General features: G+C 41.5%; 2 protein-coding genes and 1 long non-coding RNA gene across 4 annotated transcripts; all 3 read left to right on the forward strand.

Annotated features, from left to right (window-relative positions):
• The first annotated feature begins 4,811 nt into the window (after positions 1-4,811).
• On the forward strand, positions 4,812-11,948 carry ACTC1 (actin alpha cardiac muscle 1). 2 transcript variants are annotated; one of them, XM_084631461.1, is made up of 7 exons: positions 4,812-4,871; positions 5,756-5,904; positions 7,343-7,667; positions 8,791-8,952; positions 9,053-9,244; positions 11,054-11,235; positions 11,629-11,948. In XM_084631461.1, exons 2-7 carry the CDS (start codon positions 5,776-5,778, stop codon positions 11,770-11,772), a joined length of 1,134 nt encoding a protein of 377 aa, XP_084487587.1. In that variant the 5' UTR covers positions 4,812-4,871; positions 5,756-5,775; the 3' UTR covers positions 11,773-11,948. The 2 variants fall into 2 exon arrangements, with proteins under 2 accessions (XP_084487587.1, XP_084487588.1); XM_084631462.1 differs by lacking the exon at positions 4,812-4,871 and adding an exon at positions 4,902-5,026.
• Positions 11,949-42,525: 30,577 nt separating this feature from the next.
• LOC311522775 lies at positions 42,526-94,778 on the forward strand. The gene is made up of 3 exons (XR_014712180.1): positions 42,526-42,620; positions 92,972-93,046; positions 94,597-94,778. It is a non-coding gene; the product is annotated as an uncharacterized lncRNA (long non-coding RNA).
• On the forward strand, positions 52,237-55,502 carry GJD2 (gap junction protein delta 2). Its single transcript, XM_084629992.1, has 2 exons — positions 52,237-52,895; positions 53,661-55,502. The coding sequence occupies exons 1-2, from the start codon at positions 52,825-52,827 to the stop codon at positions 54,502-54,504; spliced, it is 915 nt and encodes a 304-aa protein (XP_084486118.1). The 5' UTR covers positions 52,237-52,824; the 3' UTR covers positions 54,505-55,502.
• Positions 94,779-144,179: the final 49,401 nt, after the last annotated feature.

Genomic DNA, 144,179 nt, shown 5'->3' on the forward strand with positions numbered 1-144,179 from the left:
TGGATGCATCTCTAGTATTCTATGCCCATTTCATTATTTCATCATTTCAGGGCATTCTTAAGACACTTAAGGTTACTTACAGACATGCAGCACTATATGAGTGAGAGAGACACATAACTATGTGAAGGGTCTAAACACAAAGGAGATGATACATGGGGCTATAAGTAGGACAACTGTGATGAAACTAAGAAAGGGGAAAGTTAGGATGAATATCAGGTGAAACTGCTTGACAGTTAACTGCTTATTAAACTGGGGGATAATGTTTCACGGTAAAGGGAGGAAGCTCTGTCACTTGATACTTCAAAATTAGATTGGACAAAACATGATAAAATGTGTCATAGGGAACAAGTCTGCATTGGCAGGAATGATCTAATTCTCTTTTTCAGTTCTAGCTTCTATGACTAGAGTGTGTCTGCATATATCCCACATATGTGATGATGATTGTCATATGATAAATTTGTCATGTACCTTTTAATATTCTTGCCTGCACTCTGCCCACAATTCAAACTCTGCTGGGATAACTTCTTCAAAAACCATACATAGCTTCAAACAGCTGCTATGGAACAAAATAAAATCTGTCAGAGATTTTTCCTGCAAATGTACAAGTTCTCATAAAAATTACATTAGCCCGAGTCTCCAGAAAGGCAATATTCAGCTCTGATCCAGTGACACATTTGATATTTCATGATCCCTTGGGGTTAGATATAGATGCTTTATAGCACTGGAGTGTGATGAAGCTTTTGTTCCATACCCTAGTAGATTGAGATATTGGATTTTAAAATCATGACACTATTACGTAGGTAACAGGTATTCAATATATTTTTTAGGTTTCTAAAATAAATTAGTTATAATTTTTCTCCCACACAGAGCTCTGCACAGTGGATTTCATTATAACGAAGACAACTGATTTTACAGGGGGAAGGATGCAACAGTTGTACTAATGACATTTTAAAAACTTCTATAACAGATCTTCTGTGAAATATGTGGCATGTATGTAGTACACATGATGGTTTAATGTGATGAGAAGGATTCATTTGCACGTATGTAGATATATCTATAACATCTGTAGATAATCTAAAGAATAGGTTGATAGTTTATAAAATGTACTCAGAAAGGGAGGCCTGAGCCAACAAACTCTTTTACTGGATGCAGTGTTTACTGTAAATTACTATACCTGGTAGAAAATGCCTCCAGAATTAGGGCCTTATTTTCCTACTGGTCTCATTCCTTTACCTAAAATACTAAAGTGAATAGGAGATGCTAGATATCTGGGCTATCACAAGATCATATTATTGTTTTTTTTAGCATGCAAGAGCTAATAGTCCACTGTTTGTATTCTGATTGCAAATCTAAGTCAAAGCAGTTTCGTGTTGGTTTGAATATCTCATCAAATTTTGCTTGCAAAGGAAAAGCAGACTTGCTCCAAGTAGCACCTGAGGTGCTATGATTGAGAAATGAAGTGGTTGCCTTAGTGCAGGTATGGCACTATGCTAATGAAAAGATGTGTGCTTCTCCATTAACATTTGTTAAACGCTTCACAGAAATCATAGAATATCACGGTTAGAAGGGACCTCAGGAGGTCATCTAGTCCAACTCCCTGCTCAAAGCAGGACCAATCCCCAATTTTTGCCCCAGATCCCTAAATGGCTCCCTCAAGAATTGAACTAACAACCCTCAGTTTAGCAGGCCAATGCTCAAACCACTGAGCTATCCCTCCCCTGTTCAATCTTAATATTCCTGAAGGACAAACTCTTTTTGGATATGTGAAGATCATCGCTATTGCAGCTCCTCCTACTATCTCATAATCCTGTCTGCTTGCTTTTCCTTTGCCACTAATATACTGCTTGGGCTATGGCTGATTCTTAAGAAATTCATACTGCGTAAAGAGACTCTAGCCATTTCAATATCTGGAAATTTTCCTCCCTGGATGATAATGGGTTTTGTTGTTTGTTGATTTATTTATTTGCTGCTGTAACGTCACTTTTTGGCAGACAGCAGAATGATTTTGACCAAAGAAACGAGTCTATCTGGGTACTTTTGAAATGGCTATGAGGAAACAGGTGCCATTTTGGATCTAATACATGGTGCAGTGCCCTGTGCCTTTGACCTTGCCATGTACAGTAAGGAGAAAGAGATTATTTAGCTTTCAAGGGCATCTGGGTTCTAGTTTCAAGCCCTGTTGTGTTTTAATTAGAAAATTACAACTTGAGCAAGTAGGAGTGAAAGCAAATATACATTTATAAAGGAAATACAAAGGAAAGGTCAGGCATAGGACCAACTGTCCCTGGTAAATGTTGCACACAAGTGCCAGCTTCATTTGTCTCAGTTTTGAGACACACACTTTCTTTTTCCAGCCAAATGAACATAGGATGTGACAGGGAGGGTCTGAGATTGGAGGAATTCAAAGTGGCTATCAGTAACTGGCTTCCCTGTAAATACTGTAACACCTCTGAATGGAAGGACAGCTGAGATAACACTGTAGGCTAATCTTTGGCCTTTTTCACCAGCAGTAATCTCCCACATTATTCAATTTCTGCAGAAAAGATGGACTTTAGGAAGAAGGAAAAAGAGGGCAAGAATAACTTGACAATACACGTGGGAACCTGCCACTGAATCAGAAATGTAATAAAAATGGAAAATGAAGTATTAAAAATTGTTATTAATTTGAAACCATACCCTTCCCCACACACTCTATATCCTATGTATAAAAAGATATATAGAAATCTCTCTATATATAATTATGTAAAGTATTTCTATAAATCTCTTTCCTCTGTCTAATCTGTTTATAACTATATACTTACTTTGTGTACCTTGCCATACCAATATTTGATTTGATTAATTTTTTTATACCAAATACCAATAAACTTAATGAATGTGAACTCTGTCTGTCTGTCTGTCTCTGATTCCCAAGGCAGAAGATGTGAAGCACAGCCCTCCGCTGCAATGACCTCTTTCTGTCATTGTAATTTACAGGCTTGAACCATCCTTTCATATAGATCTGGGCTAGTTTTTATGTATTTTTAAAAAATTGTAACTGTGTCTCACCAGAAACAGCGTGGGTCTTCTCAAGGGAATTAAAGTAAAGCAGCAGCCAACTGTGCCTAAGATGCTTGTTGCAATATCTATAAAGTTGTGTTCATAAATGGGCACAATCCCAAAATGAGCAGAGGAGCGGGCTGGGACAGGTAAATCATCCAGAGCTAAACTTCTGATTAACTATTTATGCTATTACATAATACTTGTTGACTCTATCCTCTCTGTAGAAGAAATTTAAGGTGCAAGAGCCTCTGCCACCTCCTTTGAATGCAATATAGAAATGAATAGTGTGGCTCCTCAGTGATTTCTACTCACCACAGCCTTTGTTTGAGCCATTTCTCAGTGCAATGAGAGCACAGAAAAACTGTAGCTCTGATTACACTCAAAGACCTTTCCTCTCACATCTTTGAAGATGTATTTGAGTGTTTGACAGAAGTCTTTTGCAGCATCTAATATGTTTCATGCACAAGATTTATAGCTGAGTGACTGATCTGACTAACTGAGCTGCTGCTGCTTCCTCCCCGTCCCCCCCCAACCCCCTCCATTCCCTTGGGCTCAATTTTTCCTTCCCCAGAGTGTACAGCAGAGACAGACATTATCATGTCTGGGTAGCTTACAAGCTGAGCTCCTGAAGGACACAGTACTCTGCAGTATAATAAAGTTCCTTTAGGAAACACGTTGACAATTTGTGCCTTCACATACCAGGCCAAACCCACTCAAGGGATGCCTCTCCAGTCTTTCTATTTTTAACTGGGGAAAAAAAAATCCTTTAAGATATATGGATCTCCTAGGTTCCACTGCTGGAAAAAAATTATCAATGTGGATGTTTCAACAGAGCAGGAAAACAACTGCCACATTACATTAATACCATGGCTGTTTTTGTTCAAGCTGTTCCCATCTCTCCCCGAGCCCCTCTCCCATACATATCACTATGCATTACTGATTCAGTGTGCACTACAAGTACAAAAATGGGGAGTTTATATATGTTATTGTAAGCCAACAGATCCTGCTTTGCACTGCCTGTTGCCTGCCAGAAGCAAAAGAGGGCCCAATTTTTTCTGCGTGTATTCACCAAAGTTTAGAGAGAATTGGAGTATGCATTGCTTCTTGCTGAAGCAATACAGGAAGAATATGCTGCCTTCTGTCTTAGTACAGGAGCAAAATCTGAGATTGTACCTACCAATGAGAGCTTCACTCATCAGCCTGCTCACCTGCTGTCCTTAAATATGGGCTGCTTGAATATCCTTTTCAATAAAATAAAATAAAAAAAAAAAAGCAAAGAAGCCACCGCCACCAAACAAATGTATTTTGAGATTAATGATCCAACTATTATCCTCTTGAAATCTCACTCCTGGTTTGTCCCAGTTGCTTACTTCCCACACTGCAGTGACACATGCCAGACACTATGGCAGCTAGAGCTTAATTCATTGATCTTTTTACAGCTTCCAGATTATTTAAAACAGCAAGATGGGCACCCTCCTTTCATTCATCTTTTTAAAAATATTGACTTCCAGAACAAGTATGCATGATTTTTCACATGGGTTCCCTATTTGGCCATCCCATGTGCTGTTAGAATGCTACCCCCTTGCTTTCCTTACATGGCCTGTGAGCCCCTGACTGCTCTCGCCTGCTCTGACTTTTGCCTTCCCTTGCTCCATTAATGGCTTCACTGCTACTCAATGGTGTGAAGCCGACCAAATAAGGAAAAGGTGGCTGGCTTGTCCCCCAGGAGCGTCTGGCTGCCACGGCCGCTCGGGAAGTATAAATTGGTGTATCTCCCTCTGAGTCAGTGCCCAGCTTTTTCTCAGGAACTCCACGCAGTAGGTGCTGATCTGGTGAGTAGTACCGCTGACCAGCCATCAGTCACCTTCCCAGCAAAGCAGCTGCTCTGCTGAAGGCATCTTTGGGGGAAATGAGAAGATCAGACTGACAAAGAGGAGACAATTTCTGGATTTCTAGATACAACTGTGGAGGAGGCTGCTTTGCGCCTGTAGCACAAAGGCTAATTTTATTTCTTTTTGGGGGTGAGGGCTGGAGGGGGCGGGGGGACTGAAGCCTAGAAACTTTTCATTCATTCATCGTTTCATTCATTGCTTTTAAAATAATATTGGTTGCCGCCGGTTGGCTGTCTGGGGAATTATAGACGCTACAAAGAAGTTGTGTCTGAAATCCCCCTCCCGCCCCCCAGGGCAGCTCTCAAAAGTTGCTAGTCCTTCCAAAAAAGATCTTGGAAGACGTGTCTTTAAAATAATTCTAATCGTGCTCTGCTAGAAGTAAAAGTGCATCTGGAGATTTTATATATATATATATATATAATCAGCTAATATTTTCCCTCAGCTCTTCAAGGGGGGGCAGGAGGGGGGGAAGGGTGTTGGCACGATGTGGCAGCGTCTGCGGTTACTGCAGGCAATCGCTGAGCTGCATCAGTAGCCATAAGGAACAGGCAACAGTTGCACGGCAGGGTCTGCCACGAGCTTACCCCGTGCGTGTGTGTGCGTGTGTGTGAGATCTAGAGGGTGACTGATTGTCTAATATCTATCGCGGGGCAGTTGGGAGGGAGGGAGCAGGTCCCTTGTTGTTCCGGCAGGACCTGGACGGGCAGAAGACAGCGGAGTGTGCTGGGGGGAGCTCTGGGCTGGGCAGGATGGAGGGGTCTGCAGGCTGCTGCCTCCCCCGGCGGCTGCAGGGGCTCTGGTCACGCGGCGGGGCTCTCTTGCAGATCCCCGCCTCCCGCCCAAGATGTGTGACGACGAGGAGACCACCGCGCTCGTGTGCGACAACGGCTCCGGGCTGGTGAAGGCCGGCTTCGCCGGAGACGACGCCCCCAGGGCCGTCTTCCCTTCCATCGTCGGCCGCCCCAGGCACCAGGTAACGGGCCCAGCAGCGTGCTGCGCTCAGTGCAAATCCCCCCGGCCCTCCGACTCGCCCCCCGCCGCTGAGCCCCACTCGCCTCTTATCCCCGCCGCTCTCTGCCGAGCCCCAGCGCCCTTCCCTCCGATGTTCTTCACCCCAGGGGGATTCCCCTTCTCTGAGCCTCCCCACCGGTCTCACTGGATTCCTTGCCAACTCCCCACTCATGTCTCTACAATCCCCCCCCCCCATGGACTTTCTCCTCTCCCCACATTCTTCACTTCCCCCACTATCCCCCTCCTCTCCTTCACTTCATTCTTCACCCGACTTAGCTCATCTTCCTAGTTCCTCGCTCCTCCCATGGAACAGATCTCCAGCTGGTGTAAATCCATCTAGCTCCATTAATTGAATTTACATCAGCCGAGGACTTTTCATAGACCTTCACCTCCCCACCCAGCTCATCTAACCCTTCCCACCACTCCCTTTTCTTTTCTTTTCTTTTCTTTTCTTTTCTTTTCTTTGATTCATGTCCTCTGTTCCTCTGGAACTCTTTACTCCTTACCCCAGACACGTTCCCCTTCCTCTTATATCCCCATAATGCTTCTTTCTTTCTCCCATTCTCTTACCTCTCCATATTGTGAGCATCAAACCAGCATATAGAAAACTTTTAATAAACTGTTCCCCAGCCCCAAGAGATACAACTTCCATGCCAAAAAATATGTAAAAGCTCAGTGATGGTGTTTGATATTATGGACTCAATGATGAAAAGATTAATACAGTTCATCTTTTTGTTTACTACACAAGATAAGCCCCTCCTTCTCTCTTTTATTTAAAATATACTATTTGGCATGATTTCCAGAATGCAACAGTTGTAACTGCTTACTAGTCTGTGAATGATTATGGCTATTGTAGTGGATGTATTTCACTGTCATGGAGATAGCTATAAAAACTTTCTCCCATCCATCTATCCATAGCTTCATTTTTCATGATATTGTGTGGTTTGCTTTCCACCATAGCCTTAGGTATGTGGGAATGAACTAGTTGACAGGTTTCAGAGTAACAGCCCTGTTAGTCTGTTTTCGCAAAAAGAAAAGGAGGACTTGTGGCACCTTAGAGACTAACCAATTTATTTGAGCATAAGCTTTGGTTAGTCTCTAAGGTGCCACAAGTACTCCTTTTCTTTTTGTGAACTAGTTGAGTTTTCTTGTTTTGTGTTTGTCACTTTAATTGATTAAATGAAGTAGGATTTTTTAACGAGAGTCAGCCATGTGTTGACTTAATTAATATTCAAAGTAATTAATGTTGCTTTCCATATTTAACCACATTTTGGCATAGTTCATGTATGTCTCCCTGCTTTATCCCAAATAATATACTTAGCTCTTTGGCATAAATAATTCTGTGCTTAATAATGGTGTTTCCCTCCTAGAAAATGTTTCTTTATACTTTCCTCCATTAGGGTGTTATGGTTGGCATGGGTCAGAAAGATTCCTATGTAGGTGATGAGGCTCAGAGCAAGAGAGGTATCCTGACGCTGAAATATCCTATTGAACATGGCATCATCACCAACTGGGATGATATGGAAAAGATCTGGCACCACACTTTCTACAATGAACTGCGCGTGGCCCCTGAGGAACACCCTACCTTGCTCACGGAGGCCCCTCTGAACCCTAAAGCTAACCGTGAAAAGATGACCCAGATAATGTTTGAAACCTTCAATGTGCCAGCCATGTATGTGGCAATCCAGGCTGTCTTGTCCCTATACGCCTCTGGTCGTACCACAGGTAAAAAGATAAGTGATTGCTATAGAAATTTTTCCTTTCAACTCCTCAACTCCAAAAGAAAACAGAAAATTGTGAGCAGTCTCTAAGGCATTCAGATTCACAGTAAAATAGATGTCTTTCAAATATGGTACTAGTAAAAAATTAAAATAGTCCACTGAATGTGCAGAAGGATTTTCCAGTGGTTAGGGTACTAGCATCGGACTTGGAAAGCTTGGTTCAATTCCTTGTTCTGCCACAGACTTCTCATGAAATCTTGGGCAAGTCACTTAGCCTCTCTGTGCCTTATTTGAGCCTCTACCCCATAGGGGTGTTCTGAGGCTGAATATATTAAAGATTGTGAAGTGATTTGAGACCTGCTGATGAAAAGGGCCATAAGAAATTGGTATTATTAATTTATCCGTATTGCTTTAAAAATGAGCCTCAGTTGCCTAATGTCTATGTCTATACTAGAGACCTTACAGTGGCACATCTGTACCAATGCAGCTATACCGCTTTAAGAGCTTTCATGTAGCCGCTCTGTGCCGATGGGGAGAGCTCTCCTGTTAACGTAATTAAACCACTCCCAATGAGCGGCGGTAGTTCTCCTGCCGACATAGCACCGTGCACACTATCACTTATGCCGGTGAAACGTATGTTGCTCGGGATGCGTTTTTTCACACCCCTGAGCGACATAAGTTTTGCCGATATAAGTGGTAGTGAAGACATGTCCTGATTCTCCTCTCACTTACAGTGATGTAAACCCGCAGTGACTACTATGAACTCACTGAAGTTACACTGGTATAATTGGTTTGAGCAGACTCATGCCAAATACTTGGACTTCAGTTTAAGACAATGATCACTGAGATCATGCTAGTAGAGGTACTGAAAGGATCTTGCTCGGAGTAAATGGAGAGTGACTGTTTCAAGTGAATGATCACTCTGAATCTTCAGTAATAGCCATGCTAGCAAAGGCAGAATGAGCCAGATCCGTTTTAACTGTTGAATACAATATAGCGCTATGCTGATTAACATCACATTACATATATCTTCTTTTCTTACTGACTTGTGTATTGAAAGGTCATGTGATTTCTGAAAAGTTAGATGCTTCCAAGTGTATCTGATCTCAGTCATTTCTCTCTTCCAGGCATTGTTCTTGACTCTGGTGATGGTGTCACCCACAACGTACCTATCTATGAAGGTTATGCTCTGCCTCATGCCATCATGCGTCTGGATCTGGCAGGCAGGGATCTGACTGACTACCTCATGAAGATCCTCACTGAGCGTGGCTACTCCTTTGTGACAACAGGTAAGTACATCTCATCCTCATCTCTCTCAAGCCACCAGGGAACTTCTGCCTCTGGCAATCCCCCTCTTCAGACCTTGACTTACTTTCTATGTTTCTGCAGCTGAACGTGAGATTGTCCGTGACATTAAGGAGAAGTTGTGCTATGTTGCTCTGGACTTTGAGAATGAAATGGCCACTGCTGCCTCCTCTTCTTCTCTGGAGAAGAGCTATGAATTGCCTGATGGTCAGGTGATCACAATTGGTAATGAACGTTTCCGCTGCCCAGAGACTCTCTTCCAGCCATCCTTCATTGGTAAGTGCCCTCAAGGACTCCGCTTTTGACCGTGAGACCAAGTGAACTGCAAGGCTTGGAGAGCCCCCATTCCTTACCTACTTATTCAGCTAAATTTGGCATAAAAACAAGAAAAAAAATTGATTAGATTCTCCAGTGCTGCTAAGCTATGCTTGGCACAAGACTATTGAGAAGGTGGCTGCTGGCTGAGCACTTGGTTAGTTTTTTGGTGCAGATTAGAACAGCCTTTGAATTGCAATTGCACTAGCTGTCAGTGCCTCCCTGTGGCCATTTCAGCAGCTGTGACAACCCAGGACATGGGAACACTTCAGTAACACTTCCTTTTTCCCAGATAAGTGCCTGCACTGGGATGCATGAGGGGGTGGTGTAGGAGCCTCTATTGTGGCTCTGTACTACCAGAAGACCCTATTACAAAGGGGGAGCCTTCCACTGACTCAGTCTGCTTTGTTTAGGCTACTTTTATGCTGGAAGCATGACAGCCAAGCCTTTTACTTTTCAGCTATGCCAAACTGATCTTTACCAAACCTCCTCCCCTCCCCACAAAAACCCGCTACTGTAATTACATTAGGGGAGATTCTTAGCTATGGTAAATCAGGATAGCTCAGTTGAAGTCAATGGAGTTCTGCTGATTTGCACTAACTGAGGATCTGGCCCACACGTAAATTGCTCCTATTGTGCTGATGTGGCATAATTATAGGACTCTGTCCTTGCAGAAATGTTATTGCTCAGATACAAATGTCTTAGTATTAGTAGAATGTCACTGTGTCATGGGAGATTTTCCATCAGGGTGAATTTTTCAGAGACAGTATTTGAAAGGTTTATGTCTTATACTTACTCAAAGACAACAGCTGCTTCCACTGAGAAGTGATGTTTCAAAAAGAGAGGTCTGCATCTATGTATATGTCTTCTAATTAAACACTGTCATGGCTAAGATTTTAAATTCTGCTGTAGAGCCAAAGAAATCTGATGGATACAACAAGTGTTTATAGCATAAACCCTGTGGGTTAAACGCAGTTGTTCAGCAGCTGGCATCTCGTTGCAGATCTAGTTTCATTGCTTTCAGGAAGCACCTGTTAAATTAATACGTCGGAATGTAACCTATGTACATTTGCTTCTGATGTCTTTCCTCTTTACACGCATTGCTATACCCCTTGTCCGTGCCTGGATCATCTCTTGTCTTGATAACTGAACCTTTCTGGCCTGGCCTCTCCATTTTCTCTCTTCTCCAGTCTATCCAAAATACTACTGCTAATCTCTTCTTCTGCTCTGCTCTGCTCCTGTTTTTTACCAGATGAAATTAAAGCTCTTTGTCTCACTTTCAAGGCCCTACATAATCACCACTCATTTTATATCTCTTCTGTCATTTCCTCCTATCCCCCCTCTCTACATATATTTCTGTTGATCCTCTCTTACTGCTCTATGCTGTGCACTTTTTTTATTCTGCTCCACACACACTGAGAAGATTCCCCCCACTGTCTCCAGCAAGTGACCTCTCCTTTTAAAAACTTACTTGTTTTAGGATTCTCCTTTGTGTTAGTCTCCTATAGTAATTATTATTAACCAGTACTTTTAGAATAAATAATCTCTCCACACCCTCCCTTTACCTAAATCATTGTCATGTGTTTTGTTTTGTCTCTATTATATTGTAACTCTTTCAAGACAGGGATGGTATCTTTTGCTATGTTTTATGACGTACTTTTATGGCACTGTAATAATGCTTATTAATAATAGCTATAAATGCTCACAGATCTTTTACACAAAAATTGTCCCTCCTGTATAGTTTGCTGACCTATCATCTTGCCTTTCAAGGTATGGAATCTGCTGGTATTCATGAAACTACCTACAATAGCATCATGAAGTGTGATATTGACATCCGTAAGGATCTGTATGCCAACAATGTCCTTTCAGGTGGTACAACCATGTACCCTGGTATTGCTGACCGCATGCAGAAAGAAATCACTGCATTGGCTCCTAGCACTATGAAGATCAAGGTGAGGGGTTTGGTGTCATAAGAAACAGAAATTGGGGTAAAGAAGTATCGCATTGGACTAAATAATTAGTTTGGGTAGTGGGAACAATTCAATAGTGAGACCAAGAGCTGAGGATTAATTGGGAATAACTTGATTGAAGTCAGTGGAATTATACTGATAAGAAGCAAGTGTTAGAAGAGGAGAGTCAGGCTGTAAATTGCTATTGAGAATATTGCATATATTGTGAACTGGCTGCTGGAGTTGTTACCAGTGATAAGATAGGAAAGTTCTTTCATAATTTTATGTAGTCTGTAGCAATTTGGTATATCAAATCACTACAAAACCCAGGTAGTGTTGGAAACTCAAACTCAAACTGTTGAACTGATGAGGATTTTGTTGCTTATCCTTCCCTAGATCATTGCCCCACCTGAGCGCAAGTACTCTGTCTGGATTGGTGGCTCCATCCTGGCATCTCTGTCCACCTTCCAGCAGATGTGGATCAGCAAACAGGAGTACGATGAGGCTGGCCCATCCATTGTCCATCGCAAGTGCTTCTAAGTGCCTTTTCCTCAATTTACCTCCCACTCAGGATGATGACATTATGCTTCTTGGAGTCTTCCAGCAATCCTTCCTGAACTCTCTTCAGTCATTGTACAGTTTGTTTACACACCCGTGCAATTTATTTGTGCTTCTTCTAATATTTATTGCTTTATAAATAAACAAGATCTGGGACTTGCAACCTACAAATGATTTTGTCTTTTTTTTTTTTCCTTTTTGCTCTAAAAATTAAGCTGTATACAAACTGGGGTTTGGAAACTAACACAACACATCAATGTCTTTGATGGGTGGGTGTCCTTTTTAAATGATGTGATTATGGGCACCCTATCAGCCACGATATATTATTAATTCAGACTTTTTTCTTTTGGAACCTGAAACAAAAGAAGCATTTTATAATAAAGCTTATAAAGAAGTAGTTTGGGGGTAAAACCAGTAAGTGGGACAAGTGGAAGCAAATCACTCACATTCATTCTTTGGGTTTAAATGTGATTTTTCAATTGCTAATTGGATTAGTTATAATCCAAGTATTTTAATACCAAAGTCCTGCATACCAAACACAGTTGGAAAAGGATAATTATGTTCATATGATCAGTGTTATTTAAAACTAATTAACGTAAATCCTCAACGCCTGAAGAGCCTCTCCCTCATCTCCCTCATCCCAAGTGTCTTCTGAAGGTTATACACATTTGTGATTAAACATTAATCCAAACTGACAACTTGACTCCTCCCTCACCTCATCAAACCCATCAAAAATTCTGAAACAAGGACAGGAAAGCTTTATTGTACAAGAACCAAACAAAAATTTGAAGTCAAAAGTAGTATAATATACAACTATTATACAGTGCTTAATTTGTAATGAAAGAGGTGCCAGGGCACAAGCAACTAAGTGCCCAGACTCAAGCAATGTTTTTTACTTTCGTAACTGACGTGGCAAGCCCAGAGGTGCCGGGGCTATGAACTGCCAAACCTAGAGGTGCCAGGGCTCAACCCTGGCAAGTCCTGGCACAAATGAAGCACTGCTGTTATACTAATGATTATTTTTTACATCACCCAGAGTGCCCTAGACACTTTTAAGTCTTATTCTCCATCTGATCCAGATATTGAGATGGCTTTTGTAGGCTTTTTTTCTATTCCTCACTGTTTCTTTTCATAACTATGCTGCTGGTTCGTTATCTTTTAAAAATTAATAAATGAAATGTGTAGTACGAAATTATTTGGGAAACTTTGGCGTCAATATTATCATTAATCAATAGCCTGTTATAGAATACATACAGAATGGGATTCACCTAGGCTTGATTTAAGCAAGCACTTAAGTACATGCCTAACTTTAGGTGAGTGCTTAAAGTTAGGCACGTGCTTAAGCTTTGTCCCGTATCAGGTCCCTGTAGAATGACTGGGCTTTAAAGGTGTTAAAGCTCATGTTTAAAATAGGTTTCATACTAACTTTATATTATTCAACTGCTATACAATATAAGAATAATAAATAATAAATTAAAAATAGATGACATGCACGGAGCAAGAGAGGCTTTTCCCCTGTTTTTCCCATTTACTATTCTGAAGTTTAATTAAAACTTTGGATACTTGGATGTAATCTGTGGATACGTGGGAAAAAAGCACTTTTTGTTATACAGAGCTGTATTTGCCCCTGTGAATATATGAAGATGTTTTTAGTAAACTTTATTTGTACTGTTTATAATTTATTGTACCTTGGAACGGTGTAAAAAGGTGGGGCTGTAAGAGTCTGCCATTGTTATACACGTAGAATGTTTTGTTAAGAATGAAGAGTAACAAGCACTTTCTCAGCTCTGATCACGAGAGTTTTTGGGGAGAAGGTTAATACTGGCTTCTAGAAATACCGGAGCATGACACTGTGCACAGAATTATCAATAATTTTTTTTAAATAAGTCTTTCCAGTACAGTAGAGATTTGTTAATCAGCACATCCCATAATTTACACCCAAAACCAACAGACAGCCTCCTCCTTCTCAACCAGGGTTTAACAGCATTGCACCATTCTGAGGCTCACATGTTGAAGAGTTTGGTACACAGCTAGAGTTTGGTAGTTCATAAAATATAGTACATAACATTTACAAGTGTACTATGAAGTATCAGTATGAATAATTGAAACCAAATGACAATTTGCCAATTAAATCACAAATTGTAATGCAGAATCCTTGCTTTTTGATTGTTTGCTTTCTTACTTGCTAATTTGCAAAATTCTGTCAGCCCCACACTGCTTCCAACTAAGGGAAGCTCAAAATGTTAGGCAAATATGCAGAGAGAATCAAAGTTAAGAGACAATAGAACTGTGACTGGCACTGACATTTGGGTCAGGTGTGGCAGGCATAAAGCTGACAGCATGTTCAAGACTGTGAGTAGCAATTCATAACAATGGGCCTTTGAGCATGCCAGAGACTGAAGGATGTCACTAGTTGCTTGATGGCATTAACAGGATTCCTCTGTAAAGACATTATTGGATGAATCATTTATGGCTAACGGTGCATTGTTATGGGCAGCAAAGAACATGCCAAAATATGGTGGATGGAAAACATCTAGGCAACAAGGGAAGGAGATTGTGCTCTTGTCTCCTCTCTCTGCCACTAGGGCAAGTGTTTCCAAATTAGGGTGACCAGACGTCCTGTTTTTAATGGAACAGTCCCCTATTTACGCCCTCCTGCAGGTGTCCTGACTTTTTTTTAGAAATGGGCAAATTGTCCTGTATTTTCTGCCTGCTCCCCATCAGCATTGGCAGGTCCTGCTGCTGTCCAGATCCCTGCTCACCAGCCACCCGCCCACCAGTGGTGAGTGAAAGCAGGGGTTCGGTGGCCGATGATGGGTGTGGGTGTGCAAGGCTCATGGTGAGGCGAAGCTGCAGGGCCAGGCCGCTCCTGCTGCTGGTCCGTCTGCACAGCTCCCACTGCATGCTGGCTCTTGGCCAGCAGAGCCCTGCCCTATTTCTGGCTGGTGCTGGCTGAGCACTGCAAACTGCAGTAGCCAGTGAGTATGGGCGGGGCCTCAGGTGGCGGCCAGTTACGTGTTGCCTCTGCTGCCTACCCATCAGTCCTTTACATGCTCCTCCTGTCGCTGTCCTCTTCCTGCTTTACCCCTTTGTCCACCCCGACTCCCTGCTCCTCCATATCCTCCCTGGCCCTGGTGGGGCGCCTTTTTCTCCTAGTGCTGTGCAGAGAACCAGCCCTTGGTCGGAGCGCTCAGCTCACCAGCAGCCTGGCCGGAAGGCTCCTTCCTTCCCACACTGCCTCTGGCTGGGCTGGTGCCCCAGGAAAGCCCAAGACCCCCTGGGTCTGGCCAGGAGGAGCCATGCCCTGCATGTGCCAAAGCCCCGCGCAGCGCTACAGGGAAGCCTCTCTACCCCTCAGCTAAGCTCTGGAGTGGGAGGTAGAAGCGACTTCCAGCCTGTTCCTGCCTTGAACCTGCAGGCTCCACAGCAAACCCCGGGGCAGGAGTTTAGCACCCTCTTCGCCTGCTTCTCCCTACACCGCCCTGGGTCCTGCCCCTAGGGAGCATGGAGCTGCTCCATCTCCTAGGCACCTTCCCCTGTTAAGCCACCTGTCTGGCTGGGCTCCACAGCTGCTGAAGCCCCTGCGGTCAGGTTCCCTGGGCTCTGATGCACAATGCATCCTTAGGGCTTAACCCCTTCCTGCTTGCGCAGTAGTCAGGGGACAGGAGGCAGCTGGGTTAAGTTGGTGGACAGCAGGGGCCTGGAGGTGCTAGCTGCCTTTTGATACTGTGCAGGCAGAAACAGACAAGCTGCTTCCAGCCAAGGGGGTGGGAGAGGGAATGTGACCTCACATGCCCCACCCCCGCCCACACATGTGCCACGTGTTCCCAAGGCACAGGTACCGGGATAAGCTAATCTGTCCCAGGGGCCCAGTCAGGAATGAAGGGCAGAGAGCACTAGATGTGGGGGAGGGTGGGTCTGTCAGTCACTCCCCTTGTGTGAGAGTGGGGTATGGGTGTGTGTGTCACCTCTCCCCATGTGTTTGGGGGGGAGGGATGTGTGTGTCACCTCTCCCTCTGTGAAGCCTAAAGCCTTAAAGATAAGAAGGTAAATAAAAAGAATCCCACTCTCTATATCTTTTTAATGGGGGTTCAGTCAACTTGATGTTAATTTGAATGTTTGTACTGTATAGTTCTGATCAATTGCCATTGAACTTGCTTGAATACAAGTAATTTTACCAGGTGTCCCGTATTCAGCATCGGGAAATATGGTCACCCTACTCCAAATTTCCAAAAGGCTGAGTCTGCCATATTGGAGATCTCATTTCTATTATCTGATCTTGTTCAGCCTCTTTGTGTAAGACAGGGGGACTTACACTACCCTCCCTCTTAAATAACATGTATGATGCTTTGGTCAGTTAGAAAGGACTATAAAGTATACAGAATTATTAATACACATTAGTAAGAGCTATGGTTAGAACTCATAACTGCTTTCGTGCTCTTAGGCCAGCATATTTTCCCCTAGGCTAAAGAGTACTTTACTACTGGGGCTGTTGTAGTTATCCCTTAGCAGCTCTAGCATGCTGCACTCTCCATGTAGGGAGCTCTACTGGGCCTGAGAGCATGCTCAGTGCAGTTGGCACCCAGGGAGCTCTGTAGAGTTGGAGCATGCTCAGATGGCATATTCAGAGATTTTCACAGCCGGCATCTAACAAGCTTTACTGAGCATGTACAAATGGTGATTTTTCAAAAGCATATAATTCAGTTAAAAAAGGATGGCATTCCACAGGAATGGAAAAAAGGGCAGCTCTCTGGCAGGACCATTTTAAGTTTGTGCTCCAAAACCTGGAGGTGCCAGAGCTCTTCAAAGAAATGGTAAGACAAGTTTTTTAACTAACTCTATTCTTGAAAATGGCAGAACTGTTTCTGCTGAAGCTTAAACCAAAACAAACAAACAAACTACAAAAAAAAACCAAAAACAAACACTAACAACCAAATTCAGCCTGAGGCAGATAGCAAGCATGGAAAACATGCACTTTAGTGGTTTCAGTTTAGCAAAATTATAAGCAACTGAAAACTCGGGCTTATAATGGATCGTATCAGGGGACCTCAAGTGATTCACTGTCAGATATGCCTATAATAATATATCAATACATAAAATAGGGAATGTGGTGCTGACAGACCGGGTGCTAGCTCATGCCAAGGTCCCTAGGCCTCATTGAACATTGACAAATGCATAGGTGGAAACCAGTCTGGCCCACCTGTGTGTTAGCATTGTTGAAATCAATGTTAAGTTTATAAGAATGGGTTTAGATATGATGAAATGCTTGTAGGCTACTAGTAATATAACTTATACTATCTGTAGCCTATGGCATAAAATTATATTGAGTATTTGCATTGTAAGCCTCTGTAATTGTGTAACTCACCAAACAGGAAAGAATTAATTAATGTCACAAGCTGGTCCTGCACACAAGAAGGTCCATTGAAACCAAATGAGCCACTGTGAAACATCAAAGGACAAATAATTTGTTCATCGCCCTCTCCCTCCCACAACCTCACATCCATGAACCTCACATCCGTGAATTCATCCCATCAGCTTGAACTTTGGGGGAGGGGAATAAAAATGCCTAACAAGAAGGAACGGGGTCTCACTATGCTGAATTCGGAGAGGATAGTATTTCTAAGCATAAGTTGTTTAGGTTGGGTTAGCCCTAAAGGACATATAGAACTTGCATATATAGCCGCTACTATTACCTTTTGGAACCTAAGACTGTAACTCATTTGTGTGTGCATGGTTACCTGCTTTAACCTGGTAAATAACTCATCTCTTTTCCCTAGTTAATAAACCTTTAGTTAGCTTTTTACAGAATTGGCTACAAGCACTGTATTTGGTTTGAAGTGAAATTGACCCAGAGTAAGTGACTGGCTCTTTGGGACTGGGAGTAAACTGAATAGCGTTGTGATTTTTGGTGTAAGGGACCATCCGTCACAAAGGCAAGCTTGCCTAGTTGGCAAGATAGACTGGCGTACCCCAAGGGGCTGTCTGTGGCTACATGTTAAGGCTGTTGTAGTGCTTGAGGAGTTCACACTTGCTACTTGGCTGGTAAAATCTAAGTACAGAACACACAACCAGTTTGGGGTTTATGTCCTGCTTCTCCACAGTGTGGCCTGAGGTTGGCACTCCCGGTGGTGAGCTGCTCTAGTCAGCTTAGAAAGGAATGTATTCTGTGATGGGCTAGACAAACTGGACCAGGGCTGGCAGGGGTTAACAGCGACAGGGTGAAGCTGGCCCTGCCCTGCAACACCTGCCAGCAATACAAAGCTTGAAGTGAGGAGGAAATCAAAGGGAAGGACATAGGTTTTAAAATGGTCAGAGCAGTAACGCCCATTAATTGCAACAGGAATTTTGTCTTCGTAAGACCTACAGTTTTAGGCCTTTAGTGTATCACCAATTATTTTTGGTGTTCTCCTATAAAGGAAAATGTTAATAATAAATGTTATTCTCCGCAATACAGAATAGTTGTTACTGAACATATCTGAACAAAGAGAGATTATGCTAACAGATAATTAACGGATGGTTTAATTGTGTGATTAAACTATATATAATGCTCTGTTATAGCAACATTGCCTGAAATGTATTTAGCAGACATCACAGCAAACTGATGTAACTATTTGTAATCTTATTTTTCTTCACAAAGAAACCATTGGAAAAATCTATCATCGGGCTGAAATACACCAAACACAATGTGAGGAGTGGCTGAGGGGAGGGCAATTATACTTTAAACACACCTTTCTTTGATTATTTTCTGACAAGTAATATTAATATAGAGGAAAAACTGAGACAGGAAGAATATGCAATGGCATGGCATAAAGGTTTCATTAGCATGATGCTGGGAGGAGTGCATTTGAGATGTAAATAATATATTAAGGTAGTGAAGCTAACCAATACCATCTAGGCAATGAAACAATAAAGAAGGAATGTGGAACTTTGTTCTGAATTTCCAAGCTTTTATCAGTTTGCATCACAAAAAATATAATGTTGTCAATGTTAATCAGTAATACATCATTTATTATGAATATAGTGGCTTTCTTCCTAAGGGATTCCCAAGTGCTTTACAATCTACAGTCTCCCTTGTGCTTTAAAGGCACTTCTAGAATAGCAGAATTGGGAAAGCATGTCAAGGACCTATTTAATTTAATACTGGGGAGGAGGGGTACAATTGGAGATGGGGTCCCAGGTCATATAATTCTGTGGTAGCCATTGTGGTAGAGACTCTCTTTATTTGCACTCTGTGGCTGTGGCATCTGTCTGGGCTGTGAAGTTCCAGAAGAACATACAGTAGTGGACTCAGGAGATGGCCCCATATTATTTACTAGATGGACTCAAAGGTAGGGCTGGTCAAAAAATTTCAATCAAAATACATTATTTAAAAATTGGGTTTCTGTCTAAATAACAATTTTCATGGTAAGTGTCTGCTTTCCTTGGAAATTTTTTTTTTCTGTCACAAAACTGGAAGCCAAAACTTTTAGGCTGAAGCCAGAAAATTGTTCAATTTTTTGGCAGTTTCTAGACAGTATTATTTCACTTGCCAAAACCCGAAAAAAATGGTTTTTGGTTTTTCGATGAAAAGTCCACACATGGGGCAGGGAGGGGAAGTTCTCATTTTCTCACCAGCTCTATTCAAAACTATAGTTCTGAATTGAGGTTTATAAATGCCTACAACTGTGTTTACCCAGTGAAAAGTAGCTACTATGTTTTGTAAATGTATATTTGGAAAATACCATAACTATTTCTTCCCTGTACACATGATTGTGGATGCACAGCCATAGCCAGAAGATTTAAACTAAGCTCCCTACCCACCCCAGAAAATGCTGCTTCTGAACAGGCAAAGAGCTGTTGAATGACACAAAGTGAACCCTTCCTTTAAGAACAGAGCATGATGCTTTGCAGGTCTCTGAGCCCCTGGTGGGCTAGAGTGAGAAACTTTCTCTGGGATTAGAAACTGTGGTTCCTGCACTGATATGTAGGACAGCAAGTTGATGCCTGAGTGGGTTTTTCCAGTGTTTCATACAGTAGTGTTCTACTTTTAAAAAAAAAGATAGTGAACGCAACTGTGACCTCACTCTGTGCCAAGTTCAGTTTAGTTCAATCAAAGATATTTTTTCAGTTAAGCACATGCTGGTTTGAGGGCTCATCAAATGTAAAAATTGCCTAATCCTATTTCTAATTAATAAATCTCTTGAAATCAGTGAGTCGCTGAATAACAAGCAGAACCAGATGGTAAATCAAGTACAATAACACACCTCTACAACCTTAAGGGTTACAATTAATGTCACTAATTTTTAATGTACAATCCATTTGGAGGGGGAAGAGGGATATTAGCCAACTCCTGCGAGGCTGCTCTGCCACTTGGGGTCCTTACAGTGGGAGAGGCCGGGTGGAGATTGTAAACTGGGGGAATGTGCCTTTCGCTCCACAGAGATGTTCTGATAGTATTGATAATCTTTTCCACTGACCCTCCTCTCAAGAGCAGCCACAGCTAGGGGGAGTTACTGGTGGTGTGTCTCCATTAGAGGTGTTTTCTAGAGAGTAGAATGGGGCACCAGGGCACAGAGCCAATGTGGAGTAACATTGCCTCCACACAGATATATCTCTGGCCTCCCATGGATTCCCCAGCTTCCAGAGAGATCCCTGAGAAGCCATAAGTCTAGCGCACTAAAGGGGAAAATCTGTTGAATGATGAGGGAGGAGCTCTGTGAGAAGTTTCCTTTTTGTGGTGGTATTTTCCACAACAACCTCTTTGTGGGTTTTAGTTTTGCCTCACAACATGCCTGTGAGGTAAGTAAATATTCCCATTTTACAAATGGGGAAACTCAGAGGCCACTTTTGGGGGGAGGGAATGTTAACCTCTCATTTTGCATGCTGAACTTGAGACACTTAACAGCTGATTTTCAAAGTGTTTAGTGCCCACAACTCCCATTGACTTATTGGAGTTGTGGGCATTCAGAACCTTTGAAAGCTAGGCCCTACATGCCTCTATAGGCACCCCAAATCAGAGGCCGCTTTTCAAAGCTATCATTAGTGACTTGCTCAAGGTCACAAGAGAAGCCTGCATCGGAGCCAAGAACAGAATTCTGGCCTTCCAATTGCCTTTCCTGTGCCTTAACCAAAAGATGGTCCTTACTCCCACTGGCACAGCAGTTTGGCGGTCTAAGTGCTATATTTCAAGAACGAAGATAAAGAGAAAAAAACAAAGCAAGCAAGGGAGATCAGGAAGAAATAGAGTATAATGGATGGATGGGCCTTTCTAACTGGAACATTGATGGATGGTTTTAATATAGAGATTTCTAAAAGAAGTGGTGACACTGTGCATGCTGGTATGCCTAAAATTAGACTGCCCAGCTTTGTCTGGATTAAGGCATACATGTGTTGCACCCCTGTCCACCTGCCTGCTTACTTCATGCATGTGAGCTGGGAGGATATTGAAATGCTAAAGAAATTTTCTCTCTCAGATGTTGCTTGTGTCTCCTGTATGGATATATCTGCAATGACAAATGTAAAGCCTTCAGTTTGCTGTTGGTGGGTTAGCCAGCTGAGAATAGAGATTTAAGCAATATTATCTTTTTCTTCTAGATCTGAAGGAAGTTACAAGCTAGAATTTTAGATATACAGTACCTGCTACACATGTTGCTTCCTCATAAACTGTATTTACACAGGCAAAATGGATAATTGTACAGACCAGTGGGTATTTATGCAACTGCTTTTTGTGTGTATGTGCATGAAAGCCTAGATGAGCAAAAGTCAGCTTTCAGGAGCCAGGGGATGTAAAAGCAGAGTGTGAGGGCATGTCTACACTGCAAAAAAAGATTTGGAGCAGAAAGTCTCAGAGCCTGGATCAACTTGGGCTTGCAGGACTCGTGCTAGGGACGAGTGCTAAAAATAGCAGTGTAGACATTTGGGCTTGGGCTGGAGCCTGGGCTCTGAAACCTGGGGAGGGGGTGGGTCTCAGAGCCCAAACCTGTACTTCTATTTTTAGCCCCAGAGTGCAAGCCCTGGAAGCCTGAGTCAGTTGACTCTGAGACTCATTGCCATGGATCTTTTTCTTTTGCAGTGCAGACGTATCCTGAGTTTTGAAAACTCAACCCAGGGTAGACATTTCACAAATTCCTAATTCCCGTTTTCAAAAATGACTTTTTGATATAGGGGAGAATGCAACCACGTGTCCATATTTGAACATTCAAGGATCACCAAACATCATTGTCCATTTTAAAGGTTGTGATTAAAATGCACTGGATTTACTTTTAAATTCAAATTTCTTGTGTAGTTTAAAAAATACAGATGTCATATGTAGTGAATTAGTTCATAAAAATGTCCTCAAAGTCTGGTTGTTTGGTGGTTGTGGGAATGCTTTGAAATTATTTTAAGCAGGCTCTTTCTCCATTGGTTCAATGGAGAAGGAAAAGAAACTTACACAGATTACACCGTTTGATTGATGCAGAATACATTTACATCAGTACTTGATGAATGACATCAGAGGTTCTCCAACCAGAGACATGAAGAAAACTAAGGGCTAAATTCCTGCAAGCCTTATTTATGGAGGCAGCATAGTTCAATGTAGATAGTGAGCTGCAGTGGAAACCTGGTGTGATGGGTTCCCTCGGGGGTGCCATTTGGAATTGAGGTACCACCGAGCCCACCTGTTCCAGCAGCCTGGGCTCCCTTACACTATCCTGCTGAGCTAGGCCCTCAAGCCTCCTCCAGTACACACACAGGTAGGGACATGCCCAGCTGCAGAAAGACACAGACACTGAAATCAGCATTGCATGGGTAGGCTTCAGCTAGGGAATTGCCCAGCACTCAAGTACACACTCCCTCTGGAGTTTAAACCCAAAATTGTATCATCTTGTGCTGAATAGAGAACTGTACAGCATAAGGTCATGAAATTCGCTCCCTCCCTCCATGCGGAGGAAGATATGCACAGATTTTTGCTCCCCAGTTATGAATTCCACAAACAATTTTAGAGTAAACAAAAACAAGTTTATTAACTACAAAAGATAGATTTTAAGTGATTATAAGGGATAGCAAACAGATCATAGAATCATAGAATCATAGAATATCAGGGTTGGAAGGGACCCCAGAAGGTCATCTAGTCCAACCCCCTGCTCAAAGCAGGACCAATTCCCAGTTAAATCATCAATCGAAGTAGATTATTGAGCAAATAAAACAAACACTCATACTAAGCTTAAGGTACTAAAGAAACTGATACAAGTAGCAAATTCTCACGTAGCAAATGTTGTTTTAGGTAGATTGCAGAGATTCTTGGAAGCAAGCTGCTTTTGCTTGCAGCTTAAAACTCCAGGTATTTCTTTCACAGGCCAGACACCTTTTCAGCCTGGATTTAGTCCTTCTCCTCGCCCTTTCTTTGTTTCTTAGATGTTCACAGAATCATCCTGGGCGGGGATTCAATGAAGAACAGCCCTGATTATGTCACTCTCCTGCCTTAAATAGGTTTTGCATTTGGCGGGAACCTTCTGTTTCCAAACTTATTTCCCACACCAGTCACTGGAAAAACACTGGTATTCCAAGATGGATTCCAGTACTGGGTGACTTGATCACATGACCCTGCAGCCATAACTCAAAGTTTATTTGCAGCGTCCACAGGAAGGCTTTCCAGGAAAGTGGGAGATTAGCATCTTCAGAGACCTATTGTCCTCCCTAATGGTCCATTAACTTGTTCCCAGCTAGCCAGCCAGACTGATCGCATTCTGTCTGGTGGACGTTCCCCAGGTGCAAACACTTTTGTAGTACAGACATATAGTCAATATTACTAACTTTAGATACAAAAATAATACATGCATACAAATAGGTTATGATTTGCTGAATATGATTATCCTTTCCAATGATACCTCACATGACCTATATTGCATAAAATACATTATGATTATGACACAATCATATTATAATATTACTATCAATATGGGAAGCAGTGTCACACCTGGATTCTCTTCCCAGCTGTGCCATTGTCTCTCTCTGTGACCTTGAGCAAGTTACTCTGGCCAATATTTTCCAACAGATCCTCCATTTTTGGGTATTTTCAGTGCTGGATAGTTAACTTCAGACACTCTTGAAATAGGGCTTTTATGGAACTTAAATGGTGTAAATCAGTGGTTTTCAAACTTTTTTTCTGGCAACCCAGTTGAAGAAAATTGTTGAGGCCTGTGACCCAGAGCATGGGAGGGGCTCAGGGCTGGGGCAGAGGGTTGGGATGCGAGGGTGAGGGCTGCCAGGTGGGGCTGGGAATGAGGGGTTCAGTGTGTGGGAGGGTGTGGTGGGCTGGGGCAGGGAGTTGGGGTGTGGGATGGGGTCAGGACTCTGGGTTGGGGCCAGGGATGAGGAGTTCAGGTTGCAGGAGGGGGCTCTGGGTTTGGAGGGGGCTCAGGGCTGGAGCAAGGGATTGGAGTGCGGAGTTGGGGCGTGGGCTAACCTTGGGCAGCTCCTGGTCAGCGGCACAGCGGGGGTGCTAAAGCAGGCTTCCTGCTGTCCTGGCACTGCGGACTGCTCTGTGCCCCAGAAGTGATCAGCAGCAGGCTCTACTCTTACGTGGAGGTGCACAAGTGGCTCTGCGTGGCTCTCGCCTACGGGCGCCTCCCTCCCACCTTCCATTGGCCGGTTCCCAGCCAATGGGAGTGCAGAGAGTGCTCGGGGTGGGGGCAGCACACGGAGCCCTGTTCCCCCCCCCGTCTGGGAGCTAGACCTGCTGCTGGCCGCTTCTGGGGCACAGTGCAGTGTCAGAACAAGTAGTGATGAGCCTGCTTTAGCTGGGCAGCACCACCGATGGGACTTTTAATGACTCAGTCAGTGGTGCTGGCCAGAGCCGCTGCGACCCAGTGCCTTACATTCCGCGACCTGGGTCGAGACCCGCAGTACTGGGTCGAGACCCACAGTTGGCAAACCATTGGTGTAAATTACTTGTTCTGGCTCCCTGCACAGGAGAATTTCTCCCTGCATGAGGCAGAGTCCTGCATCAATAGTTGTATACAGTAAATGAAGACTCTGTCAATGCTGTATGGGATTAGGTTCTTGCTTTGCAGTGGGGAATGATTTATTTCAGTATGCTTCTTGCCTGTTTCAGGAACGTATGTAGGTCTTTTTTCTGTGGATTGTATACTACTGTATAAGATGGCCACAGCTGGCACAAACACCAGGCAAAATTTGTTACAGTGACAAAGTGACTTAGGAATTTATGACTTAAGTCCTAGCCCTACTGAAATTAATAGCACTGTTCCCATTGACTTCAATTGGGGCATGATCTCATCCTGACTTCCATTTTCAACAGTGACGTAGGCACTTAAGAGCCTAAGTGACCTATTGATTTTAAATGGACTTAGGCTCTTGAAAATTTATCCCTGCATGGTTAAGAGGAAAGAATTGTAACTTTTGGATTCACTGATAAGATGGATAGGTTGAGATAGAGTTTCTCTTCAGGACATCATAATAGGGGCAGAGTTAAGGTGTTTGGGTGCCTTAACTGTGCATAATCATACAGTCAAGTGTTGGATTTCTTTAAGTTTAACCTTTAACTCTGATTTTCCTGGATTCCTAATGCTTGGCAATGTTTGCTTTTTAGTTATTCTTAGATTATTGATATGTAATCTTAGTTCCATTTTAACAGATCTTTTGGAATATATTTTACTCGTATTGCTGGTATCTATGTATCACAGCAGTAGTGCAGTTAAAAAAAAAGTAAATATGAGTGAAAATAGTTCCTGAAATTGTGATATATCGTCTGATTTCTTTGACAGTCAGTAAGTTACTTTTAAATTGGTGGGAAACATCCCCAAAATATATTAAATGATTTCTTCAAAACTGACTAACAAGAAAGGGAATGTCATGAGGAGCATCATCTAGCACACACTACATTTACTAAATCATACACTCCTTATAGGACATGCTCTTCCTGATATGTTTCTGATACACCACTGGGTTATTACCAATTTACACTAGCTTAACCCCACTGATTTCAGTGAAGTTAAAATGAAGTAATGCAGTGGTGGTTCAGACCTTGCATGTTTAGGCATAAACAATTTGTGCAAGATGAAAAAGCTGAGGGAATCTGCTATTACTTCACTAGCCCAGAGGCTCCTAACTGTGGGATATGTCTTCCCTGCGGAGTTAGTCAGGGCTAGGGCTAGCTGAAGTGTTGCCTTTCACCCACCTCTCTCCACACAGATAAATCTCTAACCCAGGCCTGAGGGTGCTTTAAGACTGAGCTAGCAGGTTTGGCTGTCGGCACAGACTTGACCTTGGATTTCACTTCAGCCTGGGCTGGCAACCTGCCTACTTTGCAGTGAGAACACAGGCTAATCAAGCCTGGGTACTGTTAGTCCTCTGTACTATCCCACAATTTCAGCTAGGATGTACTTTCTTTCACACTGCATTTTAATCCTACGATTTCCTGCTCCGTTTCTGCTGCACTTCCATAGCATTTGAAAAGAGGTGCTATGCAAGAAATCCTCCTCCAGTGCTCGCTTTTGGCCAGGAGCTGTGGAGTTATGTCAAGAAGATCCATAATTTGGCAAAATATACCCAGAATGACATTTGTATGGTTGGTGGGCAGGAAAGAAACAGAGAGGTGGAGCAGTCAGACAGATGCACTACGAATCATTCTGTGGTTTGCAGACTGAATTCCTTAATCACATTCTCATTAAAAGTTCTTGCTGCCAATTGCTGTTTCCTTTCACCTTCAGAACTGATGTGTTAATCATGAGTAACTTCCCTTGGAGGCTATTTACATAAAGTATTATTCATGTGTCCTTGCCACGAACAGCAGTTACACGCTAGGCAAAAGAGCAAGAAAGCACACCCTGCAAATGAATTCATAGAGAAGTCAAGTTTAATGCACCTATGAGATGTCCAACTATACGTCCATCCAGCACATGGCCCTGTACAGCACCAGTGTGGGTGCAGTTACACAGATCTGGCATGGCTAGCGCTTTGCATGGGGAGGGTCCCTCTGTACTAGTCAAGCCCCGGTGAACTCTGTACTGATGACATAGAGGTGTGAAACACTTGATGAAGATCTACAGAGAAGTGGCTGGTCATATGATGTTGGTTCTCTTCCTTGTTTCCAGCTACTTAGCTGTAGTAAAATAAGAGCTAAAAATATAATGGTATAATATATAATATGATTTTTTCATATACTTGATTTCTGTGATTATCACATGGAGGTATTTTGATTGCAAATGGGTGTCCTACGAGACAATGTTTCTATTCAGGTATGGTCCATACTATGAAAAAGTTCAAGAGTCCCTGCACTTGGATATTTACAAAATCTGTTATGCCTCTTTTCATACATAGTCTACTAGATATTTGACTGCCATCTGGCTGGAATATATAGTATACTGCAGTATACTGCAGTTAATGTTAGGTTATAGCTTCTCAATTATCATCTTTTTCCAGGGTATTTAGGTATCCTACTATAAAATCTGTATTTTACAACATTTTTTCCCCTATATAGCACCCAGGGCACAACTGTGGCAATAAAAGGATTTTTTCCTACTTGGATGGTAATAAGGTTATTTTAAGTCTTTGTGAATTGCTTGATTGAATGTTATTTCTCTCTGACAACCATGTGTTTTATTGGCCATTAGCACACAGATGATTCAGAATCAATTCAGTTTGGTGTCCAACCTTTTGCAGCCCTGTCTACATGTGATATATGGGTACATTTTTCAGTTTGACTTGCAAAGTGACTTATGTGCTGTTGATACCTTGTGATTGTGTCGGGCAACGAGGCCTAGAGCTTAAAAGTTGTCTTAGAGTGACAGCTTTGTTCCTGGCCATAGTACCTATAGCACTGGGTTTTCCATTCTATCTGCAATTCTAAAGAAATGCAATCACATTTCCAGATATTTGCGCCAAAAGTTCTCTTACCTTTGTCCCAGCGATGGGTCTCTGACATGCTAAAGAATTTTAGAGGCCATGATTATATAGATGTGATTTGATGTAAATAACAAATCTGGAGAGAGATTGTAGCTGAAATGAGAAGAGTAAATCGTTCATGCCAGATACATCACAGAGATGTCCAATCTTATTCAAAATCTATCAAGATTCAGTAGCCTACTTCAGAGGACGGCACATGTCTGCTTTTTATGTATTTTGCTTAAGGGCTTGAATTCTGCTCTGCAGTTTGGGATTATGAGGAAAGAAAAGAAGAACTGAAATATTGTAGGTGATAGTGTGAAATACAATCCTTTTATTGTAACCGTTGTCTAAGTGCCACAGAATCATGCTCACACAATGAAGCCTGATTTAATAATTTATTTCTATATGTGTAAAAAGTGCCTAAAGTAATGTACAAAGCAAGTTCTTAATATATTGTGTCACACTCATTATTTTCAAAGAATGCAGAGATAGGTTTACATTCTTTTCTCTTCCGATCTAACATAACCTCACTCACTGACAATAATTGTGTGGACAAATTTGTCCCTTTCTTTTCCATGCAACTGAGTCCATACATTCTGCTCATTGTACCAATATCTTAGAGAAATAGGGACTTATTTTCAAAGCTTATTTTTGTATAGAGACAAGATGTAAAATGATCAGGAAAAGTACCCTGGAGGTTCTCCACTTTGTCAAAAGATATACTAAAGGTTCCTCCACTGGGCCTGTCCACGTATACTAATGTAAAACAATGAAACAAGAATAATTTAACTTTGAGTGCCAAATAAGACTATTCTTGTAAGTTTCCTATACAAACAGCTACACACAGAGGGTCAATGTACAAACTCCAAATAGGGCTGTGTGGCTACAGAGAGGCAGTAGGTGCTATTAAAAGCTTGACATTTATCTTTCACAGTAGTTAAATTTACCATGGTATTTGTGGTATTCCCCAGCCTAAGTATAGGGAATGCCACAAATTCCGTGGAATAGATAATTACTGCAGTGCAAAAAATGTGAAGGTGCTAATGGGGCTCACTGTACCCATGGTTGCACTGGGAATTAGAAATAGATTGTGTTTGTCAACAAACTTGCAGTTATAAAGCACCTTTTATCTAAATGGATCGGAAAGAGAATTACAAAGTTTGCTGGCTGATTGTACAAACTACCTCTATTGGAATCACTTTGGCCATTGCTAAGGTTCTATCACCCTTAGAATAAAGTCCAGCAAGTATTTGTTAGTGCCGCGAAAGGTTACACAGAAACTTAGTCCAAAAGTGCAGAATGCTGTGTGCAAATGAAACTGCAACAGGAATTAGAAAGGAAGGTCGGGTTTTGTGGTTAAGGCACTTGAACGGGACTTAGGAGGTTGGGGTTCTGCTCCCAGTTTGACCATAGACTGTCTGTATGATCTGGGGCCTCAGACTGCCATCTGTAAAATGGGGTACTAATGCTTCCTTCTGCCAACTCTTTGTCTTGTCTAGTTAGAGTATAAACTTTTCTGCACAGTGACTGTGTCTTTCTACTTGTCTGTAGAGCGCCTAGCACAACAGAGGCCCCATCTGAGATCAGGGCCCCACGTGTGGTTGAAATAATATGGAATTCAGATAGGCAAAATGGGATTTAGCCAGGAAACCAGGATTAGCAACCCTGCTCTTGCAAAATATGCCATATGATTTGCCATGAGCACAGACAGTTGGAACCTTGCATTTATTTCTTAGCAGAAAGATGGCACCTCCAGCAGCGCACTCTCTCCTAGCACTATGTTGGGCAATTGTTCAGTTCTGACTCACCAAGTATAATAGCACTTGCTGAATTAAACCATCTCTTCTTGCAGAACTTGGGTTTTCCCTAGATGCCTTCCATTCGAGTACTGAGCCTGAAGCTTCTGAGAATTGATGAGAATTAAGCCTGATTTGGGGTAATGGCAGAAGATATTTTATTTGGATTTGTAGTTGTATCAGAACATTCAGATCGAGGCTAGATACATCTTGTGCCCTATTAAAAGGGTAATGGACACAAGTCATTTCATTTCAAACTTGTTAATCCTTGTAACATTTTAATTAGTGGCTTTGAGAACATATGAATCCTTGAATGCTCAAGCTTTTCTTAACTGGATTCTCTGCTGTGGGAAGCATAATGAATTTATTTAAAAGACCTAGAGGCCTGGTAAACGTCTTACAGGAGAGACCTGGCATAATCAATCATATTGTCATTTCTAAGACACAAGAGCCAATCTTGTTGTCCCGGAAATGAATAGTATTAGTCGCATACACAAAGGAGAGCATTAATAAAAAGTATATATTATAGAATAGTTTTTTCTTATTCTGATAGTGTTAGAAGAAAGTGACTATTTTATCATTTTCACATGGTGCTGTGTTCTAATGGGAGTTGGGTACCAAATGCTCATTTGCGGCTTTGAAAATTTTCCTTTGGCACTCTTCTGCCTCAGTTTCCCCATATGTAAAGCAGGGCTCATATTACTTACCTATCTATCTCACAGATGGTTTCTGAACATGAACTAATTAATGGCTGCAAAGCACTACATTAGTGCTCAGAATTATTTTATGTCTAATATTCTTAGGGCCCAATTCTGGCTATCCTGAGTAGAGCCCTGCACGGATACAAAATTTGCATCGGCATCTGGGCCTCAATCCGCAAAAATGATCCACCGATATCTGCAGATTTTCAGGGCTCTACTCCTGAGGCTGAATGGCACTAGGACAGAGGAAGAGGTACGCTGCTGCAGCACCAATGCCTGGAAGCAGAAAGAGTGTACGGAGTGGACTTTGCTACATCTTTAAAAAGTTGAAACGAGCTTGTCAGTGCAGATGAACAGAGCACAGAGCAGGGCCATGGCCCAGACAGAAAACACAATAGCTGGGGCTGCTCAATGTTGCCTTTTCTCAGAAGAACTGGGAGATGCGTTCTGCCTGTTCCCTGCGCAAATGTGCTGGAGAGTGGACTCCCATAAGCCTTCTTCCCCTTTTGCACAGCCATGCAGGGGCAGACTTAATTTAGCTCTTACTTTCCAGGGCAGTCATCTTTCAGACTCCTTTGATTTAATACTTCATCTGGGGAATAGCAGACAAATCTCCATCTTTCGTGTTCTTCCAGAGTAGGGTTCTCTAATGTAACAGTGATAACACCTAAAGCATAGTGATGAAAGCACATGGGAAAGAGGGACATTATCTAGCTGCATCCATGTTCCTAAAAACTTCTACTTGTCAGGTTTTCCCAAAACATATGTAGCTTTATTTAAAACATGACTTGTTTTAAATTATTTTGAAGAAGGAATATTACTCACCACAACTTATTTTGCTTCAGTAAATATTTTCCTTGGAAGCCTTCACTTCATATACGACATATTGCTCTTAAATGTAAACCAGACGTTGCTTTTTACTGTTAATACCACTTGTTCAGAAGTTCTAGGGAGGAGATCCTCAGCTGATGTAAATCTGCACCATGCTTTTGACCTGGAGCCAATGGAACTATGGTAATTTAAGCCTTTAAACATTTGTATTGTTTTTTCCTGGATTTTGTAACTCTTCCTTGTATATTTCTATCAAATGTGTTGGCTGAAAAAGAGGCAAGAGAATGTACTCATGGGTTGTATTCCACTGAAAGGCACTTATATTAACTGTTGTGGGGATTTTATACATGTGAGCTAAGGGGAAGACTGTGATCTCAGTAACACTAGCTTCAGTTGAACTAATTTGGATTTACAGGTGAAAAAGAGATCAGAATCTGACCATAAGCCTCTATATAAAAGCAGAGAAAAACTGTTTAATGGACTAAAGATTTGGTCTCCAGTTCTAATCTGTGTCCCAGTGTCATGAAAAGCCTGTAACCCCGGTAGATTTCCTAGGTAGAAAATCTGCTGTTTGCCTGACCAATGTTGGGGTGCTGTAGGTAGCCACTCCTTTCGTCTCCTCAGAGTGGGGGTGTAACAAGGGGCAGATTACATGTGTGACTAGACTGCTCTGTGATCTGGTTATTTTTGGACTGTGGAGGAACCCATGAGCAGCACCACAGCTGTCTTTCCATTTGCCAGGGGCTATGCTGGCCTTTGGATCATCCCAGAATCTGGAGGCACAAAAGTGGGGTGAAACCACCTTTGTCCTGCTCTCTCCTGAACTGCCCCTCCTGAAAGGGGCAACTAAAAATCTGGGCCTTGTAGCCTGATTTAGGGTGTACTCATAATATTAATTTAATTTATTAATTTAATTCTTATTTGATCTAATTAATAATATTAATATTAACTGGGAGGAGAGGTAGATAGGCTGGAGGGTAGGGATAGGATACAGAGGGCCCTAGACAAATTAGAGAATTGGGCCAAAAGAAATCTGATGAGTTTCAACAAGGACAAGTGCAGAGTCCTGCACTTAGGATGGAAGAATCCCATGCACCACTACAGACTAGGGACCGAATGGCTTAGCAACAGTTCTGCAGAAAAGGACCTAGGGATTACAGTGGATGAGAAGCTGGATATGAGTCAACAGTGTGCCCTTGTTGCCAAGAAGGCCAATGGCATTTTGGGATGTATATGTAGGGGCATTGCCAGCAGATCGAGGGACGTGATTGTTCCCCTCTATTCGACATTGAGGCCTCATCTGGAGTACTGTGTCCAGTTTTGGGCCCCACACTACAAGGAGGATGTGGAAAAATTGGAAAACATCCAGCGGAGGGCAACAAAAATGATTAGGGGACTGGAACACATGGCTTATGAGGAGAGGCTGAGGGAACTGGGATTGTTTAGTCTGCGGAAGAGAAGAATGAGGGGGGATTTGATAGCTGCTTTCAACTACCTGAAAGGGGGTTCCAAAGAGGATGGCTCTAGACTGTTCTCAGTGGTAGCAGATGACAGAACAAGGAGTAATGGTCTCAAGTTGCAGTGGGGGAGGTTTAGGTTGGATATTAGGAAAAACTTTTTCACTAGGAGGGTGGTGAAACACTGGAATGCGTTACCTAGGGAGGTGGTGGAATCTCCTTCCTTAGATATTTTTAAGGTCAGGCTTGCCAAAGCCCTGGCTGGGATGATTTAGTTGGGGATTGGTCCTGCTTTGAGCAGGGGGTTGGACTAGATGACCTCCTGAGGTCCCTTCCAACCCTAATATTCTATGATTCTATTATCCTAATAATAATTATTAATATTAATTAGTATGGGTTTTAGGCTTACCAATCAGTTTGATCAGAAGATAAAAGTTCTTGTCCCAAATCAGGCTCCACAGAATTTATAAAGGACCCTCGGGGGTATGACAGGAAGCTCACACTAAGACAGATATAGCCTTAAAGACTTTTTCTTAAAATCGGTAATAATAAGTAACTGATAAAGTACTCAGAGCTACAAAGTTACAATTGCATTACTGCTATTCAAAAGATACATATGATAATATAGTATTATATGCAACAAAGCTTTGGTTAATATACTCACACCCTTCCTTGATAACCTGATGGTAAGAGACACAGCCTTGCAGTTCAGGTTTCTCAATTCTTGAGTGAGAGATGCCGTGCTTAGAAGAAACTAATACTAAGAGTATCAAAACTAACTTAGGGTTTACTTGACTAATTTAAACTTAAAGTCAAAACCTAATAAACAAACTAAGAATAAAAACTTAGGGAAACCAAGCTTAGCCTAATTCCCTTGAAATTTAAGAAGAACAAGTATAGCCTACTAATAGTAGTAGTCATAGTAGATAGATAGAGTAGAAAAGGAATACTCTTTTATGGGGCACAAGTGCTGGAAATCCTTCCTCCTATGCCCAAATTTCATTCCTCACCCACAAAATGTTAGGGTATGCTTACCCCATAGGCTAGTATGCTTGTGCGTATGACATGTACATATGCACATAAGTTTACTTGTGGTGTACCTGTTAGGTCTGTGGGTACAAATTGAAAACCCCCCTACGCCATTCTTCCATTGTCTATTGGTCTAGATAAAAGGTCCTAGACATATGCGTGGATACTTATCTAGGTAACAAGATATAGGTCAACTTTACTTTTCTGGGTAAACGGTCTTAATATAGATATGATAACTTTGCCTTAGCTTAACATACAGATTTTGGCCTGTAGGTCTCTTGTAGTACAGCCAAACTTACTTTAATATAAATCTATAAACCTATTACCATAAACCAAATACTTAAACTGTAAGAAAAGATATATATGTATGTGTGTGTGTTTGTGTGTGTGTGTGTGTATATATACAAGCAAGCAGGTTAATCCTACAGGTTACAGCCTTATTTGTGATTGTTAACATGAATGTCAGTGTGCATGACATTTGGCCTGTTTGTTTCCCTCCGAAAAATGGTGGCTGTATTATGCATTATCTTAAGTAGAATTGTGGACTCTTGAACTTGCCATTTTATTTCTATGTCCTTTATCTAAAATTACCTTTCAAAATGTGTGTAATATTGATATTAAATGAGAAAACTACATTTATGTTTTAAAAGCCTATTGATGTAATGCTAGGGGTGCATGAGAGAGCAGACAGAAGTTAGGAAATGTACCACTTTAACTTTGTATTTTCTATCTGTGGAATATGATACAGATTTTATGTATACCATCACATACATTTTTGAAATACAACTTTTCACAACCACTGTAGCTGGGCACCTGAATAGAAATCTCGGGAGCCAGTTGCAAAGACCATCTTTGCAGCATAGTAATCCAGCCCCAGGCAACCAACATAAGGTTGCTCTTCCTTTCTCCAAATCCTGAGAGCTTTACAGTCCCCAGAATGACTTAACTTTTCCTGCCTCTCCAGAATAGTGCATCCAAAGTGTGTCTCAACTTGCCACTTTTCCCACAGAGACCAAAAAAATGGGAGCTTTCCATCTACCTCCCACCCCAAAATCTCATGTCTCCCTCCCCTCAGGCATGGAACTACCTCACCGCATTTCCCCCTCCTTCCAAGGTTGCCCCGAATGTAGAAGAAAGCTATTCTGCTACTCATAAATCTTTCCCTCTGTGACACTGACAGACCAGCCAACCTGAGTATCACCCATAACAATTTAGCAAGAGACATTGAAATGTAATCAAGGCAATCTACTTTTATGTGAATTTCAAAGAGATGTACTAGACCAGTAGTTCTCAATGAGGGGTATAGGTATCCCTGGAGGTACTCAACTCGGTGTTTCTCACCCTGACGGTGCAACCCCCTGGGGTGTGTGTGTCTCAGGATGAGTTTAGAGGGGTCACAAGAGCAGGGCTGGCATTAGGGGGTGGCAAGCAGGGCAATTGCCCAAGTCCCCATACCACAGGGGGGTCTTGCGAAGCTAAGTTACATGCTTCAACCCCGCCGCCTGGGGCTCGGGCTTCAGCCAAGGCTCACAAGTGAAAAACAGGCTCAAGTATCACACTGAAATGTAAGTACAATGTTTATATTCCAATTGATTTATTTTATAATTATATAGTAAAATGAGAAAGTAAGCAATTTTTCAGTAATAGCATGCTTTGACACTTCTGTATTTTTATGTCTGATTTTCTAAGTAAGTAATTTAAGTGAGGTGAAACTTGGGGTACGCAAGACAAATCAGACTCCTGAAAGGGGTACAGTAGTCTGGAAAGGTTGAGAACCATTGTACTAGACCAAGGAGTACTGGTGGCACCTTAGAGACTAACCAATTTATTTGAGCATAAGCTTTCGTGAGCTACAGCTCATTTCATCGGATGCATACTGTGGAAACTGCAGAAGACATTATATACACAGAGACCATGAAACAATACCTCCTCCCATCCCACTCTCCTGCTGGTAATAGCTTATCTAAAGTGATCACTCTCCTTACAATGTGTATGCTAATCAAGTTGGGCCATTTCCAGCACAAATCCAGGTTTTCTCACCCTCTGCCCCCCCACACAAACTCACTCTCTTGCTGGTAATAGCCCATCCAAAGTGACCACTCTCTTTACAATGTGTATGATAATCAAGGTGGGCCATTTCCAGCACAAGTCCAGGTTTTCTCACCCCCCCTTTTTTTTCCCAAAAACCACACACACAAACTCACTCTCCTGCAGGAAAAAAAAAAAGGGGGGGGGTGAGAAAACCTGGATTTGTGCTGGAAATGGCCCACCTTGATTATCATACACATTGTAAAGAGAGTGGTCACTTTGGATGGGCTATTACCAGCAGGAGAGTGAGTTTGTGGGGGAGGAGGGGGGGGCAGAGGGTGAGAAAACCTGGATTTGTGCTGGAAATGGCCCACCTTGATTATCATACACATTGTAAGGAGAGTGATCACTTTAGATAAGCTATTACCAGCAGGAGAGTGGGATGGGAGGAGGTATTGTTTCATGGTCTCTGCGTATATAATGTCTTCTGCAGTTTCCACAGTATGCATCCGATGAAGTGAGCTGTAGCTCACGAAAGCTCATGCTCAAATAAATTGGTTAGTCTCTAAGGTGCCACAAGTACTCCTTTGCTTTTTGCGAATACAGACTAACACGGCTGTTACTCTGAAACCTGTACTAGACCAGCAATCATTAACCCATTAATTTGAGGTAATGGAAATCAAGGGTAGATGCTAAGTGCATCTGTCTGTGTTTACCTATATCTTGTTAGAAGTTTAACAATGTAACCAGATTAGCTTTTAGATGACAGGTTTCAGAGTAACAGCCGTGTTAGTCTGTATTCGCAAAAAGAAAAGGAGTACTTGAGGCACCTTAGAGACTAACCAATTTATTTGAGCATAAGCTTTCGTGAGCTACAGCTCACTTCATCGGATGCATGCCGTGGAAAGTTTAGAAGATCTTATATACACACAAAACATGAAAAAATACTTTTAGTAAGTAAGTTAGTAAAAAATACATATAGTAAGATATATATATATATATATATATATATATATATATATGTATACATACAGATAAGTTGGAAGTTACCATACAAACTGTGAGAGTCTAATTAGTTAAGATGAGCTATTATTACCTGCTGATAATAGCTCATCTCAACTAATTAGCCTCTCTCACAGTTTGTATGGTAACTTCCAACTTATATATATCTTACTATATGTTCCATTCTATGCATCCGATGAAGTGAGCTGTAGCCCACAAAAGCTTATGCTCTAATAAATTTGTTAGTCTCTAAGATGCCACAAGTACTCCTGTTCTTTTTATATTATACATGTGGATGATTCAGTTAACCCTTAAGATCAAAGATGTATGATACTGCAGGGCACTAATAATAACTGCATTGTCTTCAGCTTAACTATCTATGCTATGATAAAGTACTGGCTAATTGCCTTATGTGAATGAATGAATGCAACTTGTTTACCTGTGTATGCATAGGAAATAGATTAGCTTCAAAGCAATGGTCCACAGACAGTTTTCACAGCCTATTGTTTCTCACAGAAAGGTCTTGCTATGAGAAGAGGCTTGCTAGCTTGCTAAAGAGCTATAAAGTAAAGCCCCAGGCTTTAACAGGGAAGATGCATGCCATAAAACTGAGGTCTCCAGGTTTACCCTGGATCACCGTGAAATTCTCATGGAAGAACTTGAACAGTCCCTACACCTGGACTGCCGATTGGACTATAACCTTTTAAATTGATTCCAGAAAGACTTTTACAAATCAGCAGTCTCACCATCTCTGCTATGAAACTGACTGAAGGACTTTACATATATTTGTATGTATATTGATCTTCTAACCATTTGCAACTCTTTCTTTTTCCTTTAATTATTAAACCTTTAGTTTTAGTTACTAAAGGATTGGCACCAGCCTGATTATTGGATAAGATCTGAGATTCTCATTGACCTGGGGATAAGTGTTCGGTCCTTTAGGAATGGTGAACCTCACATATGGTTTCAGAGTAACAGCCGTGTTAGTCTGTATTCGCAAAAAGAAAAGGAGTACTTGTGGCACCTTAGAGACTAACCAATTTATTTGAGCATAAGTTTTCGTGAGCTACAGCTCACTTCATCGGATGCATACTGTGGAAACTGCATTATCACATATGGTGAATCAGGTTTTCAATAATCCCCCACCATATTAGAAGTGGCTGTCTAGATGGGAGTCAAGGGCTGGAATACTTAAAGGGGATTGTGTTTGGCTTTTTGTTAACCAGTATGGTGTTACCAAAGCTGTTTTGTTACTTGCTTGGTGAATCCAATTATAGAATAAACCACTAGTTTGGGGGATTGCCTGCCCTATTTCTTGCTGTCTGCCCTGAGTATGGCATTCTCTGTGTGATCCATCCAGGCACCTGGTCACGCCCTCTCATGCAGGAGGGTTGTCTCAGATATTTTCTACCTAGTCCCCCTACCACAGTGGCTGGGGAAAGGGTAAGCATGACAAGGGGAAGAACCTGTTTACCAGAGAGACAAATCCACCACCAGCCCCTTTCAAGAGGCTGTCTTCCTAATCCAGGAGGGATGGCCTCAAATCTTCTGTAAGATTGCCTGCTGCATTGTCTTGCATAGTGGAACATGCTGTGCTAAATACATTTTCCAGTAAAAGTGAACTCCATCTGCATAGCCTGGATGACTCAGCTACCTGTCTAGTTGGTGGTGTTTGAATTAATTGATCTATCGTAGAACTCATGTTTTCTCTCATGCCTTGTTTGTCTATGTGACAGTCACATTTGATTTCACACTTTCACTTTGCCATATGTCTTGCCTTCATGCCTGTAGGTCATTTTGCACTGACAGTTCAGGTAGCATGGCACTGGACTCTGATAACTGGTTGGTATAATTAAACTAAATATCCTTCACAAATGTTTATTAAAGCCCTGTAGAAACCTACTTCCCAACAATTCTCTCTCCCTGGATTAGTTTCCCATAATCCTCAACTCATCTCTGACACAAGTGCTGGCTCAATATGCTTTACTTGATTTAAATGTAATAACAAAACAAATCTAATGGACTGAATCATTCATTTTTATCTTATTGGTATACCTTTACATGGGGGAAGATCCTAAAGCCCTTATATGCATATGTCACGGAGTCCCCGGGCGATGCTCTGGAACTGCTCCCTACAAAGCCAGTTAGGACTCTGGTGAAGTCTCCTCTCTGTGAGCAGCCTGTCTTCAGGGCAAAAAGCTCACACAGCTTCCAGCTTCCTGGGTCTGACCTCAGAGCATTCAGCATCCTCTGCCTCTCCGTGCGCTTCCCACAGTGAGTCCGCCCAGCCGGGGTCCTGGGGAAGCCAGAGGGTCCTGCACCCCAACTTCGCAGTCATACGTGACTCTTAGCCAGACAGTAAAACAGAGGTTTATTAGAAGACAGGAACATGATCTAAAACAGAGCTTGTAGGTACAGAGAACAGGACCCCTCAGCCAGGTCCATTCTGGGGGCAGTGAGCCAGACAACCATGTCTGCGCGTCACTCCATGTCCCCAGCCAGCCTCAAACTGACTCACCCTCCAGCCCCTCCTCCTCTGGGCTTTGTCCCTTTCCTAGGCCTGGAGGTCACCAGATTCCTTTGTTCTTCAACGCTTTAGCTATCACCTTGCAGGGGGGGAGGGCCCAGGTCATCAGTTGCCAGAAGACAGAGTGTCAGCCATTTATGTACACTGGCCCTTTCCTCTGCAACAATTACACCCCCTTATCCCACCACCTAGAGACTTAAGAAATGCATAGGGGAAACTGAGGCACCCCTACAGTATTCAGAGGAAACATTAAGAACAGTCCCATTTCATCACAGCATATAACTGAAGTCAATGGCAGTTTTCTGTATGTAGAGGCTACAGTACTGACAAATTTATACTCTGAATTAAGGGATGATAGGGCCTAAACTTTCAAAAGCCACTAGTGATTTCAGCTTCTTCAAATTTTAGGTGTCCAACTTTAGACATCTTGAAAGTGTCTGGCTTTCAGAAAGTACTGGGCCATTCAAGACATCTCAAGTTGGGCACCCAAAAATGGAGGCACCTGCAATCAATAATCATATCTGAAAATGTAATGTAGGGATCTTTATTATGTTACCTATGCAATTCTATATTACTGTATTCTACACTACTGTATTCTATAGTACATGGCCAGAAAGGGTTAAGCATCCTGCAGAATAAATGACCCAAATTCAACCTTTAGAGACATGTTAGAAAAGTATGTAAATGGTAATTAGAGCCATTCCATGTTAGATAGGCTAGAACTTTGAAATGCAAACCTGTAGTGTTAGAAAATTAGAAGTGATACTAATTGTATGTGTTTACTTATATCTTCTTAGATGTTAGCCATGTAAACAGACCATACCTGTCTATTACTATAATGATTGATTCGGAAATCAAAAGGGAATATTAACATTAAATGAATCTTAGGTGAAATAGTGTCATTGTCTATGCGTCTCTTTAAAGTTTGTGATAAACCGCTTAATGGATAAATTACCTTATATTAATCCATGTAGTTCCGGTAATGTTTTGGAAACAGAAAGTTACGTCAAAAGCCTACTGTTCACCCAAGACTGTATGGTCAAGAGGCTGCTAGCAAACTGTATAAAAGACTCTTGGGACCTGATCCTTTCATCTCAGATCTGCTTGATGCTTCATGCAGGGGAAGCTTGAGTCGTAAAACTGAGATCTCCAGTCCCATCTGGATCTCCCTGAATATGAACATTGGACTATAACCTATGGATTAATTCTGAAATAACTCTTTGCAACTACAAAGCTCACCATCTCTACTATTTCAGAGTAGCAGCCATGTTAGTCTGTATCAGCAAAAAGAATGAGGAGTACTTGTGGCACCTTAGAGACTAACAAATTTATTTGAGCATAAGCTTTCATGGATCTGATCTCATAACTGTATTCATGTCTGTATGTATACTGATCTTTTAACCTCTCTCTCTTTTCTTTTAAAATAAATTTGAGTTTAGTTAATAAGAATTGGCTGTAAGCGTGTATTTGGGCAAAATCTGAAATATTCCTTAACCTGGGAGGTAATGTGTCCGATCCTTTGGGATTGGTAAAACTTTCTTATATGATGAATAAGATTTTCAGTTATCCTTATCATATTTGACTTGGGTGTCTGGGTGGAGGCCTGAGGCTGGGTTGCTTTAAAGGAACTGTGTTGTTGGCTTCTGGGTAACCAGTAAGGTATTATTGAAGCTGGTTTGTGCTGGCTTGGTAAATCTAAGTATTGGAATATCCACCAGCTTTGGGGGTTGTCTGCCCCATTCTTTGCAGTTTACCCTAATTGAGTAACTTCAGTGTGGCTCCGCGGGGCCCTGTTTACAACTACTAAGACTGCAAGTTTAAAAGCCTTGGTGCCCTGTAGTTAGACAAGAACCCTGCCATGAGGGACCTGGGTTTGATTCTCAGGCCTGATCTCTAAGGCCTTGTCTACATTGTTACAGGAGTACTCCATTTCTGTATATATGTAAATAGATAAGGTGCCAGTAGATGGCACTGAAGAACATGTGACATAGTTCCTGGGTTTTGTAGGACCAATAAAACTTGTTTTTGTGTACTGCAAATGGCTTCCTCGTGTGCTTAACATGAGCACTTAACACACACTAGACATTTCCCCCTAAAATTTTCCACAGGTATTACTACAGTCCAACTCCACTGGTGCTAGCAATGGTGGAAAATTTTAAGGAAAAATATCTAATGTAGGCACACACTAAAACTGGCAGGGAATGGAAGAACACCATGAACACAACATACTTGGTGCCTATCAGGTAGAGAGGAAGTGCAGCTCTTTACTCTGCAGTGACCCCCTATGAAAGGACAAGTGGTTGCACTGTTGTACTGGAAAGGGAATTCCAACATGCTTTCCTTTACTACATGAGTCAACCCTGATGAAGGGGCTGTGGAGGTAGGAAGTGGGAAAGTTCCACTAAAGGAAAACAATTCTCTGCATGTCTTTTTATCTCGTTAAAGAGACTCCAAAAACAGAAAATGAATCTATACTCTAAGGTAGCTTCTAGAGTAAAGCATTAGTGAATGATGAATATGAAATCATAAAGTCTGATCACAATCCATAAATGACTCTTTCATGCTCATACTATCTGTGTTCTAAGTACTGCCTTTCTCAGTGCTGACATATTGCACTGCTCTTATTGTATCTTGGAAGCTCATTGGCTTCACTGTTCTTCAGGATTTTAAGGGCCAGATCCTTGGGACCAGTTAAACTTCACTGATGTGGAAAAATTAACCATGCGTTGTGTTTGGATCAGAACAAGCCTGAGGCTCCTTTATTGATTACAAGCGCAGCAGGGTAACAGCTCTAAATAGCTGCCCCCCGATGCAAAGCACACACAGCTTTTTAAAACTTAAAACCACAGACAAATAACACATACTTCCGTATTAATTACCTTATTTGGAATACATTGCAAAATTAACACTGTTCAAAAACAAAAACAAGTGTCTCCCCCACTCGGCCCTTCCTGTTATTCACTGTCTGTTCTTTTGCAGTCAGCGATCTTTCTAACACAACTGTTATAGTTATATATTTCATAAGCTTGACTATTGCAAATTTGTTCTGTCTGGGGACTTTTCCATCCTGCCCCTTCCTGCCCCTTATGCACAGAAAACCATTGTTCCATTTTGGGGACTTTCCACTATGACTTCTCCTATCCCTTGACACACATAAGCAAGCAGGATCTCAGTTTATGGCCTGCAGGCAAGCTTGACCAAAGTCAGGGCCTTGACCTGAGTTTTATGTCCTGTTAATTTTCCCTCACAGCACTATGCATAAGAACTGGAAGCAGGAGAGAGCAGGTAGTTCTAAGCCATATTTCCATGCCTCTGATCCTTGGTCTGATAAGAGACTAAGCAGGCATCAACAAAAGTGGTCCACCAGCGACTGTTACACAACTCTGGAATCCCTGTCACCAGTGCACTGCAGTTCTGCCCTTGACAATGTCCCTGATCTACTCAGAACTATCTTTGAACTGAATCGGGTAGAGCCAGTGCTGCCTTCTTCACAGTCTGACTTCCACTGGTTAGATTGGAGGAGAAGCTTTGTGTGAAATTTCCTAGGGTGGACATGGCTTGAATGTAAGCAAGTTATGGAACAGCCATTTATCAGGTACAGTGTGTTTTTTTTGTGACTCATCCACAGTTTAGTTATACTCCTCACAGGAAGGTAGTCACCAGTTTGTTACAGAGAAGTGTGAAAGGACTCTCAGCCAGCTACAAAGAGGATTTTCTAAATCTAAATTTTAAAATAAACAGCTAAAAGATGAGGACAAATTTGCATAGGACATATGTAAATCAATGCAGCCCTTGAGCAATTGTGACCTATGCGTGAAATTACGTGGGCTTCTCTGCTATCTAGAAAAATTAAGTGTAACTTCTGATACCATGGCAACATCATGTTTAATGTTGCTTTTCTTAAAGAGAAACACTCAGAAATATATCCTGAACATTTCTGTGTGCTTTGCAATGTTTCATTAGGAAATAAGTGCTCCAATGAACTGACATGTAGCACTCTTAAATCTTACTCTTTTTCCTCTTTCTCCCCATCTCAAATATTCTTTCAAGAAATATCTGTGACTTCTATTAGATTTTGGCAGAAGTGGATCAGCTTCAGGGTATTTCATAAAGTAAAGATTATCACAAAATCCAGACATGGACACGTCAGTCCCTGTTGGATAGAATGAGTGGAATATCATAACTGATTTCCACTAGTTAATTATTAAGAGTATTTCTTAAGTGTCAACAATACACTCATAAATATCTTAACTTTGCTTTAGGGCCTGAATACATCCGAATAAAACTGACATTTTGGCTTTTAGAGCAGTGTAGTTACTAGTGGAATAAAACGTTGTGCCTCCCCACTGCCATCCTGGGAACTCCCTATTAAAAATTCAAGATGATCTAAGGGATGAGCATTGGGATGTGAAAGCTTTCAGCTCCTGGGGCCTGACTCTCAACCCATTGAGTTCAATGGGCTTTAGATCTGGCCTAGGTCACCTGTTTGAATGTAAGAAGTTGATATGGAATGAAAGTTGTTAACATCAATGGCCAGAATGAATTAAATGAGCTGTCTCTGTTCAGTTTCATTCATATCACAAAAATCCTAGTGTGTGTCCAACACCACAAAAATCACCATCACACTCAGCACAAACAGCCTGCCTTGTTAATGGTCTGAACAGAAAGGATGAGAAGAAAGCAATGGAACACGCTATGCTACCTTCTAAGGCCCTAGATGTGGTCCCGCCAGGTGTCAGGGATAAGGCATGTGTATGGAAGATTGTATTGCTTCTACCTATGCTGTGCCTTTTCTGTGGATCTAAAGGAGACTTCATTCTTCACAGATGTCACTCTGGCATCTTTCATAAGCCTTAAATTCACTTTAAGAATGAGGGAAAAAATTCCTTAAACTGGGAAGTATATCAGGAAAATGGGCCAAATTCATCTTTCATGTAGGTGCCTTATCAATAGCCTACTGAAGTCAATGAAAAGACTCCTATTGATTTCAGTGAACTTTGGAACAGGCCCTACATTTGGTATAACTTCCTTAATATTTACACCTGTGTAACAGGGTGCAGAATTTATCCCTGTACCTTTAAAATATCCCATTTACAATGTGAGCCACTGTCTGACCTTGGGTCCACGCGTATTTTAAACTGACTGGCAGTTTTTAAACTGAATAGTTTATGAATTTTTTACCTTTTAATGACAGGTAGGTCCTGATCTCCCCATACTGTGGGAAGACCCAAGGGAGGGGCTAAAAAGGAAGAAATCTGTGCTGTTTTCCTTACTAAGTTTCCTTAAATTGTTTCACTGAGAGTGCCAGGGAAGGCTTTTCCCCTCCAACCTCCAGGGGAACAGCTCTGGCTGTGGCTATCTTCACTGCTCTGTATCTCTATCACCCTCCCCAGTCTTTGGTGGCATAGTTCCAATGGTGTCTCCCTACCAGGGATTCTCTAGCCACGGGCTGGGTTCAGAACCCACCTAATGGGCAGTCCTCACTGGACAGGCTGGGGTTCATGGAAAATTCACACATAGCCCTAGGCTAGGGGATAATGCATCTGCACAATACCCCTGCCCTGTCCACATCCCAGCTACTCCTCCCCTGGCTTGCTCTCTTCCTGCCTCTTCCCCCTGCAAGGATCCACAGATCCACTGAGAGCCTTCCATAGAGGCCCTTCACCCCTTTCCTCTTGTGTGTGTGTGTGTGTGTGTGAGTTCAAGGGTTCTGTATGGAGCGTTCCCATTGCATGCAGGCCTGGGGAGGGATGACTGGGGCCTTGGTAACTAAATGGAGAAAAATAAAAATTATAGCATTTCTTTTGCCCTTTTATCCTAACTAGAGTCCCACCCCATAAATTCCTATGGAATTTAATAGCAGTTAAACCATTAGGGTTCTATATATCCTATAGAATGTAACAATATCCTTTATATATACTTTTTTCCAGCCTTCCAATAGAATTCTATAGTAGGGATGGAATTCTATATTAAATACTACAGCATGTTTCAAAAAACCATAGCTATTACATTTTGTAGGATGATTCCATAATGTAAACAAACACTCACTAGAATTACGTTTGTGAAATAAATTACTTTTCTCCCCTACACTTTCAAGCTGCAGAATTCCTGAACAACAGAAAGATTTTAAAAGTAAAAACAGGATTCCTTACTGAGCTCCTGCTTTTCACTCCCGTTCACAAAAGTAGTTTATTTTCAAATCAATCACTGCACTACCCTAGTTATTTCAATGGACAGCTTCAATGGACTGCTTTAATGAAATGTGAATTCTCTACTGAGACTGGTGAGATGAGGGGGGAGAAAAAAGGGGGGCACCAGGAATACTAAAGACATATGGTAGTGTAACAATCAAAACAAAGGAAATTAATTCTGCCATATATCACAGTACTGAATCAAAAGCATCTGGAAGCATATAGGGATTTAGCATTTGAATGGAGATGAAAGAAGACAAGGCAAAGCAAAGCACTAGGTCCAAAAGAAATGTTTCATGTAAATAAATTATATTGAAATATTGCAGAATGGCTTCTCACAAACAATTGTACTTTTTTCCTACTGGTGCAAGAAGCCCAGGAAAGAACTCAAAAGCTACACAGAGCTTAAGAACACAGGGCTGTGTGTTCTCATCATTTGGCCTTATCTGCTCCTATCCTGGGTGTTCTGTAGCATTCATTAATTTTATCTGCCTAGTATTTTGCCATTGGAGATTTTAAAAAGTACAGCTGTAGATTAGATTCTCAGAGAGATTTGAAATCCTGAAGTCAATGAGAATTATGCCAATGACTTCTGTGGAGCCCGGCTTTCACCCCCTGGATTTTTTTAAAAAAAGTCCAGTCCATTTTGATTACTAATTATAACTCCTTTGATTCACAAGAAAAAAGAAAATAGGAATATATGATTTGCCATATTGGGTCAGACCAATGACACAATCAAGTCTCAAGTCTGGTATCCTGGCTCTGGGCCGGGACAAGCCTCAAGCATCAGAGGAAGGAGACTTCCTCACCCATAATGCATCTAGTCAGTGCTGCATTTCTTTCTGTGTGTGTTTCTTTAAGACAACAGTCTCTATGGAGTGAGTCAATTTTTCCTCAATGAAAACTTGCTTTCAATTTATGTTGAATTTGTCATTACCATAGCAGGTGCACATTACTTTGCATCTTTAGAACATAAGGTGTAGTTCTTATTTAACATATTTAATTGTATATAGTCCTTTATATTATTCCATGTCCAAGGCATTTCTGAAAGGTTTTCTTACTTTAATGAATAAGGAATCTTAGTGTGGGCCTTAATTAGAACTCAAGTTAGATTTGCTCATAAGACAAATAAAATTTCCTCCTGTGGGTCCAGATAATAAAAACAGACACAAATCCATTGCAGTCAATGGTTCTGTACCAATTTCCTACAGCTAAAGATCTAACCCATGGACTTCTGACCAATTTCAAAATTTAAGGTGAGAAAGTTTAGCTTGCTTCAAGAGCTGGGGAAATGATTTGTCACTCTTTTATTTGATGAATTGTGCCGATCTCTAACTGCAAATTGTCTACAAACAGATCACAGTTCACTCTCATTAGATGAAGTACTCAAATATTACAGTAACGGGAGCTAAGTACTATAGATGTATTTGTAATTGAAAATTATTTGCCACATAATTTCTGATAATAATTCTGGATTGTTCATTGTGCCTGTACTCTGGATAGAGGTCATCAGTCCTTACAGTTCTCCTTTTGGGAAGTCTGTCACTTTAAAATTATAGGGGTGGGAGAAGAGGTGCACCCAGTGTGATTTTGAAGATAAGCCTCTTGGCTTTTGAAGGGACTTAGACTGAATGAAGACACAAAAGAGCTTTTTTCTTAATATTCAATGTAATGCTGATTGCTGTTAGGAATAAGCGCATACAATGAGGGGAGAATCTACACCCAAATGTTCATTTCATGAAAGAAAAAATGTAGGTGGAAGCAGATGACCCAGATGATTTTATGAATAAAAGATATAATCTGATGCAATCATTTCATTAATACGCACATGACACCAAATGAAAAAACAGCAGAGCAGATGGCGAGGAGAGGTCTTAGATGGGCGTTTTCAGTTTAGCAGCTAACTACTTAGTATTTGGTATAATCCACAAAGGCTATCAGAAAAGAAGTGCTTGTAATAACAATCTTTCAAAGAAAGTTCTACTGTTTCATAAAAGTAATACTGAAAAAAATCTCATCAGCTACCTCAGCTATGAAGTCCAATTACAAAGCATAATGAGGGCAACAAACAGTTATGTTTGATAAGGTTTTCTCTTTTCCACACTCTAGTTAATAACTTGCAAATGTTTAAAAAGGGTTTCTCGCTGCATATAGTTAATGCATATCTCTGGGGTCTCTGAAGCTTAACAGTAGCAATGAAAATCATGATCTCATGTAAAAGTGAAATATAAGAAGTCACCATGGCTTCTTTGAATCTTAGTGAAGCATTCATTTATTTGCTCTAACATCACATTGCTGCTGCAAATAAATTAAATAAAAATAGTCTGTGGGACAGTATTTTTTTTAAATAAATATTATTTCAAGATTTATTGGCCTAGGCTCACTGGTGTGTCCAGTTGACGTTGGACAGAGTAGCGGGGCAGGATGACTTGTACAAGTAGCGGGTTACAGCACCTGAATTCTGGGGCTTTCCCCAGCATAGATTATAGCAGTTTGGGAGATGCTCTAATGTATGGCCCCCAAGAAGTCAGCTGCCTGCTGGAAATGCCCAGAAGTCACTGCCTCCATCCATGCCATCTTTCCTAGCCCACCCTGGCACGTCACTACATTGGGAGCTGCAGGGGGTGTGGTGTAGGAGCCACATATGCTAGCTATCTCCCACTGTGGTCATCCTTTTTCAGGAGGAATCCCCAGCTGGAGAACTCTGGCTGCTTTCTGGACCCTTTGCAGTACCAGTACAGTGCAAAGCGGCTGGATTTCTCTGAGAGGGAATCTGGCCTATAGCTTCTTAGAAACAGATTAACCTCAGTTTGTCATCTAAACTGAGGAAACATACAATCTCACTCTCCAAACCTAATCCAAAATCCATCCAATCTATATTCTTATTATTTATTTTAACATTCGTATTGTAGAAGCATGATCTCCAAACATATGCAGGCTTTAACATACTGTTATTTTTGTAGGGGTTGCTTGAGCTACCACCAGAAACAGAGTAGAGTTTGTTCTGAATTTTTCTTTCTTCTATAGAAACATATAATTGTTCCTAAGGAAGTATGTTGCTTTTATACTTTTTGTATACAATTAACAAAATATTACACAGGGCACATCTGATCCTGTTGGAAACCAATATTGTTGCTTCATTAAGAAACTGTTTTTGTAAGCCAGGGGATAAAGCTTTGTTAATCCTAGCTGCTTGTGAATGAAATGTAGGATGATTTACTAACAGGAATGCCACAGCCAGCATAACATATATCCCTAGCATTCTGGGCAGCCTGCAGATCCTGGCTGCACAGCAGGCTGACGGATTCAGTGGATTGGTATAAAACCTAAGACAAAGACTGTAGAAACTGTGGAATTTTCCCCTGCTTGTAACTTTTCCTCCCCAACATGGCTGTCTAGCTGTCATGATTAATTTGATTAATTACTTGGTGAAACAGATAAGTTATCAAGTAAGTCTATATTTGGATATTTCTGATATGTATGTGGTCAATTGTGGGAATGTAAAAATGTGCTTTTATCATACACCTTTCACTGTTGCCCCTACACTCTGCAAACTGCACCATATATTATTTTTATTAATATTTTGGTAGTGCCTAAAAGCCACAACTGGGGTCTGGGCTTCAGAGCGCTAGGTGGTCTATGAATACGAGACACACTCTGATATACCAAGCTACGTGAACTTCAAACAGCTTGCACTTTGTTAGGTTTTCATGGCATTATTTTTAAAAAACAATTCTGTCTTTCCAACAAGTATGGAATTACTTTCCCTAAATTAGCCTGGCCTTACATGCCAGGTGGACAATATTCATTCTCAGGGCTAAGGTCCAATGGTCTTGCAAGTGAAAATGGAGCTTGTATAGCATTGGAAAAGGGACATTCCCTGCTTTATAATAGGACACAGCACCTGCCACAGTAGGCCCCAAGTTATTGGACCTTACCATTATTGATTTTAAATTCTATTTCAGATAACTTTTAGAGGTTTATAGCATTTATTAATTAGACATTTTTCTCCTTCCAAGGTGCATACAGTTGGACATATTGGATTAAGTAAAGCTGGTTAAGACAGCAAACAGTATGTTGACCATTCATTTGAATTCCAAATGGATGATCAATTTGATCATGTAGTGCTCTTTTTTCATTTACTATTAGAGCCCATTCATGCAAATGGGGTTTTGTCCACATGAATGTTTGGAGAAGAGCTGTTCTTTATCTAAATACCCATATTTGCCTTTGCACAAGGATTTCTCTTTCTTTCTTTGACAATCTGGACCATGGACTGACTTTCCCACTGCATCCGATGAAGTGAGCTGTAGCTCATGAAAGCTTATGCTCAAATAAATTTGTTAGTCTCTAAGATGCCACAAGTACTCCTGTTCTTTTCCCTCTGCTGTTTGGTCTTGCTATACAGGATTACCAATCACTGGCACTCTAGATGATTATGTATGTATATATTATCTTCACACATTGGCACTTCCTCTGTGGATGTGGACTGGCTCCTATGCTTTCTTTCATATATCTTCAGTTTCATCTCCAGACAGACACCACTGGGCCCTTATGAGGCAGTTAGCTGTTGGTGTAGTTAATTAACTAGTTGTTAGGCTTGTTTTAAAAGGCAAAGCCAGAGTTGATTTTTCTAGAGCTCTGTTGATGTAGTTAATAGCTCCTTTTCATAAATATGTTTAGAAGTTACACAGTCCTTCAAGTGAAGGAAGTGCAAGGTGTGGGCATCAGTCTGTAGAGCCCATACAGCTGAAGGGAAGAAAAGCCCATGATTGCTCATTGTGCCTACCAATTCCAAACAGCAGAGAGAAACCCAGTTGGTCCAGATTATTGAATACTTCATCACAGAAATCCAATTTTCAGCTAGAGGAAATCAGTCTATTTCTGTGCAAAAAAGGGTATTCACTATTCCTCATTTTTTTATTGTTCTTCTAGTTAAAAAAAGCTGTGCTTGTCCACTCAAGGAACAGAAACAATATTGTGACCTAGGTGATCATTTACACACCTAAATAACAGACAACAAACTATGAATAGCTGAAGGTTTACAAACTACTTTTGGATTTCATCCCAATTACTCATCAAATATTTAAAGTCATTTACAGAAATAAGAAATGATTCCTTAAAAAAAAAAAAGGACCCAATTATTTCCAGTGAATAGTGTGACGTGCTCCATGACTAAAGCAGTCTGGCTTTTATTGGTGTACATATATGATCAATAGTACCATAAAACTGTCTGAAATACTTCTTAACTAGCTTTTCTGTGAAATTTGTGGGTTAAAAATCATTCAAAACAGGGTGGTGTCAAGAGTTTACTTAGCAGGTAGGGAAAAATAAATAACACTACTGGATTCATCACTTGAGTGTAAGCCAGTCAACACAAACTCTTGCCACTGCAATCTTTGTACAATAACCTTTAGTATCTCTGGTTCTGAGTGCATACACAACATTGAAAATGTAAATAGTTAACAAGATAAAATATTCTATGGTAATTTATATGGATTAATTCCAGTATAAGCATTTGTCTGGGAAACACTACATAACTTTTACATGATTTGCATATATTTTGGTGTCACCACTGATAAATATGTGTATGCAGACTCATGTACACAGAATCTTAATCTTGGAAAATGCTGGATATGTAAATTTCAGTTCTTGCTGTCTATGAATATTTATATAAAGGGTGTAAAACCAGTGCAAACTAAAACCTACATATTAATTCCAGTGTCTTCCAAGACTGAGAGATAAGAAGATATAAAACTATAGCTATATAATGCTGCCATTGTGTAAAATACAGAAAATATTTCCAAACTTTGAGCCAATACTAAATCATTCCTATGCCTAAAGTACATTTCTACCTGGAAGCTAGGTGCTAGCATCCCGAATTACCCCCACTGAATTCAGAGTAGCAGTGGTGTTAGTCTGTATTCGCAAAAAGAAAAGGAGTACTTGTGGCACCTTAGAGACTAACAAATTTATTTAGCCTAAGCTTTCCTGAGCTACAGCTCACTTCATCGGATGCATTCAGTGGAAAATACAGTGAGGAGATTTATATACACAGAGACTAATGAAACAATGGGTGTTATCATACACACTGTAAGGAGAGTGATCACTTAAGATGAGCTAATACCAGCAAGGGGGGTGGGGGTGGGATGGACCTTTTGTAGTGATAATCAAGGTGGGCCATGAATAGAGACTGGGAATGGATGGGTCATTACACAAAGTAAAACTATTTCCCCATGTTTATCCCCCCCCCCCCCCCACGTTCTTGTCAACTGCTGGAAATGGCTCACCTTGATTATCACTACAAAAGGTTTTGTCTCCACTCCCCCTTGCTGGTATTAGTTCACGTTAAGTGATCACTCTCCTCTCAGTGTGTATGGTAACACCCATTGTTTCATGTTCTCTGTGTATATAAATCTCCCCACTGTATTTTCCACTGAATGCATCCCATGAAGTGAGCTGTAGCCCACGAAAGCTGATGCTCAAATAAATTGGTTAGTCTCTAAGGTGCCACAAGTCCTCCTTTTCTTTTTCCCCACTGAATTGTCTCACAGTCAGATCAGAAAACAAATTTTAAAATGAATACCCAGGACAGAAATTATTTTCTGTTCTAAACTGAGTGCTGTGTTTGAACAGTGAATATGCCTTTCTTTGGGGATGACCTAATACAATTTCCTTGTGGCTACATCACTCATTAGCTCCGCTGTTAACTCTGGCTGGTGGAATGGCAATGAATATTCGCTGCCCCTACTTGGGCTATTTCCTCTGCATACAGTACGTGCAGACTCACATCTGTTAAATCACTAGCGTGGGAGCGGAGGCGAGCACAGGGAGGGCAATGGATACAACAAAGCTGCAGGTTAAATTTATTAAAACAGGCTCGGCAGACAGGAGAGGAAATGTGCTGGGAATGGGAAGGAGCAAGGGGAAATCACAGGGGAGGGGAGAACTCCCTGCGAGGGAAGCTTTCCACGGGGGGTGGCGGGGGAAGGGGGAAGATCTTGGCGGCATCTAATTGCGTGCTACGCTTCCAAGGGCGCATTCACTCCAGCCCATTACCTGTGTGTTTAGTGGAGCCGTTTTAATCCCTGTGTGATTGGGAAGACCCCTGGTCTGCCTGCCCCCGGCATTTCGGGCTGCTTAGGGCTAGCTGCACGCGGCGGGCTGCCCCCGGGAGCCCAGATGATCAAGAATCGCAAAATGAATCGCTCGCCAGCGCCATGGAGTTCTTTTCAGTGCCATTGATTTCTTTCGTTTGCCCACCACAAGAACCCGGAGAAAATCCTAGCGCCGCTGCTGGCTGCTCTCCCCCGACCGGGCTGTGACGCAAGCAGAGAGTACTTAAAGGCCGATTAGAGGCGGCAAGACATTCCAGCCACCCTCCCTCCCTGCCCATGCACAGCCCAGGCACTGGGGGTCCAGGCCGAGCCCAGCCGCGGGACGTGCCCGGCGAGGCGGAAGGGCTGCGGGGCTGTGCTCGGCCAGCCCGGGCCATCCAGCCCCCCCGCCGGCCAAGCCGCCTGCCCAGACGTTGCTTTGCTCCGCTGGGGTGGGCTAAAAGGCGAAAGCGGCAGCGCGGCCAAAGTCTTTGTCTCCGGATGAGCAGCGATGGGGGAATGGACCATCCTGGAGAGACTCCTGGAAGCTGCCGTGCAGCAGCACTCGACTATGATAGGGAGGTAAGAGCAACGGGTCCACGGGCAGGCCAGGGCACCTAGCTTAAGCCTCCCCTGGAAGGGCTGGCGGAGAGCAGTTGCCACGTGCCCGTGCCGGTGCAGGGGCGAAATGTCCTAACCAGGGTGTGCCAGGGGTTACGGAGAAAGAAAATGCTCCAAACTAGAGCAAACTTCAGCCATCAAGTGTCTCCCGCTCCTCTCGCTCCCTGTGGAGCAAATCCAGAAGTTGTCCCCGCAGAGGACTCTCCTGGGAAATAAAGTGCCGTCGTGAGATCGATCCCCTCCGCACGCATATATATCTATATCTATACCTCCCCCCCCCAATTCTTTAAAGCCGTTTGAAAGCCTCTCTTCTTTGTGTTGGTTTCAGGTGATATTTACCACGGTCTAAATTGTGAGCGTGAAGCTTTTTTAAAAGGAGGTAAAACTGGGCTCCAGCTAGTCACCCTTTGATCTGAGGATCTTTTATCAATTGAGGATTACAAGGAGTGTGTGTCTGCGTGTATCTATTAATTGCTCTTTCATATCATTTCGCCTGACTCACACACTGTCCTTTATAGTTTAGACTAAACAAAAATCAGGGCAAACGTTTCTTTGCCGCTTGCATTGTGATCTCTGTTTATATGCACGATCAGCACCGGACAGCTCCCCGCAGCCCTGGGGGTTAGTTAGCTCCAGCCCTGCTGCTGCCTTGCTGTGTTTTCGGGCGTTTCGCTCTCCCCCGAGGTGTGCAGGGTCAGCGTGCACTGACGAACTTTTCTGTTGTAGGATCCTGCTGACCGTGGTGGTGATCTTCAGGATACTCATTGTGGCCATTGTAGGAGAAACGGTTTACGATGATGAACAAACTATGTTTGTGTGCAACACGCTGCAGCCAGGCTGCAACCAGGCTTGTTACGACCAGGCATTCCCTATCTCTCATATCAGGTACTGGGTGTTCCAGATCATCATGGTATGCACTCCCAGCCTCTGCTTTATAACGTACTCTGTTCACCAGTCTGCTAAGCAGAGGGAGAGGAGGTACTCCACCGTCTTCCTCGCCTTGGACAGAGATCAAGACTCAATGAAACGTGAGGACAGTAAGAAGATCAAGAATACCATTGTCAATGGAGTGCTGCAGAACACCGAGAACTCCACCAAGGAAGCAGAGCCAGACTGCTTGGAGGTGAAGGAAATCCCCAACCCAGCCATCAGAACTACAAAGTCGAAGATGAGGCGGCAAGAAGGCATCTCCAGATTTTACATCATCCAGGTGGTTTTTCGAAATGCCCTGGAGATTGGGTTCTTAGTGGGACAATATTTCCTGTATGGATTCAATGTCCCTTCCATGTATGAATGTGATAGATACCCCTGCATTAAGGAAGTGGAGTGCTATGTGTCTAGACCCACTGAAAAGACTGTCTTCTTGGTATTCATGTTTGCGGTGAGTGGGATTTGTGTGGTGCTCAATTTGGCAGAACTGAACCACTTGGGCTGGAGAAAGATTAAAATGGCAGTGAGAGGAGTACAAGCAAAAAGGAAATCCATATACGAAATCAGAAACAAGGACTTGCCAAGAATGAGCGTGCCTAACTTTGGCAGGACTCAGTCAAGTGACTCAGCTTATGTGTGAGGCTGTTACAGAACTGAAACACTGTGCCAGGTGGAACTGACCCAGACAACATTAGGGAAAGGTACATTGCTTAGGCAAGCAGTTTATCAAACCACCAAGAAAGCCACTAAGGTATTGGAACTGCACTTACTGAACTAGATACAAAATGCAGTGCTAAGTAAAAGACTGAAGGAAAAATGGTAAAACCCTGCTTGATCTGGCCTTACAGTACAGTTACTGTTTTCTAATTATCAAATATTATCTTTTGACTGGAGCAGCTTTTTGGTCATTATTAGGATGAGATTACAGACGGGACTGTCTGACTAATTGTTGTAATTGCATGTGGAATGATCATAGCTAAAAAATTGCAAGGATGCTGTTTTCTGGGGTGTGTACAGGGGAATTCTGTAATATACAACTGCAAGCACATTTTAAAAGGAGGTTAATTGCAATGTTAGGCACTTGACCATAAGCTCAACCAGGAGGTTTGTGCACTTTCATCATCATGATGTTGTTTTGTCTGTTGGAATCCCAGAGCTTATTGCTGGTGTATATTATTAGCTATTTTCTAACATAGTTTTATACAACAATTACACAAAACAATCATGCTGAATATAATTTTGCCATTTTTGTTTGCCTGTCTGTTCACACCAGAGACCTTAATCATCTTATGCTAGTTGGGATCTACCAAATTTGTCAGTATGTTTTTTAAAAAATTACCCTGATGTGCATAAATCAGATAGAATTAATTAATATTCAAGTTACCTATGATCATCTGACAAATATACCAAAGGAACAGAGTTTGTTGCTTTTAACTGTGAATATGTCACCTTCTCTCTGCTCTTATTCATATAAGTGCCATACTTGAAACATCTAACTCTGTACTTAGTCAAAGGGTTGTCCAGGGGTACCAACTGGAATAATGTGGTTTTATACTCTCCTTTATTTATTTTATGTTATTTGTTTAGTCATGGCAATGGTGTAAAAAGCAGCTGGTAATTCTATTGATAAATAAAGTACTTGCCTTTTTTTGTAAACCAGAGAACATTGCTCTTTTTTTTTTTTATCATATACATTTCTAGAAACACATGAGGTAAAAAATATAAACTTCACTGGAATTATTTTTCAGGTGTTCAAAGCATACCATTCATGGTTTTAACACTAACTGATAAAAACATGGGAAATTTAAACTGTCAGGTATGGCTGAATTGCTCATTAAGCTATCTCGCTGTGCTTTTAAAGGCAGATCCAAAGCCCACTGAAGTCAGTGGGATTCTTTCCATTGACATCAGTGGGCACTGGATCAGAACCTTAGCTGGTTGCCAAGGCCACTCTGTGAATTGTCCTATTCGGTCTACCGGCCTATGTCTAAAACAATTGCATGTCTTCACCATGTAGTCCAAAGGATAGCCTCAGCAAAATGCCAGAGCTCTGTAGGCCCTCAGTTGGTTCAAGAACTGCACTTGTCCTGTCTCAGCAACTTAATATCAAGCCATTAGGTTGGTCACAAACAAATATTTGTTAATGGTAGTTTTAATGTAGTATAAAGAGAAACTTGCCTTAATTTGTCTGTCAAGAACCTGATCCAGGTCCTTTAAAAAGGGTGTGTGAGAGAGGGATTGGGTATTGCAAGTGGTCTTTCGAGTAGATTTCACTGTATTTTTGCCATATGTCTGTGCTTGCTCACACCAGATACCCTAATCATCTTGCTTGTAGTTGTGATTTATCGGTATTACCAATTTTTAAAATTCTATCTTGCTTTCTGCATTCTAAATATTACCACCTTCCTCTGTGGAATTTTTACTTCAAGCTATGAAACATTACAAGCTTTTTGTCCGATATGCAATGTTGTTTTAAAGATGCCTTTATCGTTTTTGTCACCTCAGACAGACAGCTTTACAATTTGATTATGAAAACCCCAAAGTTACATTTCTTGGCTGTTTTGTTGCTATTTGGATGCATACTTATATTATTTCATTGCATATTAATTACAAAAACAGGAAGGCTATTTTTAGAAGAGCAACTTAGCTAAAATCTCCATCTACAATATAATAAATTTCTAAAGATTATTGACACACACAAATACACTTTGGGCAAATCTGATTTTCATTTCATAAACTACTGGCATGTTCTGTGAAGTCTCCTTTAAGTAGATTTTGAAGGGAAAATGCTGTATGACAATAATGACAAGCATGATTTTAATGTGAAAGAAATGAGAGGTTGTGCACAAAAAAGCTTGATCCAAAGACCATTAAAGTTGACAGAAAGTCTCCTATTGACTTCAGTGGGCATTGGATCAGATTCAAAATGATTAGTATTGTAAACAAACACTAGTGTTAGGTATCTGTATACTTTCTTATCATCATTTATATCAATACCAGTAAAATTACATGTCTTGAAGCCTGTCAGATTATACGCCATCGTGCCTTAATGCAAGGTGTAGGAAAGGGATATGTTTATAATAAGAGCAATGCAAGTGACTCAATTTACTCCAGTCATTTTATATAGGAACTGCATAGTTTGTTAACTAAATCGTGTATACCCATGTGTTTAAAGGGGAAAACATGCCAGTAGACTGGAGTAATATGGGGTGTGAGCATATGCAGCAGTACGTCTGCATACACATGAATTAATATTTTTATTCATAAAACCCACAATCTTCATAACTTCTGCAATTGTAAAATTGTAAATACATACCATTTTATTTTAGAAACAAAATGGTGGCAAAGGGCAGCACCTTTAAATTAGCCTTTGCTATCACTGTTCTCTTTTCCACTCACTTTTATTGTTGGCGAGAAGTAATACAAAATAAAAGTAAACAGGGTTAGATTCTGTAACCATTATTCAGGCTAAGTAATATTTAGTCAAGCAAGTAATCCCATTGATACCAGTAGGATTACCTGGTTGGGTATGTGTACTCAACTGGAGTAAGAGTTGCAGACTGATCTATTCTGAGCATGACAATGAAAAGATATGTTCACTGGACAGCACCAAGTGACTACGAAGCAGTTTGAAACATTGCTGTTCAATAAGGTCTTGATCCTGCCACCCTGAAATCAGTGGGAGCAGTATCAGATGTTAAATATGTTAGAATGTGGTATGTACATCAGTGTCATGTCCTGTATGTCATGTTTTGTGCGGATGGCCAATATTGTATTTAATCATAAATGTGTATGTGACTAAACACTTATGGAAAAATCTTATAGAACTAATAGTGATGTAACAAAGAGATTCTATAAAACTTTAATAGAGCGCTATAGAAATTGATTTTAAAATAATACTTAATAAAACCTAGCTCTGATATAGCACTTTTTCAAACCTCTTAGAATTTAATAAAATAACAACCCCCCACAAAAACCCTATACAAGATGCATAAAATTCTCAGTTCAATTCTATAGGGTAGTTCAAAATACCTGTATATAATTTTCTGTTACATTTTACAGGACTTTTTCCATTATGGAATCAAAGCTCTTTCACAGGGGAAGTTGAAAAGACTGTTCCTGTAGTCAGTTCATTCACACTTTTTTAGCCTTTGACCTTGAAGAAATGTATGGCCTTTCACACTACTTGAGAGAAATCTGCAGACTTCACAACTCCAGGGCACAATCACATCAAGGAAGCAATGTGATTGATTTTAGTTCATTTTACGCTAGAAGAAGCAGAAATTGGAGACAGACTCTGAAAACTAGAGGACAGAGGATTTGCCCCATCTAATAGTTGGCAGGGTGGGACACTGAAATTGTGATTTAGAATCATGAGGAAGATGTTGATGATATGCTAATAATAAGTGGAAGGCCTTTATTTAGCATCCTGCTATAGAAATGGAGTAGAAAAGAGCTGAATGTGTATGAAACAGAGGTAAGGGGCATGATTCTCCTCTCATTTGCACCAGTTTGACACTACTGTATTTCTGCCAACTTCATTGGAGTTATTCCTGATTTAACAGTGCCATAAGAATCCAGTCCCGCAATCGCTGAAGTCAATGAAAAACTTCTTATTGGTTTCAATGGGACCAAGATCTATACCTAAATGAGGAGAATTAGGCCCATTCTTCAATTATGTTAGTAATGGACATCACATCATCCCTGTACTACCTTTCTATCACCTTGCATTGTCAGTAATATCTCCTCATGTTATGTTTTGTGATACGACCTTTCAGACATATCTGCCCAGTGTTACCTATGAGCCTGGATTTAGACTAGACTATAAATCCAATCCCTTTAATGACAGAATACTGGGGATGACATATCCATAAGCTAAATATTCAGATATTACTTGTGTTGAAATGTGTCATTGGAATGGGTTATTTGCCCATGAAATGAGTGTGACCAGATGATGAGGACCTCCAGAACTATACGCAATTTTGCAAACAGGAGCAATCCATATATCGCCAAACACTTCCACCAGGATGCTCCTTTGTTGCAGGTATCAGAGGGATCTGTAAAAGTGGCAAAGAGTCCTGTGGCACCTTATAGACTAACAGACGTATTGGCGCATAAGCTTTTGTGGGTGAATACCCACTTCTTCAGATGCATGTAGTGGAAATACCTTTGTTGCAGGTATTTGTTCAGGTTTTGAATCTCTGTGTTTGATTTTTTTATCTGTAAAAATATTTAATATTTATACAGTGTTAGGTAATATGTCAAAAATATGTAAGTGCTAAGTGTTTACTAGTTTTAACTGATGAAATATTAAATACGTTTAAAGGAATAGGTAACACTCCAGAAAACATAAACTAACAGCTAAAATCCTTATGTCCTTATTTTTCAAAACTCTATAGCTAATTTATATGTGCACACAATGAGTGTGAAATCAGGTATTTGCATATTGAATTGGCCAGCTAGCTGTATAACCTGCCAGTTTCATGTGCAAAACCCTGATTTACATGCACAGTAATAGTTAGCTCGAATGTGAGCTAATTAATGTGAGCAAAACTAAACTTTTGCACATACACAAGTGCAATAACACACCTTTGAACCTCAGGTCATTTGACTTGTAACTGGTTGACTATCATGGTAGGTTTGGAAGGGAAGGTCCCAGCGTCATCTAGCCCATTTCTATAGAGTAGCACAGTCCTTTTATTTTATGTTTGTACATCACCTACTGTAGGGGGGGGGGGGTCCTATCCATGACTAAGGGTTCTCGGTGCTATAGTAATACAAATAACAATCACAATAATTGAGGGACCTAGGAAGGGAGTGTATTATAGCCAAATACATGTAATCAAGGTTGTTAGACCATTATGGAACAAATTTTCAGATGCAGGTGCAAGAGGTGTGATTACAGAAACATTCATACACAGTCACAGAGGCCACTGAAAACTGCATTTGTGCAAGCAAATTGGGTAACTGTGCACCTTCTCCTCTGATGATTTACAGAATTGCCTGATTGCACAGTTGGGCATGCAAACATGGGTATTTGGCATGCCTATATTTTTGGAGGTGCTATGTTCACAACCCTGCCTATCCTCCCTTTGAAATTATGGCCCTATAAGTATAAATGATTCATATTAACTGCTGCAGTAAATTTGTGGATATTGATTATCTTCATATATAAGTTACAGCCAAAGACAGCACTGCAATTGCTCATTACATCAGCCTGCATCACCTTTCAGTAGTGATGACCAAAGGAAATTATAGATCCAAATCTTCAGCAAGATCAATATGCATAGCTCCAGTGAAGTCAATAGATCCTCAATGATTTACACATGCTGAGGATCAAGCTCATGTACAATGGATCCTCCCATAGTAAAGCCTATTTTTCATCCCCCTGCTTCCCTGTGGTGGGGATGTGGAGAAGGAGGCAGGGAAGGTTACTATAGCCTTGGTAATAATTTATGCATTCAAAAGCAATGAAACAATTTGGGACTTTCAGTCAATGTCACTGAAAACAGAATTTTGCTGTATCTGATTTCATTATAAATAGGTTTCACAGTACATAATTAAGCACAGAACTGATATTTAAACCATTTGATGCAGTGTCTGGTGTATTTATGTTGATATATTTTTAAAAATATGTCTTTAAAGAAATATCAGAGGACTGAGAGTTGAACTTGAATCAGTACACATTTTGGATAAAAGTGTGATGAATAATTTGTTATTTATTAAAAGGTTTCATTTGGGAATGCAGAAGAAAGACATTAATTGTTGCATAAATTAAAGCACAATCAAGTGATGGTGTCTTTTAAAGAGATGATTTCCCTTTAGATCACATGTTTAATGAGCTATACCTATAAGGGTTTTTTGAGGAATCTGAACATCAGCCAGAGATTTCATAAAAATATATTATGATGAGAGGTTATAAAGAAAAATAGATTAAGGAAGGTTCCAAAATAACGAAACAGGGTGGTGTGGGGAGAACCAAAAAGGGATTTATGGGTATTAAGGAAAAAATGGAATTACTTTTTTCACAATGTTCCTGAAATTGCTTCAGACATCAAATTATCCATTTTAGAACTAAAAGCATGTTTTGAAACACATTAATGAAGAACTGAACAAGGATCCACTTATTATCTCTTATGTAAGGAAAACAATTTTAGAAACTACTTAGTAAATGCTTTTCATGTTCCTAAATGGTGCATTGCAGTGTCTAAACCCATCACAAATGCTAACATACGCATGGTTGCTACTAGATATCAGTGAAATTCATGGTGTCTGAGGTTTTTTGACTCTCTCTGATTGCATCAAATTCCTCACTATGGCCCTATAATTCAAAACCATACTCCATCATCCTACTTCTCCACGCATCATGCAATACCCATGGGCATAGATATGTTATAGACACGTAAACTGATGCTGCTGAGGTCAGATTGAAGGTTTTGCATTACAGGGTGATTGTGAGGAATGTGGTGTGTGTATTGTGTTACTGTACATGTTGCAGGTGTATAGGACTTATTTGTAAAGGGACAGAGCCTGTCAGTGAAAGTGGTGAAAATGGTGGGTTGTGGGTTCAGGCATATTAAAGGAATATACCTTACCTGAACATTTTCTTACTTTCCCCTTAAGTAGTAGTAACTGTTTTTAGCAAAGATTTTTCTGTGTGAAAATGTATATATGTTCTCCCCAGAAAGACACAGAAAGAGGTGATAAAAAACTCCACATCTGACATTACTCCATTCTCCCAAGCATATAGGGTTGGGGTATGTATGTAGTTCATAATGCTTTTAAATCTCCTTCTGAATTTCTTACATGGAAGTGGGAATATTTATAAGAAAATCAATTTATCTCTTTTTTCTTCCATTTCTTTTCTTTGGTTTCCTAAAAGTTGAATACGTCAGATTTCTATCTAAAGGAACTATTGGAATTTCTCCTTTTCAGAAGGCAGCAGAAACAAATACTAAGTGAAATCTTCTGGGTAGGAAACAAATGGGGTTTCAATTTTTTGACACCAATTTCACAACATCCTTGGTCTTTTTCTGCTTGGTGCAAATCTTCTTGATGTAACCTTCTATTTAATATTCCAGCTATTATTTGGATTATGTCTCTTACATCCAGGGATGCATTTCATTTCAGTTTTTTCCTATATTAATCAAAATCACCTGAAACTCTGTATATGTTTTAAAGTATTGTACTTCTTATGCTTATCAGCAGGTGTAATCAATTTCTTCACCAATTTTGGTGTAAAATAGGAGCTAAATGATAATGTATGTTGTCATTAGGGCCATGTTTAGAATGTTTAATTTATCACGTCTGTAGTTGGACTTAATTCTCTAACTGTAACTAGCCTTAGAGTTTTGGTAGACAAAGGGATGATTTGAAATAAGACTGGATAAAACCCTTCTAAAAACCCAAGGAGTTTACATAGTTACGCTCATACTTCTAAAATCTTCCTATGAAGTCAGCTACATGGTATGTCTCTCAGATATTTCCTTATTTTAAAAAAGGAAATCCATAGAATGTATGGAATATCAAAGAGATCACAGTTCTTAATGTGACAGATCAAAAGGAAGTGAATTATGGAGTGAAGTGGATTTGTACAAAGAGTGTTAAGAAATTAATTGAATCCACACAAGTTCACATGTATTACAATACATCATGTTCATTCTTAGCAGGCTCAAGGGCAATATATGTTACTGCTGAGATACTGCATCTTATATAAGCAATTTTTAATTATGTATTTTAAATCCATTTAAAATGAGCAGATTTAAAATTTTGAAAGTATTTGTGAAATTTCCCCTATTTTTTCCCTTAAATTAAAGCTACCAAATATTGAGGCTGCTGCACTTCTGAATATAGAAGTTGCTCTGCTTTTAATGCTTTAAACTATTGAACTTTGTCTTACTGGAGACCATGAGAGAATGTGCTTTAATTTTTCAATACATTTCAATAAGAACATGGAGAGAGAAAACATTGTTAGTGGGATTTGTGGATTTGGCAGCAAGACTTCTATTGGCATCCTGCAGCTAAGCCTCAGTATATTGATCTCAATATATTTATCCCTTGATGTTTACCCAGCAACATGACCTTTCTACTGAAAATTAATACAATATTTCAGGATCACTTTAAACTGACTAAACTTTGAGGCCCTCCTGCTCTCCCTCATGAAAATGCATGTCAGAGAGAGGCTAACTAGTCAGCATGAGCATATGATTATCTAAATATAGCCTATTTTATTGGAAACATATCAATTTTGACATAATGAAACTGTCCCACTATAGGTGTAGTACTTTACACTGTGCAGTTATTACACATTTTTAGTGAGATTTTGTACCAACCAAACACTAGCTATACAACTCTAACTTTTTTCCCGCTTTGAAAATCTTACAACACTAGAATTTCATCTCCATTTTGTACCAAGGACCTTCTGGTTCTAATAAGAGAAATAATGACACTGACAACATGGCCAGGAAATCTGTTTCCCCTGTTATCTCCTCAACAAATATATAGGAGTGTATACAATTCTGAAAAAGGAAATATGGTTAGGTAATTGAGTTCAGTCAAAACTGACTAACTCTGGTTGCTGGAGGACTTTTTGATCAGATATTTGGTTTGTGCTTACTACATGTGCTGCTGTACTGTTATACTCAAAATTAATCAAAAGCTGAAATGACCAAGCCGGTAGTGATTCCTAAACTAGTTGATTTTTACATGCAGTGCTTCTCATGGTGCTCTTTACAGTGTATAAAACTTGCACTTTTTAGCAGGGGCCATATATTTTTACAGATTGAAATATTCATTTTGTGGGACTGAGAACTTTGGCCCAGTTTCTGAGCAAGTGTAAATTGATGTAGCTCACTGATACCGATAAGTCCACCAACTTAAGTATGCCAAGGATCCGTCCCATTGAGAGTAGGAAAACAAGTATTTGAAAGCCAAATCCTCCAGGTCAGGTAAGGGCTTTGGTACAGTTCTGCTGCATAAAATAGAGGTTCTAAGAACCTACATAGAACAGTCTCAGTCCTCTGCTTTATGTGAGCTGTGTTCCATGGTGGACCCATGTATCTTAGCATGAGAAAGGGGTTGGTGGAGGAGTGAGATAAGTACACAGAGCCACTGCTCAAACACCTCCATATACCATAGGGAAAGGACAGCTGCCCCTTGGTAGCCTATGGATGGAAGAGTCTCCCATCCACCAATTACTATGGAACCTCTCTGTGGAAAGCCAGCTTATCTGAGTTTTCTGAAAGGAAGAGGATTTGCCCTCTTTGAAGAGGAAATCACAGGATACGTCTTGCAGTTGGTTTGTCGAGTGGTTAGCCTTTTCTGATCTGATGTTAGCTTTCTTCACTGGGAGTAAAGCTCCTATGAAATTCACTTTATTCAACTTCAAGTATTAAATTGCACTAGTATTTTGCCTTGCACCTTGGAGAAACAATTGAATTCAGTGTGTGCTGCTTGCAACTGCACTTGATCTCCAGGGCTTGAAGTCCTGTGATGGGATCATCATTTTTAAGCCAATGTCTTTTTGGATTATTGTTTTGGATTAGCAAACAGGGGACCACAAACAGGAGAGTTTGAGTGGGGGAGAAGGAGATCCCCCTGCTGAACGAACAAGGTGCAAGTATTAACCTTGGGGTGACTGAGTTTGCTTGGCTGTTTGTGTTTTTCTTTCTCTTTCAGGTTATTTCAGTTACTGGGTCAGTTGGGATTGTGTGTCTGGGGACTGTTTGAGCCTTTGTTCCCTGGATCATTCTTGATCATCTTTGATCAGTCTCAATCAGCCTTGTGATCACCCTCCCACTCTGTGATTAATGAGGGGGTAGGGATGATCTAGGAGAGAAGGCCTTAAAAGCCAGAGGCTAAGTGATCGAGGGGAGCTAGCGACCAAGGGACTGCAAACAGGGGAGTTTGAGAGATGGAGACATAATATAATTTCGATGGTTAGGAAGGACCACATCATCAGTGCCAACGCTGCTCCTGTCTCCTCCACCTGTGTCTGTATCCAGACCCACAACCTAACCATGGATGACTCTACCCAGATCCTGGTGTGGATTTTCAGAGACTGTGGTTTGCATTTCCCACTCACAGAAAGCCAGGCAGGGGGAGACCGTCCAGTGTGAAAAGTGCCTGCTGGTGGAATCTCTCAGGAAACAGGTGGGAGAGCTACAGAAGGAGGTGGCTAGGCTGAGGAGCATCCATGCCCACAAGGAATTCCTTGAGAGTATTCATATGGAGACATCCAAGGCTGAGGAAGCTATCCAGCTACAGAGGATTGCTGTCACACCACCGGGCGAGGAGGATATGGCTCTGTCACAGAGAGGACACTGGCTGCTAGTTACCTCTAGCAGCAGGCAGTGCTCCACCCCTATTCCCAACCCACCTACCATGGTGATGGAAAATCGAAATGCTGCCCTGGCAACGAGCAATGAGGATTAACCCCCAGAGCTGGAGGAGGAGAAGCCATGTATCCCCAAGGTTGGGGGGGGGGATCGCAGCCACCACTTCCAGGAGGAAAGGTAGGGTAGTGGTGGTTGATGAATCTCTTCTGAGGGGGACAGAGGCATCTATCTGTTGCCCTGACATAGCATCCCTGGAGGTATTCCGCCTGCCAGGGGCCCATATCTGAGAAGCCCATCCAGCCCTCTGACTACTACCCTATGCTACTCCTCCATGTGGTCACTAATGATACTGTAAGGTATGACCCTCTGCAGAACAGAAGCGATTGCAGGGCTCTGGGAGTAAGGGTGAAGGAGTTGGGAGCACAGGTGGTGTTCTCTTCAATCCTTCTGCTCAAGCGTAGGGGCTCAGGCAGAGACAGAAGCATCCTGAAGGTGAATGCCTGGCTACAAAGATGGTGTCGTGAGGAGGGCTTCGGCTTCCTTCACCACAGGATGCTGTTCCAGGAGGAAGGACTGCTAGGCAGAGATTGGGCCCACCTATTGAAGAAGGGGAAGAGCATATTTGGATACAGACTGGCTAACCTAGTGAGGAGGGCTTTAAACTAGGTTCGAAGGGGGCAGGTGACCAAAGTCCACAGGTAAGTCAAAAACGTAAAGACCTGGGAGAAGGTTTGGAATTTGGTGGGAGCATGGGCTGTTATAGCAGGGATAAAGGAGAGACAAGGCAGAACTGGGGGGGAATCAAATCAGTTTCTTAAATGTCTTTATACTAATGCATGAAGTATGGGGAAAAAGCAAGAAAAACCCAAAATGCTAGTAAATAAACACAACTGTGACATAGTTGGCATCACAGAGACTTGGTGGGATAATACACATGACTGGAATATTGGTATAGAAGGGTACGGCTTGCTCAGGAAGGACAGGCAGTGAAAAAAAGGAGGTGTTGCCTTATGTATTAAAAATGTATATGCTTGGCCTGAGGTTGAGATGGAAATAGGAGACAGACTTGTTGAAAGTCTTTGTGTAAGGATAAAAGGGGTAAAAAATAAGGGTGATGTCATGGTAGGGGTCTACTACAGACCACCTAACCAGGAAGAACAGGTAGACGAGGCTTTTTTTTAAACAGATAATAAAATCATCCAAAGCACAGGATGTGTTGGTAAGGGGGGACTTCAACTACACAGATATCAGTTTGGAAAATAATGCAGCAAAGCACAGATTATCCAACAAGTTCTTGGAATGTTTTGGAGACAATTTTTTATTTCAGAAGATGGAGACAGCTACCAGAGGAGAGGCTGTTCTAGATTTGGTTTTGACAAATAGCGAGGAACTGGTTGAGAATTTGAAAGTGGAAGGCAGCTTGATCATGAAATGATAGAGTTCATGACTTTAAGGAATGATAGGAGGGAGAACAGCAAAGTATAGACAATAGATTTCAAGAAGGCAGACTTTTGCAAACTCAGGGAGTTGGCAAGATCCGATGGGAAGCAAGTCTAAGGAGAAAAATAATTGAAGACAGTTGGCAGTTTTTCAAAGAGACATTATTAAGGGCACAGGAGCAAACTATCCCAGTGCATAGGAAAGATAGGAAGTATGGCAAGAGATCACCCTAGCTTAAGGAGGAGATCTTCAATGATCTAAAAATCAAAAAAGAGTCCTACAAAAAGTGGAAACTAGGTCAAATTACAAAGGATGAATATAAACAAATAACACGAGTATGTAGGGACAAAATTAGAAAGGCCAAGGCACAAAATGAGATCAAACTAGCTAGAGACATAAAGGGTAACAAGAAAACATTCTACAAATACATTAGAAGCAAAAGGAGGGTCAATGACAGGGTAGGCCCATTATTCAATAAGGAGGGAAAAACAATAACAGAAAATGTGTAAATGGAAGAGATGCTTAATGACTTCTTTGTTTCGGTTTTCACCAAGAAGGTTGGTGGTGATTGGATGTCTAACATAGTGAATGCTAGTGAAAAGGCAGTAGGATCAGAGGCTAAAATAGGGAAAGAACAAGTTAAAAATTACTTCTAAAAATTAGATGCCTTCAACTCACCAGGGCCTGATGAAATGCATCCTAGAATACTCAACTCTGAGGACAAATCTGAGCCATTAGCAATTATCTTTGAAAAGTTTCAGAGTAACAGCCGTGTTAGTCTGTCTTTGCAAAAAGAAAAGGAGTACTTATGGCACCTTAGGGACTAACCAATTTATTTGAGCATGAGCTTTTGTGAGCTACAGCTCACTTCATCGGATGCATACCGTGGAAACAGTTTCCACGGTATGCATCCGATGAAGTGAGCTATAGCTCACAAAAGCTCATGCTCAAATAAATTGGTTAGTCTCTAAGGTGCCACAAGTACTCTTTATCTTTGAAAAGTCATGGAAGACAGGAGAGATTCCAGAAGGCTGGAAAAGGGCAAATATAGTGCCCATCTATAAAAAGGGAAATAAGGACAACCTGTGGAATTACAGATCAGTCATCTTAACTTCTGTACCCAGAAAGATAATGGAACAAATAATTAAGCAATCAATTTGCACTCCTCTAGAAGATAATAAGGTGATAAGTAACAGCATGGATTTGTCAAAAACACATTGTGTCAAACCATTCTGATAGCTTTCTTTGACAGGGTAACAAGCCTTGTGGATGGGAGGAAGTGGTAAACATGGTATATCTTGACTTGAGTAAAGCTTTTGACACTAACTTGCATGACCTTCTCATAAACAAACTAGAGAAATGCAACCAAATGGAGCTACTATAAGGTGGGTGCAAAACTAGTTGGAAAACCATTCCCAGAGAGTAGTTATCAGTGGTTCACAGCCATGCTGGAAGGGCATAATGAGTGATGTCCTGCAGGGATCTGTTCTGGGTCTGATTCTGTTCAATATATTCATCAATGATTTAGATAATGGCATAGAGAGTACAATTATAAAGTTTGCGGACAATACTAAGCTGGGAGGGGTTGCAAGTGCTTTGGAGGATAGGATTAAAATTCAAAATGATCTGGACAAACTGGAGAAGTAAACAGGAATAAAATTCAATAAGGACAAATGCAAAGTACTCCATTTAGGAAGGAACAATCAGTTGCACACATACAAAATGGAAATGACTGCCTAGGAAGGAGCAACGGAGAAAGGGATCTGGGGGTCATAGGAGACCACAAGCTAAATAATGAGCCAACAGTGTAACACTCTTGCAAAAAAAGCAAACATAATTCTGGGATATATTAGCAGGAGTTGTAAGCAAGACATGTGAAGTAATTTTCCGCTCTACTCAGCACTAATTAGGCCTCAACTGGAGTATTGTGTCCAGTTCTGGATGCCACTTTTCAGGAAAGATGTGGACAAATTGGAGAAAGTCCAGAGAAGAGCAACAAAAATGATCAAAGATCTAGAAAACATGACCTATGAAGGAAGATTGAAAAAACTGGGTTTGTTTAGCCTGGAGAAGAGAAGACTGAGAGGGGACATAACAGTTTTCAAATACATAAAAGGTTGTTACAAGGAGGAAGGAGAAGAATTGTTCTTCTTAACCTCTGAGGACAGGACAAGAAGCAATGGACATAAATTTCACCAAGGGACATTAGGAAAAACTTCCTAACAGTCAGCGTGGTTAAGAACTGGAATAAATTGCCTAGGGATGTGGAATCTCCATGACTGGAGATTTTTAAGAGTAGGTTAGACAAACACCTGTCAGGAATGGTCTAGATAATACTTAATCCTGCCTTGAGTGCCAGAGACTGGACTAGATGATCTTTCGAGGTTCCTTCCAGTCCTATGATTCTATGAAAGTTATACGTGTATTAATCACATAGCACAAAATGGAGGTCCTAATACAAAATGGGGGTTACAATCCAAAACTGAGTTAATAATTTGGTTCAGATGTTACCCACTCTGTCACTGATGCATGCTGCAAAATCCTTCATCCAGAAATACTTAGTCACTGCAGAACTGATAGTCATTAAGGGCTATATTCAATCTTAAGAAATCTGAGTGCAACTCCCATTGGAGTCAATGAGAGATGCTTGTACTAAGTAGAAGGCAGAATGTCATCTTAAGTACAATAGGTAAGTCATAATTAAAGCCTTCTGATAAGAGAGAGACAATATTAAAAGGAAGCCTTTTCCAGCAAGTTCCTGTTTTTTTATTTTTAAATATAAAGAGGGGAATTATATAAAATAGCAGCTTCCTTGTACGTGTCTTACTGTTAATGAGCACAGTATGCATTTATCTCTTAATTATATTCATCCTTCTTATAACACCTCCTTCTAACACTCAGAGCCCCAGAGTGGTGTTATAATGAGGATGAATGTACTAAAATAGATAAATAACCTTAAGTGAGAAGAAGGTAGAGTAAAATAATAAAATCCTCCTTAGTGGGAAAAGAAATGAAAAAATTCTCTACAAATCATTTAAAATTTTGTTTTTAAAATTTTCAAGAAAAAAAGTCACAAGAATGACATTTAAATTAATGCAAGAGATGTGATTACAGACATCAGGACAACGGCATGCAAATATACACCTTGGTAGCTTTATTGTTTTAGCTTCTGTCTTCTTTTTTCAAGTTGTGACACAGGAAAAGGCTTGTGCACGACCATAAAATCAGTGCATGCTAGTTACAAATGTAATCTGAAAACATTGGGTCAGATTCTCTTCTGGCCTTGACCTTGGCTCATACACAATGTCTTTGCTAAAAACAATGGGCCAAAATCTCCATTGACATAGCGCCTGTGGAATTTTCTGACTTTTTTTCTCCTGAATTGTTTTATTTGATTTTAATTTTTATTTTTTGAACAAATAGATGATTATTTATTATGTGTATTACTGTAGCATTTAGGAGCCCCAGTCATGGAGCAGCACCCCATTGTGCTAGGCCCTGTACAAACAGAACCAAAATATGATCACTGCTCCAAAGAACTTACAATCTAAGTATAAAAGAAATGACAGTAAATGGACACAAACAGACAGGGGAGAACAAGGAAACAATGAACCAATATAGTCTAACTACACAAGACAGACACAGGGTCGGGGAAAGGGTGTGTCAGAGAGTGACTGGCCCCTTTAAGAGGGAGCAGGGTACAGTGCACCTGTGATTGGTTATCTGAAACCCAATTAAGTTTAAAAGAGGGCACCTGGGCCCTACAGGTGAGGAGATCAGGTGAGCTGTAGATTTAGGGTGCTGCCTGAGAAAGATACAGAGAAGGGCAGATGAGAGCTGTGTGGTAGAGACAGGGATGTTGCTGACAGCAGAAACTTCTACAGGTGGTCTTCCCTGGGAATAGGGAGGAATTGGCTAGGGGACCAGCCAAAGGCCTAGCCTGCAGGCTTTCCTGATGAGGAGAGCCAGTACTGGAGGCTGCTAAGGGTTAAGAGACCAGCCAAGGGGATAGCCTGCTGACCTTCCTGACATGGAGATCCAGTGCTGGCAGGCTGAAAAGGGCTGAGTGATTGGATTGTATTTTGGGCTCAAGAATCATGAGACTGGTCACTCTCAGGTGGATAGCCTGGAAGGTGGGGCATGGGTGGAGTCCTGGAACAAGGGCAGAAAGGACCTGGGAACCTGGTGTTATGGATTTACAGGTGGGTGACCTGGAAGTGTTGTCCCTGGAGAGGGGAATGGAAAATTGCTGCATCTTGATATGTGGGAATTGGGAGAACAGTTTTACAGAACAGATATGTGGGAGGATTCTGTGGACTAGTGTATGTGTACAGCATGTGAAACAAGTATGCCTGGATTGGGCTTTGAATTGGACAGTAAGGGAGATGGTGCTCTCTTTATGGTTGAACTGAGGGGACACTGATGCAGGGGTATGTGTTGTATCATAGCCTGCTGCTGGATGGTGTCCCAGGAGAGTGCAAGCAGAGTGAGTACACACAAGCAGAGTGAACAGTATGATGGCAGCCTGTGTCATGTTAGTCCCATGATATTTTCCCTTTGGTGTGTTTTTAGTTAGGAGGGGATCAGCTAAATGGATAGAAAAGGGAAGGAGGGGGACAGCAGAGGAGAGGGTTGGAGAGGCAAGTGTGGAGCCAAGCAGCGGGGAAGAGGGAGGTTTGGAGAAAACAGTCAATCAGCACAGGGCAGAGAAAGTCTGGCCCTTGGTACTTACTGACTGTTATGGATCATCAAAATCCCAACAATTTTCATTTCTGTTTTTTCTGGTTTCAACTGAAAATTGAATTTTTGAAAAAAATATAGTTGAAAATTCAAAATTTGGAAAATCTTGACCAGCTCTTCTGTCATATCATCTTGTGTATACAAAAAGTATGATGTTTATGCTTTCTAGTTTCATCTTGTTACACATACAAATGGCTATTCTGTTTCATAGATACTAAGGTCAGAAGGGACTATTATGATCATCTAGTCTGACCTCGTGTCAAGGTTCCTCCCCCACTCTGAACTCTAGGGTACAGATGTGGGGACCTGCATGAAAAACCTCCTAAGCTTATCTTTACCAGCTTAGGTCAAAACTTCCCCAAGGTACAAAATATTACCCCCGTTATCCTTGGACTGGCCGCTACCACCACCAAACTAATACTGGTTACTGGGGAAGAGCTGTTTGGACGCGTCCTTCCCCCCAAAATACTTCCCCAAAACCTTGCACCCCACTTCCTGGACAAGGTTTGGTAAAAAGCCTCACCAATTTGCATAGGTGACCACAGACCCAAACCCTTGGATCTGAGAACAATGAAAAAGCATTCAGTGTTTTACAAGAAGACTTTTAATAAAAAATAGAAGTAAATAGAAATAAAGAAATCCCCCCTGTAAAATCAGGATGGTAGATATCTTACAGGGTAATTAGATTCAAAAACATAGAGAACCCCTCTAGGCAAAACCTTAAGTTACAAAAAAGATACACAGACAGAAATAGTTATTCTATTCAGCACAATTCTTTTCTCAGCCAATTAAAGAAATCATAATCTAACACATACCTAGCTAGATTACTTACTAAAAGTTCTAAGACTCCATTCCTGTTCTGGCCAAGACGACTACAGACAGACACAGACCCTTTGTTTTTCTCCCTCCTCCCAGCTTTTGAAAGTATCTTGTCTCCTCATTGGTCATTTTGGTCAGGTGCCAGCGAGGTTACCTTTAGCTTCTTAACCCTTTACAGGTGAGAGGAGCTTTCCCCTGGCCAGGAGGGATTTCAAAGGGGTTTACCCTTCCCTTTATATTTATGACACCTCGTGCACAACACAGGCCACAGAATCTCACCCACCCACTCCTGCGAAAAACTTCTCACCTATGTCTGAGCTACTGAAGTCTTCAAATCGTGGTTTAAAGACTTCAAGGAGCAGAGACTCCCCCAGCAAGTGACCCATGCCCCATGCTACAGAGGAAGGCGAAAAACCTCCAGGGCCTCTTCCAATCTGCCCTGGAGGAAAATTCCTTCCCGACCCCAAAGATGGCAATCAGCTAAACCCTGAAAAAATATGGGCAAGAATCACCAGCCAGATACCCAGGAAAGAATTTTCTGTAGTAACTCAGATCCCACCCCATCTAACATCCCATCATAGGCCATTGGGTCTATTTACCATGAATATTTAAAGATCAATTAATTACCAAAATCGTGTTATCCCATCATACCATCTCCTCCATAAACTTATCGAGTTTAATCTTAAAGCCAGATAGGTCTTTTGCTCCCACTGCTCCCCTTGGAAGGCTATTCCAAAACTTCACTCCTCTGATGGTTAGAAACCTTCATCTAATTTCAAGTCTAAACTTCCCAATGACCAGTTTATATCCATTTGTTCTTGTGTTTACATTGGTACTGAGCTTAAATAATTCCTCTCCCTCTCTGGTATTTATCCCTCTGATATATTTATAGAGAGCAATCATATCTCCCCTCAACCTTCTTTTAGTTAGGCTAAACAAGCCAAGCTCCTTGAGTCTCCTTTCATAAGAGGGGTTTTCCATTCCATTCCTCGGATCATCCTAGTAGCCCTTCTCTGTACCTGTTCCAGTTTGAATTCATCCTTCTTAAACATGGGAGACCAGAATTGCACACAGTATTCCAGGTGAGGTCTCACCAGTGCCTTGTATAACGGTACTAAAACCTCCTTATCTCTACTGGAAATACCTCACCTGATGCATCCCAAGACCTCATTAGCTTTTTTCACAGCCATATCACATTGGCGGCTCATAGTCATCCTATGATCAAACAATATTCCAAGGTCCTTCTCCTTCTCCGTTACTTCTAATTGATGTGTCCCCAGCTTATAACTAAAATTCTTGTTATTAATCCCTAAATGCATAACCTTACACTTCTCACTATTAAATTTCATCCTATTACTATTCCAGTTTACAAGGTGATCCAAATCTTCCTGTATGATTTCCCGGTCCTTCTCTAAATTGGCAATACCTCCCAGCTTTGTATCATCTGCAAACTTTATTAGCACACTCCCCCTTTTTGTGCTGAGGTCAGTAATAAAAAGATTAAATAAGATTGGTCCCAAAACTGATCTCTGAGGTACTCCACTGGTAACCTCCCTCCAGCCTGACAGGTCACCTTTCAGTAGGACCCGCTGTAGTCTCCCTTTTAACCAATTCCTTATCCACCTTTCAATTTTCAAAGTGGAATTAATCTGGACTGTTCACTTAACACAGCTTGTCTCAGTCCTTATTAATCAATTAGATAGCTGTAGCAAAGCCCAAAATGTCCTACATCATATAAAATATCTTTCAGAAATGTTTTCTTACAGACTGTACAATAGTCTGCTTGAATATTTTTTCACTCTTCTATTGCAGGGGGTAGGTCTGAGGTTCAACACTTGTGTAAAAGACAGCAGCTCACTACCCTCCCTGTTTTCAAGGGCAATCAAACTCTGATACACAGAATTCCTGATCTTGAGGGTACACAATGGGTAATATAATAAGATGAAAAATTTTTAATGGATAGGTCAGTTCAGAAATACTTATAATATACATTATCAGACATGGGGCTAGATTTTGCCCACTTACTCCAATGTAAAACTGGAGTGACTCCACTGAAATACAGTAACCCTGAGAGTTACAAACTGACCAGTCAACCACACGCTTCATTTAGAACTGGAAGTACACAATCAGGCAGCAACAAAGACCCCCCTCCCCCAAAGCAAATACTGTACAGTACTGTATTTAAACGTAAACTACTAAAAAAAGGTGGGGAGAGCAGCATTTTTCTTCTGTGTAGTAAAGGTTCAAAGCTGTATTAAGTCAATGTTCAGTTGTAAAGTTTTGAAAGAACAACGTTTTGTTCAAAGTTTCAAACATTTCAGAGGTATGAACAACCTCCATTCCTGAGTTGTTTGTAACTCTGAGGCTCTACTGTAAATGGAATTCTTCCACATTTACACAAGTGTAAATGAGAGGAGAACCAGGCACTGTGTCTAAAGCCAAACTATACCAAATAATTAGAAAAATACACAGTATGTTAAATACACTCTGCATTCTAATTAATTGAACACCATGAGCAAGTGACCACAGGCCAAATTATGCCCTTGGAAACACTCCTACAACTACATGTATATCAATGGAGTTGCATGGACATTAGCAAGAGAAGTACTTAGCTCTAAAAGAAAAAAAAAGAATTAATAATTTTCCCATTTTAATCACATTTTTAGTTACTTCACTAGCTCCTCATTGTGTTCTGCCTCTAGTCCTGTCCATTTGCTAGACCAGAAAGAAGGCTGAGTTAGTTTAAACTCAGGCTATTTATCCCAAAAATCTTTCTTCATTTGTTGGTCTCTGGAGAATCCAGTTTGAACTAGTGTATACCAGCCTATGCAGATGGTGGTTGCTTCCTGCAGGTGTTATAACCTGAGTGAATTTGCCTAATCAGCCCTCCACTGTTCTTAGTTTCTGGAGGCGCCTCAGTCACCTTCCCTCAAGCAGTTATATACAACTCATAGCCCACAATGATGCATAGGTATGACACAGTAAGATCTCCCAAAGGTATTGCAGGAAATTGCCACATCTGTCACAGTATTTTCAAGGCAAAGCTTTTCAACCTACACGCCAAGAGTAACTTTAGGGATTGTAATTAGAGCTCTGTCTTTGGGTCGGAGGGGGAAGTTACTGGATGTGGTTTGAATACGTCTTTCTATTTTAAGGTCAACAAATATTAATTTTTCTAAAGCATAATTATATTTTGTGATTATTCTTAGACAAGGTGATTGAAAATGTGTTCTACTGCTCATTCAGATATTAATAAATAAGAGAGAGAGCGAGAGCGACAAGAAACTAACTTATTTAACTAGTAAACGTGAGTTAAGTACAGTTAGTGATTGAGGGGCTAGCTAAGGTTTCTCTTAGCTCATCACCCAGTCCTTTTACTAAGTCCTATTCTTATTGGAAGAGAAATGACTGAGTTACAGACCTGCAGCCTCCTCTGAGCAGATGAAAAATCTTAAAAGGCCTCCAAGATGTTTAGGGTAAAGGATCTTAAGCATCCCCTGAAGCTGTTGGCTGAGTTAAACTGTTAGAACTGCTGCACTGGATGGTTTTTGGAAGTTAGAGGCCTCAGTAATGAAATGGATGTGGCAATCACTTTCCCCCTTTCAAACAGTCATCCAGTGTCACAGTACTGTAGAGAAAGCAGTTAATTTAAAACACACACCCAGCAGTTCTTTCACCTTTGTGCTCCATCTTGTATGTGTGGGCTGTGCTTATGGCACTGTAGAGTCTCTGCAAAAATAAAATGAGATCAACTTATTCCGGGCCAGGTTGTGACTGACCCCTGTGGAGTTGAGGGAGGGGCAAGAAGTCCATTACCCATTGCTTCCTTCATGAAGAGGCCAACCATGAAAGCAGTTACTCCTCCCAGCTGGCAGCCCTAGGGTGTTAGCCACCTTACTGGTGAAGAGAAGTGGGAGGCATACCTTCACCTCCTCTGTACTAGCTATCAGAGCCCTTTGGGCATGTGGGAGAATCTCTTTGAAGGAGTATCACACTGTGCACATTCCTTCTGTGTGCTGAGGAACTCCAGAAGGCAGTATGTTGTCTCGAGGCACAAAATTTCCTATGGCCCCCACTGGCATGGTGCCTCTCTACACTGAGCCAACACTTGGCTTTGACTAAAAGCAATGCCAGAGATCTTATATATTTTAGGGCCAGGAACTTGGCTGGAGCGAGGCTAATTTACACCAGTTAAGGATCTGGCCAGAGAATCTAAAAATGTCAACAAGGCGGGTCACAATTTCCATTAATTTTATACATAAGGCTTTTAAAATCCTTGAAAACCAGCTCCTGAGATGGTCACAAAATACATAATGCATGAGCTACCCCAAGTAGGAGAAAAGCTAAATAAATAAAAAAGTAGATCTTGTTTGATTTCCATAAACACATATAGGCAGAAACTCGAAGGTGAAAGAACTGGGATTTCTAAAAATATTCTCCATATGTAGCACTGTGACACCTGATGAGAACGTGATAGCAGGGGGGAAAAGTGTGACATCTATTTAATTGCAGTCTTCTAACTTCTGAAAACTGACTCAATTCAGTGGGTTACCATTTACCAACATTTTGCCATTTTGCCAGTTCAACTTTACCATACGAATAGCCACTGTGTCCACTGGGACCTTGTTGAGAAACAGATTGTAATCTCGGGTGGCTGGCACGTATGTCACATACAGTGAGTATGCTTTTGAACTCCAACTGAATTTCGAGAACTTGGTCAAAAAAATGGATAAAATGTTTTGCAAAAAAATTTGAAGACATTTGCATTCCTTGAGTTCCAAAAAGGAATTTTTTTGTTTGTTCAACTTTACCAAAGCTTTCATAAAAAAATTCCAGTTAAACAAATTTTCAGTTTATTTTCATTTTTCTTTTCTCTTCTGTTTTCTTCCCCTATGCCCTTAACTATTTTTTCTTTTTAAATTTTACCAAGGAAAAAAGTGGGGGAAGAAGAAAAGAAATAATGGTAAAATAAAATCCTCCTCCCTCTTCAAAATAGTTAAATTTAACATTTTCTAGTGCCATAAAAATCTTTTAGAAGAAACACATTTATGAAAATTTCTTATTTCAAAAATAGGTCATCTTTTCAATGCAAAATTTTCATCTAAAAAATTTCAATCAGCCCAGCTGGTTTCATTTAATTGTGACTTATCTGATATCAGTTGTGGCTACTTCTGCCTTACCTTGGTGTAGTCGAGATCAGAATCAGTGCCCATTGTCTCAGATAGTCTGCTACTATGCATCCGTGCTCAGTGGCTGTTGTGGGGGGGCAATGTCTGCCACACGTCTGAATTGTAGGGCCCAGATTAAACTCAGATCAAAACAAAACAGAGGTGTGGTACTGCAACTGGACCCGTGCTGTAGAAAGTTTATTAAGCCCAAAGGATTATTCTGCCTATTTCACAATTACCCTGTGCCTGCATGTGTGTTAGTGTGCTTAGGAGTTACCATGGTTTAAGGTGATTGTATTTTCATAGTCAAAAGCCAGAACACCTTTACAGCAATATTTTATTTTCTGAGATAGCTATAGAAAAGCATGCTTTTCTTTTTTGAAATGTGCCCGGTGTTGCTCCTGACAGCTTCTGACTCAACAGCAACACAGAAATTGGAATGGAGGATTTTTTCTATTAATATAGTGATATGAATAATTTGATTATGGAATACTGAACAAGTAATCATTAACACTCACTTGAGCAAAAGAATAGCTTTATTAGTGTCAACACTCATGAAGTTCTTGGCACCCTGTAACATCATATAAAATGCTGTATCTGTCCAGTTAAACTGGGACCCTTTATCCCAGAGGGTCTGAAATGCCAGAAAGTACTTAGGATCTTGGGCTATGTTGAAATATTAGAGGTTTACCGAAAAAGGAGGGTAATGCCAACACTTCCTTCACTTCTGACTTATGTCCCCTACTTTTTAAAAAATTTCTTCTCAGTTTTCAGTTCTGTTTCTCTTTTCCAGGATCCCTGCTAGGTCTGTGCACTTATAAGTTTAAACAAAAGAGAGTTTGCCTGTTAAAGAAATTTGAATGTCATTTGAATATCATGTCTGGTTCAGACAATGCAGTCATATCTCCCTGGCTATGGGGACTACTCCTCACATAGTCATATGGTAATGTATATGGGTCCTGTGATGGTAGCATGTGATGTAGAGTACAAACTGCTTTATGATGAGACAGCTCTGCAGCATTGGAGCCCTGCAGGAGATCAAGAAATATCACCCTTTATCCCTCTGGAAGTCTCCGGAGCTTGTTGCAAGTTGCTCCCCTCCTGTTTAACAGGAAACATCTATCCTCTATTCCCCTCTTATGACAGACACATACTCTGCTTCCAAATAAAAGACTTAGGGCATGTCTACATTACCGGCTGGATCGACGGGCAGTCATCGATCCAGCAGGGGTCGATTTATCATGTCTAGTATAGACGCGATAAATCGACTGCTGATCGCTCTAGCATCGACTCTGGTACTCCACCTCAATGAGAAGTGCAAGGGGAATTGATGGGGGAGTGTCTCCCGATGGCACACTGCAGTGAAGACACCGGGATAAGTAGATCTAAGTATGTCGACTTCAGCTAGGTTATTCACGTAGTTGAAGTTGAGTAACTTAGATCGATCTCCACCCCGGAGTGTAGACCAGCCTTTATTTCTCCCCCTAACTATGATCTTGAACATCCCTTTCCTCTCCAGCTTGAATGGCATGGGAGTTCATAGAAAGCAGTGGGAAGAACAACACACACTGAGTGCAGGTCTACACTAGAAGTGCTACATTGGCACAGCTGCAGTGTGTCTGGTGAAGACGCTCTATGCCAATGGGAGAGCGCTCTCCCATTGGCATAATTACTCCACCTCTGTGAGAGGCAGAAGCTATGTCGGTGGGAGAGCATCTCTAGCTGACATAGTGCCAGTGTAGACTTAGGTCACTGTAACTTGCGTCGCTTGAGAAGGATCTCTTTTTCACACCCCTGAACAACGTAAGTTAGATCGACTTAAGCAGTAGTGTAGGGCTGCCCTGATTCTCAGGCCTTGCAGCTATGGTCCTTAACGAAATAGTTTTGCAAGATGCCCCTATGTTTACTGGAACTAGCCATAGTGCTAGGCAAGGTTGAGTGGTCCATTCATTTGAGCTTTTGCTAATTGTATGATAAGATTTTAATTAGCTATCAACACACAGCTAATGGATTGCTCTGTGAAAACACTGTTTGAGCACTCTGACTACATTATTCTATGAATTTTGCTGTTTTTCCTCAAATAACTTGATAATTTTTTTTCATTATTTGACCTATTGTGTGGTCAGTAGAGAACTGTTCATCAAATAAATTTTTTGCTGAATGACAGCCATCTCTTCTTTTGGTCTTCATGGAAGAAATAACTTTTGAGGATCAGTTTCTGTATTAGGATATAGATGATTAATTTGGATATTTACAATGTAACACTTTAATTACTTTAATGATCCGAGGAATGGAAAACTTGTCTTATGAAAGGAGACTCAGGGAGCTTGGCTTGTTCAGCCTAACTAAAAGAAGGTTGAGGGGAGATATGATTGCTCTCTATAAATATATCAGAGGGATAAATACCAGAGAGGGAGAGGAATTATTTAAGCTCAGTACCAATGTGAACACAAGAACAAGTGGATATAAACTGGCCACTAGGAAATTTAGACTAGAAATTAGATGAAGGTTTTTAACCATCAGAGGAGTGAAGTTTTGGAATAGCCTTCCAAGGGGAGCAGTGGGGGCAAAAGATCTATCTGGCTTTAAGATTAAACTCGATAAGTTTAGGGAGGAGATGGTATGATGGAATAACATGGTTTTGGTAATTAAATATTCATAAATAGGCCCAATGGCCTGTGATGGGCTATTAGATGGGGTGAGATCTGAGTTACTACAGAAAATTCTTTCCTGGGTATCTGGCTGATGAATCTTGCCCATATGCTCAGGGTTTAGCTGATCGCCATATTTGGGGTCGGGAAGGAATTTTCCTCCAGGGCAGATTGGAAGAGGCTCTGGAGGTTTTTCGCCTTCCTCTGTAGCATGGGGCACGGGTCACTTCCTGGAGGATTCTCTGCTCCTTGAAGTCTTTAAACTACGATTTGAGGACTTCAATAGCACAGATATAGGTGTGAGGTTTTTTTTTGTAGCAGTGTTGGGTGAAATTCTGTGGCCTGCGTTGTGCAGGAGGTCAGACTAGATGATCATAATGGTCCCTTCTGTCCTAAATATCTATGAATCCAGGAATTATTTAAATGTATTCTAATTAGCTGTCTAACTCAGACACACGGACAGAAACGCAAGAATGGAAAGGCATTGTTTTAATATTTATGTGAAACACATTTTATATTAAGAGTAGCAAATATGAATATTTGCTAATTCTGCAGACACTTACACCTGGGTGGATATTGACTTCGTTTGGGTTGTATGGCTGTATCTTATGACAGATTTTGTTCCCATGGCTTTATCTGCTTTTACATAAAATTGCCAGGTAATTCTGATAGTAAAATCCACTAGTGGAACAATGCATATATCTATATGAATGTATATGATTAAAGTATTTCAAGATAGGATGTAATTATTAAATACGCACTGTGGTCTGGCAAAAACTGGTACCAGATGTTATGCACAGCAAAATATGTTTGCTATATACCTGTGGGTCTTGAAGTAAAGTATTACCTTTCTAACATCTGGTATATTTCAGAACATCTGAAAGTTGCACACAATGGACAGATATTATCTGATTACTGGATGCTATGTTAAGTAGATTTCAGCTGAACTGTTACAGTGGGAATGATAAGTGACATGAAAAAATGAAGAGCATCTATAATGTACAAGAGATACTAATTACATCAAATTATTTTGATTAATTTGTAGATTGGTAGCCATGCAAAACAAGCTTGCTTAAAATAGTTACAAATGTTATAAATAATTTATTCTCTAGTTTTTGTTGCTAGACAAAAAATACACTGAGATTCCACTAAAATGTGTTGACATGTTGGCTTGTATAAAATAATAAATACTTCTGTACTGTTTCTTTAGGGAGCTGTCATTAAAAAACCTCTCTCTCTCTCTCTCTAAATATGCTGATAGATAATTTGGTTAAACTGACATGTACAACATTAAGATCCCCAGTCCTGCAGAAATGTAAAGTTGTGTGTAACTCTATGCACATGAATAGTCCCATTTGTAAATGAGCCTACTTGTGTGCATAAAGTTATGCACATACTTAGATGTTTAAAGAATCAGGTGTAAGTGGCCATTCTGCAAAATGCTGAGTACCCTGTGCAAGGTGTTTAGAACCCCCAAATCCCATTACTGACAGTGATTATCTTCACTAATAATTGGGGAAACTCACCTTTTTGCTGGTTTGAATCCTTGATAATTTAGAAATCTCTTCCCATTGTTGTAGATGGATTAATAGCTGGAAATGCTCCCAACTGTTAATTAAGATTGCCAATTTATTTCCATTATAAACCCTTTTTTACCATCACACATAATTTACCCGAATTTTTACCTCAGATCAAACATCTGCCTGAAGATGATTTTATTTTATTTGGGGTTTGACAAAATAGTTTGAGGCAATTTTCAGAATGAGGACAGTGGGGGAAAAATACACTTTCCCTATTATATATCTATATAGATAGTGACCTTTGCTTGACCAGCTGTACAGTGGAGACAGCTTAAGGAAATAAAGTGTTATTTGGCAGGGAGGGAGAGGCTTTATTGCTGAGAGGTGTCTTTTAGTGTTCTGATGAAAATTAGTTGAGATTAGTCTGAGTTATTAAGCTTTGAAAATCACACTGTGCACATGTGATAAAGACCTGAAAGCAAAACACTTGAACATGTGCTCAAAGTTAAGCTAATACTTAAATGTCTTCCTGAATAGGAATGATTTTCTGAAATAGGGACATGGCTAAATACTTCACTGTATCAGCACCTAAGTATTTGCCTGATCAAATCAAATCCTTAAGTACGTGCATATCTTTTCTCATGTGAATAGAGTAATTGGAGCAGGGAAGTGGAGCTAGTCAAGTTTTCATTTGAATATTTTATTTGGAAGAAAATTTTTATTTTGTCCAAATGGACAAAGGAAATGTTAGTTTGCAAAGAAAATAAATCAGTTTTTCTGTCAGAAATCTAAAACCTGAAAACTGATTTTTTTTATTTTCAACAACAGAAAATAAGAATATTTGGGGGAAAAAATATTTTTCAGCAACCAACACTTTTGCCTGACCAGCCAATTGTTTTCAGTTACCAAAACCTATAATAATAATATGATGAACCCTCCCAAATCTGTATAGAAAATTTTCAAAATTAATAATTTTCTTTTTCTGCACAATTTGCCCCCTTTTCAGCATCAGGCTCTAAAATTTTGACAATAGCAGTATTTTTAAGAACCATCTACCAGTACTTGCAAGGAAGGTAGAACACCTCTAACTAAACTGCCCCTCTCAATTGCACACTAAAGTTTCAATTCATAAAAGCACTTAAGCATATGCTTAAATGCTGTACTGTCTAAGGCTGCTTTTCTGATTTAGACCCAGGAGGCACTGCTCTGCTCATTCACTGTAATCTTCTACGATGGCCACTGACTGAAGCAAAAGCAAGAGGCTAATCTGGATGATTGGCTGCCTATGAAAACCAGTATTTTTTTTTAATATCAGGTGAAAGTTGGTAGCAGGAATTTATTACCTGCATCCCTCTAGTCTTTATATACCCTCTGAAATTCAGTCTGTAGAATTCTGTTGTTGCTGCTACATTTTTGTAGTTGAAATCAAGAGAGTTTACTTTGGAGTTTGGAGTACTGTACTGCTGAACTCAGCTATTGAAATTCTAGTCTTGTTTCATTTTAATGTAAAACCAGTGGGACTGACATGAACATTTTCTGTCCTTCATCGCAGCTAGGGAGAATAGCCATTGTCAGGTGCAGTACGCTGTCAGGCTGGAAAGCTGCTGTTCTGCTGAAAAAAGTTGGTGATCCAACCCAGTGATGCCTTGGGCTAACAGGCAAAAATGCTGCCTAGTTGCATCACTCCTTTCTGAGTCTTTTAAAGAAGCCCAAATTTAAAGCATCACTTAGTTGATATCAAGCAAGTCTACATAAGTAATTAAAAAGTGGGGAGTCAGAAACAGGGAAGAGGTAGGTCACTAGAATGAAATTCGTATTCTTTCTGAATATGCAGCAGACGCATGCCAATATATACACGCTATTGCTAATTGTTGTAGGACTTACATCATATGCACTTAATTTCCTCATGCTAAAGTAAATAAAGATTGTACTCTGCCATGCACACATCTATTATATAACTATACATTCATGTACATATGTGACATTTGTGCCGTTCATAGAATAATACCACAAAAATAGTAGGAGGGTATGATTAGTCACATATTAGATAGTGATAAGCATATGTAATAAAGTAGGGTTCATAAAGATAACACACTAGTAATATTAATAGCACTTTGCAGTTCTATAGCACCATCTGTGAGAGAATCTTGACGTGCTTTACAAGGAATAAAATTTAAGGCCAGAAAGGACCACCAGATCATATAGTCTTCCCACCTATATATCACAAGCCATTAAACACTACCCAGCCTCCCCCACACCAAGCACCTCAGTCAGAATTAGACCAAAGTATTGCAGCCCTGAGAAGATTAAATTGTTGTGTCACAGGCAGGGAAGAGGAGGGACTGAGGTGCACCAAGGCCCCTGCAATAACAGGGAATTGTTTCGATAAGATATACCAGACGATCCTAGCAAGTGACCAGTGCCCCATACTGTAGAGAAAAGCAAAATCCTCTCAAGGTCCCTTAACATTAGTGAACAAAGTGTCTCACCACCCCATAGTGCAGTTATATTACTAGTATCATTTAGAAACATTTCAGAGGTTCCCAGAACCCAAACACTGTCCTCCTTAGTAATTCTGGGGAAGCAATGTGGTCTAGTGGCTAGAGCACTAGACTGGAACGCAAGAGATCTGGGTTCTATTTTGAGCTCTGCTGCTATCCTGCTGGGTGACCTGAGGCAAGTCAGTACCCTTCTCTGTGCCTCAGTTTCCACAGCTGTAAACTGGGGATAATGATATTGCCTGCCAGTGTAAAGCACGTTGGTACCTACTGATGAAAAGCACTAGATAAGGGTATTATTAGGTTGCGTGTAACCCTCTATGTGGCTTTGAAGGGGTGAGGGAAAGCCAGAAGTTTCTATTTCTGACACTAGCCTGGGTTAGCAATATTCCATTTCCTGAGCAATGGAATTCACTAGTTTACTAAAAAGCAAACTTAGAAATCAGCTCAATCTTCTAGTGGCTTTTATCTTGGTAATGTACTATGAGGTGGGAAAGCTGTGCCTGAGAGAGATCCTGAGACATTCCTCCCAGGGGCAAATGGGGCTAATAGCAGAACATAAGGGTCATTGCAGATCCGGCTTCATTGTGACTTGTAATGTCTCAATGTTAAAACCGTCTCAGACGAGGCTGCCTGGTGCTCTCCAACTTCCAAGGTCACAGCTTGTCTGAAGATGTTCAAAAGGGGCCAGAGTGTAATGAGAGAAAACAGTGCTGGCTTATAATCATAAGGGGATATGAAAGCTCTCCCTCTGCACTTGGTCTGCCTTCTCTGGTCACAGGGATATGGCTACACTGAAGCTGGGAGCATGACTCCCAGGGTACATGTACACCTGAAGCTGGGGGTGTAATTCCCAGGAGGAGGCGATATGATTGTGCTAGTTCTCATTGAGCTAGCACACTAAAAATAGAATGTATCCATTGCAGTGCAAGTGGTGAGATGGGCCAGTTGCCCCCATAATATGCCCATCCAAGTCCTTAGGCCAGTGTTTCCCAAACTTGGGATGCCGCTTGTTCAGGGAAAGCCCCTGGCGGGCTGGGCCAGTTTGTTTACCTGCCACATCCACAGGTTCGGCTGATCGTGGCTCCCACTGGCTGCGGTTCACCGCTGCAGGCCAATGGGGGCTGAGGGAAGTGGCACGGGCCGAGGGATGTACTGGCCGCTGCTAGAGTGGCTAGCCCATCCCACTGCTCACACTGCAGTGGCTATGCTCTGGTTGTAGCATGCTACCTCAATCAGCACTAGTGCGCGTATGTCTCCTTGTGTTGGGAATCATACCCCAAACTCCAAGTTATATATTCCTCCAGCCTCAATAGACAGACACATGCTAGCTAGCTTGCTAAAAATAGCAGTGTGGACTTTGCGGCATGGACTATCTGCCCAAGTAAGGTTCCTCCCCCACTCTGAACTCTAGGGTACAGATGTGGGGACCTGCATGAAAAACCTCCTAAGCTTATCTTTACCAGCTTAGGTCAAAACTTCCCCAAGGTAAAAAATATTCCACCCGTTGTCCTTGGACTGGCCGCTACCACCACCAAACTAATACTGGTTACTGGGGAAGAGCTGTTTGGACGCGTCCTTCCCCCCAAAATACTTCCCAAAACCTTGCACCCCACTTCCTGGACAAGGTTTGGTAAAAAGCCTCACCAATTTGCCTAGGTGACTACAGACCCAGACCCTTGGATCTTAAGAACAATGAACAATCCTCCCAACACTTGCACCCCCCCTTTCCTGGGAAATGTTGGAATAAAAGCCTCACCAATTTGCATAGGTGACCACAGACCCAAACCCTTGGATCTGAGAACAATGAAAAAGCATTCAGTTTTCTTACAAGAAGACTTTTAATAAAAATAGAAGTAAATAGAAATAAAGAAATCCCCCCTGTAAAATCAGGATGGTAGATATCTTACAGGGTAATTAGATTCAAAAACATAGAGAACCCCTCTAGGCAAAACCTTAAGTTACCTAAAAGATACACAGACAGAAATAGTTATTCTATTCAGCACAATTCTTTTCTCAGCCATTTAAAGAAATCATAATCTAACACATACCTAGCTAGATTACTTACTAAAAGTTCTAAGACTCCATTCCTGGTCTATCCCCGGTAAAGACCAGCATATAGACAGACCCTTTGTTTCTCTCCCTCCTCCCAGCTTTTGAAAGTATCTTGTCTCCTCATTGGTCATTTTGGTCAGGTGCCAGCGAGGTTACCTTTAGCTTCTTAACCCTTTACAGGTGAGAGGAGCTTTCCCCTGGCCAGGAGGGATTTCAAAGGGGTTTACCCTTTCCTTTATATTTATGACACCACCTGACCCCATAGATCTGATCTTGGGTGGGTAATCCACGTGACTGCCCATGCCACTATGCCCACAATGCTATTTTTAGTGTGTTAACTGAAGCAGCACCAGCGTGTGTCTGATTACCTGGGCTGGGAGGCAAGTGCAGACATATCCTAGGATGTAGTACTTCACTGCTTAGCAAATACACTTAAGGAGGAAAGGGTATGGTAGGCCCAATTTGGAATGTTAGAGTCTCCCACATCTTCCGTGTCTGGAAAAAGAAACTGTATATTGTGATTTCAGACTTTTCTACTGAAAAGAAATAATCCAGTGGTTCTGTGGATTGCTAATATTTTCTGACACAAGAGCACATGTACTGGGAAAAAGGTCCTATCTCATCCATTAAATAAAGGACTTAAAAATATTCTGAATTATGAGTACACTAGTGTAGGTCACAGAAATGCTGGTTCTTTGTAAGTAATATAGCAAGAATAATTGCAGAGTTAGGGTTTCAGTAGGAAATGACAAAATTTCAGCATGTTCTAAGATGCTTTAACATGTTGGTCATCTTTTTAATTAGTGAATAGTTGTATTAGATTTTCAGAGAATGCAGGGTTCATTTGCAAGTGATATCACTGTGTTTATGGCCAAGACCAAATAACAAAAACACTGATAATAAGTCATATAAAAACATAAAGTAAAAGTAAAACAGCTCCACACAAGATTATTCAAAAGGCTTTTATTTAACAGACAAAGCACTAAAATATAAGGAAAGATTAAGATAAACTTAGCATGTACACATGTCATTTAATAATGGCATTTGAACTTAATATAAGACAAAAGCAGATTTTTCTTGATTTACTATCTTTCCTTGTATGATAATGAAACCTAACGTTAAAAAAAGACCTGCATTCCCCCATTTGGGGCATATTCTGAAAATTGGAGAGGAAACTCCATGAGCTAAAACTTGTAGAGTTTCCTTTGAATTCTTTGGGTAGGGGAGTACAGGTTTGGTGTCTTTTCCCTACTCCCTTGTAGAAAAAGCCACTGATCCTCCCAGATCTGTGTAGATTTGGGGGGAATCTGTTCTGCTGCCTAACCCTTATCATCTCCTGCCTGCCCACAGAGGGCACAGCTGCTGCAGGAGATATATTTGTGATGGGTTGGGTCACAGAGACACCCTTGGGACTGCCAAGGGTGCTGAGACTACCTCTAAGCCCATTTTCCCTGGGAGCTTGGGACTTCAGTACTCCATCTAGTTGAGCCAGACATGCTAATCTGCTACAAACACAGACCTAGGTCTGAACCACATCCCCCAAAAGCTGCAGGCTAAACTGAAAACAGCTTAAGAAGTGGTCCTGTCTCCAGCCCCCAGATACCCAGCTCCCAATGAGGCCCAAACCCCAAATAAATCCATTTTACTCTGTATAAAGCTTATACAGGGTAAACTCATAAATTGTTCACCCTCTATAACACTGATAGAGAGATATGCACAGCTGTTTGCTCCCCGGGTATTAATTACGTGCTCTAGGTTAATTAATAAGCAAAAAGTGATTTTATTAAATATAAGAAGTAGGATTTAAGTGGTTCCAAGTAATAACAGACAGAACAAAGTAAATTACCAAGCAAAATAAAACAAAAACACACAAGTCTAAGCCTAATACAGTAGGAAACTAAATGCAGGTATCTGTGGCTGCCTCTGGAACTACCATCAGCGATGTCTACACTACAAAGCCTATATTGAAATAGCCCCCAGTACAAAAGGGGTTCTGCCAGTATAGCTGCATCACCTCCCTGAATGAGGTTAACAAAGCTAAGAGAAGCACGCTTCTAATGGTATAGTTGTGTCTACACTGAGGGTTTTGTCGGTATAGCTGTCAGCTAGCGGATGTGATTTGCTGCCATAACTTTATAGTGTAAACTAAGTCTCAGAGTGTGTGTCTACCCAGCAACTAGACACTGGGGACTAGCCCATGCCAGCTGACTCGGGCTTGTGGAGCTTGGGCTTCAGGGATGTTTCAGTGCTGGGCACTTCTGGACCCTGCAATATGGAAGCCCAGAAGTCTACAAAGCAATGAAACAGCCTCGCAGCCCAAGTCCCGCAAGCCTGAGTCAGCTGGCACAGGCCAGCTGTGGGTTTTTCTTTGCTGTGTAGAAATACCCAGAGCACAGAGTTTAATTATGCTTCAAGCTGTAATATTTTTGCTGCTTCCCCCACACAGGAGTGAAGGTGGGGAAGGAGAATCTGGAGGAACTCAAGTGGCTTCTCTGCATCACCTCCTTGCATCCCATCCCCGCCCCCCTCAAACTTTCCAATGTCAAACCATAAAAACAGGAGCAGTTTATAATCATATGAGACTAGCTGAAATCAATGGTAGTCTTTCTATTGGCTGCAATGGCCTTGGAACAAAGAATACAGTGGCAAAGAATACACTGTTAAGAAAAGTGCTACTCAGTGGATGGTAAGAAATTAGAAAAAGTCCAAAGCCATGAAGTTCAGATTCAGACTGAAACATCACCAAAGGACAGAGGTTATGTGTTCTGGATCCTGGATTTCATCTCCATTGGCAAGCAGACTGGACCACTGGCTTGTGGCCATAGCTAAAAAGAACAAAGGAAAGAAAATGGGAAATCCTGAACATGAACATTTCCAGATCATCTTAAAAGTCAAAACAGGTTTTACACCTGAGTGGCCAAAAATTTACTTTAAAATAAAATGTTTATGAAAAGCAACAAGCATCTGGCTGTAGATAGTGCAAATTCCCCAATCACCCCTGTTTGTAAGTTTTAAAAAAGGAGGAAGTGTGTAAAAATACACTGTGTTTTAATGTAAATAAATAAATAAAACCTATCAAAATGAGAGACTAGATGGATTACAGTGGAATTTAATCAGAAAGCAAAGGGACAAGAAATATATAAAATCCAACCTCAGCATAGCAGGTGGTCTAGGGAAACAAGAGGGCAGCATAAGCTTCTTAACATCCCCAGATTATACAATAACACAATTTTTTTTTTAAATCGCTGATTCAGAAAATCGGGGGTATGTTGTCTCTTTCTATTTAAAATAATATTATTCAACAATTTAAACAATGGCTTTTTTAAAAAAAATCTGTTTTCAAGCCACAATGACAGAAGTAGATAAATTCAAATAATCAGCCAGCTGGTGTTCCCATTGCAGTCAATGGTAGTTTTGTTTGCATTATTGTCTTCAAAAGAGTAATATCTTTCACAGTAGCTATATATACGTCACCTGAGATGACATGATTTAAGCAGCGTCTGAGCAAAAATGAAATAATGGAATGTGCATTTAGATTGCAATTTTAGAAAAAAAACATAGATTGATAGCTACAACACTACTAAATCTGACAATATTTGTACTTTCATTGTTCCAGTTTCTGATTGTTTTGAAGTATGGAATGTAAACATAAATACATTTAAAGAATTATTTAAGCATTTTCTTTTGCCAAGACATTGCTTTGAATGACAGACTGTATGTGGAGCTCATAAATAGTACATGACAAATTTTAAACGGTGAAAACTCATACAGAAGAGCTAATTTGCAGCTAGGAGGGAAAACTAAATTATATGAGGTCCTTTCCTCTGGGAGTGGTGACACTTGTGCTGTGTTCAACCCAAAGAGAATATTGGAATACTTCTAATGAGAACCAGAAATTGTGTAATGTACCTGAGAATGAGAGTCAAGTATAGGTATGAAGAGTGTTTCTGCAAGAATTTGATCATGTACAACAGAAATATCCATGGATCTATATTCATATATCTGTTATATAAAAAATATAGTGAGCTATTAACCAGATATTCAAGTCCTGGTTAGCAAATGCAACAAATTTGCTAACACTAACTTGAAATCTCACTGCTGTTCATACACATTAGGCTCTTGAGGATGAGTTAGTCTAAAACAAAAAGGTGCAGTTTGCTTTTGGCTTGCCAGGCCCTGTCCAGTGCACACTACACAATTTATACAGGCTTCCTGGCCCCCAAACAAGGCTGAGAAGGCCATGTAAGGCTGTGCAGTGATCTGATCTAGTCAGAAAATAGGTCATCCCACTGCTCAAGGGCAAACCTCCGACACATCTGTCCACTCTCAGAAGTTGCAGAACAGCTCAGGAGGTGAACACACACAAACGATCTCTCTTACTCCTGAACTCTGTTCCAAGACCTACTGCTATGTGAATACAGATATTACTATGATAACTGTTGTGTGTAACTCCAACCATAATGGGCATCTGGTGGGTAATAAATGTGAGAAAAAGAGAGCTGGGACCTAGACCTGGTTTAAAAAAAAAACGCTCAAAGCTTTATTTGTGGAGAGAGACGGGATAATACTTTACAGTTACTAATTTATTTGATTAATTTTGCTTCTTTTTTCTCTTCATGAGTATAGCATGAGTTTCTTGGATTTATTTGTGTTTCAGAATATTCACCAAATAATCTGTCTGGATAATTTTTGGTCTTTAGATTCTTCATGCACAGTTCTATTCCCTGATGAGATGAGTGAAACTATGATTATTGGTGCAAACAATTTTGATTAAAATTTTAAATATGCATTGCACAAATATATTCCAGTATTCATGGCATATATTCCTGAGAGTAAATGTTCTTACTAGGTTATTTGTAGAAAGTGAAAACAAAAGGGGTACAAACACAGTCAAAGAAAAAATTTATAAAAATTCAAAACAATATTCATGGACATATTTCTGCAGTTTTACCCATATTTGTGATCATAGGGGTCTCTCCCACTTTGGATTACTAGATGACAATTGTTGTCATTTGTGCCCAGTTTGTTCATGGTTTGGGATCACAGAAATCTTGTGCTATTATGATCAGTGCGTTTCACTGCATTGCTGCAGCAAACATCAATAAAATGGGATATTGTGGTTATTCTTGTACCACAGAGCTCTGTATTATTCAGACTTTTTTTATACAAGGTAAATTAATGAGTAGGTGGTTGAGAGGTTAGGTTTGTAAAGATAAGCGTCATCTGTCACTTTTGGACTAAAAATGTGGAGATGTAGAGGTACATTTTTGAAGCTAATGGAGTTGACATATTTAAGCCACAGCTGAATTTAGTACTTGGTCCAGATCCTTAGCTGGTGCAAATCCACATAGCTCCATTGACGTGACTATTTGATTTTAAATTATGTACAACAAAATGAACATTAAGGTTGCAAAGTCAAGCACTTAAAAATTAGAAAAATGCAAGAATTAAGGTTGCCCATGCAGCCTTAATTTGACCAGTCTTTAATTTAGGTCTGTAGTTATGGTACAGTCTTTAATTACATGATCACATATTATTTTTTTCCACAAAGCCCCTGGCTCATTCAGTGCATTGGCTGGACGATGCTCAGTGAATAAGGAGCAATTCAATATTTCTTTTTGTTCTCATAATTCAGTGTGTGATCCCAGGCCTTATTTAATTCATACCATCCAAACCATCCAACAAACACAAAATTATAAATTACTCATGGGCTCTTCCTGTAGAATCTAAGTGCCTCACAAACATCAGTGAATTTATCTTCACAACAGACTCTGAGGTGAGATGGTATTATTGGTTCTGGTTTACAGATGGGGAATTGAGGTCGAGAGAGATTAAAGTAAACATTGTCAAGTGTCCACTAATTTTGGGTGCCTATCTTGAGATGCATTAGGGCCTTATTTTTCAGAGTAGTTAGCACTTTATATGTTGAGAGCACAGCTCCAATCAATTTCAATTGCAGTTGTGAGTGCTTAGCACTTCTACCAATAAGGTCGCTGTTGTCTCAATTTGGGCACACAGAAAACGAGGGACATGCAGTGGCCACTTTTGGTAAAATTGGCTTAAGTTTAACCATTTTAACCAGTAATTCCATCATGTGGAAGTGAACCCCACATAGGTCATCTACGGGTTTGGAATTATTGAAACCACAGCACAATTCACGTGAGCTAATAGAATAACTGGTTACTGGTAGTAGGCTATTATCCTCTGTATGGGTTAGCCACTAGAGGGAGCTGAAACTAACACACTTTGCTGGAGAGTTCACAGATATTTCCTAGACAGCAGAAGAATGGTGGAACTCAGGAATCCTAGATTTTGCTCCAGGTTCTGGAGGGGAATATTATCTAATGGTTAAAGATCCTTCTGCTATGGTCCATGCCAGCCCACCCCTTTCTGCTCTGTCATCTAGCATGTCTTTCTGTCTTTCTTGCCCCTACGTCTATCCTCACCTTCTCCTTCAGGGAAGAAAAGTGGCCTTATTGATTAATTAGGGGACAATGCACCATGCATTAAGGATACGATGGAAGTATGAAGGTATTCTCAGAGAAGCAAATAATAGATGTCTGAGCCCGGCACCATTGGCAGAAGGATGGAATAAGAGACGAAAGTATAAAAAAGAATTGTGCAAGGCCTTGAAGGTGAGGATAAGAATTTGATGCAGTAGAAAATGGGGAATCACTGGAGAATTTATAAAGGGTGTGATGTTGCCAGAGCAACATTTGGAAAATGATCTTAGCAGCTGGGTATTGGGTGCTGCCACTGATATGATTTTGCTTGTTTTGAAGTAGCCAGTTTTTAATGTTCCATCGAGTTTATAGGAAGCCACACGGACTGAAAGAATTTCTTGCTGTTCTGGTTCTAACAATCCCTTTGCTTCTCCTAGAGATGAGAATGATCTATCTACTAACAAGACCCAAAGCTGTCATAACCTTCATCAGCTGGAAGAAGTACGTAGCAGGTACTTCAGAATACTTTCATCTCTGTGTGTGTGTGTATTATATATAAACATATACATTGATGTAGAGAGTATGTATCTAGAACTACTTTGTGCTAAAACTAGAATCAGAGACCATGAGACCAAAGCTGATTTGATGAGAAGTGACAAAATTACAAACTTTTTTATCATCAGCTATCTTGAGAAGAATGTATTATGGCAGGAGAGCTGAAATAAGACATTTTCCTCATTATTTCATCACCCTGTGAACCTCCTTTTCAATCACATGCAGCAAGAGTTCTAAGGGGAGGGATCTTTTGCATGCTGCTAGTGACACTTACAAATGTTATATGTTAGTATGAGGTGCAGCTGTTCCCAAAGTCAATGAGATTAGATCATTTATGTGCCATCTTCCCTTGTGCTGTTGTACCAGTTAATACAACACATAGCTAGGACAAGGTGGAGAAATCCATGTCTTGCTGTAATACAGTAAATACATTTTTTCTTAGCAGTGGATAAAGGGAAAGTCTCTACTGTCACATCTGCTCAAGCTTATTTATAAAAAGTGATGTAACTTGAGGTCTGCTGTAGTCTGAACTATTTAATGATGCTCATCAAGATGCTTGTATTCTCTCTAAAGTACCTGACTTCAGATCTGGATTTCTATTTTAGTGTTAGATGATGGATCTCCAAAAGGCAACATGGTTTGAGCCAGTCTTAGCAGGAATGGTTGTATGAGTTTTGAGGAAATATGAATCAACCTGAACTTTTGTTCCAAACACTAATCAAACTTTTTTTGAGATTCTAAAGAGTTTAAATACATTTTCTCCTCAATTATTTTGTGCACATATGTACTTCCATGTCTGTCAGAAACAGAAAAGCTGAAATACTGTAAATAAAGGAGATCTGCCTTTAATTCCTGGCTCTGCCACAGGACTTCCTATGTGAACCTGGGCATGTCAACTAATGTAATTCAATAGAACTTTATTGTCATGACAATCTAGTTAAGTGCTGCCAAAGAGTAACAGTGACACTCATTGGCTACCTGTCTGATATTCACCCAGGATAAGACTATATACTGCATCTGAGATTTTAGCCGCTATGTACATTTGTCATTACTGTCCACCCCAGACCAGTGCAACACTGCTACATAATCTCTGTGCCTCATTTCCACATCTATTTACTTCTTGTCTCCCACATATTGTTTGTCTTATATATTTAGACCGTAAGTTTGTTGATGCAAGGACTGTCCCTTACTGTTGGTTTGTACAAATGCCTAGTACAATGGTCACCTGATCTTGACTGGGGCCTTTTGGCTCTGCTGTAATTCAGGGTACATCTACACTTGGATCCAGCTCAAGGAGACTTGTTTGCGCTGCTCTCATTGAACTAAAGCACTAAAAATAAAGTATAGTCATGGCAGCACAAGAAGCAGGAGAGCCTATCTAAGATCATAAGCATGTAGCTGGGGTGGCTAGCCCTTCTTGCCCAGCTTGAAGACTAGATATTACCCACCAATAATAAATAATAATAATAATTGTTTTTTCTTTCTTTTGCACTTTCTGGTATCTCAGATGCAGGGGAGCTGAATATTGTGAAAAGAAGTTCTTGGGAGATTTCCTGCCTGACCAAGTGGAAAGAGTGTCAGAAAATCTTATAAGAAAGCCTAGTCCAAAACATTCATTTTGTCTACTATGTGAAGATAACTTAAGTGAAGGTTGCAAGGCGTTCCACACCCTAGCTGAAATAACTCCTTCTCTGATGTGGAGCAGATAGAAAGTGAATTCCTGGTCCTACTGAAGTCAGTGGGAGTTTTGCCACTGATTTCAATAAGGCCGGGATTTTACTCAGAGTTATGCTGAAAGCATATTTGTTAATGGAACGCTCTTAATGCAAATGCTGTATCTGAGAACTTTATGTGGATTTTGGCTGATCTCTGCAGGATTGTATAGCCTCTCACACCCTCCGCCTCTCAGCATTTCATGTTATTACAAAGAAACTACAAGGTCACAGACTCACACTCTGAAATAGAGAAAGATAATAACCGCTTACTAATTTAACTCTAAAATATAGCTGAAAAATGATGAGGCTTTTAAAGTTTCAGAATGTAGAGATGAGCCAAATGATGATACCTTTTTTCCTGTAGTTTGTTGCGAGCTCTATATGTGAGAGAAGAAAACAGACAAGAATTTGGCATTTTTAAAAAAACAGTCAAATTTAGTCTCAAAAACTTTTTCCAATGAACTATTTTGCATTGCCCTATATTCAACATCTTCAAATATGCTCCAGATTTTTTATCTCCTTTTTTCTCACCCCTCTAATCAACATCTTTGTCCAACCCTAGCAATCTCCCACCCAGAATACTGCTACCTCCTACTCTCTGCCCTACCTGACAGGTAGCTAGGACTTGTACTTCTTCAGTCTACCCAAAATGTTGCTGCTAAACTAATTTTCCTCTGTTGCTGCTCTGATTGTATCACTCTGCTATTCAGGCATCACTGATTTTGCAATTCTTCCTTCTTCCAATTCACACCCTTTGTCCTCTTCTTCAAGGTTTTGTACAACTCTGTCCATGGCTTCACTCATCTTTCAGCTCCTACCATTTCAGCCCCAACCATCAACTCCATTTCCCTTCATGTTCTCTTTGTATTATTTTTCCACAAGTATCTGCACACTTTCTCTCACACTTCCCCCTATGCCTGGATTAACTTTCCTGCTGCAGTACACTAAGCAATCTGCCTCAGCTCCTTCAAGTCCCTCTTCAAATCCTATTCTTTTGACCAAATTTCAGTTTTGATCTGGACTCCTGACAACTTTAGAGCGGGAGAAGAAGAGAAAGCATGGGACAGAGGGAAACAGGGCATACACCACAAAAACCAGAAAACTGTTGACATTGTTTTACGTAAACCTCCTGATTGAAGGGCAGCGGGCTGTATTATTGGGAGTTTGGAATTTATCTGTGACATTACACCCACTATTCTTCATAGAAATATTGTTATGATATGAATATGGCATAACTAAGAGGTTTTATGCAAGATGGGTCATGTAAGGTATCACTGAAAAGTTTATGATTTACTGAATGTGTTTATCCAATTTGTATGCATGTATCATTTCTGTACCTTAAGAGGGGAAATACAGGTGCAGTTGAACTGTGACAGCTGCATTTTAAGCTGCTGGGGGGAGGCAGGGAAGGTTCTAGGAAATGCATGTATGTTATACACAAGGACAAATATACTCAAGGGACTGCTCCCACATTACCATGACTGATATAGAACCTGTGTTCCATGGAGTTCTGTGGAATGCAGGCCTAAGCAGCCCCTGCATTCTTTTACAAGGTACAGTTTGTGCATTCATCATGATGGCCCATCTCCATCACTGGCTGATGTGGAGGGGAAATGGGGCCATGGCCATATCCCTCCTCCTTTGGAGAGTTTCAACCACACAAAAGGAAAAACAAGAAGTGTTTTAAGTGTCTTGACAATTTATTTGGTTTTCAGTGTAGTTATAAACTGCTACTAAGGGGCTAGTGGCATTATGACATCAGAAGGAAATCACCCTATATCAGACGCTTGAGTTTAGTTCAGTTACAGTCTAAAATCCTATAGATTAAAATACTGTTGTCTTGGGTTTCTCACGTCTAAAAATGTCACATTTCTTGAAGATGCAGATAGGCACCTAGTGGTATTTTCAAAATGCCTACGTACCTGGCTCCCATTGATTTCATTGATTGATTTCAGTGGAAGTCAGGCACTTATGTTTAGGTGCCTAAATACCTTTAAAAGATTCCTGATCCTAAGTACCTAAGTTATGTTAAAAATGAGACTTAGGCTTCCATGTCACATATAGCTACTTTTGAATATTTTATCCATAGTCCTTGCATTTCTACTTAGAAAAACATGGTGTCATGGTTTCTGGGCAAGCTACCCATTTTCCAGTACCCTCAGTGCACCCCTTTCAAGTGGCAGGTCTGTGCCTCCACTTCTCTTTGGGGTGGGATTCCATAATCCAACTCTTTTTCCAACTGGTTCTCCAGGTTATGCCTTCCTGGGTACCAGCTGTGCTACCCAACTGCAGTTGGCCCCTGCTGGAGTACTCCTTCAGGTCAGTAGCAGTAGGTAGTGTCACAGATACAGGTCTCCAAAACTAAGTGCAATTTATTTTTTCCAGATGGTAGACAGAGCTTAGAGAAGTAGTTTTTAAAAATAACAGAGACCTACACACAAAGTGTCTTACCTACACTTGGCAGTCTCTTTAAGTCCTGAGGTGGACACACATGGTTTAGAGTATTATTATTTACAATATAAAGCCTGCTAAACCTACATGTTATTAAGATGAATCTTTTCATGGATATCTCTGAACCCTGTTGTGTCATTTATTGGAAATGTTTTGGTGCAATCATCTCTATTTCCTTCTTGTTTAATTCCATGTCAGCCAATGTCAGGGGGAAAGAATTGCATTTTGACAGGCCTTCTTCTTGATTAGGCTTTGGCACAGAACTCATCCTTTTCTGGCATTTGGTCTGTCACTTTGTAAGGCTTTCTTGTTCTGGCTGAAGAGCCTATGTTATTTTTTCTCTCAGCCTATGAGAGCTTGGCTGTTGAGGGCTGATAGCTTCACCAGTATGTTGAGGCAACTAAATGTTTCACTGGCCCTAATGATTATTTACTTGTTTTTCATAATGTACCAAAACTTAGCTTCCACATGAACAGCTGTTAGAATTGCATAGACAACAATTATTTGTAGTGGACGGAGATGCTAATACAATACAAAATACTAGCAAATTGGCAGTTCCTTGAAGTACATATTAATTCCACTATTTATGCTGTGGCAAAAAAAAAAGAAAATCACTCCAGGCATACAAGATTCATAGATTCCATTGTGCTCAATGTATTAATGATGGAACTTTATTGGAAATGAGGAAAACTGATTTTGAATGGTTCTAGTCCTAATTTGCTGACAATCAGATTATCATAACTCTTGCACTGGTGCTTGGAGAAGAATGAAGAGCAAGCAAGGAGCCTTATGGAATAGTTGCAAGGGTCTGGCACAGTTGCAGTCCCTCTTCTTGGGCGAGCCACATGGACAGCTCCTGTGGTGCACTTCCAGGGATGCAGAGTGGCCTAAAATGAGCAGGGCTGTTCCCCATCAACCTGAGGAGCAGATTAGTCAGACTTCAACTAGCAGGGTGTTTTGCCTGCTCAGTCTCCATGTGCACCAGGCTGCTCAGGGAGGGATTGTACCCCATTGAGTTGCTTATACCTTTGCCAAACTTTAACCATTCTTCCTGAACTTTCCTGTGTGGGTGTCTGCCTAAGGCTGATTGTTTTTGGAAAGTTTCAGCAAAAATGCTCCGCTGTTTCCAAGAACAAGATTAAGGAATAGCAGGTTGTGTTACAACCATTTTGCTGAGAAGCACCTACACCCCCATGCTTTGGAGCAGGGTCTTGATATTTAGCAGGTGGTTTGCTGTGGAGTCAGGGATTAATCTTTTACAGTTTCCGTGAAAAAAACACCAACATTTGGCCAGTGTATAAGATCTTGAAAAAATCTCATGTTACACATGTTCAGTAGAGACTTTTTAAAGTTTGGTGAGCCAGGAGGCAGGGCTGAGGAACTGGAGTGGGATGGGGGAAGAGACAGGATTATGACATACATTGGCTGGAAGGGACGGGGCAGAAGGCATTAGGTTTGGGATGAATGGGCAGAAAAGACTGTGATCACTCAAGCACACTGTACTCTAGAACCTGGAATGGAACCCAAGATTTCTGAGTCTCAGCATTCTGTCAGCAAATAGCTGTGATGCCGACTGACAAAGAATAGTTCATCTCCCTCTAGTGGCTGGTTCACATAAAGGATGACACTCTACTACTGTATTGTCTATCCACCATCTCCCGTGGCAGTGCTCTGCTGACCAAAAGGTTCTAGCCCTGCTGATGCCCATGTGGTTGTTACTATGCTGCCACTTGATGGATTTTCGGTTTGATTTTTTTTTAAAGTAGGAAATTCCAAACACACACACAGAAAACAAGCTAAAAATCATGAAGGTTGCAAAAGCAAACATGCAAAAGTTAGGAAATGTCAGAATTAAGCTTGCCTGTGAAACCTTAATTCAGCCCCCTTGTGCATATACATTATGATACACTCTTTAATTACAAGATCACGTACTGTTTTTTCCATGGGACCCCTGCCTCAGTTAGTACACAGTGTGGACTGCACTCTAGGGATGAAGCGGGAGCGTGCAGTAGAGGAGACTGTTGTCTGTAAGATCCCTGCTGGAGAAGTTAGAACATGTACAGCAAATGGGGCAGGTAGGGTTGCCAACTTTCTACTCTCACAAAACCGAACACCCTTGCTCTGCCTCTTGCCCCACCCCCTCCTGCAAGGCCCTGCCCGTGCTCCGTTCCTTCTCTGAGGCCCTGTTCCTCGCTTGCTCTCCCCACCCTCATTCACTCGCTCATTTTCACCAGGCTGGCTCAGGAGGCTGGGGTGCATGTGAGGGCTCCAGGGTGGAGCCAGAAATGAGGAGTTCAGAGTGTGGGAGGGGGCTCCAGGCTGAGGCAGTGGGTTGGGATGCAAGAAGGGGTGAGGGCTCCGGCTGGGGGTTCAGTCTCTGGGATGGGGGGTTTGCAGTGCAGGAGGGGGATCGGGGCTGTGCAGGGGGTTGGGGCACGGGGGGTTCAGGGGTGCAGGCTTCGGGCAACACTTATCTCAAGCAGCTCCTGAAAGCAGTGGCATGTCCTCGCTCCGTCTTCTATGTGGAGGTGCAGCCAGGCGGCTCTGTGTGCTGCCCCATCCGCAGGTGCCACCCCTGGAGCTCCCATTGGCTGTGGTTCCCAGCCAATGGGAGCTGCGGGGTGGTGCTTGGGGTGGGGACAGAGTGTGGAGCCCCCTGGCTGTCCATACGCACAGGAGCCGGAGCGGGAACATGCTGGCTGCTTCTTGGGAGCCACACGGAGGCTAGCAAGGTACCTGCCAGCCCCATTGCATGGCACTGCCAACTGAAGAATCAACAGCCCAGTCAACGGTGCTGACTGGAACTGCCAGGATCCCTTTTTGACCAGGTGTTCAGATCGAAAACCAGACACCTGGTCATCCTAGGGGCAGGTGATTACAGGAAGAGAATGGATGGTTTAATGGTTAAGACAGTTCAATGCTGCCATGGCAAACTGGATTCTATACCTGTTTCTGCCACGAAGTTCTTATGTGATGCTGGACAAGTCAGTTAAACCAGATTTTTCACAAACTGTGGGATTTTCATTTTCTGGATGGCCAACTTGAGAGCCTGGGGCCTGATTTTCAGAAACGGTGAGCACTCACAGCTGCAAATGAAGTCAATGGGACCTGTGCTGTGATCAACTTAAGTGCTATAAAATGCCAAGGTCTCATAAAGTCATGTCTGAAACTGGGCACCCAAAATTAATGGACACTCCTGATCTCAATTTCTCTGACCCAGATCTTCAAAGATATTTAGATGCCTATTTGCCTGAGGTTATGTTTACACAGCAGTTAGGCACCCACGGCTGGTCCATGCCAGCTGACTCGGGCTCGCAAGGCTTGGGCTGAGGGGCTGTTTAATTGCAGTTTGGGCTTGCACTGCAGCCTGAGCTCTGGGACCCTTCCACAGTTACCTTGCACTGCAGCCTGGGCTCGAATGTCTACACTGCAATTAAACAACCCCTTAGCCTGAGCCCTGCCAGCCCAAGTCAGTTGGCACGGGCCAGCCATAGGTTTTTAACTGCAATGTAGACATATTGTTTGTCCACTACTGAGGCACCACTGACATTTTCAAAACTGCTGCCTGGCCATGTAGGCCCATAAGTTTCTGCAGATCAGCAGTTGTAAAAGTCTTGACACTACCTGACAGCTAACAAGCTGCTCAGAGACCTAGCTCAAGCCAAAGCCCCAGAGGCCCCAAAGTGAGATTCTTAAACTAGGCAGGGAATGCCTGTCTTTCCAGGAGAGCCCAATCCTGTGGACACACCCTGAGACCTGTCAGACCCAGGAGCAGGTTGGCCAGATGCAGGCCACTGATAGGTGGTGGATGCAGCTTAGCTCCCACAGAAAAGACAACTGGAGGCACAGAGAAACATAGTGTGAGCATGAGACAGAACTATCGATTGGGAGTGAATGGGTAGGGGGCAGTTTTGGCAGCTAGGGCATGGAGTAACTGAGCAGCTGACCTGGTTTAGGTGTCTAATCCCAGGAGAGGGCTCACAGCTGAGGATTTTGAGTAGAGCCAGGCTCCTATCTCTTGCCTGTTAGCCAGGTACATAGGTCAGCTGATTAGGGGGCCTAAGCATCTCTCCTCAGCATTTCATTATAGACTAGCTTAGCTAGCTGGCTTCTAAGAATCCCTTTCTTAGGCACCTAATTCTCCTCATGCATGATATGGGGACCCTCGGTGCCTAGCTCAGAATGTCACTCGATGGCAGGCCACCAAGAGGTTGGGTGTTGCAATGCTGAGCTGAGCAATACCTAAGTACATTTAAGAATCTGGGCCTCAATTCCCCATCTGTAAAATGGGCATAATAATAGCTCCTCACTTCACAGGGATGGTCTAAAGATAAGTTTGTTAACGTTTGTGAAGCATTCAGATACAAACGTGAGAGACCAGAGACAAACCCAAGAGGAAATTATTAATACTTTCTTCAGATCAGGATTTGAATAGTGTGTAGTAAATAAGGCCTAAAGCCATACATTGAATACTAAAGCTAAAACAAAATATTGACTAGCTGGTCGTACATTTGCACCATCTACCTTGTGCACTGAATGAGGCAGGGTGCTGTGGAAAAAATAGTATGTATGTAGCTTTATGCATGTCTCCCTCTCTCACACATACACACTTTATGCTGTTGATTCCTACTATCAGGACGGCAGCTTTATATACAGTAAGGAATTTAGAAAGCATGAAAAAGCCAGAAAGAGAGGCAGTCAGTCAAAGTGATAGACAGGAACTCCTGTGTGTGAGATACACTAGACCACTGTTTCCCATACTTGAGACGCTGCTTGTTCAGGGAAAGCCCCTGGCGGGCCGGGCCAGTTTGTTTACGTGCCGCGTCCGCAGGTTCGGCCGTTTGTGGCTCCCACTGGCCGTGGTTTGCTGCTGCTGCAGGCCAATGGGGGCTGCGGGAAGCGACACGGGCCGAGGGACATACTGGCTGCTGCGTCCCGCAGGCCCCGTTGGCCTGCGACAGTGAACTGCAGCCAATGGGAGCCATGATCAGTCAAACCTTCGGACGCGGCAGGTAAACAAACAGGCCCGGCCCGCCAGGGGCTTTCCCTGAACAAGCGACGTCCCAAGTTTGGGAAACACTGCATTAGACCTTTGAAACTATAGTATTAGCAGGTTAAAATGAAGTAGCGAGAGCACGGCGTCAGTATATTTGAATCTAGGTCAAACCTCTTTGGTCCAAGAGGCAGGCAGACAGAAGGCCTTATAATCTACCACTCAAATGTGAAAAAAATAGCACCAGACAAACAAACCAAGAGGAATTGCTGTATTTTTTCCTGCTTTTTAGGCAATGTGTTCTTTTAGAAAAGTAACTTCTGATATGACTTGCTTTGCTCTGACAGCCATTTCTCACACAATTTCTAGGTGCCAAAAAGCAGCATATCAGTATCTGTCTCCATCATCGCAACGAGAAGGCAGAGGTTTTAACCCCGCCCCCCCCCCCGATGGATTGTTCTAACGTGCATGAAGCTATAGATTGCATCAAACCTTACTGTAACGTACCAGGCTCCCACAACCCAGTAAGCAGTGTGGTCACAAAATATATACAGTTGCTGTCATGATACATACTCTAGCTGGAAACAAATGATTCTGTAAATTCACTGGGGGCACAAGATGGTTTCCTCAAGCTGTTTTTATTTATTACTTTATGAGGTAGCGTTTACATATATCAAGGGGCTTTGCAACATAAAAATGAACAAGTGCCTACATGATACAATCAGTGCATGGAAATAATATTTGGAATACCGATTCATTTGGCTCCACTTTGGTGGCCTTCTCTACTCTGTGTTTAATATTGCTCTTGCTCCTTCATGGTTTGGCTCAAAACATACAAAAGATTAGTGATGTGAATGCAATGCTTGTGCACATGTCAATGGGGCTTGCGCCTAGGGGCCCTGGCCAATTTGGGCCCCCCCCAGCGCTGGCCCTGCCCCCAGCTCTTCCTCTTCCCCGTTCCTGGGGCTCTGCTCATCTGCCCTGCTCCACCTCATCTCCCTGATGCCCCACCCCCGGCCAGGCTGGAAGACGGAGCCTGTGGTTGGGAGAGTGTATTGCCCCCACCGTCCCCTGTGCAGAGGTGCCTGAGCCCCATGCAGAGCTAGCCCGAGCCCCCTCTGCCTTTCTTTCCACCCCCACCATGCGGAGCTGGCCCAAGCCCTTCTGCCCTCCCACTGTGCCGTGTTGGCCCAAGCTTCTCCCTTGCCCTGCGGAGCTGGCCCAAGCCACTTCCCCAAGTCTCCCTCCTCCCCCATGCAGGGCTGGCCCAGCCCAAGCCTCACCGCTCACCTCCTCAGACCACTTTTTGGTACAGTTGGGCATGTGTCCCATTTGTTTCTCCCAATTGGGGATCAGTTGGCAAGAGCAAACAAGACAAATGCCAAGTTGTGCCAAAGAGTCGGGGTGTACGGGGGCCAAAAACAGGATGTATAATCACCCTAGGCTAGGGGGGGCCCCAAACTTTTTCAATCATGCCAAATCCCCAGTCCGCTCTCCACCCCTGGGAGCCAGGGCCAGCAGTGGGGCCAGAGAAGGGAGCAGGAGCCAAGCCGGAGCCTATGGTGGGACTTGGAGGGGCCACGGTCGGGAGTGAGGCCAGAAGTACAGGTGGAGCTGCTGCCAGGAGTGAAGCTGTGGCCAGGAACAGAGCCACAGCGGTGGCCAGGAGCAGGGCTGTGGCACGGTCAGAGCGGAGCTGGGGGCATAGCTGGGCTGGGTGTGGCTGTCTGCCCACCCCCCTGGTGGGGCTGACTTGGGCCCTGCTGCAGCCCACCCCCACCCCGAGCATTCCTCTGTGCCACAGTTTGGGGACCACTTCCCTAGGCTGTGGTAAGAGCCACCCAGGGAGCCCAGGCAGCTGTAGGGAGCCCCATGCCCTCCACTTGTCAGGGGGCTGAGGTTCCTGAGAGCAGCCCCGGCATGTGTCCCTACCTTCCAGGGTGTGCCACCCAGGGCAGGTGGAGGGTGCAGGGCAGGGTTGCCAACTTTCTAATTGCACAAAACTAAACTCCCCTGTCCCACCCTGCCCTGAGGCCCCGCCTCTTCCCAACCCCTTCTCCAAGGTCCCACTCCCACTTGCTCCATTTCCCCGCCCCCGTAACTTGCTCTGCCCCACCCTCACCAGGCTGTGCCGGGGGTTGGTGTTTGTGTGTGTGTGTATGGGGGGGGTGTGAGGGCTCCAGCTGGGGGTGCAGGCTCTGGGATGGGGATGAGGGGTTTGGGGTGCAGGAGAGGGCTCTGGGGAGGGGTTGGGGTGCAGTGGGGTGGGTATGAGCTCTGGGCTGAGGGTGTGTGGGCTCTGGTGGGGCCAGAAATGAGGGGTTCAGGGTGTGAGAGAGGGCTCTGAGCTGGGGGTTGGTGTGTGTGTGGGGGGGGTGAGGACTCCAGCTGGGGGTGTGGGTTCTGGGGTGGGGCTAAGGATGAGGGGTTTGGGGTGCAAGAGAGGGCTCAGAGTAGGGGCACGTGTTGGGGGGGTTGCACTGCCCTTGCACCCGCAGGCACCGCCCCTGCTGCTCCCATTGGTTGCAGTTCCCAGGCAATAGGAGCTGCGGAGCCGGCACTAGGGATGGGCGCAGTGCATGGAAACTCCCCAGCTGCCTAGGGGCCGCAAGGACCTTGTGGCCACTTCCAGGAACTGCGCAGAGCTAGGGCAGGCAGGGAGCCTCCCATAGCCTCAGGCCCCTGCTGCGCAGCTGACCGGACTTTTAGTGGCTCGGTCTGCCACCAGGGTCCCTTTTCAACCGGAACACCTGACAATCCTAGTCTAGGGCTCCCCACAGCAGCCCGGGCTCCCTTTGCCGCACTTACCATGGCCCAGCTTATGGCCAAACCAGGGGGCAGGGCCTTGGGGGTAAGGGGGGAGCAGGGGGTGGGGCCTTCTGGTAGGGGTTGATGGGGGGGGGATTTTCTTTGTGCCCATGGCCCCAGTAAATCTTAATCTGGCTCTACTTTGTGCATCTGAGTGTCTTCTCTTTAATGGGACTTCTGGCTGATCAAGGAAAGCAGAATTGAGCTAAGGGTCAATTCAGAAGCTGAGTTTGGATGGCAAGATTGTGAGCGACCTTTGGGTAGCTATGAAGCAGCATTGTAGAAATGTGCCTGCCTGTGCCAGAATCTCTCAGCTCTCCTCCTTTGGCAGTGGTGCAGCTGTAACTGGGTTTTAGGGGAGGCCAGTGGCAGCAGTGATTGAATTGGAGAGTGGGACGTTTGGGAGGACAAGGCAGTAATAGATTGTGGGAGGGAGGACAGATGCAAGAGTTAAAGTAAGAGAGAACACAATCCTCTTCCCCCTTTGCTAAAAGCAAAGGGAGCATGCCCTCTCCGGGCCTTTGGGAAGCACAGTTCCTGCGTAGCTCCCCTCCTCTGGGATTTTCACTGGCTAATGAAATGAGGGCTGGTCAGGGAGGAGAATCTAAAGTGGGCGCAGCAGGAGGTGCTGGTTCCTGGCTGGGGAGTTTCTGTGGCTTCCTGCCAATAGAAAGGGCAGTACCAGCACTTGATGGGAGAAGAATTGTCCATCTCCTGATGGCAACACCTGTGCCACCATAAAGCCACAAGAACTGGTGTGCCCCCTCTCCTGATTTGACCTACTTTAACTCCTGGGTGGTGGAAGAAAGCCTGAGCCATAAGCCTTTGATTCAGAGGCCTGGTATGAAGCCTGAGGCTTGGGCTGAAGTAGTGGTCAAAGCTTTGCTAATATAAGGCAAAGTCAGCAAGAGACAGGCTGTAAGCAGGAGTTAGGGTCTGCCTGCGTACATGCTCCCAGAACCTGGCAAGAACAGGGCTGGTATTGGAAAAATACACACATTCCTAAGAAGTGCTAGGCACAGGACACTCACGTAAACACATTCCAGAAGAGAGCCAGAGCACTCCGATACCAACTATGGCACAACCCCCCACCCCAAATATAACAGGCACCCGCTGACCTCTCTTATAGATAAGGTCAAGAAGACAGTGTGATGAATAGAGATGTTTTGATCGAACCAACATGTACAAAGTAATGGGTGATCGCTAGCCACGTCAGGGAGCAGTAACTAACAACGTCAGAGGGGCAATACGTAACTTGTTTGTATTGCTGTATAAAATGGTCTCAGAAGGAGTGTCTTCGGCCAGCCAAGGGGAGAATGGAAAGTCCCACCATTTACTGAGCTGTGTCCATTGTCCAGGCATACATGCACTGAATATACTTGTATAGGGCACCAATACCGCACTTTGCCGACAATAAACCTGGCTGGGTGCTTTCATACCTAAATGGCTCTTGTGGTCATTGAGCGGTTCATTTGAGGTCTGCTGTGCCAGATGTCTGCGCAGCGTTGGGATGGCACACAGAGAGAACACACACATGCAGCCGAACATCTGGTGACAGTGGGAACTAATTTTGGGATGTAGGGTGAAGATAACTGATTTTTTGGTGGGGTGCTGGTAACTTTGGGGAGAGGGCAGCATCAGCAATAATTGATTTTGGGTGATTCTGGACAGTAATTGACCCAACACCCACCATCTAGCACTAAATATAAAAGGCATGTCTTTGAGTTAGCTTTTCTACAATATGCCTCTCAAACATGTCAGGATCTTTGCACTTAATACATTTATTTTTTTAAAAACCCATCAATAACTTTAAGCTCAACAACGTCATAAGTCCCGAGCTAGCTAGACAGAATGATGGCATTGGTGTTGGCAGGGAGTGACTGCTGCAGTAAATTATTTTTGAGGTGGGACTGTGCGTGAGATGGGCAGAGAGCAAGGAGAAGGACTGTAAGTATAAGAGCGACACTGAGAACATGTGGGTTGGGTATGTGGTATTGGGGACTCAGCCAAGAGGCCTGAGCTTTCCTGACAGCATGTGGCGTGGGGGAGTGTCTACACTGCAATTAGACACCCATGGCTGGCCAATGCTAAGTGACTTGGGCTCATGGGATTCGGGCTTACTGGCTGTTTAATTGTGGGGGTAGACATTTGGGCTTGGACTGAAGCCTGGGCCCTAGAACCCCTGCAAGGTGGAAGGGTCCCGAGCTTGGGCTGCAGCCCAAGCCAGAACGTTTAAACCAGAAATGAAGCAGCCCCTTAGCCTGAGCCTAATTGCAGTGTATTCATACCCTGCGTGCAGGTGCTGCGAAGCTCTTGTTAGGCATAGCCAGTTGGAACTGGACCCAAAATAAATTGAGAGAGCGAGAGAGAGAGGGAGAAAGAGAGGGAGGGAGTGTATGTGAAATATAAATGGAGAGAGAGAAGCCACTAAAAGCCACAAAATAGGAACTTGCACGTGGCAATTCACATTTTTCAGAGGGACCATCCCTGGCCACCTAATTTCCCCCTAAGCTGTGTGCCTCGCTCCCCAGGTGGAGATGCCTCTCCCCCAGCTCCAGACCTGCCACAGCAGGTGGAGAGGCGCCCCTCCCCCGGCCCCAAGCCAGTCCAGCCCTGGACCTTCTGCAGCCAGGAGCGAGGTGCCCCTCCCCCTCCCTCTGCCCCTGCCCCTGCCCCAGCCCAGGCCCAGACCTGATGTGGCTGGGGGCAAGCAACCCTCCCTTGGCCCCAACCCAGCCTAGCTCTGAAGCAGCAGGTGGAGAGGTGCCCCTCCCCAGCCCCAACCCAGCTCAGCCCCCAGCCCCAACGCAGCCCAGCCCCGGACCTGCCGCAGCCGGGGGAGAGGTGCCCCAACCCAGCCCTGGACCGAACCTGTTGCGGTGGGGAGAGGCGGGTCTCCTCCCCAGCCCAGATGCTGCTGTGGGGAGAGAGCATTGAGGGGAGTCCTCTCTCCCCGCTGTAGCCCCCGGGCACCCTGCACCCCAAACCCTTCATTCTTGGCTCCCCCCCCACAGCCCTCACCCCCTGCATGCCAGCCCTCTGCCCCAGCCCTGAACTCCCTCCCACTCTCTGAACCCTTCAGCCCCACCCCTGCGACATGAATTTTGTCATGTGCACCAATATTGCAATATCTATATTGGTGCACATAACTAAATTCATTCTGCACGAGTGGGAAAAATTAGCAGGAACACTGTTGGCCACTCTCTCCCAGTTTAAATGTCATGTTCTTTCCCCACAGTTCCCCAGAGACTCTCCACTACTCTTTAGCTTGCTACAGCCCTGGTGGTGAGGGGTGGGGTGGGAGGTGTGACCAGTGCTGTGGAGAGGAGCCCACCCTCCTGGGCTGTGGGAAGCTGCCACAGATATCACTGGGTGAGGGGAGAGTTAGCTTTTTCTGCTTTAATTTATGTTGCTTTAGAAGCAGTTTAAGCTAAAACAAACAAACAAAAAAGCCACTCTTATTCAAGAATAAATGTGCCCACCTGGGGCGTTAGCCCAGTATAACTATATTGGTTTAACTTTACTGCGATAATTATACTGGTATAACTAGTGAAACTTTCCCATGTAGGCATGCCCTTAGGCCCCAAAGTCACTTAGCTGCTTTTGAAAATGTTCCCTTAATCTCTTTAGTACTTACCTGTATAAGACAGTAGACATACCAGCACCTAAAGGTGAAGAATGGATTCTGAGATAAAGGTGCATAAAGAAGACATGAGGACAGTGATTGGAGCACAGAACATGAATATGCAGTGGCTAAAACACCAGCAAATACAATTGCTGTCTTCAGTCTGTCCTAAGGGTAGGATCTATGAACCCAGGCTTTGTAATTCTCTGTATCACTTTGTGCTGTTTTCCTGTCAGGCATCACAAGCTAAAGAAGATTGGGCAATATTAGCTGGGAACCACTAAGGAAGCCCATGCTGCTGCAGGAAGTGGTTTCGGTAAGTCAGTAGGTGGTGCTATCCTTTCTGAAGCAGTATGGAGCCATTACTAGTGCAGGGTACCACTGGAGTTGCTAGTACCAAAAACCTCTGGTAATTGAAGGCCTCATTTTTTAGAGGTTCAGAAGCCTAAGATCCGATGTAATTTCTGTTGTAAGAATAGGGCTGTTAATCTCTGTGCTAGTGAGGTAGCATGTTTGTGGCCATTATGAGTCAAAGGTTGACTTGAGCATTATAAGAAAAGCAAAGGCTGGAAGCTGAAGTGGTGTTCTGTGAAACAGAGATTCAGTTTAGTAGATGCTAAATAGGTTATTAGGAAGTAAATTGTTTTGAAGAAGAGGACTCTAGACACAACAATTTTTACAGTGGTTTGTAAATGTGTCTGTACCCATCTGCTCTGAAGAACCTGCTGCCATGGCATTTTCTGTGTTGTAGTCACAGGACATTTCAACACACAGAAACCCACAGTGGCAGCTGAAAGCTGCAAATCTTGGCTCTGTATCTGGCTAAATGACCCACTGGAAGCTAAGCCCATCTGTGGAACGACTATTTTTTTAGAGCCCCCTAGCTGCTGACCCAGTATATCAATAGCAGATGGAGAGCTCATTCCCCTTTCCCATCTCTGAATCTTGAGTCTTATTCATAAGGGACAAAAAAATCTGGCCTCTCAACTCCTTTATATTAAAGGATTAGCTGCTCACTGCAGATCGCCAGCTGGGTGAGGTTCCTGGCCTATCTGTCAAAACATTGCAGGCTACTGCCAAAAATATTGGGCAGCTAAGATTTCTCTCTCTGTTTTAGCAAAGACAGTACCTCTCTCTCCAATCACATTTTGTTTATTTTTAACAACTCTGAAGCTTCTATTGTCATGAATAGCTCTTGGTAGCTCTTCAGAGTCAGGTTAACTGAAACCTTCCCCCACACCACCACCTGCACCTAAAATGAGATGGAAGATTCTTATCGGAGCTGTGCAAAGCTTGCTGGTTTTGTTTCACATGGATTTGCAACCCAATTCGGAGTTCGAACAAATCCCAAACTCGAATCAAAGCTCAGCCCAAATTGCTGTCTCACATCTGGGATTTTAAAATAAATCAATACTGTTATGAGCCATATGAAACCTTGTTATGGGATGAATGCAAACCTCTTAACACAGCTGTGTGAACACACACTGCACTTAAGTTGCAGAACACATTTAAGAGGTTACACCTAAAACAAGGCCTTCTAGAATCCATGTGTGTGTGTGTGCACTGCCACTGTAAGTACAGTGTGACCCTGAGAAAAGAGAGCTTTAGGGTCTCTTGGTTACAGAGATTTGGGGATGCAAACTAAGAAACTGCTCCTTTTGTTCTCGGTTCCTCCTGTGTTCAGAGAAACAGGACTTTGTACATTACTTGTAAATAAACGAGCTTGCATCAACGAAATACCTGACTATGATCAATTTTGTCTCCGAACTAGAACACCCTACCAGATCCTGAATTTTTGGGTAGTTGTTCAGCTCAAAAGGCGTAATAATACTTTATCCCAGCTTTGTCTGAGTGGCTTACAAATCTTATTGAGCCTTTCAGATGAGGTTTGAGTTTGTAATGAAACTCACATCCCAGAAAGGTTTGTGTGCTTATGGGTTTCATCCTAAGTTCCCTCTAAGCTTCGCAGCCGCAGAGCAGACTATTAAGTGCTGCGCAGGCGCTCAGGCTGTGGCGGGGACACATGCTTCTCCCCCAGCCCTGGACCTCCCGCGGCGGGGAGAGGCGCCCCTCTCCCAGCCCCAACCCAGCCTGGACAGAACAGTACTGGGTTTATAATGGTGCCATTGCACTGGGCCCATGCTCAGCAGGGGCCCCGCCAGCCCAGCCGGCACTTCTCTTTACTTGCGCTGCGGCCCAGTGGCTCTTCTCCTCTCTGGCCCCTCCCCTGTGCTCCTCTAGGCCCACTGGACCAGGGCTTCTCCCCATCCCCCTCCACTACTTCAGGAGCCTGAAGTGGCGGACCATCATCCACAGATGGACCTGCCGTGGACGGAGAAGAAGTGCCCCAACCCAGCCCCAGGCCAGATCTGCTGCGGACATCACACATCACCTCCATATTGGTGCACGTAGCAAAATTCATTCTGCACATTTGTGAGGAAAAATTAGAGTTTCATCATGAATATTTCACTCAACTCTTCCCCCTAAGCCTTAAGGTATTCTTATCTGTAGCTGTGATATAACACGACTAATTAGTAAAGAGATTGGTGAGACTGGGGAGGAAGCAAAGGGTACTAAAAGTGAACCGTTCTGCAGCCCTGAGGAGATGACAAATTTGTATTTTGGATCAAACATTGCATGTCTGTGCTGAGTTGCAAAAATAGGCCTTAATTTGACACTTTTTGTGATTTAGGTGAGTTCTAAAGTTTATGATTAAAAGGAATATAGTGTAAATGATGTAAAGATACAACGACTGATAACACCAGAACTACAATCTTTCTCCTTCTCAAAAATGCACATTCACAGTTTCATAGTATCTAAATTAAGGATTTGATTCAGCAAAGCACTTAAGTGAATGCATAAGTGACTTAACACCCAGTGACGGCAATAGAATTACTCATATATGTAATTTTTAAGCACATGCTAAATTCAGGACTACATTGGGGAAGGGGGGAATTAATGAGCCTCAGTTATTCATAAAAGTAACAGTTGCCTAACCATTTGTAGCTGTAAATTACAAAAAATCTAGCAACTGTCATATAAATCTTATTTAAAATGGAAATATAAATTTTAAAGGGGATGCTCTGGCTGCCTATTGGTAGTGGAATGCACTGCCATGTAAGGATCATAGTACTCTATAAGGACTCATGTATGTGACTCAGCATAACTTGGGGTTGAATTGGAGAACATCTTTTAGAAAGACCTCCAATCTTGATGTTAAAACTCCCGTTATGAATAGTATACTCTAACCATTGGTGATACGTATGTCTGTGTGCATATATATAATGCAGTAGAAACATAACAGGTCTTTTGTTATAAAAGGAACTTTCTTCTCACAGTCAGTGTCATCTAAAAAAATAGGATAAGAAAGCAAGCAATTGCAGCTCTCATATTTGTGGACTCATGCAGTGGAACTTTTCAATTGTCAAATTTAAAATAAATTTTACAGTGATCTGCTTATGAATGATGAATTTAGGTATTGCATCCATTTCCAAAATCAGATCACTGTGTCAGCTCTGCCTTTGTCACTGTATGGCTCAGCTGTAGCTCTCATGTGTCCAGGCATTTCTCTGTAGGACACAGTTGGAATCAAGGATCATGTTGACAGAAACGTATGTGTAAATCTCTCAGTCACAATTTTTTGGCAGACAGATGTAAGTTGTAGCAAGCTCTCCAGATCCATCAAGGAAACAGATTTTTCATCTTTGTGTGCTGTAAACATTACTTATGTGAAACATCACAGCCTTTGGAAAAAATTGCTACTTGGATTTCACTTACATTATTATTATTATTACTTGGCCCAATTTTCAGATGTGAGTGTCTATATTAAGATGCCTAAATCCCTGTATTTAGGCATCTAAAGGTGAAAGTCAACCCTGTTCAGGAAGCTAGCCTGAAACCTATGTCCCACTTCAACCTCACACTGACATCTCCCTCTTTCTACATTGAGGATCCACATGGCATTATAGGCCTTGGGCTGGTTGCCTGCACAGGGGTAAATTTCACCCCTAAGTGCTGATTTAGGCTCTTATAAAGAGCGTTAGGTGCCTACATCACCATGTAATGAATGAATGGTAAAATCCTGGCCATATTGATGTCACTGGGAATTTTGTCATTAATTCAATGAAGACAGAATTTCACTCTTGGTGCCTAAATATGGATGACCAAGTTAGAAAATTGGACTATTATTAATAAATATTCCAGAACAAGGTGAGACATTTAGCCTGGCATTTAGGCCCTCAAAGATGGATCATGTGCCAGGAAGGCACAGTCTGTCCCTGAACACAGCAGGACAGTGCAGATGGCACCATCATTTAGGACTATTCCATTGAATTATGTGGAAGGAGGACATAGGATTGTGCCCTTGCCTCCACCCTACCCTCTTTGGTGCCTAGTGGACCATTGGGAAGCACTACAGTAATCTATGGCATATTGAAAGCCCATGTCATGCCATAACCCCACTTCTCATAGTTGCCAGTTAATAAAGAAAAGAAAGAAAAAGTTGGACCATGACCTGACTGCATTTTCTGGTTTGAGCACTAACTATACCCTAGAGGTAGCTGCACTTCTTATAAATGATATCCATTTATCCAGACTGGGATCTGTCTAGCTGAAAACTACTGTAGAGTGGAAGCGTTCTCTGGAAATCTGAAGTATGATATGTTTATTATTAAAACATTGTGCTATGATGCTTTCTAGATTTCAGCACATTGAACTGGGATGTAGCTCCCTTCATTATAACAGTGCATTATCAATACAATTTTGGTGTTGCCGTTTAGTGGGGAGCAGATAGAAGGGAAGCTGGAGGCTTTGGTTAATGATCATGATGTGTGCACACACATGTTGGGAGCAAAATGACTATTTTAAAGCAGAATTGTTTGTTAACCTGTAAATCAGAAAGGGGCATTTCTTTGGCTCCATTTTGAATTTCATCACTGGACTAGTCTTGTGGGCAGTGACAGTTAGAAAGCTATTGATTCACAATAGAGAACAGATTTCTTGTATTATCAGAATTATTTCCCTCACCAACCTCACCAGTTACTGACAATGTTAAGAACAACCATCATTTAAATAACCCACTGCACACTGAGGCAACTGTTTGAGAAAATATTTTCTGGGAAAGTCACTGTACTATATCCAACAGGTGTTCCTTTTCCTCTTGCTTTTTGCCTCTTTTTTTATGACAACTTTAAAATTTCTTCTCCTCAGGCTCCACGTCAGCTATTCAAGAGGAAGAACATTCAGCACAGTACCATGTCTGTCACATCAAAGACAGAGGTAGAGGAAGAAGGCTTGAAGCTAACCACTTGCCAGTGCAGTTGGCCTAGTAACTGGATGATAAGGTAAGGAGTGCGGGTGGGTGGCAATATAGGTCTTGGGTCAAACTTCTAATCTATGTTGGGCCTCTCTTTCTACTTTTCAAATTTATTTGTATTGTCAGCCAACATCAAACCAGGAAGAATATGATGATTGTACATACAAAAGCTTTATTCTCCCTAAAAGGTAGATTTTCAGAAATATTTTGTACACATCTGAGCTGAGAGTTAAAATATTAATAATAATTGTGTATTTATTGTAATATATTTACGTTACATTTATATGTAGACACATTTATATTTACATAACATTTATCTGAAGTATCCTAAATGTTTTAAAGACACTCTTTCTTGGTATTTAGATATGTGCATCTATCTATATGGCTACACATATATGTAATATGACTTTTTTTGAGGGGAGACAGGAGAAAGGAGGGGCATACACATACATGGCCTAATTCCAAATGTATTTACACTGGTGTAATTCCATTGACTTCAGTGGAATCACTCTGGGTTTACACCAGTATAACAGCTCAGAATCTGATCTACAGAGTATGGACCTTAGTCTGCTCCCACTAAAGTCAGTAGAAAATCTTTCACTGATTTCAATGAGAGCAGGATAAGGCCCTATGACCCCAATTCAGCAAAATACTTAAGCACATGCTTAAGTCCATCCCTATTCAGCAAAGCATGTGTCTACCTGTGACCCAATGGGGGCCAGCTATGATCACTCAATTAGGGTGAACTGCAAAGAATGTGGCAGACAATCCCCAAAAAACTGGTGGATATTCCAATACTTAGATTTACCAAGCCAGCATAAAATGGCTTCTTTATTACCTCACTCATTACTCAGAAGTCCAAACAACACAGTTCCCTTAAAGTGATCCAGCCTCCGGCCTCCATCCAGGTTCCTAAGTCAAATATGATGATTTCTGAAAATCTTGTTTCATCATATAAAAGAAAAAGATTCTACCACTTCCAAAGGCTCAGATAAATTACCTCCCAGGTTAATGAATGTTTCAGATCTTACCCAAATACACTCTACAGCCAATGCTTATTAACTAAACTAAAATGTATTAAAAAACAAGTGAGAGAGAGTATGGTTAAAAGATCAGTATACATACAGACGAGTTCAATTCATTGAGGTTCAGATTCATAGCATAGATGGTGAGCTTTGTAGTTGCAAGGAGTTCTTTCAGAAATAATTCATAGGTTATAGTCCAATGTCCAAATATCATATTCAGGGTGTACCAGCATAACTGGGACCTCAGTCTTGCAACTCAAACTTCCCCTGATGAAGTCTAAACAGATCTGAGATGACAGAATGAGGACCCAAGGATCTTTTATACAATTTCATGTCCTCGTTAACAAGTTAGGAGTTCCTCGGGGAACAAAAGGTAATTAGGATGACTTTGAAGGAGGTCCATCACCGTTACTTAGCTATACGAATTAACATAATGCCATTTGCTTGTTCCTCTACCATTCACAGTACTTTTCAAAGAGAGATGAATACCATGATATCCCGTTTTTACAATTCATTTAAGTGATAGGATGTTCTTTTGACATCTGAATTATCAGAATACAGCATAGACAGGGACTGTTGATAACATTGTCCACCCGACTCATACATATGTAAATGCACAACACCACAAACATGATCTCCCCATATGTTTTATGAGGGTTATTTATTTGGCAGGATGTTTAACCCTTTCTAGCCATGCGTCACACTACCATTTTAAACACATGCATAGATCCCCTTGATGACAGAGCAGCATATAAAGGCTATTCTGGGGGCCAGTATTTGGCCCAATATATCTAACTAAAGTTAAAAAGGGAATTATTGGGTTGCCAGATTGTAATAATAATGATGGGTGAGTCTCATGTGATTTGGTACAAGTCACGGTATAAGCATTTCTAAAGCGCTGATATCCATAATCTAAATGCTGTATTTTACATCATGACTGAGGTGAGGTAAGCACCTGAATGAGATAAGACTGAAAAACTATCCATATTTCTCTGAACTGTCTGACCCTATTGGATTTATTAAATGTTCTGGAATTAAATATCACACAAGCAGGCTCTTGAATTCCAGTACTTCCTGTTTCTGGTAAGCCAATAATACCTTTCCACAGTGTCTCAGCCATTTCATCTTAGGTGCCAGAAAGAGCCAGGAAATACTATTTTAGAAATACAAAATTAAAAAATAATGGGGAAAAAGTAATCTGAGTTTTAGAAAAGGGCTGGCTGGACTGTTGGGTTGATTCTTATTTCATTCCAGCTAGTTTGCTCATTATCTGAGCTGGAATTTGTCCAGAATGCCAAGGTCTTTTCCCCAACCTTTGCAGAAAAAAATCTCACTTTTATAACTCATCTGAAAGAAGATGAGGCCCCTAGGGGTAGTGGAATAGTGACTGCTAAACTAGTGACGTAGCTGGATCTAATAATGATTGAGGCTCTGATCCTGCAATGACCTCTCTATGGATGGACATAGAATCATAGAACTGGAAAGGGACCTCAAGAGGTCATCTAGTCCAGTCCCCCTGCACTCAAGGCAGGACTAAGTATATCTAGACCATCCCTGACAGTGTTTGTCCAACCTGCTCTTAAAAATCCCCAATGATGGAGATTCTACAACCTCCCTAGGCAATTTATTCCAGTGCTTAACCACTCTGACAGTTAGGAAGTTTTTCCTAATGTCCAACCTAAACCGCCCTTGCTGCAATTTAAGCCCATTGCTTCTTGTCCTATCCTCAGAGGTTAAGAAGAACAATGTTTCTCCCTCCTCCTCTTTGTAACAACCTTTTATGTACTTGAAAACTGTTATCATGTCCCGTCTCAGTCTTCTCTTCTCCAGACTAAACAAACCCAATTTTTTCAATCTTCCCTCATAGGTCATGTTTTCTAGACCTTTAATCATTTTTAATCACTACAGGCTGCAAGTTCATGTGTATGGTACAACTTAAGGATGTGCAGTTTGGAAAGAAGACAAATTATCTTTTAAAAAAATGGGCAGTTGGCAAAGGCATTTTAGACAATCAACATGTTCTCCCATGGTAGAGCTGTGAAATATATTCCTGTTTGGTCCAAAGGGAACTTTTCGGTACACTTCTAAACACTATTTTCTCTGTACAGTAAATGGCAAATGTATCTGAATACTGGGAAGGGGTGGGGAGGAGAAAATACAATTTCCACCAGAATTAGTGGCTGCATAGTGTATTGCAGCCTGGGCTCAGAATACGCGATGTTGCAGTTTGGCCTCATCATTTGGGACATGTCAAGTTGCAGGGTATTGATCATTTCATATGAAATCTAACTCTTAAGCTAGAAGTGGTCCCTGTAGCTCTGCTGTCAGATTAATTGCAGCAATAAGAAAGATCTCTTCCCTTCAGAACAGAGGTAAGAAATATTAAGGCAGGACTGTTGCCCCACCCCCCAGCCATGGTCTTGAGTTCTTCCCTCCCCTGACCACCCACCCCCCGACTCCCCCAGGATTTAGACAGAATTTACTGCATGATAACTATGGAGAGAACAATGTGTGAAGTGTCTGGGGCTTCATGCTCCCCATTCTCTCCCTTGAACCCCCCCCCCCCCGCGCAAAAACAAAGCTATACAGCCCTGACCAAACTGTTATAACAATTGGAATAAGAGTCAGAAATTTGGCTCAAGAAGATTAGGTTAATGTTCAGTCTGAATAGCTAATTCAGAGACAACGCATAATTCTTGATGGCCAGGGGGACACAATGCAAAAGTTCCGTGGGGGGGGGCATGTGACTGTCCCACACATTGCCTTCAGGCTGAGGAGCAACAGCAAAGCGAGAAGTGCCAAGGTAGTGGCGAGCGAGCGTCTCGGGGAGCATCTCATGGCAGCCAGGCTCCATGGGCAGGGGCTGGCTCCAGGGGTGTCACTGGCCGGCACCAGGCTCCTTCAGGGAAGAGGCAAGAGTGCATCAGGGGTGCAGCTCAGAGCTATACCACCTGCCCTGCCTGGGGAGAGCCCAGTTGTGCAGAGGTGGCCCAGCTCGGGAAGCAGGGCAGGGAGGACTGTTACACAGCCAGCCAGCACCCCAGCTCCCACAGCATGGAGAGTCAGGGGCCCAAGTGACTCCTACCAGCTTCTGATTCGCTGGCTCCTGGCAGGAGGCAGGCAACAGTTTTTAAACGGTGGGGCATGCCTCCCTGGAGTGTGTGTGTGCATCCTGCAATCTGAAAACCTCTGTGCTAAATGGAAGGCAGAAATCTGGGAGAGCACGTGACCCTGCGTGCCCCCCCCCCACTCCCACACACACACACATCACCTCTGGTCTAACTGTACTAAAAGCTGCTCTTCCTGATTTATCAAAGTGCAACTGAGGTCAGCATGTGACCAACAGAAATTTCATTTAGTTTAATACCGTTACTACAACTTACTAAAAGACATGCCTTCACAGAGCAAATCCTTCCTATGTAGTCACACTAAGTCCTCTGGGAGTAGCACAACCATGGATCCACTGTGCAAGGTTTGAGGACCTGTCCATTCCCTTCATGGTGGTCAGCTCACTGGGGTGTGGGAAGGGGTCAGATGTTGGGGACAGAGGAGCCATTGCTGGTGTGCTGCATTGTATGAGGTATCAGGTTGGAGTAGCCTCTGCAGAATTGCTCTGCAGGTTAAGGGTGGGGTAGAAAAGATTTCTACCACTTCCATTTGCTCAGAGTCCAACCCAAGCTACTCTCTGGGCACTGGCATGAGGTTTTGATCTTCAATACACATATAAATATTGCCAGGAGTTAGTACTTGTCAATTAGAAAACACACAGGGAAAACAGCATGGATTTGTTTACTAGCTGCTTCCTCAATGAAACGAACGAAGCCAATTAACTTTACAAAAGCTATTTTTTGTTGGCATTGGCCATTAGAAGATATGTAAGTGAGGGCACAGCACTGAGGCTGCAAAACAATTTACTAGTAGAAAAGCAGAATGATGGATGCGTCATTCAAAATAATATGTGCTGCAGGCTGAGGAGACAGCAAATATGGCAAGAAGAAGAAACAAAGAGACATGCAGCAACCAGAAATAAAGATTTGGGACCTTGATTAGTTGACTAGACATAAATATAATGGGCTTCCCATCTAAAGTTTCTAAAATAGAATAACAGCAGAAAGCACTACCGGGATTCTACCATAGACTGATTGGCTTTCTTCTCCCAGTGTTTAGTCTTTTATAACCCCATCAGTGCAAACAGCTATTTACACACTGACACGTTACAATCTCTTATATTCTAGCCAGTGTAGACAAACCCTATGATACAGTTTTAAATTACACAGTTACATGCTATTTTATACACAGGACTCTCATCTCATTCAATACACAGGATTGACCTGCTCCAGGAATGGATCAGGGTTTTGTATTTAATGAGGCTGTTACCTGTAGGAGCCCTGCCTCATTTATTGCAGATGATGAAAGGTATGTAGTTAAAAAAAAAAGGCAGAGAAGAGAAAGGGTCATCCCATGGTTTAGGCAGTTATATGCCACCCTGGCAAACTGGATTCTATCCCTGCTTGTGCTGCTGAGTTCCTATGTGATGCTGGGTACCACAGAAAATCGCACATAAGGAGATCAGGAATTCTGTATTTAGAGCAGGGATTGAATGGTGACTCAATAAGGCAAGGGACCACACATTGAATCAGGAGGATAAAACAAAAGAATGGCTGCTCATTCACTGAGGACCATCCATCCTGTGCACTGAATGAGGCAGGGATCCTGTGGATAAAAACTAATTTGTGAACATGGATGATTCTTTTATATATATATTGATTAATGCAATATACATTTTTCATACATATATTGATGCATTACAATTTATGGCCAGATCCTCAGCTTTCATAAATTGTCATAGTTCCACTGAAGTCAAGATATAATAATTTATACCAAGTAAGGATCTGTTCCTAATGCATGGATTTGCCATTCATATATTTAATCATATACACTACACAATATGATGTGAATCTATTAACATCAGTAAATATTCCACATAAAAGAAACTCTATTAAAGTTGTATATAAAAATACATACCCAACATTTATATCCCCCAAACTGACTACTGTGTGTGCATAACACATACCTTGCTCTTCTGCCTGAGAAAAGCCCATTCATATAGCTTTTGTGTTGGAGTACCTAGATTTTTGTAAGGAACATATGCTTCTCTTTTTCTGTAAAATGACACAGATTTGGAACACCACTCACCACAGTAGTGTAGCATTTTTTGGAACCACTGCTATGTTACATCATACCCTCTGGGACAGGTAGTAGAGTGCAGCAGCCAAAGTGATGTTGTCATGGTTCTTATGGAGTCCAAGAACCCATGGGAACCCAAGGATTACATCATTTATTTTTTCTTTCAGTTGCAGCAATGATAAATAACAACTACTAGACCTGGTTAAAAAAAATCAAATTCTGAAATTTTTCAACAAAAGGGGACTTTTAACCAACTCTAAGGCCAGCACTTAGTTGTAAAGCATATGTGAATTGAGATGATTTGGTCTAAAATGTTGTCCTGGCTCTGGGAACAAAATCATTGCTATCAATAAGGAAAGATAGTTTGATGAAAAAGTCAAAAGTTCAGATTGTCATAGAAAAAACTCAGTTCTTCCTTTCAAATGCAGACAAGGTTACAACAGTAATTGAGCTTGTCTGTCTGGCAGTAAAAGAGCAGTGCCATAGCTTCATATATTTCAGACATGTCAAGAGTCACTGAAGAAGGGTTTGGAAGATGCATCTGATTGCTATGTTACTACAGTCACACCAGTTCGACAGGTGTGATGCATCAACACGGTATTACAAATTTAAGATAATCTATAGCATTCCTTCTCATCAGGCAACAAACTGTAGTGGCATGTTGCACAACGCTCAGTGTGTTCAGTCTCTAGGCATTTGCGCTTGCTGCCTAAAATAGAATGTCTCACTGTGATGGTTAATCCTTCTTTGGCTCTGGTCCTGGGCAGATTACTAGCTATAGCATTCTGTGAAAGACTGCTGTGTAAGGCAAGTATTTCACTTAAATCACTTACCACATTTTCTGGACAGTAAAAGTATCATGTGCATCTGCCAGTCTTTATGTAGAATAATTTCAATGGTCTTTTGTAAAGCTTCCACTGAGTATTTTAATAATTACTTTTAATAATGAATAATTTAAGTTTTATTCCAAATAATGGTATTTTTAAAACACTGAGTGAATCATGAGCCCTCACTTATACATGTGCAAATCCAGAGCAGCTCTGGCTAGTGTTTCCCCTAAAAATGGATTTCACTGTACAGTTTTGTCATGTTTGCATTGTAAAAACTGCAGAGAATCTCAGTTGTATTAAGTGAGGATAATGTTGATGAATGGCAGCCTAATTTACACCCAGTTGAAGGTCAATGAATAGAGCCCAGTGATTACTGAAAGAGACGTTCCACAAATATTTGCCCTAACTTTAAAATGGTTAGTTTCATCCCCAAACTCATGGCTCTTTTCATGTGAGATGTCTGCTGACTTTCAATCAACTGAGTTTTACTGGCATGAATAGTCAAAGAAACCAAAGCTAAGATTTTCAAAAGTGACTATGCTTTTAGGTGCCTTAAGTATGGGTGCCTAACTCAAAACACCTTTTAAGGACTCAGCACCTTTATAACATGTCTCAAGTTGAGAACCCAAAAATGAAGCCAACCCCAGATCATGACAAATCATGAAATGATTTTGAAAATCATGGCACAATTTTTTAATTTACATGTACAAGCTGGGAGTGCTTGCATTAACATCCAATCAGAGAATAGAAACGGTACGGTGTGACCAAGCATGACTAACTGACACAGCTTGAATATTGAATACTCAAAGAGAAATATTCAGGTTCAAGCTACAGAAATAACACCCACCTACACACACACACAAATTCATGAATCAATTTTGAATAACGAGCACTTTTGAGGAAATGGAGATCTAGTTGTGGATATCCTGTGAGCAAACAAAAAGAGCTAAATTTGTCAGATAAATTCACGGTGAATTATTTACACAGTTGTAATAAATATATTGAGGAACAAAAAGGTCAACATTGGGTAATGGGAATGGAAAGGAAGTTGTTATCAATAGCAATTTGTAATGCAACAAAAGCATATTATTTTTCAGTTTTAATATTCTGTCGCATTTTATATTTTGCAGTAAGGTTGGATTGATCTAGGGCAACATTTTCAAAGGAGCCTAAGTCACATTTTCAAAAGTGATGCAGGCACTTAGGACCCTATGTTTAATCCACTGACTTTCAATTACTTAGATTCTTTTGAAATTTTTACCCTTAGTCTTTGGCCATTCCCATTATATTTTCATGTTGGAAGAATTTCTAAAGGAGGATAAATAAATATTCAGTAGCCACTTTTGAGACTGACTACCTGAGTCCATCTGAGAACTGACTGTAAGACATGGAAGTCAGCAAAAGTTTTTATCCTCACAGCAGATCCACAATCATATACTGGGGAAACAGGCAGTCAAAAGTACCAGAGAAAGCGTTGAGATATATTTGAAATACATGAGCAAAATGGTGGAAGTTCAGTTTCTCAAGGAAGAGCAGAAAGTATTGAGAGGCTCTGACTGAATGTCACAAGAATCATTGCTGACATCAACTTTGCCAAGGTCAACAAGTGCAGCATCGAAGAGACACTAATTTTCCTTAAGTCACCAAGAACAATAAGCACCACTCAGAAGCTTCAACGTAATCTTCAACTCAGCCTAGAGTGAGTCAGGTTAACATCCATGTCCTGAGCAAAGTGAACAAATATAAAGAGGACTGATCCCTTCCCACCAAAAACTACAATACTTTGTGCATTTAATTAAAATGCCATGCCTTTGTTCCAACCAACCTCTCTCTTGAGAGTTTACTACATATTAAAAGGGCATAGTAAAGTGGGAACCCTGCTGATAAACTGGGCTGTAGGCCAAAAAATAGTAGTCCTATTGCAACAAAAAGGGCGTGAGGCATCTCCATAGGAGGCAGGGAGGGGAAAATAGTACCTTAAAGGCACAGAAGCAGCAGGAAAAAATATTAAACAAACAAAAAAACAAAAAAGGTTGTAAATGAACAGAATTTCTTTTGCAAGTGCCTTGGAGTGAGCAATCCTTCAGAAAGCTTTAACTTTGCTGGTATGCCAATAGGACCAAAATAAGTAAGTAATTTTCTGTGGTTGCATCAGACATTGTTATAAGAGCGAGGAGCACTAAATAAATAACCCTCCATGTATTACATGGGAGATAAAGCACTTTCTGTGTAAATGCTTTACTTTTAACACTGGATCACAAGAATGAATAAGTAGTAGTGAATAAAGTGAGATACATTTTACTTGGAAACATATGACCTAGGAAACGTTATTCCAAGACCCCGGGGAAACATACAAAAATTACAATAGCAGATGTACATAGATTGGAAGAGACAGGCAGACCAAGAAAGAGAGTCATTGCTGAACAAATACTTCAATGCTGGCAAAACACATGGTGGACTGTCTGCTCTTTCAAAGAAAGAGGTTCATTATACTAGAAAACCCGATAGCTGAAATGCTTGAAAAGATTTAACAGGGTCACCAGGGAACACCAAACAAGAGCACGTCAGAGCATCTGCATGCCAGGACTGTCAGACCAGATTCTGTTCTTGATGGAAAGTCACCTAATTTGTTCAAAAAAAAAAATTGCATTGCTAGTTGGAACCATTGTTGACAACAGAATTGCTCAAAAGACTGGCAACAGGTAGCCACTGGAATGATGTCACCTACCTAGTGGACTATTATACATGAAGAGATGTGGAAGAGGCTAATCTATTATTCACTGTATTCATACAAGTGATTAACAGATTTAAAGTCATATTCGTAAAACAGAGTTCCTTCATACATAATGGACTACATTTGTTTCTGTAATAATCCCCTACAAAGGGTCATCAGTGGGGACTGAAACTGGACCATCATCTCCAAAAAAAAACCACAGGGGGGGAATCCTGGCCCCACTGTATTTGATGGCAAAACCTGCATTGACTTGAATGGAGACAGGACTTCACCCCATGGTGCTACCACATGGGCTAAAGGAGTAACTCCATTAGCTTATAGTAATAGTAGGCTCTTAGGGTAAAGCTTTCAGAGCACTATAACCCAGATCCACAAAGGTATTTAGGCTCCTAACTTCCACTTAAGAACCCAAAATTTTCAAAAGGGACTTAGGCATTTAGGAACCTAAGTCCTATTAATTTTCAATGACTTTCAATGGCCTAAGCCACTTTGAAAATGAGACTTGGGCACTTTTGAAAATTTTACCTTTATTGTCTAAGTGGACTGGCTGTCTTATGAGACTTCAATACAGTTTACAGGTTTCATTAAAGAAGGTGACTTTCCCCACAAGACCAGTAGCCCAGAGTATTTGGGAATTTTACAAAGTACATAAATCTGAGGCAGAATAACCCTCAAAATAGGTTTAGAGATAGGTACTCTATTATGAACTCCACTTTAGAGTTTATAGTTAGATCTTGTTGGATGTTTTTGAAATTAATTGATGTTAGAAATTATGAATCTGTGATCTGATTAGAAAGTGGTGTTTCAGTAGCTAAAAGAGGAGAGCTATACTGGAAGGGACTTAAGAGTTAGTGCTGTGGGTCTCACTACATTCAGAGATGGTGCTGACCCTGTATTGTCACTTCTGAGTCAATACTAATAAAACAAGCACTTCTGTTATCACTGCATGTACCTCCCTGTGGTCCTTGTCACTGTCTGCACAACAACACTGCAGTAGCTTAATTAATTCAGTAACTAGCTCCATTCTTCTAGGTTTATGCTATGTTTGAATATTTCCTGTACCATCTCCTCAAGCACATGCTGCAATTATCTCTTAAGTAAATCGCAGAGATCTGAGTTACAATGACTTTTTACTGTCAGGTGATTAAATGTAAAATATGGCCTGGGAGGAGTCCTGGCTTCATTCATGGTCTTGAGGTTCGATTTATATATATGCACTGTTGAGACTGGGATTAATCTGACAAATCTGCTAAGGTGTCTAGGACAAAAGAGTGGAATTGTATTGCTAGAGACATGAAATATAAGCGGCAAAGAGTCCTGTGGCACCTTATAGACTAACAGACGTATTGGAGCATAAGCTTTCGTGGGTGAATACACACTTCGTCTTGTGCTCCAATATGTCTTTTAGTCTATAAGGTGCCACAGGACTCTTTGCCGCTTTTACAGATCCAGACTAACACAGCTACCCCTATGATGAAATATAAGCGTTCCCTGAGCTGAAGCAGAATACTATTGGCATAGCAATAACAACTCTAAACCTGTTATTAAGCCATTCAGCTCAACCCTATGGGAGACATTATAATTAACTAATATTTCTTAAGTGCCAGCAATATACTTGATCCTCTAAAACATAGCAAAGAAGAAATGGTCCTGACCCAAGGTGCTTGCAATTAAAATAGAGAGACTGCATAAAATGTACTGGGAAATCCAGGGGAAGGTTAATCTTAAAGCTTTTTTTCCCTTTCTTTCAAGCGCTTTACTAAAGCAGGATAGCATCAGTGCACTCTGTTTATAAAAAAACTGGTTAAAACTATTCCTTTTTCAAAGCTACTCTCTTCAAGACATGTCAGAGCTGCAGGTGGTTGTAGCTTTATTAGTCAATTGTAGAACAAATCACAATGCAAACTGGCTTTTATTCAATGAAAGCTACATGATTAGCTCAGGGGTTCCACTTATCCTTCTTTTCTGGGCTTTTAAATATTTAATTTTCTTAAATTAACTTTCCTGAGAGAAATATGTTCATTAATTATATCGTAAGTACTAAGGCAGCATTTACAAATCATTAACTATCAACATTCAACTCTTTCCTCCAAAAGAACCTAGTTGTTGGGTTCTATTGCTGTGGGAGGACCGCCAAGGTCTGGTTCTCTAGTGAAGTAAGAATGCTGCAGAAACTGGAGATCAGTGTAGCCAAGGAATTTAAATGTGTAGGTTAAAAATAGCTGATGTGTCAAGTAGGGGGTCACTTTTCATGTGGGACATTTATGGTGAAGAGACTGAATCTGTTACCCATTGTTGAAAGTATTTATTTATAGGAAATTAACTATTTGGAATCATATGCGGTCCATTTCAGTCTGCACTGGAGAATCAGAGAATACACAGAAAGAAGCCGGTGGCTGGTAAACAGAGGATACTGGAAAGCTTTATCCTTTTAAAGATTAGCTAAGATTTTCTTTAAATATGACATTAATGATTTAAGGAGTTGTCATGCAACAATTCATATGAGGTACAGGGTTTCCAACTGTCTGAAAATGTATGGACATTTAAAACAAAATAGAACATTTTTGGTCTGCCTGTAAAAACATTCTTTCTTGTAAAATATTAATTTGAGAGCACATGAAATTTTAGATTCCTGCATGATGCTGTGCTGTATTTACTAACTTTTATTGTTTTAAATGAGTTGGAACAGCCTGTTGGATTTAAGCCCCTCCCTCCCACACACAATATTGAACTATTTCACCTAATACCCTTTTCCCTATTAAAAAAATTATAGATGTTATTGATACTATCATTTTTGAAAAAAACATGGCACACAAGTAGGGAAATAAATATTTTTTAATTTAAATTCTTAGTTTAATGAACTAGTCCTCTTATATTGCCAATTAAAATATTGTGAGGGGGGAAAAAAACCATTGTATAGCTGCAGAAACTGGTAAGTGTGGGGTTTTTTTTTAGCTGGCAATCCTGATTAAGCATGCATTAGAAATAAAGATTTTAATGACATGAGTGAGCAATGCTTTGTTTATGTATTATGCTGTTTATGTATAATGACTCCAGTTCAGCAAAGCACTCAACTTAATTTTGATCACATGTTTAAGACACATTACAGATTTAAATGAAATTTATGCACATACTTAAATCCTTTGATAAATAGAATTGAGATTCCTCATGTGCTTAAAATGAAGGAAGTGCTTAAGTGATTATCTGAATCAGACCTATGAGCTGAATATATAAGGGAGCAGCAATTAATGATAAATAGTGTGTGCACCTTTATTTTTCAACTATGCTAAATATGTTTTATACACTGTGTGATGTACTCCATAAGACAGATCCTTTTAAGAATTATGAATTCTTCCCTCAGTTACACCCTCACAACTGAGGGCAAAATTATTGCTTGCTTCAGTCACCAAGACCCTTAAACAATAATATCATTGCAACATGTGGGGGGCAAAAAAAACATTTAAAACTGTGTCGTCTGAAATCTGACCTCAATTATATCAGTGCAGCCTCTTTAACCCCAGTGTTCTGAAATAGGTATAGTGAAATCATGCTAGGGATTGAGTGAAGTAGTGTGGTGTACCTGCAGTAATTCATGCAGAAGAAATAGTAGTAGAGATATAAAATAGAGAGCTGTGCAGGAGGGTTCCAACTGCACCACAAAGTTTAGGAAGAAACTGATTTAGAGTAGAATATTTCACACCTTATTTTGGGATGGATGGAGTTTCCAGAATTCTTTCTTGCACCAAAGTCAAAGGATCCATTCTTAAGAGACCTTCTCACTAAAGCTGCCGGGGCAAAGGTACTTCCGGAGTAGTTTAATGCCATTCCTAATGTGAGAGGGTCATAATATCCTCTTTCTCTCAGGATTAAGGTCCATATGGAGAAAAGCATCCCTATTTAGGACAGCATTTAAGCCTGTTCTCAAGTCCTGCTTCTGTCCTGAATAGGGATGTTTTATGCATGTGTATAAGTGCTTTCCCGAATGGAGTCCAGAGCACGATAGAGTTTAAGGCCAGAAGAGATCATTAGGTCAGCTAGTCTGACCTCCTGTATATCACAGGCCATGTTACTGTGGCGTGTTTTTGTTTGTTTAAAGCATATCTTCCAGAAAGTCTTGATGCCTCTTCTCTAGCCCTCACAGTCCTTTTCAGGCTGAGGAGAAAAACATTGAGCTCAGAACGCAAACTTGCTTGGCTTACGTGGCAGATGAAGAATGCTTTTGGATGAATAAATGTTCAGTGATATATAAACATTTAAAATGTGACCATTCTTGGGAACTGGACAGGGAATATGGACTTGACAGAGAAGGAGCTGCCCATCATGGGCATGAAAGCTGGAATACATCTAAACATAACAATTTTACTTCAGTACAACTCTCACAAAAAATGCCCCATTTATTTAGTTTTCCTTTAAAATATTGCACCACGATACACAGCTGAGATGCCAGTTCTCATTTACAACATTTAGAGATTTGTCTAAAACATAATTGGACATCTGCACAGAACAGAAAAACCCAGAGTTGCTGCTTTTAATGCCTTCCCTCGATGGAACAGCAGAAACATGAGCATATTTTCGTTACCCAAAAAATTAATATTTAAAATGAATTCTGTGAAGCTCAAGAATTTGCATCTTGAATTGCATGATAATGGACTACTTTATAAGCCTTTTTAGTAGTCTGCAAAAAGAAGATAGGCTACAACGTTAACCTCTTCAGCTACTTTATCATAATGAATAACTCATACTGTAAGAGCTATTTAAAATCATGAGACAGTTGTTACATGGCAGCCACTTGTATTGCTGGGAATAACCATTCATAGGAAATTCATATTCGTTATATGCCTTTGTCCTTACATAGCACTTCTGATTTCCAAATACAGGAAAGCACACTGAGGGCCTGCAATATAGGTAGATAGCAATATCACCATGTTACAGGTGAGTAAATTGGGGCAAAAAGAGTGCGAGGCCAACATGTTCAAGCTTAGGTGCCTAACATTAAACATTTAAATTCACATTTTACCTCTCAAATCAGATGATTTTAGGTGCCTAGATTTTAGTTTAGATTAAGGGTAAAATTTTCAAAGGACCTAAGGCCCAGAACCTCAAAGATTTAGGCACCTAACTCCCAATAAAATCAATGGGAGTTGGGAGACTAAATACCTTTGAGGCTTGGGACCCAAGTGCCTTAGGCACTTAGGTTTCTAAGTCTCTTTTGAAAATGGGACTTAGGCTCCTAAGTCATTTAGGGTGTGATCCATGAAGCAACTTAGGCACCTCCGTCCCATTGTGTGGTACCACTGCAATCCACGAAACTCCCACTTGGCTGCTGCCTAACCCTGTAGATGCCTAAACTCACTTGGTGCTTAACTTTTCTCTCTAACAGCTCCCTAGGCACCTAAGTTTTAGACCCTGGGGCATGCATGCTGCTGCTTCTCTCTCTACATGCCCAACTCCTGCCAAAGCTCAGAACCAGGGAAAGGTAAGGATCTTGACCATCTCAGTTATCTGTGGGGGCGGGTGATCCAGTAGGTGGCCTCTGAGCAACATCCAGCTGAAGGAGGAGGAGGAGGAGCTGCTGCTGCTGCTGCCACCAACCTTACAGCTTTTAGTCCAGTGGTTAGAGCATTCACCCATGACGTGGGAGACCCAGGCTCAATTCCCTCCTCTTTGCCAGAGAGGGAGAAGGGATTTGAACGGGGTCTCCTATCTCTCAGGAGAGTGCTCTAGCCACTGGGATATCATGATTGGTGGGGCAGTTGAAGCTGTTCCACTGTGGATAAATAATGAAAGAGTGATTGGGACAGCAGGACTGGACCCAGGGTCTCCCACCTCCCACCACTGGCCTTAGGGTGACCAGATGTCCCAATTTTATAGGGACAGTCCCGATTTGGGGGGATTTTTCTTATATAGGCACCTATTACTCCCCACCCCCTGTCCCAATATTTTACACTTGCTATCTGGTCACCCTAACTGGATTACAGAATCATTCTCATTTGCTTGCTCTTTCTCTCTGACAACTGAGATATTATCCACAGTGGAACAGCTTTAACAGGAGAGATTGAGGGATTTACCCCACATCAGAATATCCCACAGCTCCGTGGCTACAGCACTCACCTGAGAGGTGGGAGGCCCCCCTTCAAATCTTTTTTCCTCCTCTACCAGAGAGAGGGGAATTGAAGCTGGATCTCCCACATCCCAGGTGAGGGCTCTAATCACTAGCATAAAAGTTATAAGGTCTCCTAATTCCCCACCCTCTGTTTTGTGTGTAGCGAGGCAGGAAATGCCTTATTTGTCCAAATGCACCTGATTTCAGGTGCCTGGTTCTTGTGCGTGGATCACTAAGCAGACATAGGCTCCTCTTTGAAGCCCAGATTTAGGCACTTAACTCAGAGAGGATGGGGGTTAGGATATACCCTTCTGGTTGGTATCTCCCATTGGCTGGCTAATGGGGCTCCACCCCTCGTCTTCTGGCTTTTTTGGATTACAGGTGCCACTCTCTCTTAGGTGCCCATCTCTCCCCACTCATTATACGGGCAGCCAAGGTACCTAACTCAGTCTCTGTGAACCATAATGTTGTTCCTGTAATTTTCTAGACACCTAAATATAAGGTGCTGTGATGCTCAGCACTGCATGCCCAGGTCTGTTTGTAGATCCCATGGTCGAGTCCTTTTGAAATTTTTACCCTAAGGGTAGGTCTACACAGCTTATGGCAGCCAGCCTTCCAACCTGGGTCGAGAGACTCGGGCTTGCAGGACACACATCAGCATTCTAAAAATAGCTGTGTGAACAGTGCTTTCAAGTTGCAGCTCAGGCTGGAGCTCAGGTTTTGAAGCCAAACCCCTTCTCTAGGCTTCAGAGCTGGTGCCACAATGTCTACACAACTATTTTTAGCATGGTAGTACGAGCCCCATGAACCCAAGGGAACAGCTACATGACAAACAAAAAACAGACCCGCAGCAGCAATTCTCAGAGCCTGGGCCAACGGACTCACGGTCATGGCTGTCACACTGTGCGGCTAAAAATTAGCACTTTAGACATTAAGGCTTGGGCTGGAGCCCAGGCTCTGAAACCCAGTGACAGGGGAGGGTCTTAAATCCCTGGCTCCAGCCCAATCCCAAACATCTACACTGGCATTTTTAACTCTACACTGTGGACATGAATCAGCTGACCTGGACTCTGAGCCTTGCTGATGTGCTGTTTGTTTGGTTTTGCTTTTGTTTTTGTGCTGTGTAGACATACCCCAAGTCTGTCAACCCAGGCTAGAAGGCTTGCTGCTGTGGGCTGTGTAGACATACCCTCAGAGCCTAACTTTAGATGCTTAACCTTGACAATTTTAGCCTTGTCCAAGGTCACTCAGGGTGTCAGTGACGGTGCTAGGAATAGAAGTGAGGCATTTTCACTCCCATGCTCTAAGCTCTACACAAAGTTCCACTTGCAAAATTTCAGTTTGGAGAATGCAGCTGTTAGTAATGCTCTCTCTCAAAGGTTAAGCAAGCTACTTGCTCACCATTCATGGACAAATTGATAACGTATTATCAGCAGCATACATGATGATGTATAGTAGGTAATTGTATCAAACAAGTAAATAGTTCCTGCCACAAAGAGCACAAATCTAAAGACATGAGTGGTTACAACACAGCATAGTCCAACACAGAACAGAGTAGAATATGGTCATTAGAGCTGGAATGTTGAAGAGTTTAATCATTAATACGTGTCTAAATAGCATGTAACAGTATAAACAGGCCGGTTCAAAAGTTGGACCTCAGTCACAGTGTAGTTGTATTGCACCTCTTTTAATATGAAAAAGGGAATAAATTCACTAGTCAAAGCTGAGACAGATTCACCAGGTCTTGGTTTTAGTGCAAAAATAAATATGGATTTCTTTTGCTAGAATTAGGTGAGTTACATTCATTCCTTGTATTCTAGCAGAAACAAATATCTATCGGCAACATTAGACATGGAACTTTGTCACAAGAGTGTGAAAGAATCGTTCAATATTTAGTTGTCTTTTCAGCCTGTTTGCATGTCTGAAACTGCTGATCTTAGGGAGTTTATTTCAGCTGAAGTGAGCTTGCTTGGCTCCCTGTCGAACAAGGCTGTTAGGCAAGACAGCTGCATGACATTTGTTTTAATTTGTTGATAGTAAAAATCCTTGCATTCATAACTGATGGGAGGCAGAATATTGTAATGCCTCAGTGAAGGACTTAGAGCATTCTTATCTGTGCCATTTCAGATCAGAATGCATTGAACTAATGCTAAATGAATAGGAAGTCATAGACATTTGGTAATTATCATATTAATGGAAATCTGATTTTATGTTTTGGTAGTGATATTTGGAGTAGTTTTTAAAGTATAGAACAGTGGAGGTTTGAGAGAGTGAGTTGCTGCAGGAGGAAAAAAGAAGGCTACAAACAGAAGTGTAAAATTTTACCTCATGGCATAATATTTCATACGTGCCCTGTTAAGCTTCTGAACAAATTACTTAAGTACCAAGGTTTTATATTATTACTCAAAACAGATACTATAGCCAGTTGCATATCCAAGCATAGAACATTTCCATACCTGTCTGCCTAACAGGCATCAAACAATCTGCCTTATTTCTGCATTGCTAATAGGCATAGAAATGCTAAGAAAATTAGAAAAGTGTTTACTAGGCAAGAACACAATGGTTCTGACTTACAGTACTTTACCACCTGGCAAAGCATAGATGCAGCTTATTTTGTACCACACTGTACCTTTCCTAGATATTATTAATAATCATCTTCTAATTTCAACCAAAGGATTGTTTTATCTAGTCCGATGTTTAAAGAAATGTGATTGATCAATGAAAGTACTGGTCTGGGGTCTATTTTTCAATATGAGGTATTTTACTTATTATAGGGGAAATAGTGGTTGCATGAAGGTAAAGATACACTGAAATGCAGATAATTTCCCCTTACTAGTCATTTATCCCTCTGTTAACCCTATCAGTACTAATTTTTACTTTAGTCATACATTGAGATTTCACAAGTTTTCTACCTGCCAAAAGCTCTTGTGTTGGATTAAGGATGTACAGCCCTGTGAAGATATACACTATCATATTATTGAATTCTGAGGTCTGACAAATTAATTTAGAGTTAAACCTTAGTCAACAATGTATTCTTATTCATTTTGACATAGCACCTAGAGACCAATCAGATCAGGGCTCCATAGTGCTAGTTGCTGTAGACACAGCGTGGAATGACAACCCCTGACCCAAACAGAATACAAGCTAAAAAGACAAGACATAACAGATGGATAGGGCAAACAAGAGGGGATTGGAGGAGATGGAGTAACAAAAATAATAGGATTGCACAATTCTTAATCAATCAGGAGCAGTAATTGCATGTCATCGCCTGTTTAGCCATAATCAGCTGGCAGTTTTCTGTATGCATTACAGAAGATGTGAGTTTTGAGGAGGGACTTGAAGGGAGATAAAGTGGCTTTACAGATTTTGTATTTAAACATGCATGTCAGCCTTTATACACATACAATAAGACTAACAGTGTTGTTGGGATTTTTTTTTTCTACTGCAGTGTTTTGCCAACTTGTGGGCAGGCTGTATTAGCCTGAGGGGAATGGGACAGAGGAGAACAGCATTGGTGAAAAAAGTTGTGTGCCCTGGATCTGCCAATCTCCAGTGCAAATGTGCTCTTACAGCCATGGCTAATGCAGTGAATGGCTGCTTGAAAGCCACAGACCTTCTGTCCCTGCTGTGACAGCAGCACCTAATGCAGTCAGCCACAGGAGCAGCTCACACGTACAGTACAGGGCTGCAAGCTCACAGTCTGTTCCCATGGCACCCATCTAAGCTGCAATATTGTATGAGACTGGCCTCCCAGAGTCTCCAATAGATACCCTCCCCTCAAGCATCATGGAGCCTTTTGCTGAGAGAGGAACGGAGAGGAGAGAGTGAGGCCACATAGTAAGAGAGGAAAAAATGAGAAAGCACCCTTCCCAAACAAATTCAGAGTTGGAAAAGTGACAGGAAAAATAGTTTGGGCCTATCTCTTAATAGAGACTAATGTCCCAGGCCTTAACTGATTTGTTGAAAACAAAAGTTCAACAACAGGAATCCAAATCTGCAGTCATAACCGGTGCCAAACTCCCACTGGTGTCACAGGGAGCTTTGCCTGAACAGTGCAGGGTCAGACCCCCATGTCTAAACAGGACTGATACATGTTTCATTTTGGATAATTGGCATTAAAAATCTTTCAGCAATTAGTTGGTTAACAGGCTACACATACACTACCACTGCAATTTTAAATCTTTTTTTTTACAGTATCATCTGAAAGCAGGCAATGTCAATGTGGACCATTAAAATCCGCTGCAATTCAATCTAGTAATTACACTAGTACTGTAAACAGAGTATTAAATAAAAGAAATGTACAAGTTAGGCTACATAACATCACTGAAAAACAATAGAAATGCCTACAGATAATGTAATATAGAAATGCACAATTAAAAGAAAACAATAGATTCCCTCATTAATTGTATTCTCATAACAGCTAACGTGGCATTATGATGACGTGCACATTTTACTATTAGATATGCCTGGTTCCTCTTGAATAATTCTAGACTTTTGGCTAGGTTTACCTAGAGCTATTGTGAGTTCAGTCCTTGAGGGGACCATTTAGGGATCTGGGGCAAAAATTGGGGATTGGTCCTGCTTTGAGCAGGGGACTAGATGACCTTCTGAGGTCCCTTCCAACCATGATATTCTATGATCCAAATGTTATCACACATGAAATTAGGTGTCATCCATGAGGATTTCACTTGGCAGGCAATGGCAGTGCTGAGAACTCTGGTTGTTTAGCCCTATCTATCTAGGTGTTTATGAAGCCCCCATCACTACAGTATCTGGAGACCTGGGAAAAGGGAGGGGCTCTTGTTATTAAACATTAAGTCCGTCCAGCCAATTATTGTTATTTATGTACTTGTATTTATTTTACAATCATATGCAGGGGGTTATTATTTAGTAATAGGACACACTCCTATTCCTCTGGATCCTTAGCATTTCCAGTGACTGCAAGGTTAAATTAAGGAGCAACACTAGTGGGTTCTCAACCTCACCCAGGAGGTTAGTGCCTGTGGAGTGAGGTATTGAGAATGGCATTAAATCTATTAGAAGTCAGGACTCAGCAGACAAGGGGAAGGGCTCTCCCCAATTTGGGGGGAAAATAAGAATTTAATTTTGATTTAATAAGACAAAAATTGTATTATAAGGGGAACTGGCTATTGAGGTTGCCTCACACTTCATTATAAAAGATTCTTTCAGTCATTTTCTGAGGAGCTCTAACAGCCGCCATTGTTTGCAGCAGGCCTTTGAAATTCAGCAAAAAGAACACACTTTGGCCAGAGAAGTGTCTTTTTTCTGTCCCATGCAGTTTAATTGAGCTATAAACTATTGATAATTGCTATTTCCCTGCTGTCACTTGCATTCCTCAGGAGAACATTGGCAGTGTGTCAAAGCAATAACGGAACAAGAACATTTTAAAAAGCCAGGCCCATCCTGCCCCCAGAGCAGCAGCAGCGCTCACATTGGAGCTGTGCTGTCCCTCTCCCGTCCTCCCCAGGGGAGGAAAGAGCTGGGCTCCCCCGACAATGCCAGTTGGACCTAGCAGTAGTCCTAGTGGCCCATCCCTGACCTCTGGACACACCACAAGGGGCAGTAGCTCCCCCTACATCCAGAAGCAGGGAAAGATAGTCCCCCTGACCATGCCATGGATCCAATATATGGCCTCATTAGCCCTTCTTTCACTTTGGGTGGACCACATGGAGCAGAAACCCCTCCCCCATCTCCTGGATGGGGGGAAAAGAGAAAGCCAGGCTGGGCTCCCCTTGACCATCACTCCAGACACAGCACGTGGCCTCTTCCCCTATGGGATAACAGCCTTCTTCTGCTACTAGATAATGTAGTCCGATAGCTCAAGCTACACTGCAGCGTTGAAGGTTCACATTTCAAATTCTACTGATCATGCAGCCACAGGGGAGGAGATGGTTCAGGTTTCAGCACATAGTAACATTAGTTATCAGTTATCATTTTTCCTTTAAAAATACCCAGGAAATTACACACAAAAATGATGTTAAAATAATGTTATTAAGGTTGTAAAATTAAGCACTCAAAGTTAGGAAATGCCAGATTTAAGGTTGCTTGTGCAACACTAATCTGGCCCCCCTTGTGTACATGTATTAGGATATACTCTTTTTTTACATAATCACATATTATTTTTCGCCATAGGTCAATATCTAAGTGGTGTATATTTATTGCCTCTTTTATCAAAAAGCAAGGAAAGGACGTTCCCAGATGCAAACAATTTCCATCGGCCTAAATCCTCCTCCTTACCTCAGGACTTGAGAAAAGACATGGGTCTTGTACCGTTCCCTGAAAATCAACACACCTGAGACCTATTGCACCACTGGGGGCAGTGCATTTTGGAGTCCTTTTAGCCCTCAACTAGGGAGTCTTTGTTCCAAAACTGCTGGCAATTAAGTCACGAGATAGTTAGTTTGTGTGCTGCAGCTAGGATGACCAGATGTCCCGATTTTATGGAGACAGTCCCAATATTTGGGGCGTTGTCTTATATAGGCACCTATTATCCCCCACCCCGATTTTTCACACTTGCTGCCTGGTCACCCTGAAGCTGATATGGGGAGAGAGGAGGCCTCCAAGATAGAACCAAAGCTACACATGGCTTTATTGGTCAATCTCAGTGCTTTGAAATGCACCGAGAAGCAAATAGAAAAGCAGTGCAGTTGTCAAAGAAATGGTATAATATGTTCCTTGTGGCTAATACTACATAATGAGTGGGCAGCAGCATTGTGCACAACCTTTGGTTTCCAAATGCTTTTAAAATATAACCCCAAATATAGCAAATGACAGTCTCCTAGTCTAGAAGCAATAATGATAAAACCTAACATGGCAAGATCTGAGTCCACCTTGCTAGATGCAGATGACACAAGTCACTCTCAGTCGCTGATACCACGAGGGATTCCAGGAGCAGTTGGAGGTACAAGAGCAGCCCCAAACAGTGACTCTCAAAGATTGGCTAGACCCCCTAATAGAATGTGGTGTGGTCTAGCGATATGTCCATTAAAACTGAGGCAACTGGTACAGGAAAGCTGTTATCTTCAAAGCATGATCTGAACACTTCACCTGCTGTAGCAGTATAAAAGGGCTAGAGCAGAGGGGAGAATGCTTCCATGCATTGACTGGTACGTCAGTGGATAAAGGGGAACACAATGGATCAAGGACTGAACTCTTTGAACCACAAAAAATAGTTTCAAAAGCAGATTGAGTGTTCCCAATTGATAACCTGGCTGTCGATTTGACAGCTATTATCTGGACCTGAACGTTCAGTAACAATTTGGGTGATAAACTCTGTGCTGACAATTTTACACATAAAAGGCCATGGATGACTTTTTTGTAAATTTATTTTTTGATCCTGAAATATCCCAGAGGCTGCCAGTGTGTTAGAGTCCTCTGCAGAGAACATGTCTGTAGTAATTTCCAAAAAGGCGTTTTAAGATTACATAAATTTCAGGATTTAGAAAGATTTTCATGAGTAAACACATGCTAAACACATCCAAATGCTAGCGAACAACAATTAATAGTGGTGTGAACGCACCATGTGTATTAATACAAAGCTTTCTTAACACTCTCTGTATTATTTTTGTATTGTTCTAACAGCTCAACTCCTAGTGTAACCAACTGGTGAGTGTTGATCTTCCAGCCTTGATGTTTTCACTGTAAAACAGAAAACAACCAGATGCTGATATAACAATAGCTTTGTCTCCTCTCATACTATGTGGTTGTTTTGCCTGCCTCTAAACAATGGCCCTGGTAACATGCATTGTGACCTTTGCAGATGGACTGCTGTACCTGCCTGGACCACAATGCAGTACTGGGGCCAACGTTGTTTATTTCTGCAATGAGTTTCTTCATAAATGAAAGCTCCGTAATTATAAAAAGTTTATATTTTAAGAGGAGCTTGCTGGATAAAGTACTTTCTTGCATGCATAAAAAATGTCCTCTACCCACTCAGAACATTCTTCTGATCTCCAAGGTTTTGAATCAACTTCTGGAGTCAAACTCGTAACCCACTGGACTTTAGTCACAAACTTTGATATGAATTCCCTGAACTGAAGTCATTTCTTAAACAAACTATCTCTGGGGGGGGGGCAGTAAAAACTATTCATCACTTCCTTCCCCAAGTTATCTTCCATGCTGATTAACACACACTGGGTAAATAAGTTACTGGTGCCAAGGAGCCACACCAGCTGTTCTGCAGAAGGTGAATATAGTACCATTTCCAATGTTAAGAATTTTAGGATGCTGGTGTTGAATTATACATTACAGACATCTTTACCCACTATTCAGTGTCTGTGTCCAAGGCCATTATCTTCATTCCTTGGGGAATTACAGGGAACTAGCAAGATGGAAACTTAAAAAAATATTAAAAACTTGTTTGTTGCCTGAGGCATGTTTTAGTTTGTTGTTCAGGTCAATGCTATGTTTGATCAGGACATGCAGACAAATGAAGGACAGCTACATGGGATGGATTTAAGTGGCAGGTTGCACCTTTATTAATTTAACCCTGAAAAGTGATGCTATGCCACCCCCTGCTTTCATTGACCAAACATGGAACCCCCTTGGTTCCAGCATGTGGTAACAGGGTTCCTCCCATATAACCAATTGCTCAGGGAAGACCTGACGAGGACTACCCTTAGGACTCAATTTGATTCTAAATCCTCTCTGCGTCCCCCCAGGTGAAGGGTGGCATTTACCAAGGGGAAGGAGGGCATCAGTGCACAAAGACTTCAATTCACCCATTCTCCTATAGGCACAAGGTCCAGCAGTGAAATCACAGGTCTCTTTTAGTAGCAGTTGGGACACCATTGCAATGCAGCACTCTCATCTTTATGGTTCTGTAAAATATGATGTGATCCAACCCCCCCAGCAATGTACATCCTTTGTTCCCAACAATAAGTACATGTACCCATTCTGACACTGTAAGCTTTTGTGACAGGTACTTTATTCTCTACCTCTCTACCTCTTTGTGAGACTTTGTGTTGGACCCCACTGCAACTATATATGCTTTTACTTGCAACAGAGCTGGATTTCGGAGAAGCAGTAGTTCCACTGTGGTTTAGAAAATACACAGTTAAATGGAAGGTAGCAAGTTAATTAATGGATTGGTTAATACTGCTGAGGCCTTAATCTGGTAAACTGATGCAATTTCAGTAAAAGGCTGGAACTGCTTGTTGACAGGAGGGGGGGAATTTAGCTTATTATTGAAAATAAATATTTTAGAGGCAAGGTTTTTATGAACACTCGTATTTGATGATGGTGTTGCTCAAGCTCAGGCAGCCCACTTGATCATGCACTGGCTCCTTCCTGGAAGGCTTTGCTTCCACACTGGAAAAGTGCATGTTCCTTTCTTATTAACTGTTTTCATATATATGGGTAGCTTTTTTGTTTGTTTGTTTGTTATACACAAACTCAGACTATAATGGAAAATTGCATACAGGTAGAACTGGGCCACACACAGTAGATGATGCAGATAACTGGATCCAGAATTTGAGTGGCATACTACTGACCTTTTCACATCAGGATTTCTTTATGTGAAGATGTGCATTATTAAAGATGAAGAAAAAGGCTTGTGCTAAGAAAAGCTGTTTTTTTTAAGCAAATAATATTACTGTTGCCAATTCCTGTTTTTTAAAAAAATTCTGGTGAGTCCTGCATTACATTTGAGAACCTTTCTTATAAAGTGCTTTATCCCCTCAAACAGCCTCATTAAGCAATTTTGCATCGAAGTTAATTCTGGAAGAATGTATCAAAATTTCATATATGGATCATACTACTTGTGCAGATTGTGTATAACTGAAAAAATATTAGGGTTTTTGGCAAATATTTTGCAAAGTATAGTATATTTTTACCTGTGATCATGCAATACAGTAAGAACAACGAAAAAGCCAATAATTCTCTGTATTTGGAGCCAAACAACTTCTGTGAACTGGAATAACGTTTGCTACTTCACACTCCAGTGAAACAATACCTTGAAAAAATGGTTCACTGAGAACAGATGCTGGCAGTCTGGCTAGGAAGCCTGTAGCAAGTTTAAGCAACCTTACATCTGATCTAAGTCCTTTGATTGGAATAGTGGAAAGGCCCTCAAACCCTTTTTTTATGGATTAGAGTGGCAGAGGTAACATAAGCTTTCTGATTAGTTTTATGGAGTGGTGGAAACTGCTGCAAGTGGAGAACTTGTTAGGTTTGGGGGATGAAGGAGGGGAAAATGGGAAGAAGAAAACCTAGTGAAAAGTTTGCAAGTTGATCATCTCTTTAAGAACAATATTTTAGGGATCGAGGTGAAGCAGTGTCTTCAGCAGAAAGCACACACAGGCCTGTCACCTCTCAGGAACTGGGTTCAGATCTTAAACTGTCACACGCACAAAGGAGTTAAACTGGTCAGTGGTCTTCTCCTAGCCCCCATTTATGTGCACCATACAAACATCATATATGACAATGGCTAGGCTCCTGCTATGCTGAAACCGCTGCTTGTCAAGCTGATCAATTTTGTCTCATCGTTTCCTGTGCTCCCCCATCTCTCTATAGCCATCTGTTGTCTCTTCTCTCATGCTTAAGAGTGTAAGCTCTGTGGGGGCAGGAACAATCTTTTTGTTCCGTATTTGTACAGCACCTAACACAATGGGACCTGGCATGATGACTGAGACTCCTAGGTGCTACAATAATACTGTTTTGACACAATTGATGTTAATGGTATTTGTACATGTGTATTTAAGGGTAAATTTTGGCCTACAGTCAGAAGATCAACTTAATATAATAGAGCCTATATAAAGCAATGCCACTGTATAGCAATGCACCTTTAAATGTAAGGAGCTGGCTTGCTTGCCTTTCTCCTAGGGGTAAGGTAGTGTGGAGATTCAAAATGAAGGATCCAACAGTGAGAGAGTCACATTTATTTCTCTCTCAGGGGGATTTTACCTTTGTTCTTTCTTTGTCATTTTTCTAAATGTAAAATCTCTTAAATCAATTTGGACACTGAAGCTAGTGCAAAAGAAAGCAGCTTGCATTACTGCGCGGAGCTTGCTCTCCCCACGAGCATCTGACACCAGCACCCTGGGATCTGCACTGGCTGCCTGTGCATCTCCAGCTGGAGTTTTGAATATTGGTAATGACATATAAAGCTCCATATGGCCTGGGACCTGCCTACTGGTGAATGACCACTCTTTCTATGATACAGTGGCACAGCTGTGGTCAGCTGAGGTGACCGAGCTTTACTTCCCTGAATTTATTAGAGAGAATGCTGCTAGCAGGGCATTCTCTCTGAGGGGTCCAGGGCTCTGGAAGAAATTTAATCTCCCCATCCATCTCACCTCTTTGTCCGAAATAGCGCAGATTTGTTTATCTTCAGGGCACGTTGCAAACCCCAGGCTTTTGGGAAGGAGGGGCAATAGAGTTGCTGGGGCTATAATGGGTGTAATCAGTGTGGATTATGTGACTAGAATTAGACTCTTGGAAGCCTTTTCTCCCTTTTTGGGTTGCAAAGATTGCTGCTATTGTTTTGTTTAATTGTTTTGAAACTTTAATGGATGCTGAAAGCCTCTTGTGCTTTTAGAAAAATGTTCTTTTTTAAAATGTTGACAAATCTAAAGAAAGAAAAATGAAAGTCTTGTAGATTTTACTTTTTGAATCTGGAAAACACATACTCACAGGTGAAAATAACAATTTCATCCCATTTACCAAGTCTGGTTTACATGCCATATATCGTACATGTTTGCCAGTTAGGTAAAATGTAAATAACAGTTGCCTCATTGTACTGGAAACCTTTGTGACTGACATGAAATTAACCTGTGTCATTCACCATTGAACTAGCTGGCCCTGTCAATACACAGGAGGATTCCAATACGTGGTTTGCTTGTTCTCACCTTATTTTGACAGCAGCAGCTCTACATAACACCTATCTTGACCATTTGAATCTTCAGAACACCAGCTGTTGTGTTTTTTAAAGGTTTAATACATTTTGAACATGTGAAGAATGAGATTAAATGCTAACACCATGCAGGAGACCCTGACTTTGATAGTAATCCAGGAAATAATTTCATTCACATTTCAGAATAAGAAATGTAACACTGAGATACAATAGAATCCATCTGTAGGAAACAGTCTCCTTCCCAGAAGATTTAGCCTTTTAGCCAGATGTACCTATTAATGGAAACCTACAAGGATACGTCACTAAAAATAAATGTGCAGCTTATTTTTATCAGAACATCTACTTGCAGAGAAGAGTAAGATATTTTAAACTTGCTTAAAACGTTCTAAAAAAGAGTAGTTATGTAATTTTGGATATGCACAGCCATTCTAGCTGCAATATGAAATGGTTCTGGTAAGACAACATCTCAAATACCATGTTCAATCCTGGGCATTTCAATACCAGGAAATTCCACAATATTGTTTAATATATTGAAGAATAAACTTTTCTTCACCTGGCCTTTGACATCTGTTCAATTCCCTGGAGTGCACCTATCAAGCTAAATGTCTGACCCTTGAAAATTAAATTACCGTCTCATGGTGAATCAGATTAAAAATGATTTTACAAATTGGGATCATCTCAATTTATCCTGGTTTTTTTAGATTAAATATTATTTAAATCCTCCCTTGTTTGAATCACCTTTTCATGTCCTTCCTGTTTCTGCCCTTGAGAGATTTTACAACATTTAACAACTAAAGTGAGACTATACACATATGTTGAATGATACAGGAATCATTTCAACAAAAATAAAACTACCGTGCTCTGGCATTTCCTTATTTTATTCCTTTATTATTTGGCTTCATCGTCCTGGTGTAACAATGATCAATAGCAACAGTGAATTAATATAGAATAAATAAAGCATCCAGAGACACCTCTCGACTATAGTCCATTTTTGTCTTAGTCAAATTCTTTTAGACCTAAACTAACAAATCTATATTCAACATGTACCATACCAAATAGTTCAAAGTAGCTGTAAATTCTCAAATATCCCCCTTTAGGAACCACTGAAATCATTGGGAGTTTTGCCATTGACTTCATTGATATCAAGATTGATCCTCTATTCCCTTCTGTAATAATTCACTGTTGCTCCCATGCAAATATATCTCCTAATTTGAAGACTGGCATAAGAAGATTAAGACTTTTATACAACTTCTGGATAAACAGGGAAAACTGTAGGATAAAATCCAATTTAGGAAACAATATCATTATATTGAAATAACCTTGTCAGAGTATTTTCAAATTCAATGTTTTTTTTAAAAATATGTGACAGAAACAGCGAACAGAATTTGAACTTTTGATACAAAATGTTGATGTAAACAAAGGGCAGATTATTCCAAGTCTATGTTGTATTATTTAAAAAGCAAGAGCAAAACAAACAAAAGAAAAATCCTCACATTAATAGTTGGAAAGCTGATCTTAGAATCTCAGAATTTAGGGGGGAGAGTAAGGATAGAGACTTCTATGATGTGTTTGTGTTTGCTAACAACATGAAATGCTGCATGAATCTTATTGACTCAACCACTCACAGGGTAATATGAAATGGGAAATGTTAAAGCAAACCTTTTGCATTGGTGATCTTCAGCATTCAGGATTGTGGTTGTATTACACTTGAGTTAGATCTTTTGGGAACAAATTAATAAGATTATTCAGGTTCACTTTTATTAATTTTGGTTTCTCAAAGTGTAATAGAAGATTAGGGTTGGAAGAGACCTCAGGGGGTCATCTAGTCCAACCCCCTGCTCTAAGACGACCTGGGACTTTGATTGGAAGAACCATCCCAAGCCATAACTATTGCACAAAAGTTTTAGGGAAGCTTTGTTTGTTTCCTCCTCTCAGCTTGGTTCTGCAGGGGATGAAAGACTTCCACAGAACACCCCTGTGGTGGAAACCCCTATCACTGAATGACAATGAGGCCACTGCTTTGGATCGGGGCTGTTATATAGTGCTCTCTCTCTCTCTCTCTCTCTCTCTATATATATATATGTAAATAGTAAATTAATAGATTAGGTGCCAGTAAGTGGCACTCAAGAATACGTAGCAAGTTCCTAAATTTTGTGGGACCAATAATACTTCTTGTTTGGCACTGCAAGTGCAAGCAGTTCAGTGTGGGAATTATTCTATGCAGCAGGTTGAAAATCCTTGCTTTGAGGTCAGGGTTTCATGACTTAGATGGCAAATTCAGGCCCTGTCCCAATAGAGGAAGGAATATTACAGATTCAGGCTCCTTCCTCAGAGCCACAAGCTCCCAGAGACAGGATACTGCATCAGAACAGGAGACTCTGAAACCTCACTCAGTTTTAAGGTAAGTGTCCATCTCCTGGCCATGTTTACATG

The sequence above is a fragment of the Lepidochelys olivacea genome, assembly GCF_965140295.1.
Source record: "Lepidochelys olivacea isolate rLepOli2 genome assembly, chromosome: 6".
NCBI classification, from domain to species: Eukaryota; Metazoa; Chordata; order Testudines; family Cheloniidae; genus Lepidochelys; species Lepidochelys olivacea.

Bases quoted from the DNA above. Each gene is read 5' to 3' on its own strand.
- GJD2 (XM_084629992.1), top strand. From the start codon at position 52,825: ATGGGGGAATGGACCATCCTGGAGAGACTCCTGGAAGCTGCCGTGCAG. The intron at 52,896-53,660 runs GTAAGAGCAACG...TTTCTGTTGTAG, and splicing joins CACTCGACTATGATAGGGAG to GATCCTGCTGACCGTGGTGG.
- ACTC1 (XM_084631461.1), top strand. From the start codon at position 5,776: ATGTGTGACGACGAGGAGACCACCGCGCTCGTGTGCGACAACGGCTCC. The intron at 5,905-7,342 runs GTAACGGGCCCA...TTCCTCCATTAG, and splicing joins TCGGCCGCCCCAGGCACCAG to GGTGTTATGGTTGGCATGGG. The intron at 9,245-11,053 runs GTAAGTGCCCTC...TTGCCTTTCAAG, and splicing joins CTTCCAGCCATCCTTCATTG to GTATGGAATCTGCTGGTATT.